We start from the raw sequence: 131,809 nt of genomic DNA on the forward strand, positions 1-131,809 counted from the left end.
AAGCCTTCTTTTCCTGGCTCTGAATCCCATGCCTCCTTCCAGCTCCCATCCCGTCTGTCCTTTTGCGTTTCTTTTTTTCCAAATCTGGTTTTACCCTGTGTCTCAAGAGAAGGCAGCACTGATCAAATCACCCACATGCACACAAGAAATACAAAACTCGACACGGTAACCATGAAGCTTTCATATTAAATCCACCCTCACCTGCGGAGGTAGCTCTGGTGTGCTATCACCATCACGTGCTTCAACTCCTTTTGTGATTTCCCCCCATATCCTTGTGAGAGATGCTTAGAGCTTTTGTTGCGATTCGAGCTGTGAGATTATTACGAACCAGAAAGTTGAAATGAAAGTTTAAGATGTAAAACAATAAGGATCACAGCTAAGAAACCCATTTACCAAGCAAAACCAAAACAGCTGTTTAAAGTCAGGAGACACTGACAGATCAAGATCAGTGGAGCTCAAAACATACAGACTGGATTAAGCAGAAAGAAAAAAAGTACTACATCTGCTCCACGCTGTCTGGAGCTGTTGGTGAGTGTAGGGGTGGTGGTAAGCAGGACGTGCATCTCCCCACAGCGCGGTGGTACGCTGCATGCCAGCACAGGAGTCCCAAGCAGCATCGCACGTAGAAATAACACGTTCATTCCTCATTTTTCTCCCTAGGCGGCCTCAGGGCAGTTTCTCTTCTACATCTTGCATGTTGGTAGGGATGCTCAGAATACCCTGCATTCCTCTCTGCCAGTGCCAACCTGAAAACGGACACCTGACAGCTATTTCTAGTTCTTTGCAATATAAATAATGAATGGTTTCATACCAGGAGGAATCAAATGGCACCAGATGACTCTGGTAATAAATCAGGAGAAAGGCAGGTGGTCTCTTGTCTGGCATCTCAAAGCTGATGTACAGCTTTATGAGGAGGGCGGTGGCTCTGGTACAAAACCCATCAATATAAATCTCAGACGTTAGAAGCTATAGCACTTTTCATAGTGGTTTTAAGCGTTGTCATAATTCTGGTCTTATATGAAAAATCCTTGGCAAAGGGCTGGGCTAAGGAACACACCTGCACCACTCCAACTTTGGGGTTTATGTTCATCACCGTACCCCAAATCAAACTTTATGTCATTCATTGGGGGACAACTCACTCATTGCCAGTCTGGCTAAACAAAATTCTAGTAAATACCTGGATATTTGGGACTGGGAAAAATTGATGTAAAAATCACCTTCTTCCACGTGCTACTAAGTAGCTTGACTTGCTTTTAGACCTTAATAATAAGTAATCATTTGCACCACATTAACAGCTAAGCACCTCTTTCATCACTGCCGTGCGTCCACGATGTCCATACACGTGTGCCCATGCCGGACGAGGGACCCGTGGGCTGCCGTACAGGGGCTGTCCCCGCCGCGGGCACTGTGATTTACGGTTGTGTGAGGAGCAGAGACTGCGTGTTCGGCAACCGCCCCTGCCTGAAACAACTGTGAAAAGGGTTTAGCTAAATAAAGGCTGCGAACCCGGGGGTGTGCTCGTCCGTCTGCAGACAGCTAGCAGCTCCCCGGGCACGCCGGCTCTGTTCCCTCGCCGCCTTCTGCGGTTTTCCTTCCTGGCATGCAAAATCCCCGGGACATTCAGCACATATTTGAGTAATTTGTCTATTTCTTCACACAGCTGTTCTAGCCTTACTCTCTAACGTGCTTAGAACACTTTTACTTCTAGGGGGAAAAAAAAAAGAGACTATGTGTGTCACCATCTCAATTACCTACTTAGACGGTGTGGCTGAGACGGACCGGTGGGTCACCTGAGCAGGAAAGCCATTATCGGCCATGTACACTGTCAAATTTCATAGGAAGGAGGTGGGAAGGTTCCTTCTGACAAGAAGTGGGTTTGATTTAGTGCTGCTATAACGAACTGCACGGTGTGTCTAAAGATGACAGAGTATCTGGAAGGTAGTCTATTTACCCGTAAGGATAACTGCCACCTCTTTAAACAGAACAGAGAAAAGATTATTTAAATAGATTTGGATATATTCCCTGTGTCATAGGAGACACGTTAGCTGCCAGCAGCCATCCCACAGCTATTTTCAAATGGTCAGAAAACAGATATTCTGAATAATTACATCTAGCAGGCTCCAGGCAGATAAAAATTTCTCCAACCACCACCAAACCAGGGTAATGGCCTGTTATGAGTAACAGCACCTCGGGAAATTACACTAAACTGTGTTTCTGGTCATCTTATACGTAGGTGAACAAAGCAAACGCTTCCAAGTGCCGATGGTCAGCCAGGTCTCGTGGGAAGCAGGAGGACAATGTTACAGAGCTCCAATCAAGGGCACTAAGTGCAGTTTACAATTTCAGGCAATGCCGGCTTCTATCGGTACTCCCACACGCCGAGAGATGGACTCTGTGACTGCTTGTGAAATGTTTTGTCATCTAGCTTCCACTTTTCAGCAAGCTGATGAAAAAAAAGCATAAATCCATCAGACATGTTGTCTTACCAACTCCTGATATGTTTTGGCTACTTACAGAGAGTAAGAGAAGTCTTTGGAGCAGATGTGAAATTCATATCTTGTTTGCTCACTTGTCATCGCTCAAAAACCAAAACAAACACTCCCGCTCCTGCGAAAATTAGCCCTCGTGTCCCACTGCTCTGCCTCGCCACGCTGCGCGCTTGCTCGATCTCCCCCGTGGATGACCGTTCCTTTCGGTCCGGAGCCCGGTCCCACGTTCTTTAAAAAGCGCCAGAGAAGCAGCGATAGTGAGCCCAGGAAATTGTGTAAATCAGTCTGTGTGGCAATTATGCTGAAGACATCACTCGTAAAAAATACCTAGAATGCTGTTATACTGCACCTGAGAGCAAAAGGTAATCCGGAGAGAGTCGTGAAAAATGATTTCATGAACAGCTTCCTAAACACTGATCTCTCGTCAGCGTCTCTGTCAGCATTCTCACTGTGAGCTCTCTACCTCGAGGGGGGTGTTCTGCAGGTACATGTAGCCACCAACAAACTCTGGTTACACAAAAGCAGACGGGATATCAGTTTATTACAAATACCCATTTTCTCTCTGGTGCTTCAACATGCTCTCCGAACTCCATGATGTTTCTTGTGTGATACTCCAAAACACGAAGCTGGCTTGGCGGGACGCCCACATACTTCTCCAGCAGTGATGCAGGTAGTTTTTCAGCATCTTCGCCTTATACCTTAGCGGCTCTTCCCGGTGTTTTGCTGTGTTCCCCAGGTACGGGTAGAGCCGGGGTGCGCCTGGCTGCGTGGCCGGCAGCAGAGAGGGAGTGGAAACCCAGGTCAAGGCTGCCTCCATCCCAGACCACGGGGCAGATCAGGAGGTGGTGTTGGTGCATCACTTACAGGAGGGGTTTTTTTTTGTCTTGTTCCTGCACCTGTAGTCACAGATAAAACAGGAGAAGTGATTTGAAGCTGCTGTCTGGCCCGAGAGAAAAAAAATCTTAACAGAAACACATGTAATCCTGTATGAGACGAGCCCAGAAAAATCTAGTTGGATTTTTTCTTAAACTAAAGTCTACAGTGCCATTATCTCCTGGATTATTTACTGCACACAGCAATAAGCAGTCAAAGAGGAATTGCTGTTGGCAAAGTCTTTCAGCCAGACCACAGCATCCTGAAAGATTTCTTTTTCAACTGAAGAAAGCTGCACTTGCGCCGGGAATGCCTTAACGCATTTTTAACGGATTTTATTGCTCCCGGTATCTTTTTGCCCCCCAAGGACCGACTCGCTGAACCCTCTCTCCGCCGGGACGGCGCGGCAGGGGGGTGTCCCGCGCGTCACCGGTGAGTTCCAGCGGCCGCCGCGGGCGCGGGCCGATCGCCAGAGGGAGCCCGAGGCCGAGGGACGGCGGCGGCGGCGCGGACAGCGCAGCGGGAGGCGGATCCGCACCGCATCGCGCCGGTCCGCGCTTTGCGCCCTCCGCCGGCGGCTCTCGGGGCGGGGGCGGCCGCGCGCTCCGCCGCTCGCCGGGGCCTTCCCGAGGCTGCGCGGATCGCGGCCGGCGGTCACCGCCCGCCTCTCCCTCCCCGGAGGCGCAAAAGGCAGTGTTGCTTTGTACAGGTGCCTAAGGACCGCTCGGGTGAACATCTGTCAGCCCACCTGCTTCGTGCTTAATTTTTCAACAAGCCAAGGAAGGGCCCTGGGAGGTTCCGACGTGGCTGCTACTTCCCGTTAGTCAACTCCGAGCGTGAACTACGGACACGGGAGATGCACCCCAGGGCAGGACCCTGCAGCGCGGGAAGGCGAGGCTGAAAGCGGACGGCCGCGGATCTGGGAGCGTGGTGGATTCGGCCTCCCGTGGAGCGGCGGCGTCCAGTACCGACTAAACGCGATTCAAAAGTAGCCCTTCTTCAGCTGAAGAAATTCAGCCTCAAACCCAAACCCACACTGTTTCACCTTCAGGTCACGGGGGGGTTGTAAATCCAGGATGGTGGTTTGTACAGTGGGTCAGGACATGTCCCAGAAAGACAGTTTTCCATGAAAACAATGGCATACCAGAGACATGCTAGCTGGAATTATTTTGGGACAGACAATCAAGCTGTACAGTAAATGTACCCCTGAACAACTTAATTAACAGCACGTGCCTATGGGGAGCTAATTGCATGATTCCCTACCACTTTAAAATGAAGGGTTAGCACTTAGTTCCCAGGACCATAATTACCAGGTTAAGAAGAATGTGCAAAACCTGTGGCTAAGTGCTTCGGATAACTCAGTTACCAATTTGACCACTTGATTTATAAAAATAAAGCCTGTAGAAAAGAGCAACTCTTTCCAGCAGAGACAGTATAGATTCAAAGAAGCGGCATCTAGTTCCACATCAACTCATTCCCAATCACACTGTGAATGAAGGAACCTCCTTGCTTTATAGTCAGTGTCTGTGTTTAAGGCAACAAAGCAAGTAATTCTTACAGATTCCAGCTGAGAGGAATACATTATTGAATTACACGTTACTTCAAGGAGCTCATCTAGAATAACAACTTCCCCTGACCAACCGCTCAGAAAGCCCAGCTGCATTGCCCATGGAAGTCCTTATGTATTTATTTTTGCTCCGAAGTCCATGCGGTTCCCATCAGCTGTGCTGCAGTGCTCTCTGCTGGCACCAGCCTGGGAGTTCTGGGATGCTACAGCTGGGCAAAGGCAGCGACGAGCCTGTCCCAGCCCGGAGCCTGTCCCAGCCCGGAGCCTGCCCACCCGGGGATCGCAGTGCTGCTGCTGCCGGGCCCAGGGAGTTAAGCCCATGAGTCACGCTCCTGGAAACCCCTGGCATTACCAGCAGTGGTTCTTTGTATTTGCTTTCTGAGTTTGTATTTACATTCAGGGTGTCACATCTCAAAACCTCCAGAGTAATGGCCCTGCTGCCCTGTTTGCTTTCTCGCTGATAATATTCAGGAGCTATTTTTTCTCACTTTGCAAAAACACACAGAAGTGTTCCAGGTCCCTTCTCACCAGAGGATACCTGAGCTAAATCCCACCGTTTTATTCATTTCCAAAGCAAAACCTCTCTGGCACTGTCTGATGAACAGCACCCAGGACCAGGATCAAAGATCAGAGGCGATTTTCTTCCAAATCTCCTTTGCATTGTCACCTGGCGCCCCACGGCAGGGCCCGCAGGGACGGGGCTAACGGCGCCTTTCCAACACCTCTGCAAACAGGCTGCTGTAATTTGCACGTTGTGCTGTTGGTTTCCATCACGCCTCCTCACTTCTGATTCATGCTGTTGAAAACTAGATTGTTGCTTGCTCTGAGTCTCTTTGGTTAATAACTGCTATTTTAACTCAAGCCCATTGAGAGCCCAGCAAAAGTCCCTGAACTGAATTGCCTGTTGTCCTAGATTTCTATCGGGCAAGGTCGAGAGCCACCATCTCGATTGATTCTTTCCACAGCAGAGCACAAAAGGGAGCTTTTCTCTCTCGCTCCCACTGGGTCGTCGGTGTTTTTCTCTGTGTTTCTGAAGGCCAAACTCTGAACGCTGCTGATGTGGGGAAGGGTGCAGCTCTCGCATACTGAAGAGCCCTGTTCCGCTTTCTGTTTTTTCTAGCAAGTTTCTTCCCCCTTCTGATGGTTGTCCCTAGCATCGCCTGCTGCAGCCACGCTCTTCCTGCAAGATTTATAATACCTTTACAGCAAGTGCTACAAGAGCAAGACAAGGCGTGCGCACCCGCTCCAGTTTATCACAGCCATCTCCTCTTCAACACAGCTAATAACACCACGCAAACTCCAAGGACTGGTGCGCAGTAAACGCTTCCCTTTTGTTCTCATTATCTCTGCCTTAAACTTCTCCCAAAGCAATCGCAGTCGTGTCATTTTTAATGTGATTTCCCCTTAACCTCCCTACAACTAACCCGGCCCGGCCCGACTCGGTGCCCCCCCGCGCAGGGCCAGCGAGCGCTGCTCTGTGCAAGGCAAACAAAACCCGGGGTCAGGCACCAGCGTCACGGGGAAGATGGATGCTCGTGCACAGATGCCAGTTTGTTCTCCTTTTTGCACTCTATTTGGAATTATGATCATAGTGAACCTATTTCAATAAATTTCCTCCTCAGCCCCCCATGCACGTTCACCGGCCACCTCGCCAGCGCTTGCGGGTGGCATCGGGCTCTGCTGCGGTAACGTAGGTTCCTTCAGCTGAAGTGATCTTAAAATGCCCTCCCTGGTCCAGGGTGTCCTTCGCTTCTGTGTTATCTGACAACACAAGTTTTAACTGCGGCTATTAAATTTCTAGTTAGAATGCGATTGCTCATAGCTTTTGGGAAAGTAAAAGGACTCTAGAGGAAGTTAATAAGAAAACCCAGAATCTTATAAAATAATAGGTGAGAACTGAATGTGACAAAGAAAATAATACTGAAAGCATTACACTGAGTTTAAGTTTTAAAACTGGAATTAATAGATGGGAACAAACAGGCAAGAGGCAGAAGTGGCCAGCACCTTTCTCACGCCAGCTCTGTCCAGAGGCAGAGCGGGCAGCGCAGCCCGGGGCGGGCGCAGGAGGGCACCGGGCACCGCGGGCACCCGTGCACAGCAGTGGGGGCAGGCGCTGTGCTGCCCTGCCGAGGGTTCCCGCTGTCTGCAGCTGCCACCGGTTTTACACCGGGGAGCAAATGGCAATGTCTGCACTGCAGCAGGACCAGAGGGGTTGACCTGCGCATCCATGTTCCTACATGCACACGTATAGGGCATATAGATATATGTATGGTATATCTACACCCTAACAAATGACCTTACCCGTGATGCCAGGAGTGGGACCGGCTCCCCCTCACGCCAGAGGGGGTACAGACAAAGCCACACAACAGCTTTTGGTGCTGCCACAGGGAAGACATTAAAGGGATGAACAGATGAAGCTTTACAAGAGTTTCAAGATCAGATCAGTGCAGATTCCACCGAAGCCTAGCTCTAAAGAAAACCTCAGCATTCAAATCCACATCCAGAAATTCTGACCAAAATCCCCAACGCTGTGGAGTTCACAGTGATGGACTCCAGCCAACAAAGAGAGGGAGAATACTAAACTGCCTTCACCTTGGAACTAAGCGACTGAAGAAAAAAATGTTAAGAAAAATAATGTGATTTTCTAGTATTGCCTCAGAGTTGATTTATTCCCGATATAAAATTAAGCTTCGCAATGATATGTACTTTCTTCATGCATTATTCTAGATGGCAGTGTAAATCAACTGAGAATGCAGTCAGTAAAGTTGTTATTGCCATCTCTAAAAATCATACACTATAGAAAAGATTCAAAGAATTATTAATATTTCCTGTATTCGTATGTGCTGTGCTTCTTGGGAAGGCACACACACAGAGGTTTTGAAAGTCAAAATAGAGCCATTGCTTGGTTTAAAATAGTCCAAAACTCTGATGATGGAGATGAATCTCTGCTGCAATGCTTTTTCTCCATGGTTTTGTACCATCTAAAAATGGTGGAGGGCATCACCTTCCCAGTGTTGGAGATGATAGGGCTGGGGTGCCGGAGCATCCCATCGGGAAAGCCCGTCCCGCTCCATGCTGTGTAGTCCCACAGACGTCCCAACGTCATACAAAAGAAAATGGGACATTTTTTAATACCGAGAAGTCATTTCTTTGATTAAGGCAAATTATATTTGCATTTCACCCAGGAATATTTCCATACCACATTCAGTACTTGTGAGGAGCGGCGGCTGCTGCTGCACGCCGTGCACCATTTCTCCTGGCAGCAGCTGAATCAATTCCTGCCGGCGAAGCGCTCGGGTTCCCGCGTCCGCGCTGGCAGGTACCGCTGCCGTTATCGACAGCGACGTGCACGCACACGCACACCCACAGGCAGCTCGTGCTCGTGGCGATTGACTCCCCGTGAAACGCTGCCTGGTTACCGTCACGGCGGAGCCATCTCCTCCTCCCGCTGCCGGTGAGCACCCAGGCGGGCTCTAATCCCCGCAGACCGCGGGAGCCGAGCCGGAGCAGCAGCGAACGGGACTTGCTTTGTTTGTGCTGACTTGGGTAAGCAAAATATTATTTTCTTAATAGCCATTTGCTGTTCCTCTCTGTTCTGTGCAGCAAAGCAGGTGGGATTCTGGCTAACCTGTTTTGGTTTTTTGTTTTTTTTTTAATGAATTTTATCTAGTAACAGGAAAATACTGGAGGACTTCTCTGCGCAGACTGTTAGTCCGGTATCCTACAGCACTCGTTATATTTAGCAATTTCATAGAAAGCAGCCTTCTGATGTTTTACTTCAAAAGTATTTTAAGGAATCTGAAATATTTATACTGAAAATTGTGATTTTGCAAGTGTTCATCAGGACTACTAAGTTAATGCACTGCTTTTGAATCGATGGAGTGGTGGGATGAATACAAGATGTTCAATGTGGTTTTGTTTTTAATGGCGAGCTCACGTTTTCAATTTCTTGTTCTTTTGTCCCTGAACACAGAGGCTGGCCTGGTAGTTAATTCGTTCACATGCGGATTGCTTGTTTTGGTGTATTTTTTAAAGCAAAGCCCTTTGACTTTGTATTCTCCTTTTTTCCTGTAAACTTCTTTCTAATTCTAAAGGCAAAAATCACGAAAGCAGCATGTATCTTCCCCCTCCACACGTAACTTTGTCACAAGACTATTAATCATGTCTTACAATAATTTTGCTAATGCTGTATATTCATTCAGAAGCAGAGCGTCTGTCTGCAGATGGATTTGTTACTGTGAGATATGAAAGTGGAACAAATTTCTTCAGGAAATATTTAAACAAGGTCATAATAACATTCATTACATTCTAAGCAATGATGTGTCATTTGCTGGATCAGACAGAGTACAGCAGCAGTCACGTTTATTGACTTAGTCTGTAGAAGAGCCCAAAGGTTAGACATTAATATTGAAACTATTTACTACTTTCAGCATATACTCGCCAGATTGAAGTCCTGCATATTACTTAATTTGTTATGATGGGGAAGAGGGAAGCTAAACAACATTAAAGCAATGTGACGTACCTCATTTTAATCTCCAAAGGTCTTTACCTACAATAATTAATGAGCGTTTCCATTTTATTACACAATCTTAACACACTAGTGTTCTTGCACTGTCAAAAGGGGAACGGGCAAAAGGGCGAACACGGGCCCTTCTCTAGATTAGGTATTTAAATAATGCACTTTTCAAGTGCACATTGGGTGTACCCTGCCCGTGCATCCCGCTGCTGCGGCTGGAAGACATGCCCACCAAGCCGGGGGTGATGCACGTGCGAACGGGGTGTCAGGATGGATCTGACAAACGAAGCACGTGAGGAGCGCGGTGGAAGCGCGCAGACGGACACATCGCATGGCAGGAAAACCTGCCAGTCCAAGCACAAAGTCTGTTTGCCCAACTTTTGTTATGAAGCTTTCTATTCCTGTGGAAAGTAAAGCTTCTTCAACTAATTGAGTAGATACATTAAACCCCATTTACGCATACGCTGTGTACTAGCACTGGGAAAGGTCAGGACATTGTTGGGCCAGAGCCTGGATAAATAACAAAAATCAGACAACAAACATATCACACATTGCATTCTCGCGAACCGCTGTGAAGCGCAACAAGTGGCTTCACCAGATTGAGAGACAAAGCAAAGACGAGATCCCAGAGCCTGCATCAGAAAGTCCCAGGTCCCATAATCATGGCTGGACCGTGGGGCCTCTGCCTCCTGCACCAAGCCCCTTCGCAAATACTTTCCCTGTATCAAAAGAGGAAAAAGTATTGAGAAGAATGTGATCTAACGTGAGGAAGGAGGAAGGTGGGCAAGTATTCATCACCCGAGCACGTATGCAGCTTTACATTTCAGGCAATTCAAACATTTCATTATTTTGCTCTCAAAATAGCAGCACTTACTCCCCTTCCTCGCAGAAAGGCGAGGGGAGGCAGGAAATGACTTGCTCATGATGGCACAGAAAAACTGAGAAAGCAGGAAATAAAATACACGTGTAGGGAGTCAGAGCTATTCGCTCAGCCTTTCCTCCAGATACCCGCAACACCAAATGCTGTACGCAGGGAGCGACAGAAGGAGGAACTATAAGATGAACAGATGATTCACAGGAGACTAAAGAAAACACAATACTACCTTCCTTTAGAAGGAAAATCCATTTTAAAAAGAAACTTGTTGAATTCACAAGGAATTAAACATGGCAACACTCAGGGAACTGAGCTTCAACGAGCAAACGTTGGGCAAATTTGACACTTGTGCTCGAATGGGCCAAATTCACAGAAGTGAGTGTACACGGCTCCGCCGTCACCTCGCGCCGGGGGGGACAGTCACCTCTGCCCTGGTGCCTGCGACATGGTCCAGCCTCCCCAGGAGGGATTCCTCTGCACCGCACCGCTCCCGGGCTGCCCCCAAAGAGCTCGTGCCAACCGGGCTGCGCTTCAGCGCAGGGACTGCACCGGGATGGAGGCTAAAATGCTGTTTGTCCCCAGGGCCAGGCTGACCTACTTCTTTTTTTTTTAACTTCAGGTTCTTGGTTTGACAGTAGGCTGGGACAGAAACAGAGAGGTCATCTGAATCTTACCTGTCATTCAACATCACACTGGCAACACACATTTTATCCTTGGTTAAAGCAGATAAAACTCACCTCCTACCAGCAGCTGGACCTCTCTGCTGAGAATTCTCTTTTTGTGACGTTCCAGTTTTGTAGAGGTTTGGGATGGGCGGATGTCTCCAAATGAATACATTTTGGGGCTCAAAATATCGGCAGAAAGGTTTCTGCTAATTGATCAGCAGTTTTGTGAAGAACTTTTGATCTTCACTGATTCCAAACAGCAGATAGGGCTGGTTTTTATAAGGAGTTGTATTTCTAGGAGTTACAGGTGCATCGGAATCCAGAAGGTAAATAAAGGTCAAGTGCACACTGGCCTTTGGCAATTTTATGGAGTGAAGCCTTCAACTGGTTACAACTGAGTCAATTTTGTTTTCAATAATGTTAAATTAACCTTTAAAAAAAATGTGTTAAGGAGCTCAAAACCCTGAAACCATGCTAATTTAGGAGATAAACTAGGTTCAGGAGGAATGTGGTATCTAAGCTGTCTGTCATGAAACAAGATATTTCAGCTTTTTCTCTGCTTTAATACTTCTGCCTTTTCCAAATGTTTATTTTTACACAAAAGATTGCGCTTTGTCTTTCGAAGGCTCAGCCGTGCCTCACAGGCTGTGGGGCAGCCGTTCCTGCTCTCGAGAAGCGCGATGCTCCACGTGCCATGGGGACGCTCCACGTGCCGAGGGTGCTGCTGTCAGCTCCCAAGCCCTTGCTGCCTGGGGATCTTTTCAGTGCCTTTCGTTTGTATCCTGATAGTGTGGACAAGCCGCTTTTTTTTTTGTTATATATATTTTTTTCTAGTCTCAGGGCTTCTTTCTCACCTTCCAGTGTACTTCCAGCTCTGTGATGTTAAACCCGATCTTATTAAGAGTTCTTAGATGTTTGTATAACAGTTCACACCTCCCAGACCTTGTGCAAGCTCTAACTAATGCTGCCACCGCTCCGGTGAGCTCCCCCAGGCTGGCAGCGTTACCTGCTGTATTACAGCGGTGCTGCCCAGCCCGCGCTCTAAAGAGCTTAGCAGTGGGGGAAGGTGAGGGACCCAGACCCGAGCAAGGTCAGGCCGCCCGTGAGTGGCGGTGCATGTTTCAGATGCACGGATCAGCTGGGAGCCCCGTGGATGCTTTTACTGACAGACCAGATTTCCCGCAGTTACGTCCTCCGACGCCGATCGCGCGGGCTCAGCCGCCGTCCTGCAAAGTAGGGGCGACTCCAGAAAGCTGCGATTTCTGTGAGCTGCTCTCGCCGCATGCCGGGCTGCAGGCAGGGACCGCTTGTCTCACGCCTGCAGCACAGGGACACGCCGTCGGGGCAGGGCACCCCTTCGCCGTGCCACCAGCCAGCACCGTGGCATCGCAGCCCTGCGAGAAAAAGGCAATGGGAAGGTTATGACTCAGAGCAAAAGCAATCTGTCAATTAACAAAAATTAAAGACGACAGCAGCGCAAACTGTGCAAGACAGATCAACAAAATGTTTTATATCCATTCCCCTCCCTGCAGTCATGAGCTCTTTAAACTATTTATTATTTGAGCGATAAAGCAGCTCAACTATAATCCATCTCCATCACTAGTTGTACCAACTTTTAATCCATTAAGTCACGGATGCTTTAGTTAAAATTAGCAACCATTCACCAGGGCTTTTTTAACCACTAAATACAAAGCACAATATAAACATTTGTAATTGCCAACACGCGCTAAACGAGCATACTGACAAGAGAGTATTACCATATGGTCACCGGCTCCTACCCAGCTGATCTGATATTATGCTGCACTGACGGCTGGAGCAGGACGTAACAGCAGGGACGTGGTCAGCACGAACTTTTGCGAGTAGCAAAAACAGCACAAAAATTCATATGCTTGAAAAGTCTGACTCCTCTGACCAAGCAAACACCATTCACAGCATCCTGAATCCAGCTAGCTCCTGGGTAGTCCTGTGCTTCACGCGAGCACCCACCACATCAGTCACCTCTTCCCCTCCTCTTCCTCACAGCGTTCCCTGCTTCCACTCTGGAGGAGATGGGTCGCAAGGAAGAGGATGACAGCAGCTCCTGGAAGAAACAGACAAGCAACATCCGAAAAACATTCATTTTCATGGAGGCCCTGGGATCGTAAGTACCACAGCTGCTCTCCAGACAGTCTCCTCTAGATACCGGCCTCCCAGCCCGGGGCAGCGACTCCCTTCCTGGCACTGGCCAATGTCACAAGAAAAGGGCTCCCTCCGAGACAGGCACCAGTCTCCAGGTGAGGGGTGGGCGCCCCATCGCTGCTGCACGGTTGCTGCTGCGATTGACGGCTCGCGCTTGCCAAGCAGCACCAAAGCAGCTCCTCCCCACCCAGCCCCGCGGCACGGCTCCGGGTCGGCTCTGCCCTCTCCTCCTTTCCCTCTAAGCCTGCGTGGCACTTAGTTAAGTTTTTGCTCTTTCCCTGCTGAGCACACTGGTCTGCTGCTGCTGCAAGGCCAGGCAAGGTCCAGGGACGGCTCTGGCAGAGGTATTACAATAATAAGTCACATATTTAGCTCAAAAACCCTGACTCATTTGAGAGACGAAACGAGAACGAGGATGTTCAAGTTGTACGATACTTCTCTGTGAGTTAACAACTTAATTTGCCTATTCCTGCGAATGAGACAAGAAAACATTTCCAACGTGGTGGAGGAGGAATTGAATTACCTCCACCAGCGAGTTCTGTCACAGTCAAATTTTCTGCCACTTTAGAACCCACGGCAAAGCTCCCAAAAAACAGCTACTCCAGAGCTGGGCAACATTTTAAATGATCGTGTTCCTGGTCAGCCTCAGAAATTAGTTAAATTATCCAGCAGCTTTCTCTGAAGGAATGAGGTTAGAAGCAGCTTTCCTTTCTCCTAGCCAACTTGTTGATTCATCGTTTTTTAATAAGGGGCGTAATTATTATAAACTGTTTGGGACAGATATATAGAACAGATGCCCCAGCATCTGATTTGTAGGTTGTTCATTTCCTATTATTACATTAATAGTAAAATTTAGCAGTAGAAATTGGGATTTTTTCCACATGCACCACTTCAGCTAGCCAAAGAATATCAATGAAGATGTGGGACGTAGAACTACCTGGAAACTTACTATCGCCTTCCCCCAGCATCCCCAACCGTTGGATTAGGGACCTCAGTGAGGACATCCCTGCCTATTCCCCGAGAGCTCTCAGGAACTTGACAGGCATTTCCACCAAACAGCCCTCAGAGCCCAAATGGATAAAAGGAAAAAAATGTGTGAAACAAGGACAAGGTCCCAACACCACCTGCTTTTCGGGTCAGAAGAGAGAAGATAAAGATTTGAGTTCATCTGTTGGGATGCCTTCCCAAAAACCCATGGGCTTTTTTGTTTGAGGGGTTTGGGTTTTTTCTTCCCGTGCTAGAAACCGGTCCTGGCACAGCTCAGTTCCTCACAACCCCAGTGGTCTTGCACATTGTTTCGGCAGCACCCAGGGGCCCACTGGAGGAGGAGGAAAGCTGAGCTGAGCAGGGAGCTGCCTTCGGCTCCCGCTCCCACCCTGCGTCATCGCCGGCTGCCACTTGCTAACAGAGACACAGGAGCAAAGCGCTGCGTGCCAGATGGGTACGGCTTCTTGCTCAGCCAACCTATCTGCACAGTACGCTGGATTCTTTGTTTAGCAGATTACAGGAGATACAGGTTTTCTGCTCTTGTTTATTGGGTTTGCTGCAACAACATCCCAACCAAGAAGGTGCTTCCACTGCGCTCACCTTCCTCGCTCTGCTCTCCAGCTCCCTGCTGCGCTTTGCAAGCTCAGTGGCAAGTTGCATTTAACTGCCGTCAATTAATCTGTTGCTCATTTGATGAGGATTATTGAGGACTGACCTGGCAAAGTATGCACTGTCACTATACCGAGACATGTGTTCAGCTGCCTAACACAAACCTTAAACAGGATTGCGAGCTTTAGGCATGCTATAAATACCCGCTCATCGCTGCACTGGGCTGAACCCGTATCAGGAACGCACAAGACTCTCGTTGTCACCAAGGGTACGCAGGTATTAGCAGTCTCTGCAGAAAGGAAAGCACATTGGATGCCGAATGAAAGTTTTAACTGAGGTTATCCACTTGTTCTGCACTTTAGAGATACAAAATGTTGATTGATATGATATACTCAAACTGCAACATAACGGGGCTCTCCTCGCTGCAATTCGGCTGTCTCAGTCCTCAGGGCCATGACCAGGGAAAGTGAAGGACTACTTTAAGCCGGTGGGGCCTTTGAGGAGACAGGATTTGTATTAAGCAGGAATTTGGCCCCATTAGAGTGGAGGCTGTTGAGATCTTTCCACAGGGGATGGTTAACCCCGACGAGCACCGGAGCTGCAGACTGCCTCATCAGGGAGGTGGTTATCGATCCAGCCCCTCGCTGGGCTTGCACTTAACCCGGGAAAATCCTCCCTGCCCCAGAGGATTCAAGTGCAAAGGTTCCTTGGAAGGCAGAGAGCTGCGAGACCATGGCGGTGCCTCCTCCTGCACCCACCCTGAGGCACGTGCTGAAAACCATGTTCACCACCGGCCTCCCCAGAGGTTTGCTCTGAACCTGGCACGGCTGAAACCTGCCCGTAACCCGGCACACGCAGGAGTAAAATGCTTGGCTGTCTTTACAGACAGTCCCCAAAGAATGTGGTTTAATTTCATTGCAGGGATCTTTTTTGTCCACTACCTCAACACAGCTTCATGATGAACTTTGCAAAAATAACTTTTTCTCTACAATCAGAGAAAATTGTGGGATTTTTCCTACATATTGCATAATCTTGCATTGAATATCCTAAGTTTCGGGCTGACAGAGATGTAGTTCTAGCTTTACAATCAGCATCCACTTAGAGTTAAATTACTACAATACTGTTTTTTCTTGCTATTTCCTCTTTCTCGCTGTAAGTATCCTTCCAGTTCACAGCAGCATCTATTGAAATACAACTTCTCCTCTCTGCAGAGGCGCCTTTTCAGAAGTTTTCCTAGTGAAGCAAAGAAGCACTGGCAAGCTCTTTGCTCTGAAATGCATCAAGAAGTCTCCTCTCACCAGGGATAGCAGCTTGGAGAATGAAATAGCAGTGTTGAAAAAGTGAGTATATATACATTGGAACGTAAAGTAGAACAAACATCCTTTCCTAAGAGCTGTGGCTCTACAGTAGGAATAATAGAAAGAAATAAGTATTTCTTTTTAAAGAACATATAAATACTACTATGAATTAGTAGACTAAAGTTTCTTCTCTCATCCCTCGGCTGGACTTGTAACCCCACCAGCCGTACTACCCCAGACCCGTGGAAGGAGGTAGATGAAGCAAAGCAGTACTCAGGGAAAGGAGAACCAGAGTTAATGCTTCTGCAGTCCCAGTAACACACCTGACGCAGAGCAGGCAGCTGCTTAAAAACGAAGGGTCTGGCCCTCCATTGTCGGTGCCTGGTGCTCCGGAGGGAGTTTGCAGCGGCATCAACGATCCTCTGCCACGCAGGGGGAGGGAGACCAGCCACAAAACAGCCCAGTGAACTTCCACTGGTGATTAAAGCAAGATGACTGCTGGGTTTTCCACTTGAGAAGCCGCTTTGTCCTTGGCAGGTTTGTTTCTGACCCACGTTTATCTTTGCAGAATAAAGCACGAAAACATCGTGACTTTAGAAGATATTTACGAGAGCACAACCCATTTCTACCTGGTCATGCAGCTGTAAGTATCAGCAGAGCCACTTCTTTGTGGGCCACAGAGGAAGAAGAGCGGCAGGACCAGGGTGATGCACCTTATTTCAGCACCTCCAGACCAGAGTCCCTCACATGTAAAACTTGCATGCGCAAGAGCCATTCAAACACCCCTCACTAACAAAGCGGGAGCCGCATGGTCTGAACTGACCTGGACACTTCTCATGCTGTCTTGGCCCATACTTATTTTAGCAGCAAGTTTCTAAACCAAGATTAAGATCTATTTATGCAAATTAATTCATCAGAGTTTAGCAGGGCAGAGACAGAAGTATTTCTAATTAAAGCTGTGCCATGCAGGGTTTCTAGAAATGAAAATAGGCAACGTGTCAGCTGCACAGAAAGCAGCTTGCTGTGGGCATCAGCTTCGAGCACGCGGCTGCTACTGCTGACTTGCAAATTTAGCTAAAAGGAAGCAATCACACAAAAACGTATATCCACTTGTGTAGCAGAGCCCGGAGACAGTCCTGCCCGCAGTGCTGGATGCCTGCAGCTGAGACCTGCCGGGAGTTGCGTCGTAACCTTACCCAAAATCCCTAGGTTTACCAGTAATGCTTACTGGTACCCTGAAATTGTGCTCAAGAGTCTCTATCAGCCTCTCAGCCTCACAAAAACTGCTGCCCAAGGAACAGTTCTGCTGTAGGTGGAGTTGTAAAAGGACCAGAAAATCAGCTTGCCTAACATGAAAGCATGATTAACTTCAATTTTCTTATCAGTCTTTTTCTTTCTGAACTACCATTTCCACAGAGTATCTGGGGGAGAGCTATTTGACCGAATTTTGGAACGAGGAGTTTACACCGAGAAAGATGCGAGTGTGGTGATCCACCAGGTCCTGACAGCGGTGAAGTACCTCCACGAAAACGGGATAGTTCACCGCGACTTGAAGGTGAGACCTGTCCCCCAGCAACAGCAGCGCCTCGGGGGGCTGGCGCAACTGCAGGCTTTACCCGCTCTGCCCCATGACTTTCCATTGTTCCTTTCCGCTTTCCTACCACAACTTTCAACCTCTGACCATTCGGTGTTCACAGCCTGAAAACCTTCTTTACCTTACTCCCGAAGAGAACTCCAAAATCATGATCACGGACTTTGGCTTGTCTAAAATGGAACAGAACGGCATCATGTCCACCGCCTGTGGGACTCCGGGATACGTTGGTAAGCCAAGGACCAGGAATGGGCTTGTGCTGATGGACTCTCTGGGAAAAAGATTGTTCATGTACAGTACGTTGCCTAGCAGAAAGGAAAAAAATACATAATTATGTTAACAACAACACACTACTCACAGATTCACTGCGTGGACCACATAAAGACTGGATTACAGATGAGTGTAGAGACTGCAAAATGCCAGAATGTTTAAAAGTGCAAAGAAAAGGATAAAAAAAAGATATTTCGGCCTTAGTCATATATTTATTGAACTTCTAACACAATGGGATTTTGTTTAATGGCCACCAGACTGCATTGGCAGAAATTGTCGGTGGTTCTTTTTCTCCAATAGCATAAAGTAGATACAAAAAGCACAGACCAATCCAACTGGTAAATGGGGCTGTTACTGGCTGATTCTCCTGCACTGACACCTCAGAAGCCAAGTGTACCAGAACTACTCCTTTTCCCAGTATTGAGTAATTTATTATTGCTTAGAATTTTAATTTGGTTTTGCTGTTCTGCAGCCCCCGAAGTCCTCGCCCAGAAACCATACAGCAAAGCCGTAGACTGCTGGTCCATTGGAGTCATCACCTATATCCTGTGAGTAAGAGCAAACAGTATCCCACTTATTTTTCCATCAGTTTCCCAACTCCTCCATCGCTTCATACACCTCCGCAGAGTGGCAGTGCAAGCGGAGGCGATACCAGACCTCCCATTTTGCTGCGGGAATACAGCAGCGGTGTATTCTTCCTTTGCACAGATTCACTAGACTATAGAAATTAAAGGGGTGGGGGGCATCAAGTACTGAAGCAGAGATGAAAGGAATCACATTTTCTCTATTATGTGCCTCATCCCGTGCTTTGTTTTTTTTCAGTTGCCTACAAATATCATTCAATCTTCCTTGGTACTTTTTGTTTCATTTCCTCCCACACCATGCAGCTATGTACCAGCTGCGGCTTTGTCCTTTCGCTGCTGCAGTTAAGTTTTTAACTCTTTTCTGCAGCTTTAATAATACACTTCGGTGTGAGGGACAGATGGAAGGATAGAGCAGCCTCCTCTGTTACTCACTCACTCGCGTTGCCCGCGCGCGCCCAGCCTGGCCGGGCTGCAGAGGAGCCCGTGCAGACGGGGACTGCGTTGCTGAAGGACCACTGACTTTCTGCTCCGTTCCAGGCTGTGTGGGTATCCTCCTTTCTACGAAGAGACCGAATCCAAACTGTTTGAAAAGATTAAGGAAGGCTACTATGAGTTTGAGTCTCCGTTTTGGGATGATATCTCCGAGTCAGGTAAAGCTCCGATGCTGGGAAGCACCGTGCTCCCTCCCACAACTGCCATCCAGAGCCCTGAGACCTGCGGGCACGAGCCTGCACCAGCCGAGCCCCCACGCACCCCCCGAATGCCCTTCGCTTGCCTCGGCAGGGATGGGGAAGGACGGAGCATTGAACTGAGTCACTCACATAGCAGCAAACGCCCAGACGTGGGAACTGATCGCAGAGGCTCCCAGCACCGCAGAAGCAGGGGCAATGAGGCCAAAGCTGAGCTGCACCGGCAGAGTTTGGGGTACTTTGCACCCTGCCTGTAACGCAGCATCCTCGGCTGAAGCCTCTGTTAATGTAACCCTGATTTTCACAAATGATTACTGAGCTCAGAGCGGGCTTCAGTTTCCCTTGGAAGCAGGGGAACTCCAGGGTTTTTTCACCTTGTTTTTCTGGGGGTTTTTTTGTTTTTCTTTTCCCCTTTGCTTTTCTTCCCATCAGGTCACATTTCCTTACAGCAACACAGCGAGCTGTGTTGTCAGCCACCACTGCACCCTTGCACCAGCCTAACCTGCTCGGGGAACTCGCCTGCGCAGAGTTTACTGAAGCCAGCATCGTAGCAACACATTTTGAACATCAATCTTTTATACATACAAACAAAACTAGCAGGAGGTTCGTTAGGACTTAATAACAAACACCACAATCCTCCCTTGCAAAAAAAGAAAAATGGGAGGGATGTAAGTGCTCTTTAGGGCAACTTCTAAGTCTGCTTGGTTTGCGCTTTCTTACGGTTTTAGAGTTATTTTTTAGCTGAATAATTCCACTCAAATTCATGTACTCTAAGTGTGAAGTTTGGTACATCTCCGGTTAACATTTTTTCACCTGGAGTCCCTCAGTAGAAACATCTCCCTTTAATGGAATAATGAAGCGGTAACAAACACCTCCTCCTTGGGACTGAGCCTTGCAATGTTTATCCACTAGCGTTTGCCATGTCCTGTTAGGATCTTGGAACAAGGAGAAAATAACCTTTCCTCTCTGCTTCTCCTCCCCTCCCAAACAGCCAAGGATTTCATCAGACATTTACTGGAGAAAAACCCGAACACGAGGTTTACCTGTGAAGAAGCCCTGAGGCACCCATGGTGAGAGGATCGGGGCCCCGGCAGTAGCTGGTGGCCACGGGGATTTACCAGCACCCACGTCTTGCTCCACGTGTTCGGTGGTAGCTGGGAACAGGGGTCTCTCCTCAGCCCCTGTTATTAACGTCACCGTCTGCCTCCGCGCAGCCCCGGGTGTTTCTTTCTTGTGTGCAAAGAGAACGATGAATAATTAAAGATGCAATTTGTGCATATTTGCCTCCATAAACAGAGGCAAAGAAGAAATCCCATCCTGAGCTTTTCCAAGCTTTGAAGTGTGTGTTTGTGTTACGTTTTGTTGCTGTTTTTCCTTTGGGTTTAATTATTGCTGATTGAACGTACAAAGCAGTTAGTTGCCTCCAGAATGTGGAATGCCTTACAAATGCCATCTGCCTACGAGCCCATTTTCTTCTCTCCCCATCTGCAGGATTAATGGAAATACAGCCCTTCACCGTGACATATACCCATCTGTCAGCGCTCAGATTCAGAAAAACTTTGCAAAGAGCAAATGGAGGGTAAGTCGTTTGCTGGTGGGAGCCTAGAGCCATTTCACTAACAAATGCCAGTCGCTGCCATCTAGCAATAAGCAAGGCTTCAGCTGTGTGGGTAAGCACCCAAAAGCTGAGATCCTCCAAAGGCTGCCTGAAAATTGTATGCAGTTACCGTTTATAGTATGTTTGGACCAGTATTCCCTGCTGCAATACATTTACCACAAAACATTGCATTATAGTGGCCTTGCCAAGAGCGTAAAGGGGAGGGTGGAAGGATTGTTGCCTTTATACCAAGGGAGTGAAATTAGTGCTCCATCAGCAGATCTTTTGGGGAGCTTAATCCAGCTTTTCCTCCTTTCAGCCTTGAAGATAAATTGGTGCTTCATTTATATGAAGAGTTTTAGTAAGAATTTATGCGGAGAGAGGAGTGCCATAGGAGCCATGTGTATGATAGCATTTTAAATAGTTACATTCAAAATTCAGCTCTAGTCTCCATTTCACACTGTGGGGTAATTTACAGCTGTTCCCCCTGATTTCCTCGTGTAGAAGTGGTTGTATTCTTCAAAAGCATCTGCAGTTTGCACTCAATGGAAACCACGGTGTTTATGCCAGGAACGAGCACGTCCCACTTTCTACATATTGTGCAAACAGACACTCAGCGTTAACCAGTACCGCGCTGCCCGCCCTGCGCACGCAGTCGTCGCCTAAGGGAGAGAGTCCCTTTGTCCCGCAGCACCCACCCAGCCTGGCATCACTAGGTGCTCACCATGGGGTTTTTGTCTCCTTCCCCAGCAAGCCTTCAACGCTGCAGCCGTTGTGCACCACATGAAGAAGCTCCACATGAACGGTCATGCAGCAGCTGAAAGCACCCTCCCCGTTATACAAGTCTCAGAGGCATCCAGACCCAACACACCCATGGTGGCCACCCGGCCAGCAACGCCAAACGAAGACAAGGACACGTCACTCCCTCTGGTCCCCACGCAGGGCTGTCCAAACCCTCCCACTCAGCTGGAGCAAGACACAGGAATGAGAGAGGGAAAGCTGCAAAGGCACTCGGAGAACAGACCGCTGCCCGCAGACAGCAGCCTGGTCCTGCCGGATAACCATAGCCCGCCAACCAGAACTTCTTGTGGCTGCAGCCCAGCCTGCGTGGGGCACGAGAAAACAAAGACATCCTTCTGCTCTGAGATGGTGCTTCTTAAAAAATCTGCAAAATCCCAGTAGGTATCCAAGTCGTCAGCCGTAACTTCCAACAAAGAATATGGGAATTAGCATTTCTGGAAGGAGTTGCCTGGCGCTTAAGTTGCCAGCCCTGGGTGGAGGTAGAAAGGAGGGAGAATAAGGACAGAAGCAAACATTTTGACTGGCTGGATAGCAGTGCCCAGCCAAGTGTCTTCCATGCTTGTAGGAGCATCGGGTGAGGCACATTGCCCAGGCCGCATGGCAGAGCTTGCGGTGAGCCAAGGCAGCAGGGCTCCGCTGCCACGCTCCATTGACTTGAGCACATTTGCTCTCCAGAAACTGCAGTTGCATGTGGTTAAAGCTGCTGATGCCAATTACTCAGCTGGTGCTGAGTGACTGGACCCTGCCGTTACTGCAGTGTTGACTCGCACCCAGTCCTGCTTTGCTTTCAGCAGCTGATGTTCTTTATACTAAAAACGTAACTTCAGTTCACCTGCAGAATGATCATAAATATTGCTATTTCTCTTTTTTCTTCTTTCTCTTCCAATTCTTCCATTTCCAACCAGTCATTTCAAATCAGAAGTTCTTGTTCCAATGAAAACCAGTAAACACTCTTCTCACTGTGGCACTGGGCAAACTGGAGTTTGTTTGATCATGTGATGAGGAGGCAGCCACCGCGCTCCCCACATCGCCAGCGGTAAGTGCTCCACAATCCAGTCAGCAGCTGCTTTTAATTAATCCTATTACAGCATGTAAAAGGGAAAGGCACAAATAGCAAAGTGATTGTACATGAAATAAATTGACTTGCAGGTTTTTTTTGCAACAGAAAAAGCCTTAGCTACACCATCTCTCAAGGAAGAAATCATCTTTCAGCTTCCATTAAGGCCAGTCCAATGACTCTGAACCCAACTTTTACATTACAACAGGGTTGCCCGAGGAGTATGTGCAAGGAAGCCAAGCACAGACCTGTTCTATCAAACACTACAGTTGTTTAAAGCTACTCACTAGGAATCCCACTGGAACCAAATAGCTTCATCAGCTGGGATTAAGGCTTTTCAGCTGGGTCTCAGCTGTGGCCATGAGCGAAGGGCTGACAACAGGCTGCTGGTCCACGGCCGAGTGTAGACAGGGCATCTCTGCAGCCTGAAGGGCCATTCCCTTTCCCAGATTCAGTCCATGCAGGTCAGTTTAAGTTACCAGAGAGCAGAGCGTGGAGATGTTCCTTTTGTAGGTGAGCAGAGTACAACCATGAAAGCTTCATCCTGTTTGACTGTAGCTTCGATAAATTCCGGACTAACTAAATTGTTATCATTTGCACCACATTATATATGAGCAGCAAGAAGCATTGCTATTAGATCCTGCAATAAAGAATATTCCTCAAAGGTGAGCACACGCTAGCATAGTTCTCCACAAAAGCTACATAAAGTGAGATGCACCCTATCATCTTTTGTGACGCTCTCTATTGACAAGATTTTATGAACAGAACTGTAATACGCAAAGGATTAATAGAGGAGACAAATGCAAGTAAGATCTGCTATAGGCTCCAAAAAAGGTCCATTCCAATGATCAGTCATGTAATAACCCTTTGTAAGTAAGGCGCACAAAGGGTTCTAAGCTGTTCCGAACCCCCATGCTACTGCTTATTAAGAGAGCACGTTTTGAAGGTAGCAGTCTAGTGAAACAAAGTTCAATCCTCAGTTGAAATTCTCTCTCTTGCAGAAACAGAAGGGCTGTTTTACTCTTTTCTGCACTTCAAAGCCAGACATCAACAGTGCAAGCAAGAAAGGAGGCTGCATCCCGCCAGGAGCAGGCGGGCAGCAGCTCTTAGAGCAGCAACCGACTGGTGATGAGCGGCACGTTAGTCCCAGGAATCCGTCAATGCAGTGACCTTGGGGTGCTTCTGGATCGTTAATGCTGGGAGAAAGCACTGTAGCAAGGGAAAGTCTGAGGCTACTGCTAGCATATTCCGTGTGTATTATCCATACGACATCGCTCAATGCTATAAGCTTTTGTTTTCTGTATAGTGTTTAGTTGTCCAATGCATAATAAGTGCACTGCACAACACAAATCCTATAAACCAAAGCCATGCAGAGTTTTACTCAGTGGCAGCTCAGTTATTTTTACAGTCTGCATCCTACCCACTCCTTGGATTTTGGACAGTCCCAGGCTTTGGCACTCTGAAGTTCAGCATTAACCAGCTGCCCAGGCTACACGGTTTTCACTTCAGCTACAAAAGGAGAGACAACCTGCTAGCAACCTCCATATCTCTGATAATAATCACAGCAAGGTCTAAATTCCAAGTCTGTAATTGCACAATAAATACTTGCTTAATAAAGCTGAGGTTTGTTTTGTAAAGTGCCTGTTGGTTATTCATAGAAATTTGATGTGGAAACGGTCTATTAAGCCCCTTCTAAAGCATCCCCCGTGCATCTGCAGACCTGCTCCCTCTGGTATTTTTCTGGCAAAGAGTTACTTGGTAAATAAGCAGATTGTGGCAGAAAGTCAAACAAGACATTCACCTTGTGTGAAACAAGTCAAACAAGACTTCACCTTTGAGTATGAGCTCCCATTTCTCTTATTTGTATAAATATAGGTATGTTGTAGAGACATGGAGGTAAAATTCTCCATTTCTGGGATCTGGCTCTTTGAAGAAAGACTAGGAGGGAAGTACGAAGCCACGGCAAGTTTTAAGGATTAACTGCAGTGCAGATAAAAAGTTTTAAAAGACCCCATGAGGGTTTTAATTTGAACAGTGAAATTCAGCTGAAAGAGCTTGAATTGGCTAAAATAAGAAAAAGAAATAATTTCTTGGTTTATAAACCCCTCTGGAAATAATAGCTTTGGGGATGTTTTTATTTGCAATGGAAGACTGACGTCTCTCCCCCTTTTTCCTCCAACCACCGGGCAGCTTCAGCCAGTCCAACCACGGTTAGCCCTCTCCAGGGGCTTGCTCCTTTGGCTCCGTGCAGATATTTCCCAGAGGTACGGAAAGTCAATTTGCTAAAAATAGAGACATTAGGCACATGCGAACTCCAGCCGGAAAATGGGAATAAATACACAAGTCAGTGCCTGCAGAGGAGGAAGGCAATGCCGCTGGAGCGCGGGCAGCTCGCTCAGGAGCAGCTCTCATAGTAGGCGACTTGCTTGTTGATGGTGTCCCGGATCCTTCCCACCCGCTCCTCCAGGCCCGACAGCCTGGCCGACTTGGACATCAGAGCCTTGTTGCTTTCCCGAATTTCCACCTCTAAAGCTGAGGAGAGAGGGCAGGAAAGGGTTACACGATGATCGGACAGGAGGAAGGCATCATGGCCATTACCCTCCCCAGCAGGTTGGGCTGACTCTCCACCTCCCTCCTGCATAGCTCTGGTGGGGCAAGGAAAACAAATATTGCCGCCTCCTCCTCCTGCGTTCCCCCCTCTCCCCCTCAAAAAACCCCAACGTGACTGCTCTGAACAAAGCCATTACTTTTGAATGCTTAAAAACGGAAGTGAGCGTGTGGAGGAAAACGGGGGCACACTGGCATCGCAGGCAGGACATCCCCTCTGCGGCCACCCACGTTCCCTTGCAAACTCTAAATTTACTGGCATGGCCCCAGCAGATGCACCACCTCACTGCCAGAAGTATGTTGTTTTCCTCGTGGTTTCTTTCCCTCACCCCTCTGGGAATCAAAAGCCCTTCCCCAGTGTGTGAGATTATCACTCTGAGTTCACAAAGAGTCTTACTTTCCATCCTGACCATCATGTCCAAAGTTTCCTCAAACAAAGCCTGTGCCTCCAGGTCTATGCTTTGCACCCTGCTGCCCTGCTCTCCCAGAGCCGGGCTCTGCTCCATCCTTCTCTTCAGCTCAGCGTACATTTGTTTCACTTGTTCAAAAGCCTGTGGAAAAGCAAATAAACAGTGCACGTAGGAACAAGCAAATAGACTGGGAGAAAGGGGATTTTCCAATGTTGAATCCATTTTAAATATTAAATGGATACTGCACTAGAGCTTTGCCATGATGTTATTATGCAAATGAGTAACAGTTTGTGATGCGCTCAAGAGATGCTGACTGACAGCTGTATGGGCTACTCTGCCTCAGGCGGGAGATACAGCAGGGATAAGCTTCCAGCAAAAAGCATTCGAATTGAGAAAGGTCCTGGAAAACTTCAGCAGCGGGATACTGCATCAGATTAATAAGAAGTGACACGACAACGCACGAGCTGTGGCCTGAACAGGAAAGCCTCCTCGCCTCATCCAAAATCATGCCGGGACACAGCTGGCTTTGCTGTCTAACAACAGTGGGGAAGCGGAGCCCAGCTGTGACAGCCCTGGCCGGCGATGTGCCGGAGCCCGGTACCTGCTGCGCGCTCCTGGCCTGCTCGCCCGCCTCCCCGGCCGTCTGCTGCGCGTCGGTGGCCCGCAGACGGTTCTGGTCCGCGCCGCGCTGCAGCTGCGAGAGCCTCTCCATCAGCCCGTCCAGCTGGCCCGCAATGGACTTCACGTTATTCGCGGCTGGCCCAAGAACAGCCTCGATCTAAAAGCAGAGTGCTCCACGTTAAGAAGAAAATTGCATCCAAACCCCATTCCTAATGTTTTTTTCCTCTGTGCAGGGACCAGCTACACTGCCTGAGGGATGTATCGCAGAAGTGGGCTTTCGGCAGGGAGCGGGGACTGCTCCCTGCGCAGCTGAGCACTGCATCCCCGGGGCTCGTCTCAGGGGACTCTGGCAGGGACCGTGACTGGAGTTTGGAGAAGCACGCAAGTGAGGCACAGCAGAAAAGAGATTTTTTTTTTACAGCAAAATCTTCACCAGATCCCATTTCCCAGCTGCACTGGTGCTGGACTCTACCAAGCAGGGAAGTTTCAAAAGGAGTGGTGAGCAGGGCACAGTATCGTTATTGGGAAGTCACCGCACATCACTTACTTCATCAACGCGCTCCTGGATGAACCGAAGGGAAGATCCAGAGCCCCTGATAGCACCCCGGGCCTCCAAGAGCACTGTGTTTGCTCGTCGCAGGTTCCCAACCACCTCTTCCACATTACCCTCCACGGCATTCGCCCGGTTCCTGGGGAAATGTGGGAAACGGCCAGCAGTGAGTGTAGATAATTGCATGGACTGGAAGTCAAGGTTGCAGAGGCAAAATAAGGAAGCTTGAGAAGCGAGACAGGATTGTTACTGGGAAGGTTGCAATCTCCCTCCCCCAAAAGCCACAAACCCACATATCTGGGCACACTGCACTCCAGCAGCTTTCCTTCCAAGAGAAGTGTTACTTCCATTTTCTTACCCCCAAGCAGAGGAGACAAACTGAGAAGGGAAGAGAAACACCTTCCTTTAAACTAGTTAGAAACATTTATTTTGTAAGTGGTGCAAGAAAATGTATCGAAGGGAAAGCAATAACCACTGAACCAGTTTCAATGAATACTTCTCTGCTTGCAGTGGGACTATTCAGGTTGGGCAACAGAGCTCCCTGCTGAAAGCCAGACTCCCTTGTCTCATCGCTTCCAGCAGGTTAAGCAGGTGTCAGACGCTATCAAGGAGTTTACATACTTATCCCACTAACCTTCTTGCTGGGATATTGCTGCAAGTCAACATGTGACAAAGTAGATGCTCCAAATTTGCAAGGACAATCTGTAATTGCTTTCTAAGGGACCATGGGATAATCCTCCCAACTTTCACCCAGAAAACAAATAGCCCATTTAATCTCCTCATGCCCTCTTGTGCAATTAGGACGTAGGTCACCAATATCAAGTAATACCAGAGCAACCCTGTCATCTCCCATCACAGGGACTCAAGAGGCAGAGAAAAGCTTCCATTACTTTTGGTAAAGACCTTCTTGTTCTAGTATCTGTAACAGGATCTATTCTTGGCAGCCAGATTTCTTATTTGTATTGGGGCACCTGGGAGGTGCCTGCAGAGATTGCAGACTCATTCTTTGATGCACTGTATGGACATAGAAGATCCCGGGCTAAAACTTCAGCTTGTGCAAGCCAGTCCAGCTCCAGCAGAGCGAGACTGCAGCCCAGCTGGGAACCAGCACCTTCACTCCGGCTGAGTGACCCTCAGCTGCCGAAAGCCCTTGAGCCCCAACCGACCTGGCTTGTTCCGCCTGCTGCTGAAGCTGCTTGGCCTTGGCGATATCCTCGGCAGTCTGGGCAAGTATGCTCTCGGGGCACTGCAGCTTAGTCGCCAAATTTTGAATCTCAGTCATTTTCCTCAAGACTGCGGCAGCATCCGTGGGGAGACGTAGGGAGAGAACAGACTCACTGATTTCCTGGATAATGGCAGGGTCCGTGTCCTTGTCTGCAGAGCAAACAGACGGACAGCGTCAGAAACAGGAGAGGGGAAAGGTGGGAGTGCAAACGCAAAGGAGGATGAGGGCAGACATCCAGCCGTGCGTGCTCTCACACACGCAGTCTCTTCATTTCAGACAGCTGCCAGGATCCACCCTGAATTAATCCCCTTGAATTGAATGTACTTCTCATTCGCATCAGCAAAACTTTCAGGAAAGGACTGAAATGATACCTTTAATTTGGCAACAAGCACACCATGGCTAAGCCCAGAGCAAAGTCAGGTAGACCTCACCGAGCAGATGAGGTTGTGTTTCAAGACAAGCCTTTTTTAATTTCATAAATGAAAGTTAATAAATCTGAGGAATCAGAAGCAGGCAGAGCCCAAGGGACATTAGCCCAGCGATTAGCTCAGAAATATCTTCACTCATCATTAACACCAGGCAGCACCAAATGACCTGATTTTCTTATTCAGCTAATGCTCGTGAGGCTCATTATGTTATTACAATCTGTCTGCGAACAATAAGTCATCCCATTGGTTTATAGGGCAACAAGGAATTTTCATCTGATTAAGAGTCTGCTCCAGAGAAGAGTTGTCTGTTTATCTCTGGTCAGTGAGCGTTGCCGGCAAACTTCTCTGCATGGGGTCAATGCCGACTGCAAATCCCCAGAGAGCACCAGCCATGGGGATGGGCTTGTCCTCGAGCCCCAGAGATGGCACAAGGCTCTGCGGCAGAGAGCGGGACCCAAAGCAAACTGTTGGCCATGCTACAGACAAAAGACTGCCTCCTCCACAGCTTTCCACTTGCGTTAATTCAGTTCATTGTTTTAGAGGTAATATTTGCGAGCAGTTCATGGGGGGATGTTGCAAGACCCCTCCATGAAGCCCTGCGCACAGAAGGTCAAGGCGGTGCAGTACCTCCTGCCCCACGGACCTCACAGATGGCCCCCAAATGTCCCCAGAAGGAAGCAGGCAGGGTGTGCCCCAGTGACATCCCAGGGAAGTCGACACAGATAAAACAGCCAGGATTAATTTGGGTCGATCTGAACAGCACGGTCAAGCCTGAACAAGTGAGCTGGCCCAGCTGCAACTCCTGACAAAATCACAGACTTTTGTACTGCTAAAATGCCTTCTCCATTTTTAAGAACACACTATCCAAGTCTGCCTTGCCGTCTCAAAGGGTGTTCATTACCTTTGCTATGTAAATACCCATGTGCAGATAAACTGGATATCCAAGAGCTTAACTGGGGTGAGCTATTCAGCCGACTCCCTTGTACTGTACTCTCACATATCATATCCCTGCAAAAATGAGTGTTTTCTGTGCACAAGTCAACCTGCACAGACGTACTTTACAGCTTGCAGAGCACTACCTGACAAGAAGTTTCGCACTTGCTGGATGAACTGCTGGATGCGCCGGACATCTCCTTCTATCTGGGTCCTTGTTACGCTCATCTGGTCCACAAGCCGTCGTGTATTGCTTTGAATCTGATTTGCAGACATCTCTGTCATTTCAATCTGCAAACAACAATATCCTGATGGAGCCATTCCTTCTTGACCTGGAATCCCAGCAGCCCTACCTCAACTCTGAGCGGACTGGGCAAGGCACTTTGAAACTATGCTATTCCCCATTCTTAATACGCCACTGCTTTAAAGGATTGTAAATGTTAAAGACTGAGGACTGGAGTTGCAAAGGAAGCTCTCAAACAGGGGCAGTACTGTTTGACTTTTTAAACACCTTTGAAATGGATTTTGAAAACTCACTTTATCTTTGCAAGCAGCCGAGAGGCCACAGAAAGAAGCTGCCACAGCACTAACACACACGTTCTAGTAGATGGCATCAAATGTTAGAGCAGATACACCTGCGGAATCAGAGAGGTTTCCACATCCCCACCCCTTCTGCCATACTAATCCCAAACCAGGAGGAGGACAGGCTTCCTCGTGACATTTCCAGAGCCGCTCACGTGCCTCCAGCTCTGCAGCTCCTGCACCGGGGGGAGGCAGGACCCACGCACGTAGCAGGGAGTCTCCCACTCAAAAATTCCTGAATTTCTGAAGCTGCCCAAATGATCAAGTCTCAAACAGAGTTTGCCATTGGGTATTTATCACAGCTCACCCTCTCCACAGCTGTCCCCCCAGGCTCTGCTGCTTGACACCAAAGGACCGAGCGCAGGGCTCGGCCGCGGGACAGGCAGCGCTGCCCGCACTCACCAGCTGCGCCGTCTCCCGGAGCCGGGCGCTCAGGCTGCGGAACTCCCTGGCGGCTTCCCCGGCCGTGGCGAGGGCCCCGCTCGACAGCGGGAAGATGCCGCGGCAGGGGCGGCCGGCCCCACAAACAGTGCTGTTGTCTCGCGGGCAGAGCAGCCCCTCGCAGCGGGCAGGAGTGCACGTCTCCACTCGGAATCCACCGCAGATCTGGAGAGGGAGAGCGCGGTGAGGCAGCGAGGGCACTCGCCTTGCTGGCGAGACCTCAGTGCCCTCGGCAAGGCAAACCAGCACATCACAGGGGCTAAAGTTTCGACAGACCCTTGCCAAGGGAGCCGGAGAACTTGCTGTGCTCGTGCTGCAGGGCTCTGCACAGGAACCGGGACGGAGCCAGCCCTCCCCATTGGGGCTGACAGCGATGCGAGCGGCACAGCCCAAATGACCAGAGAGCCTGACTGTGTCAGAGAAGGGCAGCCAGAGCTACGCACGTGTACGGCAGCGCTGAGTGCCCACACCTGAGACAGCAACGCAAGATCTGCATCTCCTCACCACCCCAAGCTGGAGCATAAACGAGAGCAAAGCAGGAGCTACACCCCAGCAGCTCACAAAGAGTAACAGAGCATGTCTGCATGGAGCAAACATCTCATTTACTCTCAGGACAGCAACTCTTCCCCTCACGGCAGGGGAACCCTGTCCAACCTGTGCCGTTTGCTTTGGAAGACAGAATGGGATGAGGAGACCCTGCCCTCTTGTCTGGACATCAGTGGTTTTGGTTGCGTGGCATCTTCTAGAGTTACCACCCATGAAAGAGTGCACAGCAGCAGGGGCACATGCAAACCCAGAGCCACTGCAAGCACCAGCACAGGCTGGTCGCTTGGGAATGTGTTGCTGCCCTGAAAAGCAGAGAGGGGAGGTTGGTGGTCTCCACAGCAACCGTGCATTAGGAGACACCGAAATGGATCTCCATGGCAATAACAAAGCAGCGAAGGAGAAATAAAAGAAACCTCATCCAGAAATTAAGTGGGTCTTTGAGATACAAGAACTGACACATGAGAGAGTCCTTGGAGGAAAAAGTGCATGCTTGGGAGGGGGTGGCGGGCAATGCTTCGGCATCTGTGATCCCCAGGCAAGGGACACTCAGGCAATTCTCCACTGATGTCCCAAAGCAGCAGGTTGCTTGGATGGCATTTACGAGTCTCTCGGGACAGAGACTTTGTCTCATACCATGCTGGCCTCTTTGAGCCAAGATGCATGACTGCAGGATGAAGCTTCTGCCTCCTGAGCACTACAGGGCCCTCCTGAAAACTACATGTGCACAGTGGGGAAGTCATAAAAGCACTTTGTATCTTCACCTTATTTATGACAGGGGTCAGGTTGGGAGATGAGGCTATCTCGCCCTTCAGGGTCAGCAGCTTGGAGGTGGACTCCGCAAGCCCCCCCTCCAGCCCCGCGGCGTTCCTTCGGCTTTCCCGGGACTCAGCCAGCAGTCCGGAAGCGCCGGCAATGAGGCTGCTGGCATTGGTGGATGTCTGGTAAGCAGATCTGATTGTCTTGAAGGCTCCTGCAGGAATAAAACCAATAAATGACACAAATGCCTCCGTGACTCATAAATGCAGCATAGCTGCCTAAACAAAGGCATTGACTATAGCCTGCGAGTGGATGTGTGCAGAGAGGAGGGGGACACAGCCAGAGTGATTAGTCACTACAGCACAATAAAAAAGCTCCTTTTATTTCCAAATGCCTTTCAGCCATTCCTTCAATGAGCTACAGAGCTTTCATGACGGAGTGAACTCTGGGTTGGGGCTAAAAGATCAAAACAGAACTAAAGCAAGGTGACATGCGCACGCTGATCCTGTGCTTTGCTCCGTGCAGCCCAGAAGGGCTTTGGCGGGGCAGGACAGGGCTCTTTGAGAGCCCTTCCCCGGCTCCCCTCCACCACCACAGCCTGGAAGGACACGGACCTCTAAGCCCTGCTCAGACGGCGAGGTGCAGAGCGAACCTGCCCAGGCAGCGGCCGCTCGCCACCGCTCGCACGTCCCCGGCCGAGCCCTGAGCTGCAGCGACGAGGGGGAGGCAGCAATGAGACACTTGGAGAGAATTAACTGTAGCAGGGATATAACGGCAGCCTACCACCAGCATCATCACAGGGCTTAATTAGCTCTTCTAAGCGCCTGACAGCTGCCTGGCTCTCTTCCCCACCCCTCCATCCCTTCCATCTGTGCACAACCTTCATTATCTCAGCTTCCTCCCGGGTTCGGTGACACGCTCCCAGCGAGGCTCCCCCCTTCCCACCGCTCCTGCTGCGCCCCGGCAGTGGAGTTTGTGCTGGCTGGGGGACAGGAACGTGGTGCCCGCAGAGCAAGCCACGAGACCCCAAAACACTGGAGCAAATAACCCGATAGTGTAAAATCCTGGGCCAGGGACCAGAGGCTGGGTAGAATGCGCCCCTCGCGCTGGGGAGGGAAGATGCATTCACTGTTCCTAAGCTGACAGCAAGTTAAAAACTCCATCTCATCCACCCGGCCAGTGGGAAACCACCAGGCACAGTCACGTTGAGGTAAATTAACGGCTGCAAATTAAGAGATATTACAGCTGCAGCACTGTACCTGACAGATCTGTGCTGCGGCTGGTTTCAAACTGGGTCTTCTTGCTCTGATACTGGGTGTTAGTGATAAGCAAGCTGCTGTTGAGGGTTTCGAGCTCCCTCGACAGAGAGGCAGTCTCATCCAGAAAACGAAGGTCAGGATTTATACCCTGGATCTGCTTCCTGGCAGAGAACAAACAGAAAATGTGAATTCAAGTAGAGAGCAAAGCACCCACAGACAGAGAGCGGGGTGCTCTCGTGCTGGGATGCTGCCAACAGCCGGTGAGGAGACACTTTGAGCCCAGAGAGCTGATGGCCAAGGACATGCCATGGCCTCGCAGGTTTGCAGAGGTGGCAGAGAGCGGCACTGGGCTACAGCTCGCAGGGCCATGCCCATGCAGAGACCGGGCAAGACGCCGACCGCCCGGAGCCTGTCCGCCAGCCTCCTGCCTTTGCAACATTTCACACAGGATGGGCACGCATGGAAGCACTGCTCTCTTGCATCCCTGGTCACTGCACAAACGGAGCAAGTTACAGAAACTAAGCTGAACACGTACAAGTGGCTCAGTGTGACAAGTGGAGGGAGCACACAGAAAAAAGCCAGCATCCCCTCCCAGCTAGGGGACGCACCCCGTTAGCAGCATCTGTCCCTCACCTGATCGCAGCGAGCGTGGTGCCCATCTGGGCCAGGCCCTGCTCCATCGCGGGAGAGCGGCGGAGGATGCCCTGCGCCTGCTGCACGTTACCCTCCGCCTGCGAGAGGCGGGGGCCGAAGCGGGACCCCCCGCTCCCAAGGGGCAGCCGCGAGGTGGAGTTGCTGAGGCCGGCCTGCCGCAGGCGCAGGCGCTGGATGTCCCCATCATAGGCGCGGAAGCAGGGGTGGCACAGCTCGCAGCCGGGGTAGGTGCTGCAGTGGCCCCGCTGGCACTGGTCGCAGCGGGGGCCTGTGACACCCGGGCGGCAGAGGCATTGGCCTGTGGTCTTGTCGCACCCCACGTCCTCTGTGCCCTGGAAGTCACAGTCACACTCTGGGGGATGGAAAAGTGGAAAGATACAGAGGTGAAGCCCACTGAAAGGGGGGGGGGAAATGAATATTTTTTTATCTATATACACACATATATACACACACACAAAAAAAAAAAAAAATCAGACCCTGTTAATGGGATTGCCAACACAATCTGAAGTCCAGCCCCAGCCATCAGCCCCCGCAGCATCTGGGAAGGAGGCGGCACGGGCAGAGGAACGGGAAGAGCCCCCAAGCCCAGTCGCTCACCCAGCCCCTGACCCTGCAGGGCCCGAGCGGCACAGCCGAGGGGCTCACCCAAGGCTGCTGGGAGGGAACTGGTGGATGCCTGGACATGGGGGAGAGCAACAGGGATTAACTAGGAAGCTGTTCCAGAGAGGAAATTTCTCTTGCAAAATAGCATGGGAAACACTGATGTCAGGTACTCCTTCCCAGGTAATCCATGATTTCACGGTGCTAAGCAACTCCAAGCCAAAATGAAATGGATGCTCCCTACCTGTGCACCCTACACGGATGTCTCCGTAGCGCCTATCTGGGCAAACCTGCTCCTGCATGACAGAGCACGTCCGTCCCGTGAAGCCTTCTCTGCACGGACACTGTCCTGTGAACTGAGGAAAGAGAAGTACATCAGGAAGACCCAGCTCTGGGCGCTTTCCTGGGAAAGCCCTGCCTCGACTGCAAAGCCAGCACACGGACAATCTTCTCTACTCAGCCTGTGCCCCAGGACGTGCCCGCACTGCTCCTGCCGGGCTGCAGACTCAGCCGCAGCGATGCGAACAGTCTCCAAACAGCCCAGGCGTTGCAAAGCAGAGTTCTAAGCTTTGCTTCAAAGACAAAGGAATTGCCCACAAGCAGCTGGTTTGCCATCTCAGGTCTCCTCCCTGCACTGAGCTCGTTTGGGACCTACCTTTGGCTCTTAGAATTTGTCATGGGGGTTTTTTTTCACATTTAACTTTAATTTTCCCGGTTGTCTTTTAAGCCTGAAGTGACACACATGCTTTTCATCGACAAATGAGGATAAGTAACTTGCTTCGCCTGCGTGAAGATCTCTTATTAGGACTTCCTTACTAAATATCAGGCCTTTTAAAATAGCTTAATCCTGTCTTGATGATTACCACCTTCTTTCATTTTCCTGAATAGCCTGTCATAGTGTTTCCTAGGAAATAGGAAAAGGAAAATAAAAGCAGGATGTGCTAGGGAATGCACGGCCCTTTTGTGGAGGCTCCCACGGACGGGGTGGGACAACAGAGCCACCCAACAGGTGGTTTTGGTGCTCTGAGCGATCCCCGGTGCGGTGCTGCCCAGCGGGGACACGGCTCCGTTGGCAGTGGCACTCTCGGCTGTGCAGCTCGACCCCCGGCTGCCCCCGGGCAGCCCCTCACAGCAGCGTTTGCAGAGGTGGGAAAGGAAAAAAAGAGAGCAAGCTTGCAGGTGGATGAGAGAAAGAAAGCAGGGAAATGAAAAAGAAATATTGCTGAAAACGCTGAATCTGCCCTGAGGATGCTCAGGGTGGGCTGGGCGGTACCTGGTTGCAGTGGGGGCTGCGGGAGCCGTGCGGGTGGCAGCTGCAGGGCCGGCAGCCCCGGCCGCTCCCCATCTCCCAGTGCTCAGCCGCACACTGGTCGCAGTCATTCCCCACCACATTGGGCAGGCAGAAGCACTTCCCCGTCTCGTCGTCGCAGGGCATGTCCTGCCGAGTTCCCAGCACATTGCAGGTGCATCCTGAAACAGGGAGGGGTTTGTCATATTAAAAATGGGTCCAGAGCACCAGGCCGGCTTCCCACAAAGCCAGGTCCACCAAAGCACCCTGCAGCCACCCAAAGACGAGCTCTCCTGTCTCTCCCTTCATACCTGAGCTCAGCACAAAGGACCTGCACCCCTACTTTAGCAATGCGCTGCCCCCTCAAGCACCGCAGCAGGACTCAGCATCCCTCCAGCCCAGCCCCACGCGCAACACTGACCCGAGCCACGGCTGCTCTCACTCACCCGCACGGCATCGCCTCCGGCATCCCAAGCCCTGCGCACCCAGGGAGGCACTCAGGAAAGGAATACAGTCCTACACACGCCCCAAACTCTGCTTTCCCTGTGCTTTTTGCCAAATTGTACCTGAGACAGGCCAGAGACTAAGCAAGGAGGTTTATAAGCCTTTGCAAAACAGGCTTTGGCTTGGAAACCCTAAATGAAAGCTGGCTGGCACCTGCATTTCTTTCAGACCCACAGAGGATGCTGAGTGCAGAGGTGAGGTGGGAGCACCCTGGGAAGCAGGGGCTGTTTTGGGGTGTACTCACCGCGGCACCCCATGGGGTTGGCATTGGCCAGCTGGGCAAACCCTGGTTTGCAGAGGTGGCAGCGATCCCCTTGCACATTCTCCTTGCAGACGCAGCGCCCTGTCAGCGGGTCGCAGATGGAGCCCGGCACAGTGCCGTCCGGGTCGCACTCGCAGGCTGGAAACGTGCAAGAAACGGCATTGCTGAGGGGCGTGAGGGACGGATGGGGGGGTCTGGGGAAGGTGCTACAGCAGGGTAACAGGGCACTCACGCAGACAGGCTTCGGGATGGGCGAGATCTTGCCGCTGGTTGCGAAAATAGTTAGTTTTGCAGCGCTCACAGTTGTTGCCTTCAGTGTTGTGCTGGCAGTTGTCACAGACGCCCCCGCTCACCCCTCCGCTGGCGCGGTACAGCTCCGGGTCGAAGTGGCACGAGGCTGAGTGACCGTTGCAGTTGCACCCTAAAAAAACCCCAACAAAACAGCCCAACTAGTGCTGCAACCGTCCAAACCCCTCCAGCAGCGGCAGCTCCAGCACTAGAGGGTGCCCGAGTCCCCTCCGTGACACGGTGACACCCGCTAACCGAGCTGGCACCAGCCGGACAGCGTGGCCAAGCGCTGGTGCAGCCCATGAGCCTGGGCACTGCCCGGCCACAGCCTCGCAGAGCAAAGCCCAGCGTGCAAACGTGTCAGGGGTGCCTTTTGCAGAGATGTCCATGTTAACATCCAGCCCTGCAAAGTGTCCCGGTAAAAGGTCTCGGAGCTCACTCCCACTCCTGTTGCTCATGGCTGGGGAGGATTTAGGAAAGGCCTTAGGAAGAGGAGAGGGGAAAGGCACTCGCCGTACTCTGGCACTCGTGGGGATCGTCATCTGCTGCGGGTGCCCACGGCCGGTCGTTGTAGAGGGCGGCGCAGCGATCGCAGTTGGGACCAGCGGTGTTGTGCTGACACATGCAGTGCCCGTGGACCTGCTGCAGAGACAACGCTTTACCCCTTCCTGGATGATAGCTGCTCAGTTCAGAGCTTCATCCTCCTGATGCCTTTCTGGCACATGCCTGGCCCGCTCCCGCGCAGCCCCCATTCCCTGCTCAGAGATGAAGCTCCAGTGCCCAGACAGCACTGCTGCAGCACCAGGGACAGGCTGGTCCTCCCCTGCAGCGACAGGGCGATCCCCACCACCTCTACCATCTACCCAAGGACAACCACTCTCAAGGCAAAGTGGACAAGCATAAGCTGGGGACAAGAAAATCCCACAACAGCTAATAACCTATGCCAGCAAATCCTCCTGGGCATGAAGGAGCCTGCTGAAACCTCCTGTGCATCCCCACCCAGCCAAGAGACCCTGTGCTGGCAGGAGCAGTTCCCCCAGAACATGACATCCCACAGCTACTGAGCTTCATAACTCATTATAAAGCCCCTCCACTTTCTTCCTGACACAAAAAGGGGGTGCATGTGAGGGTACCACAGGCTGCTGTCTCACAGCCACCATCCCATTGCTGCAGGCAAAACGGGGCATCGTTTCCCCCAGTTACAAGCAGCCTCTGGCCAGGGAGAAAAAAGACTCCCACACCCCACCACTGGTGGCCAAGGACTCCTGAGGAGCACTCCTGGGCAACGTGGTGGAGCCCAATGCTCCCACGGGGGTTCAGGAGTGGTCTGATACCCCAGAGCTCATCTTTAGGCTTTTCACTGTGCCCCAAAACTCACCGCGGCGTGCAGGTCTTCCAAAGGGGTGCAGCGGTCGGCATGTCCGTGGCAGAAGCAGCTCCCCAGCACCCGCATCTCCGTCACGGCGTAGAAGGTGCTGGGTGAGTGGTAGCCCTGGCGCACAATGTGGGGGAGCTCAGTGAAGTTGATCCTCAGGTTGGTGAACTGCCCCAGCTCTGTTGGGGACCGAGGAGAGGTGTGAGGGGCAGCAGGCACCGGCTGCAGAAGTGCACTGCCATTTGCGTGAAGGGCTCGGAGCAAGAGAGGCAGATGCATCGGCACGTGGAGCAGCGGCTGAGTCATCAACAAAGACCAAACGCTGCTCCTTGACACACCGGAGGCCCGGGGCGGCAGTCAAACATGCATCTCGAGGCCTTGTTTGCTGAGGACCTGCTCCCCTGCGGGGTTACCCCAGCTCAGTGCTCTCCATCACATGTAGGAAGAACCATGAGATGCGTCATCACCCTCTCCCTTTCTCAGATATAAAAGAGGCCGTTCACTTACTATCGATGGTCTGGCTGTAAGAGGTAGCGACGGTAGACGCCAGGTCTTGGACACTGAATTTCACCTGAGAAGGAAAAAAAAATAAGTTAAAAAGCAGGAAACACAAGGTGCATTCCTCTCATGCTCTGGGCAGTGCATGCTCTGGACCTGCCTCTGCAGAACATCATTTAACACAGCGAAAAGGCTGCAGAGTTGCAGAGGATTTTGCAGGAAGACCAGCTTAACACCTTGCTTGTCACAAAGCAGGGAGGGCTTTCCTCCCAGAGGAGCGAGAATCCTCCTGAGGACTCCTTCAGCAGTGCTGGGTGTCCACGGACTCCATCCCTCACCAGGTGTAATACGTGTAAATATTTCCAGGCCACTACGTGTTTCTGCAGCGTTGCGCAGGCCACCCACCCCAAACCCAGGGTCACAGCGGGCGGAACGGGCACGTGTGGGAGCCCCTGCCACAAAACCCACCTTGCCCCCGTGCAAAGGGTACCCCTGCAGCGTCTGGCACCGAGCATCCTGCCAGCTCTCGGGGGAGCCCCGGGGGACATGGGGGAAGGCGGCGGCGCAGTCGGAGGCCAGGTACTGGTACACCTCCCAGGTCTTGCCGAAGTCGGTGGAGCGCTCAATCAGCATTGCAGCGGGCAGCAGCGACTGCAGAGCGGGGACAGAAGCACATCTTTAACGCGGCGCACGCCAGCCGGCTCCCACCCCGGGGCCTGGGGATGCCTGTCCTCCTCCTCCCTCCAGGCTCAGGTCTCTGCAGGCTGCTGGAGCAACCCCCTCCACTGCAGGTTACCAACAACTTCTGGGTCCCCCCCATTCCCTCAGCCAGCCCTGCTGCAGCCCCACACTCGCAGCCACAAAGTATGGGTCTGCACCAAGGAGGCTTTTTGGCAGACAGTCATGGGATGGGAACCCACCGCCCTGCTCTGCTCCTCCCAAACACCCAGGGGAAAGGTCATGCAAACAGGGAAAATGGCAGGATCCCCGGAGTGCTTCCTATTGGGAGCCCAGAGGGAGCTGCGCGCTGAGATCCCCACATCCAGCGGGGCCCATCCGCTGTCATCTGTGACAACCTCGGGAGCAGGGATGATGCACACGAACCCTGAAGTGAAGCAGGATGCTGCTGAGCTGGAATGTCTGGTCCAGGTCCAGCTGCAAAGAGACGCGCCCGATGCCTGCGGGCACAGAGAGGCAGCTTCAGAGGTGCAGACTGCAGACTTCAGGAAAATAAACTGCTTAGCTGCCTGAGCCAAGCCATTTATTTCCTTCTTTCTTTCCAACCTATTGAATTCAACACCTTCTCCTCTTCCCCTCATGCCATTTATCGCCAGGGACCCGCAGCTGCAGTGTCCGGGGGGGGCCCAGCGCGCCCAGCCAGTACTCACCGCTCTGGGACTGCCACCAGCGCGAGTGGCCGGCGGAGGACAGGACGTTCTCCACGCGGTGGCCGTTGTAGGCGTGCGGCAGCCGCGAGTCGCACCTGCAGCATCTCATGCTCCACTGGAAGAGAAAGGGTGGGTGGAAGCGACCGTCCCGGCTCGGCCGGAGGGAAAGACCCCACCGCAGACCCCGGAGGAGAGGGGCTCAAGTGCAGCGCGGACTGGCCGAGGAACAAATGGCATCAGTAAAACTGGTTTATCAGAGATCTGAAGAACCGCGATCCATGAGGCTAATGATATGCAGGACTCAAGTGGTCCCTTTCACACCCCATTAAAAACAGCAACTCATGGTTTTATGGACTGAAAACTAAAACCAAAATGCTTTCGACTAAAACACATTTTTGGCAAACCATCAAAACTGCCTTTTTTTAAGCAAACCTCCTGTTTTCCACAATGACACCACTTGATAGAAAGCTCTTTACAGCTTTTCAGGACCAGTTTGCCTTTTCCACACAGCCAGGGGCTGTTTGTTTGGGTGAACAGAAAGGCCTTTCTCTCGCACCCAAAAGCCCCGGGCGATGCTCAGCCCCCCTGTGCTCTCCCCTGGGAGCGGAGCGGGAGCAAACAGCTCAGCGGGTGAGAAGTAAGCGGGTGGGAAGTCGAGCGGCTCAAAGTTCAGCCCTTCACTTGAGCAAGTAATTCAAGGAGCAAACAGAGCTGTAGCATGGGGAACGCGGAGACGGGAAAAAACAGGGTCCCGGAGGAGCAAACAAATACCCAAATTTTGACTAACCAAGCAACGCTCCGTGCGGCCACTAACATGGGGCTGCTGGGCGCGTGCGGCACATGAGTAGGCTCAGAAATGTGTAGAAAGCAGCAGGAAGGAGATTGAGCAAGAGACGGTGAGCGGGGAAGGTCCGGACACGGGCCAAGAGAAGAGGCGGGCACAGGGTGGGCGAGGACCACTGCAAAACGGTGGGGAGACACCGAGATGAGGCCAAGGTGGGGAAGGGCAGGTCCCAGGGGGTTGTTAAAATAGCAGATGATGACAGAGCCCACAGCAGCATCCCACGGGGAACATGGGGAGGGCCCATCCGAAGCGCTCGGTACCAGCCATGCTCAGAGCGGAGCGAACGCAAGGGGCTGCAGGTAACGCTGTCCCAAAAAGCAAGAGTGATGTGAAACATTTCAACTAGAAACTGAAGTTGTCAGTGGCCCAAGCAGTAAAGTAGCCTCCCACATGGAGCAGTGGGACACACACTTCACGCTGACACATCCCAAAGCCCGAGAAATTGGGGAAGTTTGAGAACAGTGTTTGCCAGTGATGGCAGGCGCTGGCCTCGGTGACATGGGGCAGGACAGTTCAGAAGGGTCGTCCTGGGAGGGGAGCGGATTTGCGGGAGAGCAGGGGAGTGCGTCTGGCACAGGGTCTAACAGCTGACGCCGGCAAGGCAACGAGATACCCCGCTGGGAAGGCTGGCATAAAGTGACAGCAGAGGCGTGGGCATGTTTGGGACCCCAGTGATGAGATCAGCTTTCAGTGGCGGAGCAGAGACATCGGGTGACAAATGACAAGAAGCACTTTATATCCACCTCCGTGCTAAAATCTCCCCATCTGATACTTAAACAAATGAGCAGATTCCAACCCAAACACGACCCTACACATGAGCTGGGGTCGGGAGAGATCTGTGCCTCGGAAAGGCAGCAGGAGCTGGTGGCTGGGGGGGCACGGTGGCACCGAGATTTCTGGTTTCCCCTTTAAAGGATTAATTCACAGTTTACACATATTTCCTTACTCCTGAAACAGGCTCACCTAAGTCAGCCAGGTCTCTCATATCTACAAAAAAGGACTCAGCTTCATAAGAACTACCTCTTTTTTTTTTAATTTAAAGAAAAATTCATGGAAAACTTTGTCCAGAGTTACATTTTGCTTGCTCTCACACAAAACCACACAAGGCTTAGGCTGGCTTTGAACAGAAAGCACTGACGGGTACCACAGCAGACGCAAAGCTGCCCGGCAGTTCTCCCAGCCCATGGCCGTGCTGACGCCCCGGCAGCGGACAGCACACGGCGAGGTGGCCGGGCAGCAGCAGAGAGGTGTGAGCTCAGACCACGGGTTGGGTTTAGATCCTAACAAAGCCCAGACCTGACTCTGCTCTGCCCCCGGACCTGGGAACCTTTCAGCAGTTGGGCATATATTAAGGAGAGAGCCTCACTTAAAACTGATCTGTTTCCATAATATTTTCCACAGTCTTTATGTTCTCTGTCTATAAATATCCCAGAACAGGGCTTAGCTAACTACAATATTTATAACAATATTGCAGAGTAAGCAAACAGATAATTCAAAGTATATAATCATGCAATTTCCCTGGCTCTACCAAGTCCTCCTGGCTCTGCCAGCAAGAATCAGAAAGAATATAATCAGGTCCAGGCAGAAGAACTCATTTCAGATAATGACTACTAGCAGCAAATTGTCAGGAAGCTACAGGAATTATCCACAGAAATAACCTAGTGAACAATTCCTAATAACGATTAAACTTCACAACAGTTCTGACTGTGATTAGCAAAGGGAGAAGGAAGGCTTTCTGCAAGGGGAAAGGTTAATCTCAGCTAAATTATTCATTAGGAGTGATTCAGGAATACTTATTAGACCATTCATACAGCCAGAGACACAAGTGCCTTCTAGTAGCTACAAGGCGATGTTGGCAACGGAGCTGCAACCACACTTAAAATGCGGCGCTAAGTAAAAATGAAGCATAAACTGCCTGTGCCAGACAGACCCCCCCCAGGCAGCCCGGGGACTGTGCTCCGTGCAAAAATCTTTGCCTATTTTTTTCCTTCCCCGCACCCCCTCCCTCCCAGCTTTTTCATTAAGGCTAAAATTAACACTGGAAGTAAAACTCATTTCACGACCGTGGAGCAAATTGTGAAACCCCTCTATTGCACACCAGGAGGATTTGCTATTACTGACTGTGACTATGTGTCTCAAAGTTCCTCGGCACAGAGGGAATTACCAAAAATGACAGTCCAGTGCCGGGCTGAGGGGTGATTCACCAAGCACACACCTTTCCCCAGCTCTCCTCTTCTTTTCTCTCCAGCATAGCAACGGCCTCAGCAGATCCCTCAGAGCTGGGCTTGCCAGGAATAGCCCAGGGCTGCGGGAGTACGTGACAATCGGAAAGGAAGCGGTCACGGTTTAAGCTGGGTCACCGACCCCTGGGCAGCCCCAGCCCTGCCTCTCCAGCACGTCGTCCCCTCCCTGCCAGGCACCAAAGGCCCCAGCCCGTGCGCTGCGGCAGCAAGAGAGAATCCGTACGTGTCTGAGTAGGTGCGGGATGCGGGGCTGAAAAGGCCTATAGGAAGGCAGAAGGAGTTGTAGGTCTACGTGGAAACCACTAACTGCCCCTCTGTGCCTCCAAGCTACTCTTAAGAGTCACCCAAGATAGAGGTTGTGGAGGTTCAGAGATTAAAGGAAATTCCTTCCAGCCTTTTGACAGGTAATTCAGAAGGCAGTCGTTTTAGAGGAAAAGCTAGCGTGTCGAGAATAAACATCTTCATGTTTTAGAAATAAATGGCAGGGGGAAATCCATGCAGAAGAACGACCAGGTACTGTAAAAACGCGCATATATCACATCGTGCACCTGGTGGGTGCAGGGACACGGGTGCAGACCCTGCTCTCGCCCATGCCCTCTCCGCAGCTCTGCTGCGGGTTTCGGCTGCTCTCCTCCTGCCCTGACCTTGCGAAGCAGTTGCTGTTCAGCCTCCCAGGCTTCCCCGCTCACACAGGGGCAGAAAACTGCGAACGTTTTTAAGCTGATGGACTCAGACCAAAGTATTTTAAGTAGCTCTGGCTGCCATTTTAATATGAGTAGAGAGCCCTTGAAATAAAACCTCCTGGCATAGGTGCACAACCCAAAATAAGCTGAAGTTATTCATCAGCAAAAATGGGAAGCTGCTTCTCTCCAGTCATGAAATGAAGACCTTTCATAGCTGCGGAGACTTTGATGGTCCTGCGTTCAAGCCAGCTCCGTGTCAGTGAGAGGCACTGTGTCAGTCGGGCTCCTGGCACGCAGCCTCCCATATGAGAGCCTTGCGTGGTCTTGCACAATTAATATTGTATAGGAACAGTAATTACTGTTCCAAGTTTATTTGGGGAATCTGGAAGACAGTGGGAATTTATACGTAGACAGAGAGATTGAGGGTTATTAAGAAATAGGGTGGGCAGCAAGAATGAATTACCCTAGGAACAAAGGCACCTGTTAAAGCCAAGTTACACAATTCTCTATTCCAACCCATTTTCATTCCCTGTTAACACTAGCTGTAGGACATCGCTACGCCAGGCTCACGCAGCAGGGCTCGTCTTGCCTGTGAAGTACTCTGTACGTTTTCCTTGGGAAAACATGGTTATATCAGCATGGTTACACTTTTCAGTGAGCAATTGGTATTTGCTTATCTGGCCTGTGCTTCAATTTTGAAACATAGGTGTATCTCTTAGCCGTAACATCTGACATCACAGCCTTGCTGGGCCAGTCAGAAGCGACACCGGGAAGTGAGCTCTGAGGTTATGCTCAAAACACAAATAGAGAGCTCTGACCCTCAGCTTGGTTTTGCCACTGACCCCCAAATTCAGAGGCGAGAGCAGAGATGGGGGAGAAGACACAAGCTGGACAAACACCCTAGCTACGGGGTTTAAGGAAATGAACTTCATTTCTCTTGCTTAAAAAGCAAGCATGTGGGTGCCTGTTTTCCTCACCCCGTCTGTTCTCACATCATCTCCCCTCAGCGAAACTTCATTTAAAATCTGCCAGGACGACAGCCTGCAAAACCCATACTGCACCAGCCTATCTCCACACCCCGCACGCATCGCCGGGGTCCTGTTGCCTCTGCAACATGTCTGCGAGGGAATGACGTGATGTCTCCCAGCATATGTGTCAATTTGCAGTCGTGTGGCAGAAGAAGATACAGAGGAGGGAGGGGGAGGAGAAAAAAAAATAATGGGAAATAGGCTTTTTCTTCTGCACATTCACTACGGGTAGGGACGTATCCCTGCAGCAAAGAGCAGGGTGTGTCTGAATACCAGAATAAGATGAGATAAGCACAGGGCAGCCCTGTATTACCTTCAACAGGTCTGGAATACAAATTATTTGGTGCCAACCCTCGACATTATGAAGCAATACTCAAAACTAGAGGCCCTGCTTTGAGCACGGGGTTGGATCTCCTGCGGTTCCATCCGACCACAATTATTTCACGATTTTGTGGATGCATTTTTCTGTGTAAAAGACTTGAGTTTGACTGATGACGTGGGTCTGGAAAGCAAATGAGCTGGGAGGCACTGTGGCTTTTCAGCGTGTTCTCCCCTGTTCCAACATGCCTAGGGCCCGCTGTAGCACCCAGCAGGCAGCGTGTTTTGGATCAGTACCGAGCTCCCTGACCGACTCATGCAGGTGGGCAAGCAGATGTAACCGTCAGACGGTAGCAACAAGGCAGACAGAAGCATTAGCCTTGCACGTATTCTCTTTTGCAGACATTGGCCTGTATTTTTGGAAACAGCCGAAGACGACTCAGTGCTGAGACACCACAGGGAGAGATGCTGCAGACCAACCCCTGCCAGGCAGCTGCGACCATCCATCAGCAGGAGCAGCAATCCGCTGCCACGCCGGGAGCTCTCCTGCCCAACGGGCTCACGCTCGCCTCCCGCTAACTCATTTAGGGATTACGCTTCTCTGGTACCTCTCCTCTTGATTCCTACCCGGATGACCCCATGCCACGACGACACAAGGGGTGATAAAGGTGACTTCCCACCCTTCATTGCTCATATCTACCAAGTGCCCACGAAAAGCAGACAGCAAATCTTGGTCCTTGACCTTATGCAAACAACATTTTAATACCCAAAGTCTCCCAGGGTCAGGGCGTGAGGACCCACGTAGTCGCCACACACAAACTGTTCGTCTGTAGGATGCAGGAAACAGAGCAGCAGCACAAGAGCCAGGACACCCAGCTTCATTCCTCTCTTGCCTTTTCTTTGGCAAAAGATTTCACAGTGATGTGCAGGGTGTTTGGGGTACTCTTCTAAATTAATAAAACAACCAGAAAAGTCTGTAGCTATTTTCCAGTTCTGAATACATCTTTAAGCCGAAAGCATTGCACAAGCCTGGAGGAAAGAAATGCCCTCCCTCCAGAGAAGCGTTAATCTTGCTGGGTGCGAAGACACCATGGCAAGGGTACCACGAAGCCAAGAGCTGAAGGTGTGCACAGCCCTCGTGCTGCCACTCGGAAGGGCCCGGCCAGACAAGGGGACTGGGAACCTGCTAATCCGCGTGGAAACAACACCATGCCTTCCCTTGGCTGGAGCGAGGCAGCGTGACCTACTCCATATTCCTACCAAAGCGCTACCCTTAGCATTTAAATAAAGAGACGGGTTAACTGGGCCTTGAATCACACCTCAGTCAACGCGTCTTTCCACACACATCGGCGCCTTTACAATCCCAAATCCAGGCTCACTTATTTTTCTATTTTATTTTCAGTTTCCCTCTTGCTTTTACTTTCCCTGCTGACTCGAACAGCCATTTCCCAAGCACTAAGTGATTTCCAAGCCAGACCATTGGTCTGCCTGGTTTCCACCCCCCACCACTTTTCTAATCATCGCTGCAGTCCCCTGCGCTATAAATGGCAACGCTGAGCGTCCCTCCTGGATTTCACCAGACTGAGCCTACAGCCAAGGAATGGAGCAATCAGCAGTGCAAAGTATAAAGGTTAGAGGGATTTGGAGCCGGAGCAGACAATGGAGCAGAGGCTGAAATCGATGCCCACAGCGAATGACCGACCGGAATTGCGAAAGAGGACCCTGGGGCCAGCGTGGGCTGGCGGCGGGGCCAGACAGCGTGTGCCCGCCAGCTGGCACGAGGGCACCGGCAGCCGGCGAGAGCAACCCCTCATCCCATGCCCTCTGCTGAGATTGCAGCACAGGCTCCAAATCTGTACCTATTTGGCAACAAAACAAGAGCAAGACTTGTAACGAAAAAAAAGTCATGAGTCAATAAATTAAGTGTGCTTACTTTTTATGGGATGGGAATAGGAAAATTGAGTTCAGGGGATTAATTTTTGCCTAAATTAGGGAAGTAGAAAAAAGGAGGAGAAAATTAGGAAATGCTCATCGCACAGGGATTTCTCCTGCAAAGATAAGACCTCGTATACTCATAACTCCCATTAGCCGTTACAGCTACAGAACAGAATAAGGGTAATAAGGGTCTTTGAGGAATTTGCTAGCAGTAACAATGCATCTCTCATTTCAGTATAGGAAAGGATCACGTATGTAGGCAGTAAGGAAGCGAAGACCCCATTCCCAAAGCAAGAACTGGAGAATCCAACTTAACATATCAGTGTTAATTGTTCCACATCTCTTTTAACCCTGATACTTGTAAGGCAAGGTATAAGGAATATGAAAACTGAATAGTTTAGGGACTTGAAGACAAGAGAAGACTGCTGCAATCTTGCTGTCTGCCTTCCTCCGCAGTACCGCCACGAGACCTCACTTGCTAATTCTGCACCGAACGGATCATTTCTGCTCGAGGTATACCACAGCCATCAGAGAGACACCCAGGCCCCACTTTGGAGATTACAAGTGATGCAGATGATCACAACCGAAGGCCTTTCAGAGTGATCTCTCGAGGTCAGGCAAAGGGAATAACGAGCCCACTCCAGCTGGTCTTAGGACGACCAGCTTTATCAAGGTTTTGCAGACACTCGCTTCCCATAGTACAAGCCTCCTCTTCAAGCAAAAGCCACTGTCAAAAGCCAATGTTCAGTGAAGATTTTAGAAGTACATTTATGTACAATTTTCCTCAAGAATAAACAGAAATCAAGAAGAAAAAAACCTAAGCCAGAGCAGAAATAATTGCTTGCTTTTTTTCCTGTCCGTGTGCCACAGCACCCTTGAGAAGCAGCGGGGGCTTGCTGGGGAGGCGAGCAGGCAGCCCTGCTCCCTGGCAGCAGCAAAACAGCTCCGACAAAAGGGAGTGGGAGCCTGAACGGAGGAAATGCCTGACCACAACTGTCAGCCTGGAAAACGACCTGACAAAGGGCAGATGCTGCAGCCAGCCCAGCTCCCAGCAGGACGTGATGCTCGTACCCGTGCGGGCCAGGGAGCTGCCCCAGGTTCGCACCAGCCAACAGCTCCCAGCCACCCCCGAGCCCACAGAGGAGTGGGAATCTCTCCAGCCCAGCGAGAGCCCCGGCTCTGCAACTCGCGCACTCACTGCCACATCTCAGCCTTCAACCTGAAGGGGAGTTCAAACCAGAAGAATGCTGACTCACTCCAGCTGGATTTCACTGTAGAAAACACTGCCTCACCACAGTCTGCCATCTCCTTTCCTCTCAAGCATCTCTTCCAAGACCCTTTTTGCCTGTTCTGCTTTGAACCCGCTCCCTTTTGAGCTCCTCCCACGGCAGTTACGGGGTTAACCTTGCCAGACCGACAGAAAGGCTTTCGGAAGCTCCCACCAGGGACATCACTCCCCGGGGTTTTCAGCTCTGTGCTCAGGCAGACTTAGCCTTAAACTCGGATTTGGTGGCAGCTTTGGAGCCTGGGAATCCGCAGCTGGCTGAAACGTTATCCTCCCAAGCACAATCTCCGGCCCCCGCACAACCAGCGTAATTGAAAACAGTTGTTCGGTTCAGAAGCTTTTCCAAGTCTTTGTGAAAGACCTGAAATGTTCCCGTTTTTGACAAGTGAAATATGAGTTTAGTTTAGAACTAAAAAGTCCAGGGATAGGAAGGCTCGGGATATTTTGGACGCAAAAGCTTCCGTTATGCCTCCAATGCTTCACGCCAGAGCTTTGCTGCCCTTTCCCTGCCACCGCGTTCGTGCTCATCTCCTCTTCTCGACGACGGGGAGGGTCGAGAAGGGCTGGAGGGGACACCACAGATGGTGCAATGACACAGCACGGTTGGAAGGGGGAACTGAACCAGGTTAAACACATCCCTGCAAACGGTGGGAAGGAGAGGACGGGTGAAGGCATTAGCATCCCTACGGGAGGTGTAGGAGCGCGGAGGGAGGAGGCGAAGGTACCTCTCCATGGGGCGTGCAGTACGTCTCGGGCTTGGCGAGGCCACAGGTGGAGGAGGCTCTCAGGCGACGGGCTCGCCCCAGCAGCAGGTCTCCGGCGGGGGGGTAGCAGGCTCCCTGGGAGCAGGCTCGCTGTGCGCCCAGCAGCCGCGGGGCAGCTGGAACAACAGGAAAACAGGGCTTGGGCTTGGGTCAGGGTGGCACACAGACATCGACCAGCACGTCTGCTGTTTTCTACAACAGACCAACTACTGTCATGCTTGGGACAGACCTACAAACATGTGTGCCAAAAAGGACAAAGGTATTTTGCCCCTGAATTGCCTGTATTTTAATAAGAAAAGGGCACTTTTAAAATGCTTTGTATTAACAGTTATTTCTGAAACTCTTTGTTGCCATGACCCCAGTGTTTGGGCTGCAGGGATGCTCAGTTCCCTGCCCATCATACTGAACAGCCCTGTTTGGTGTCCCCTGTTTACCCATATAGCCAGCCCTATAGCCGGTTGCTCAGGACAGAGAGCAGCCTTTTGCCAGACACCAGCACTATTATCAAATACCGGTCTCCCAGCTGCTGCCACAATACTGCTACTAATACATAGCTTATGTTAGCAGCGCTTCCATTTAGTCAGCTTCCCCCATAACCTTTCAGAAACACTGTATGGTGAGCCTTACCCAGGAGGACAAATAATGCCCATGGCCAAAGCTGGCAGCGAGACTCCATTCCGCCAAGGACACACCTAGGGAAGGATTTGCAGCATGAGTGAGAGTGAGCAGAAAATGCCAGTCTAAAGCTGGGTCCAGGTCCTTCACATTCCTTCTCAGTTTACAGGGAGATAATTTTAAATTGATCTACAACAGAATAACATGGGTGAAAAATCAAGAATAATGAAGAGGACAATCAGATGCTCAGATTGTATTTGTTTTTAGTGTACAAGGAATCACAGCTTTTTGTCTAACTCATGAAGCATGCACAAGATTCTCTTAAAGTGTATAAGAGATTGCCCTCTTCCCCGAACACTATCTTCCGATCTTTATATTATTGCTGAGATGAACCACAGGTACCAGCACGGCACCTCGCTCTCAGCAGAGCTGTAATTTCTGACCATCCAGCTCCCCGGGGCCATCGAAAAGCCGCAGCCCCCAGCACCGCAATCCGCGGCAGGCAGGGAGCTGGCGCCGATGCCAGGTCGCAATGCACGGCTAGAAACGATGCCCTAACGAACGTGCACACACATCCCCCATACACACCCCCACAGCCACCTCTTCCCAGGCACGCTCCACTTTCTGCTCTCCAGCCCCACCCTTTACCCTGCGTTTCCAGAATCAATTCCAGATCAAAACTCACCAGCGCATGCAATGCCCCAAAGTCTTGTTCTAAGAAAAGAAGAAACCCATAAAAAAAGGCTGCAGAATAAGTGTCTCCCCGGGGAAGCCCTGCAGGAGAGCCCAGGGGAGGCAGAGCTGCCAGCACACCCCCAGCAGCCAGAAACCTCACCTGCCCTCTTCCCTGCGTGAGCAGGAGCACCGTCCCCAGTCCCCGCGGTGTCCCGTGTGTCCCTGGCTCACAGCGAGGGCTCTCTCCCCCCACGCCAGCCGGCAGCCGATCTGCAACCGCAAGAGCCCTCTGAGCACTGGCTCTCTCCTCTCCTGGCTTTTAACATGCAGCTGCCTCACCTGGGAGAGAAGGTGCCTGTGGGTGCAGTAATGATAAAGGGAGTGATTCAGGGATCTTCAGACATACACACCCAGTTACTGTATAACTCATGACAGCTCCTAGACAGGGCGCACAGCCGCAGACATAAATCATTTCGGACGAGGATGATGGCAGCATGAACCAGCTGCTCTGCAGGTAACAGCAGGCAAAAGCCCATCTGTAGGTAACCCCACCTGGGGCTCGCGTGGCCATCGCTGGGACATCACCAAGTCAGCTTGAAGCCAGCTTCCTCCAGAGCCGCTGCACGGCTCGGCATCGGGCGATACACCCAAATGTTCACCCACCCTCTCAGACAGGTCTTGCATATTGTGGTTAGCACCGTGATGACAAGGCAGCACCTAAACTTGATCATTTAAAGCCTAATTAGGGATATCCACATGAGTTATAATCACACTGTATATTCACATATCAGGCTTCAGGCTGAAGCCTGACCTCGAGCACAGGGACTGGGCTTTACAGGCAGACTCGCTCACGCAGCCCCTCTCCTGTCTGCAGTACTGGAATTCCTCAAGACACAAAATTACGTAAGATGATCTTGAGGATTATCTACAAAATGCAATCCTGTCAACTCACCAGCTGTGAAAAAAGTCAGAGAGTCATCAAATTTAAGAAACAATTCTTGTCTGGGTACCTAGAAAAGTGCCAAGATTTTCTAAAGGACTCTAGTTACCCCACCAGGATGGTTTCTAATATCAGCCCGGGAGTGTGTGGAAGAGGCAGACCCCCAGCTGCATGCCCAGCTGATGAGGAGCCCTTCTCCCCTGCTTCAGACCTAATCCAGTGCTCTCTTGCCCTTGACACTTTTCAGTAGTCACTCTTGCTTTTTATTTTTTTAATACTTTCTGTGACTAGTAATGGAAACAGTATCATAAGTGGTTGTTGGGTCTTTTTTTTTTATTACTGTGCCAGCAAAGCAACAAATTTTTAACGAATCTGTTTAAACTGACAACTGTTCGGTGCATGCAGCTGGGAGTGCAGCTCAGCAGCCTGCACAGCCAGCCACCCCTCCCCTCCATGCCCCACGCACAGGGCTCCCGGGCACCGCTCACGTGCTGCATTTCAGCTAAAAGATGATTTTTCATCCTCAGAAAGACTTACAGCAAGCCTTTTCCATTTACTTTACTGAAACGACCCCAAAATCACATCCTCTGCCCTGCTGGTGGGGGGCTCAGCAGACCGCGTCCGAAGACTCCGGATCTTTGCTCCTGTTGCTTTGCTGCGTGTGTACCTACCTCCCTGTCCTCACGCCGAGCGGCACAGGCGTGTGCGAGCTGAGGATCGGGAGCTCAGAGAAAGGGTACACAAAGAGCTGGAAAAAAAATGTCGTCCCTAAGGCTACAGTATGTGAAACCTTGGCTCAGCTTCCGCCTGGCCGAGGTGCGCCCGCAGCGCTGGGCGTGCCTGCCCTTACCCTGTTATGGCTCAGCAATGCGGTAACACCACATTCCTCCTCCTGCAGCAAAGATGCCTCCTCCCCATCCCAGCTGGCAGCAAAAAGGAAGCAGGAAGAACCACTGGAACGTTTTACAGAGAAAGCGAGCGATGAGACATGCCACGAGCTGCCGACACCATTCCTGCACACTGGCTGTGAGCGGACCCCCGCGCAGTCAAACCCATTGACAGCGTAACCTCGTGCAGCAAAGAGCTAACCACCTACCCCAGGCTCTGCCAGAAATCGCATCAAACTCTCTAACTTCCTCCTCTGGTGGAGTGACTATGCTGGAGAAGGCAAAGGAGAGGAAGGTCTGACCAATTTGGGTTTCTGCAAGGCTTCTGGCAATGCTGGACATGGCACCCTCGCAAGCCTTGGCTAAACGTCCGCTGCTGGGTGCCTGTTCTGCCTGGTGTAAAGCCATACCCTAAAGCACTGGGAGTCAAACAGGGAGGCTGAAGCTGCTCTTGGAAAGACTGTAAATGCCACCTATTGATTTTGCCAGAGCCAGCAATGCTGAGCATTAATACGCTCTGAAACAGCGATGCTCCACTCCAAATTACAGTAAAGCACGGGACATTGCAATTCTGACACACAAACAAGGGTAGGACTGGAAAATGCTACCTCAACCACAAGCTGTTCGACTGAATTATCCAAAACACCTTGATCCATCCTTTCGTCCTCCAGCCTGCCCCCAGTGACTTGCCAAAGCAAGGTAAGCCATCACCTGGAATTTCAGGCTCTGCAAGTTCAAACAAGAACAAGAGCAAGGAATAGTCTCATTTACAGAATATCTACTGCAAATCAATAAAAGCATGAAAGAAAAAAAAGCAGCTGTGATCAGCTGGGTGCTCAGGGGCAGCGTGGCTCGGCGGAGGGGATCCCAGACACAGCCCTGTGCCCTGATGAGACTCAGGAGACTCGGGCTGGAACGCTGCTCCAGGCTGTACTGCGCCTGCTTTACCACGCACAGATGACAGCATTGTCCTGAGTACCGGGGAGTGAAGACAGGTTACAGACTGAGACACAGAGACAGCGAGGCTGGCTAAGCACAGAGGAAGCATAATGGTAAAAATGCACTACAAAAATAAAATAGAAATGTTGGAGCAATCCTCTGATCAGCGGGAGGGACAGGAATGATGCTCTCAAGGCCTTCCAGTGCCTTTTCAGTTTAGCCTACAGCTGCACTGAGCTATGCAGAGCGAGCCCACAAGCCTCGGGGGGCTGGCTAAGACATTCCCTGGAAAACAAACACAACTAGCTCCTCCAGGAAACTGTGCTCCGAGTCATGGGACATACCCTGTCCTAACATGGCATTAGGGGACACTACTCTGCTGGAAGCATCTTCTCCAGGACGAGATGAGTGACCAGCTCCCGCTCCCCACCGCACCGTCACGGAGCTACCACCTCCTCGCACCCGGTGACGTTCATGTGGGCAGGACAATTTGAGCTCCTGCTCTGCAGTGCATGTGTGTGATCTGCTAAGCAGCTTCTCTATCCTGTCCCGGAGGTGCTCATCAGGGGCAGAAAAGCTCCACATCACGCAATCCTGTACCCGTGGCAATGAGCTGGCATCAGAAGATCTCAGTGCCAGCGCTGGGCTGAAGGGGACACGCTTTAGAGGACCCTGTCCCTTCCACACTGGCAGAAACCAAGAAAGATGCTGCTGGGCCGGTTTTAAGCTTCAGGTGGAAAGAGGTCACAGCACTGAGAACAGAAACACATCACAGCCAGCTGTTTAAAAGCTCATCTCCCCTTAAAAATGAGGGAGGGTGCAGAACAGCCCTGCCAGCTGGGGACACATGTGTCACTCAGTGCCACGAGCTCACATCCTGCAGTGGCTAATACCTGCCAAGCCTCTGCTCTTATAATTAGGGTCCTTCCCCGGACAGGCAGCCAGAGCCCCACTGCCACGTGCCGTCACATTCCCCGCACTCTTTCTAGGCTCCGACGTCTGAGAGAGGGAGGGAGGCACGGCCGGTTCATCATCCTCGGCAGCTCCCCGGGGTGCTGCACCCAGAGTGAACTCGGTAATCAATGTGCTCAGGCGGTGTCAGACAAAGTTGAAAAGGATGTGACTCCTGCATGAGTAGCTCTGTTTTACTTCCTCTGATCTGACATTTGCCTTCTGTTCAGATTAAAGGCACACGAGTACTTTACTCCTTTAGGAGCTTTTCCAAGGACACCATCCGAGTCCAGCAGCTTTCAATTCAGTTGTTGAGGTGTGATAGCGGTTAGTCAGCACTGACCAGTCTGGAATGATCGTGTTTGATTAGTTTTTAACTTCTCTCTCTGGAGTTCAGAGGAACACAAAGGTAACTGGAAATCAGGGGCGGAGCACTGCATACAAGAACACTTAATCTCTTGAAACCTAAAACCTCCATTAAGGAAAAAGGATGCTAACTAAGTATAATTTTATAGCGCAAGCACATCAACATTAAACAATACTTAATGCTACTGTTGCATTTTTCATTGAAGGATTAATAAAAGCCTGAAACACAATTCCTGAAAGCACATTTCCTATATGGGCAGCTGCTATTACAAATGGAAAAATAAGGCAGAGGCTTGATTTGCCAAGTGATGCCGAGCGGGATCTTGGCGCAGAGGAGGGCAGACTCCGAGTCCCAATCCTCTCTGGCCCCTGCATTCCCAGAGCTGGGATGAAACCCCAAACACTCTCCATCCTTAGGCCAGGTACAGCCCGCATGGGCTGTGCAAACGTCTGTGGCAAAAACCTGGAAGGGGGTACGAGGCCTGGAGCTGAAAGCACTGAAGCTGCATGGGAAGAGGGAAACTTGGGACAGCATTTCTTGCTCCTGACAAAAGCTTCCCAAGTTGTAACCTTTTGACAACTCTCTCTGCTGATTTCAGTAATAAAACAATGTTTCCTCCACCTAATCCTTTCATTTCCCATTTTGATTAAAACCTGACCAGCAAACCACCTCCTCATTCCACCACATGCAGATGACTTAAAACACTGTCTTTGCCAATTGTCATGTTTTCTTTTAAAAGCATTTCAGGAATTTCTAATGAAATTCCAATTTATGTCCTGAAAACCCTACACCTGCTCTGAAAGCAAATAAAACTTTGAACCGAAACCCAGCTGACCTAGTTCAGATTTAAATTCAAGTTACCCTGGGAGCTGGCTCTGGAGGGCAGTGCCCCTCTGACTCGACCTACTTAGGCTGTTGCCCCCCTTTGCAGCCCCGCTGCGGCACGTGCGCGGTGCTGGCAGGTCCAGGACACCGGCTGTGTGCTGCCTCAGAGGTGGCCGGTTCTCCCCGGTACGGCAGCGCAGGACCCGCTATGTACTGCCTGCAACCGGCCAAATGCCAGAGAGGAGCTTATCTGGGCACAGCAATTGCCCCAAATCCCAGCGAAGGTGGGACCAGCTCTCCTTCAGGAGCAACGACTGAAGCTAAAGCCAAGGCTGTCACTATTTGCCCTTAAGTCAGACTTTTCCTTTTTTTCCCCGCCAGCTCCTTTCCACATCCAGCGGAGTTTCACATGCCCAGATGCACACAGGGTCGGCACAGGAACCCGCGCGGAGCCGGACGGTCTGTGCCTGCCCACCTCCCGCGGCACAGCCCTCCCCAGGCACACACCGACGCGGGCAGCAAAGCTGGCAGGGTCAGCGGGCTGGGAAGCCTGCCTGCTTTCCACGGGAGGTTTGATAAAATTATCCTTGCAGGGGAACATCTTTATTTTTGTCATGTCCCCATTTTCTAAAGGAGAAAATATTCCATTAGGAAAGTGTCCGGCTGCCGTCTGGAGGATTTTGGCTTTTGCAGGCTGTGGTGATGGAGCAGGGAGGGGGTCTCTGTGCTCCCACCGCTGCCGGCCAGTGAGCCCCTCGGCACAGCAACCCTGCCTCCACCTGCAACCGTCAATGGCAGAAAGTCTAAACTAATGCGGTATTCAGGAGCCCCCTTTAAGCCACATATCCTCCTCGACACCACAAGTGGTGACTGAAATGGAGGTCACACTCTTTTCTGCTCCTGGTTGCCCGTTTGTTCCTCCCCCAGCTGCTGGAATTGAAACAAGGGACGCGCTGTGCATGGGGTTTGATCCTTCCAGGGTAAAACACAAGTGTTTTGCCCCATCTTTGCTACCCTCCCCGGGCAGCACGTTGGGCTGGAGCGAGTGAGCACAGCCCCGTGTCCCAGACCGCACCGTGGAGCTCGTGCTTGTCACGGACAAAGTCCAGCAGCGCCCGACCCTTGTCCGCACAGGGAGGTGTGGAAGATGAGGCAACACATCTTCCCACCTCAGCAGCGCTCCTGCCGAGACCCACTGAGATGATGCTATGCCACATTTTGGGAAATGTCACCAAGAGGCAGAGGTCAGCTCGGCGTTTTGTCTCAAGTTCCCCTCCACAACTCTGCAAAACCCAGAGCCCCGACCTGGGCTGGCGGGAAGGGATGTCCAGTGGCCATCCAGACCAAGGTGCCGCTCGGCGTGGGGCTGGCCTCCCAGCTAGGTCAGGTCGAGCCCCCACACTCACCGTTCTTGCACAAAAGCATTGTGTTAATTATGTTTTAATGTCTTCCTCCAAGGTAAATAACATTAAATGGAAAAAAATAAATTTGGATTCATAATTTGGGTTCAGACAAGAGAACGTGGCCAGGCCCACAGCAGGTTGGCTGGAAGAGCACCCGTGTGCAGAACTGCGTGAAGTGGCAGCAATATTAGGTGCTAAGCACCAAAGTCCCTGTGGCTGTTCCTCTGCGACCTCCTCCTCTCCAGAAGGCAGCTATCATTCCTCCAGATGCCACAGCAGAGCACAGCCACAAACTGGCCGGGCCACTGGGGCTGAGCCACGTGGCCGTCTCACGCTCCACATTTACCCGTCTTCACTCTGTGCCCATCGCAGCCCGTGGGAAGGCTCTTCTGCGCCAAGCAGGCACACAGCACTTCAGTACAGTGGAAACTGCCGGGGTAACGAAACAAAATTTATCATTTTATTCATTTTTAATAGGGATGGGACCTTAATATGGCTTGCTTGGCTTTGGGGTTTCCTTTTCTTCTTATATCCCTATGTTACTCAAGTGTTTTGGGGGGACAATGCGTACAGCACACTTGTGCCCGAGCAGGCCAACTGTCCTGAAGATTTCTTGGATCTTCACACGGGGATGCTCTGGCAGCAGGGGCTGGTCCTTACGCCACAGTGGTTTCCCTTCCAGCCCCCTCTCGGGGCAGCTCTCCCCCCGCACCGCCAGCACGCACCCGCGGCGTGCCCAGCGCCTGCCGTGCCCCTGCCCGGGACGGGCAGCTGCCCATGGGCCCACTGCCAGCACGGAGCCATGCGCCAGCCAAGGGACGCAGCTGAAACCGGAGCCGAGCCACCTGCGAGCCCCACGGCTCACCAGCCTTTCCGCAGGGCTGGAAACACTCACTGCTGCTCTCCTCAAGCACGTCCACCCACAGCAAGGGCAGAGCTCTCGCTCCCGGGAGCATCACCAAGGTCATCCCTGTGCAAAACAAGCCACGCCGGCAGGAGAGTTAAATTAGGGCTCCTGCGAGCAGAGCTGCCCCAGTGCAGCAGTGGCCGCTGCAGTTGCAGCATGGCTGTGCCTGCACCCTCCAAAGCAATTTCGAAGCAGCTTTACCCGAGCTGGCAGCTCTGGCACTGCGCACCGGGTGCCGCCCGAGCTCAGCACGTGCAAAGCCGGTGAGTGGAGCTGGGCTGCGGAGCATCATCTCCCTGAGCCGCTCTGAGCGGTCACACATCTCAGCCTTCCCTGGCTGGCAATATTTAGGTTAAGCCTCAGGTGCTTACGCTGCTTTGCAAATTCAGGCAGAGCTCTTCGTCCAGATGACGTTAAACTCATGCAGTTTTCCCAGTTAAAAGCCTGGTTTAATCAAAGTTGCAATTAAACCTGACAACCTCCTTGCACAGACTCTCCTAAATAAGATTAGGAACAGCTAAAATTAGTCTAATTTAGTGTTAGTCATTAATCCTTTTATCCACTCTTAATCCAATTTAAATGTCCACACAACGAGCTTGCACAGATTTTGTTACTCAAATTTAAAACAAAATTGAATTAAATATTATTTAATCAAATCAACACAATCTGAGCAGTGCTATAAGAGGTGGTTGCCACAGATGATTATCAGCTGCTCAGTTAACCCTCAAAATTGTCCTGGGCTCTCTGCTCTCCCTACTGCTCCAGCTCTTAGTACTTTGGGATTGCATAGACATCTCCATCTATATTTAACGAACAGAAAGTACCCTTCCTAGTCCTTAGGTTGGAAAAGAGACTTTCAAATATAAGGTTCAGGAGGCAAAGAAAATCCTGCCTCAAAAAAAAAAAAAACACCACACTTTTTTTAGGTAAAATGTCACGATTCCAACACTTCACGCTGACCTTTGTTTCTGGGATTGCGTACTGCGCAGACACGCTACTTTCTGGGGTCTGTGCGGGGCCTGAGCAGCCTACGCTGCTCCTCGCGCTCCGGGGCTGGAAGGAAAGAGCACGTCTTGCACCGCGAGGAGCCAGCAGCCTCGCCGCACAGCCAGCCCTGGCTGGGGGTACGGTGACCTTGAACTTTCCCTGTCTAATTGCTGTCCCTCCAGCTATCTTCTTCTGCAATGGTCATTTTTCAAAGCATTGCAGAAGAGGAAAACAGAGCTTGAATGCAGGAATCAGCTGCAACCTTTGCTGCCAAGTTGGCAGGGAAGATAAGGACCTTCTAGTTAAAGAAAAAAGACCCAGACGCTGAGGAGGGATAGACAAGTCTTTAGCAACCTTTACAGCCAGTCTTGCAATACAATTTCCTAAGCACATTCAAAACTTGCAAAAAAAAAAAAAAAAAACAAACCCAAGTTTTCACTGGCAGAGTTTCCTTGGACCGCTCTGCTTGCCGTGACCGCCTTCCCGCCCGCCACGGGTGCTGCGGTGGCCGGGAGGGGCCGTGGGGAAATCTCCAGCCTCCCTCCGACGTGCGGGATGTGAGGAGTGAGGGGTGACTCACGGCTCCACATGCGCCCACGGCAGAGCTCAACAAGGAAGGGGGAAAAAAAAAAAAAAGCACAACACATATCAACAAACCGCAACAAATTTGAGCACCACGTCCCTTCGCGAGGCACGCCGGCCACTGCCCACGCTCGGAGCACTGAGCGGCGTGCGGGGCACTAGTGCCTGCAGCCCAGGGAGGGCAGGAGAAGAGGGGAGGAAGACAGCGCGGTCCTCACCCGGAAGATTGCAACCGAGAGTTTGGAACTGCGACCCCAACACAAGACGGACTTTAGGCTGGTTTTAATTATAGACTCAGAGAATGGTTTGGAAGGGAGCTTACAGACCACTTAGTCCAACCCTTATGAGCCAGCTCAGTGATTTTAGGGCAGAATTTGGGCGGCATTACCTTGTCAGGCAGTTTTTCAGAAGGGAAGGTGTTTAAATCCTTCAACAAAAGAAAAAAGGGGCCTGGCTAACTAACACACACTCCAGCAGTTCCCACATTTCTCAAAGCTCTTCTGCCCCTTTCCCACCCACACTCAGAGGCAAAACCAGTGCTCGGCCTCAGCTGTGCCACGCATGCGGACATGCCGGCTGCAGCACCATGGACGCCGCAGGGGTGGGAAGGGGAAATACGGCACCAGTTATTCACATCACAAGTTATTCACGTCACAGAGAGGTTTCTTCCCAGCGGGCTGAGATAAAACCCACCTCCGGGGCATCAAACCCCCATTCCCTGTGCTACCGTCCCTCCTTTCCATGAGCTGGGGGCAGGGAGTAAGAGAACCCCCCCTTTTTTCCCCCTCCCTATTTGAGGACAAGCCCCCTTCGGCTCCAGCTTGCTTTGGGGGCTGCCTGCCCACCCTTGGGGCTGCGCCTCGCAGGGGTTTACACACACCCCGGGGTGCCCCTCCAGGAGATTCAGCCTGGGGAGCCAGCAGCCTCCTTTACAGCATCTTTCAAAGGCTCCCTCTGAGCTTCACCTCTTTCCACATGTACCAACCGCTCCTTAAATGCGCCACTATCACATTAGCTCATGCTGTATTGTAATTTCTATGTACTGCCCTGGCAGAGCAATTCCCATCATTTCAGCCATATGGATCAGACGAGAAATCTGTCCAGACACCATCACCTGCTCTGCGAAATCAGAAGTTGTAAAGCCCAACAACTTCTTGTGGCTTTAGCAACTTCTCTGAGGTCAGCAGCCGCTGAAATGTATATGGCTTTTCCAGCCGGAGCAGTATATGTGTGCGGACGGAGGCTCCAGCGGAAGCAGGTGATGTAATCCGCTGTAGGTCATTGCTGCAATGCTCTGCGGCAGTGCGCCCGGGCAGCAGTGCTGCCTTCTGCTTTTCCCCTAAAAGGAAACACCCCGTCCTTTAGGTGAATCACAGGCAGCAACACTTACAACGGGGTGTCACAGAGTTTCAGCATCAAGTGTAGGAAAAGTGAAAAACAGGGGTTTAACATGCTCCCTGTCACTGTTGCTAACTTCGGAATTTCCAGTTACTCTCTTATTTCCAAGAAACCCGAGTGCTGTCACACACTGTGTCTATCTGCTTTCTAGTGGTTCCCCTTGCCGTGAGCCACCGACAGAAACCTTCAGCAAACATCCTCACACCTTGCCCTGCGTAAGGCCCTTGTTACGCTCCACCGAGGTGTTTTTTCCCACTTCACTACAAGCGGGGGCAGCAAGGCGAAAGCTTCTGCGTTGCTGAGTTGGCCCCTGCACAAACCCAAGCCCTAGATCCCAACGCTGTACTGTTTTACGGGCTGCGGGCACAGGCCCTCTCCCCTGTGCCCAAGTACCAGCTCAGTAAAGCTCCTACTAATATATTAAGCGTTTCACACCGAAGCGGCAGTGGAGCTGCATTGCAAGCGGTGCACAAGATCTCTGGCTGCGAAATCAGACTGCAGGATTTTTTTTTTTTTTTTGGGGGGGGGGGGCGACACTAACAAATTTTGTAAAGAAAGAAAAAAAAAAAAGAAGTTTTTTTTAGCCTGGCCGGATTAAGGGCAAGAGCTGCCAAGGCGGCGGGGGGGCGGCCCGTGCTGGCGGCGTGCTCGGGGCATCACGCCCGCCCCCCCGCGCGGCCCCGCCCGCCCCGGCGGCGATATAAGGCGGCAGCGGCGGGCGGCGGGCAGCAGCTGCGAGCGGAGCCGAGCCGAGCCGAGCCGAGCCGAGCCGAGCCGAGCCGAGCCGAGCCGAGCCGAGCCCACCCGCAGCGCTCACCGCCCCCTCCCCTGCCCCGCAGCAGCCGCCGCCTCTGGGTAAGGGGGTGCGATGGGGGGGTAAGGGGGTGCGATGGGGGGGTAAGGGGGTGCGATGGGGGGGTCCCGCAGCCCGGCTCCGGCCGCCGAGGGCCCGCTCTGCCGGGCAGCCCCCCGCAGCTGCCCGCGGCCCCGGGGCGGGCGCGGTGTCCCGCAGCGAGCCTGGGGCGGGAATCGCAGATCGCCGCTCAAGCGGGGCCGGGTGTCTGCGCAGCGCTCGGCCGCCCCTGACCAGCGCAGGGAAGAGCAGCCGGATTCAACTAAGGCCCCTCTCCCTCTCTCTCCTCTTGCAGAACTGACATCTTCCAAGTCTGCTGCAAAAGAGAAATAAAATGGAAACCATGCATGAGCTCATCCCCTTTGCCAAAGAAATGCTCAGCCAGAAGCCCAACAGGAAAATGGTCAAGCTGTACATGCTGGGCAGCGTGCTGGCTTTCTTCGGCGTGGTTATTGGTCTGGTGGAGACAGTGTGCAGTCCTTTCACCTCTGAAGGGAGGCTAGAGGAGGAGGAGGAGAAGAAACCTGCCCCGAGGCGAGAGCAAATGCTTCCTCCGAAGCAGGAGGATTTGATCTTGGAAAAGAGCACGAAGCCGGCGGCGGTGCAGAGGGCCCTGGTGACCCGGCAGCACGCCTCCTAAGAGCCCCGCGCTGGAGAGGTGCCTGCTGAGCGGCCGAGCACGAGAGACTCTGCTGTCCTGTCCTGCCTGGTGGTGGTTCCAGCAAGACGAGAGAAGGGTTGGCTGAAGGAGGAGACCGCAAGTGCAAGACTTGAAAGAAGCGAACGGTTATATTTGCTGCTGTGCAGCAGTGGGAAAAAATACCTTTTCTTGGTATAAAAATGTGCAAGATGCACAGCATGGTTTCTTATTTTTCTTACAGATGCATTTTACAACATTTTGCAAAATCAATAAATATTTTATATGGTACCAGTGCTCTCTAGCTGCCTTCATTTCAAACCCTTCTCTTACAGGTTTGCAAATAGGTTTCACTTGCACCGCTGGCTTCTCGCTGGGGGCACCCAGGGAACAGTTAGAGGGTGGTGGCTGCACCCTCTGCTAAAGTCTCCCTGGGCAGAGCTGCTCTGGGACCAGGGGGGCATTCCCGTACCTCCAGCAGCCGCTCCCTTTGGAACAGGCTAACTGGGGGGGGCAGGAGGCGGCATTTGTCTGGCAGGGGTGACAGATACAGGCCCTGAGTTGGAGGTGGGGTTGTACTCCATGGGGTTATCTGGGTTTAATGGCACAGATTTGTGTCCCTGCCCCGGCCATGCACGCCTGGAACTGTTTAAAAAAAAACAAACAACCCCGTCCAGCCCCCAGCAATCCTCTAACAGGCTGTGGCTGCTGCACCGCTAAAAAAAGCTTAAAAAAATCTTCCACCTTTCCTGGGATCCTTCACAAACCCACCACAAACACCTAATTGTGCAGTATAATACTAGTTTCCAGTGTTACAGGGGTGTCACAGATGGAAAGACACGATGGCACAGTCAGCCTGGAGGGTGTGGACAGAAGGACCCAAGCTTCAGGGCTGTACCCAGGATGCTGCCAGACTCATTAGAGGACTTCCACCTAATTAAAAATCTTTCCTGGGCTTAGTAAGAATCCGTTGCATTCAGGACTATGTCATGTTAGTCAAATAAACCTTCCAGGCAGCCACAGCTGAAAGATCCTCACCACGCTACAGAAGGGAGGGAAGGGAAATCGTCCCTGCCAGTCAATGACTGGGGCAGAAAATCCCTCTTTATCTACTCAATGGCAAAGACACGGCCAGCGGGGCAGAGGCGGGAGCAGGCTACACACCTTGCACAGAAAGGGGGAGATGGACCAGCGGTATGCCACTATCCAGCTAAAAGCAAAACAATTGATACAAACAGCAGGAGATCATGGAAAATGAAAAAGCGCTGCCTGACGCCACTGCCAAACATATAGCTGTTCCCAGAGCTGCACAAGATCGGAATCCGAAAATGGAAGAATGCAGCTAAAGTTCACGCTTACATTTTCATAATATGTAACCATGCAATTCATTTTGTTGGCAATTATTTCTGTTAAAAAAACCAAACAACCACCAGCAGCACATTGTGGAGAAGGAATCCTACCAAGTCTGAACAAAAACTCTGTTCAAGCTTTGACTCAAGTATAAAGTACGTTTTCCTCATGGGGAAAAGAGCAGGATCGACTTAAATTAAAAACAGCCTTTGAGAAATACTTTATTTAGTCCATAACCAAGCCTTTGGGTCTCTGGCAAGGTTGAACAATCCAACACCTCATTGATACCAACGGAAATTTCATGGGCAAACATGAAAGGAGAATTCAGGCCTGAAGAAAGCCATCAGCTGACAAGTGTCTGTCATCCCCTCCCCAATTCCAGCTCTAAGCAGGTTATCCGTTTGCAGCACAGCCTCAGGGACAGGGAAGGCTGACCTGGAATTCCCTGGGGCACGCTTGGTGCGTGGATAAACCAGGGACCTAAATGTCCGTGGCTGTGTCAGGCATGAAAATATTGCCAGGTCTGAGCTCTCGCACATTACTGTAATTCAGAAGCATCACTGCTGTGGCAGACCTAAACGGTCGATAAATGGATTAAACTGAGATGAGAATCGCGTCTTTGTCCAAGGCAGCTGCGAACTCCGTCAAGCACACATCGCTTCCCAAGATTAGCCCTTCTCTGGAAGTTGTAGGTGTCTCACCCTGCCCTATGGGAAAGGGAAAATTTTAAAAGCGAGGAGATAGAGTTGGTCTCAAGCAGCCCAGCTTGCAAATCCAGGGGTGACTAGGGAGCTCCAGGCGAGCCCATCCAGAATGACCTCCACCACTTCTGGGTTCGGACCTCAGGTTGTCTTCGCACCACGTACGTGGCCTCCTCGCGTTGTGCCAGCATCCTGCTGCCCACGCCTCCTCTCCACAGTTATCTAGTCACAGGGTTTATAAGCTTAAAGCAAAGAGGTTTGTCGAACAATCAAAATAGTTCCTCCTAAGACAGCTAACGGGATTAGACAGCTAAACCATGCACTGCGCCGGCAGTTCTGGAGCCAACTCGGTAAACTCACATCCTGCAGAAGGCAATCTCCTGCCTCCTGACGCACTGCAAGCTCAGAGGTTGTTACCTCCCGCATATTACCCTGAAAGGTCAGCCTGAGAGGTCAAGCCTACGCGTTACCATTTCCACAGCGGGTTGCATTGATGTTAGACAGGACCAGCTGTCTGCAGAATGGTGAATTAATGGCTGATTTTACCACAATGACTATATAAAGTCTTATTTAAACCACACAATGATAAACTCAGCGTGCATGGAGGCTTAGTAATTCATTTAACATCACTTTAACTATGATGAATGACAGACTTGCCAGGTGCAGTAGATTAAAAGGCTTCAGCAAACTTCTGTCTTTAAACCATGGCACGACTCTCCAAACCAGCCCGTTTCCCAGCCCCATCACATCTGTATTTCGACACCGGACAAACTGCAGAAAGCCCTGGCCAATACAACTGCCACAAATACAACCCCACACCACCAGCAAATGGCATCCAACGCAGACTAGCAAGGGAGAACGGCCGAGTCATTCCGAAAGCCCGTGTGTGAATTGCAAAGAGAAATTTTAATTATGAGTACTGGGATATACCAGAGAGAAGCCAGATGGAGTAAGATGTACAGTCAGCACTAGTAAGGACACCTCAGGCAAGCTACGGTATAGAAGCATATGGAGCATTTAAGACTGAGTTAAACCAAAGTCCTGAGGGATAAGCTCTTGAGGAGAGCCACACATTACCCAAGGTGCGAGTTAGATTGCCAAGCGTCACATGAGGTTGATTTCTGTTATTCTCTTTCTTTTAAGACTTGTCTGAACCCAGTTCACTTAACCGGTAGATGTGACATTTTCCTGGTGCATTGAATCCTCAGGAAAATTGCAGCTGGCATGAGATCTGGCGAGTATTTGTCTGTACCCATCCTGCAACACCTCTTCAAAGATCTTATTTCAGCTTGGAGCTGTTGTCCAGGCTTTCATCATATGGAGTTGAAGGCCACCTAAAACCCAGCAGCCCTCCCTCAGAGGCCAATCACTTCAAGGACATGAGCCGAATGTCTTTAGAGTCCTCACTCGCTATTTGCAGTTTGGACTCTGGATGTTTCAAGAGCTGCCAGGCTAAAATTAGGGGCCCAGATAAGCATATCAGCCTCTGCCACCCAACACCAAGGGCACTGGGAACATGGATAGCAGCCAAGACTTAAAGCAGCCACAGTACCAACAATCAAATAGCAAGGGAGCAATTCCTGATTTGGTCACACAGGAAAAAAAAAAAATCTAGTGCTCAGACATAGCTTAAACACTACAGTATTTTCTCTAAACAGGCAGTCAGTAAAAATACCACGTCAAACCAAACCCAGTCCTACAACCACCTCAAGTCTCGCCTGGGACCTGAGAGTGCATGTCTCGGGAGCAGCGCAGCTGTGACAGCACTGGCGTTTGCAGGACGTCAGCACTGCCCGCGAGCCGTGTCCAGGAGCCATGGCGAGGCGGTGTGCAGCCATGCCGAAAAACACACACATCTGTCACGGCCTAATAGCATCATGTCGACACGCACATCAGCCTAATGCAAATATAACAGACGGCGGCCCTTTATAATGGCAATATCTGTAAAGAAAGGAATTAAATCTGCGCTCACAGTAAAGTATGCTGGGAGAGCTGGGTAGGAGAAATAATGTTTTAATGTCTACGTGACAAGGGAAAGGGGAGGGGGAGGAAAATCCTCTGCATTTAACAAAGATGTGATAATGGGTTGAAAAAACCCAAATATTACTCAAAACAGAAAAAAAGAAGTGGTATCCCAATTCCTGCCAAGTGCTTTTGAGTCACTGAGCTGCACGCACAAACCTGCCCGAGCCCCAGCCCTGCCCCTGGAACCCACTCCCTCCCGGCAGTGCCGGGCTGCGGCACGGCAGGGGCTCTCCAGCAGCTCCCCTCCGCTGCTCTGCCAGTCTGGTGTCAGAACAAGTTTCCTTCATGTCTTCGTTTCCTTCCAGCGAGCTCCAGGCAGCAGTAAATGAAGAATCTCCCCTCTGTGGAGCAGTTAGCACACCACCAAGCATCGCCCCTTGAAAAACACGGCTTCGCACAGACGAGTGATACCGAAGCAATGCGCAGCGGGGGGATACATCTGGGAAAATTCGGGTGAAGCCGTTTCAGAAGCAAGAGGCTGCTCCTCCATGCTCCTGGGGCTCCACCTCACAGGGCCGGGGATGCCACCATGCTCCGCTCTGCCAAGGCGTGAAGGTTGGCAGCAGCGGGGCCAGGACTGGCCTCGTGGGCAGACATGAGAAAACACTTCGCTGCAGTCACCTCTTCCTGCCCTCCCCTCGCTCCCCACCCCCAGGAGAAGGTTAAAAACAAGTTCTTAAGTTGCATACAGCAAAACAAACCCAGAAAAAGCTGCGAGTGGGAGTAAGAAGCAGCAGCACCCTGGAAGGGCGACAGACGGCCAAGAGCAAACCCACGCGGGCAGCGAAGCACGGCTGGATCCGGCAGCTCCTGCTGCCGCCGCAGCCCCCAGCCCGCCGGGAGACCACACCAGCAACTCCCCGCCCCGCACTTCATTTCCACACAGGACACCATAAATGGCACAGACACAAATTTTCTTTTATTAAAAAATTTAAGATGCATCTAAAATACTAAGTATTTCAGTCCTTTATTATCAGCTACCTTGTTTCCCCAAGCAAACCCGCAATTCTCACACAACACACCAGCAAGGCAAGGGCAGCGTTTGGCTCCATACCCACCGAGCTGCCTCCAGCCCCGCGTCTCCCCACGCCGACACGGAGCAAAGAGCACGATGCCTTCCCAACACGCTTGCAGACGGCACACAAAGGTTGACAGTTATTGCTTTAGTGCAGTATCCTAACACTAGTAATAAACAACAGTATCTGAAAAGAGCCTCTCTCCCTGCCAGCAACAGAGACAAGATCACAGCTGAGGTAAGGTTAATGAGCTCATTTTTTTCAAGCCAAGGAATGAAGTGGTTGCCCCATGATCATCACCCAAGTTCAAAGCAAAGGGATAAGGCAGAGCGACGGTACTGGCGTTACCTGACCAAGTGTGGGTTGAGTGCTTTGTATCAGAGAGAAAGTTGAGGCTGAAGTAGAAAGTCAGAAAAGAAAAAAATCATCTATAAAGCAGAAGCAATGCCAGAGAGCTCTGCTGCCCAACCAGGTACGTCACTAAATTCAATAATCTTCATTTTAAAGCTTCAATAGAGGAAAAAAGTTTTCTTTAAATAATTCTTTCTGGCTGGTTATGGTGGAGGGGTCTGAGAGGGACAGCCACGGCACTGTGCCCATGTAAATCAGACCATGGTACAGATGCGGCTCGTGTCCCAGCAAACACGACTTTCCCTGCTGAGAAAGCAGAGGCTCTAGCGAGGCAGCTCCGGGAACACCCAAAGCTCCTGCAGCACGGCCCCATCCCACGTACCGCAGCAGGTACTGGTACTCTGCGACGACGATCCAGCACCAGTCCAAGGCTGGAGCATAATTCATACCTATTGCTTAAGATGGATGGCATTCAGTTTGCTGCTGCCTAGACCCAGGGAGCTAGCAGATGTTACGTGGTTTTTCCTCAGATTATATTCAGTTGAAAGTAAGAACAAAGCTCTTGCAAAACTCAAAGCAGGAACCACGGCAGCAAGGACCCTTATTTCTCTGCAGAAAACAGCTCTCTATTTTGCTGCAAACCTCCCGGGGCCTGAACGGCCTCTTGGCACTGGGGGGGTTACAGCCCCGGTGACAGGTTCAGCTCAGCCGCTGCTCCCTCATCTGCTCACAGGAGTAGGTAGAGGTGAAAAAAAAAAAAAAATAATAAATAAACCCTGCCTCAGCAAAGCATTTTTGGAGCAGTTTGGGGGTGGTACGTGCTGCTGGGCCCCCACTGCCCGGCATCCCGGCAGCTGCCTCGGGGCACGGAGCAGAGATGCTCTGGGGAGCACAGGACCTTTGCTGCATGTCCCCCCACAGCACAGCAGCCCCCGGTTGCTCCCCCGGCGCCTGACCCACCGCGAGGCTTTCGGCAGCGATCGGACCCAGGCTGCATCTCCGCACACACCCGCGTACGGTGCCAGTGGGAATAAAAGACGACGTTTAACCACCTGCACCAGGCTGGCTCCGATGTTCTCGAAGTGAAACTTGACGCTGCTCAGCAAAGACACACCTCTTCCAGGGTGTTGTGCAAAATTCTGCATTTAACGTAGGACAGGAAATATGAAAAGAGCCAGGCAGAACCCAAACAGCACCCTTGCTTAGGCCGAGGTTCGCCAGCTCCAGCGGGGAAGCAAATCAAAGGGTTTGCCTCACTTATACATCCACCCGTCATTTTCCAGTGCTTTGGAAGTTGCAGTTCCTTCGCTAACGAGTTTTAAAGGATTGGCATTGCTGCTTCCCTCTGGAGCAGCTCTGCTGAGGGTTTTTTTTTTCCCCTCCCTTCTCTTTCATGCTGTATTTCCTGACTCCACAGTGGGATGGGTCGGTTGCAAAAGATTCTCATTCCCTTTTTGGGATTGGTTTTGGCCTTCTGGTTTTATTCTGCGAGGGAGAATTTCAAACCGGGTAAGTATTAAAAGTGAATCTGTCTTTAAGGGAAAAATATTAAAAGCCACATTTGAGTGTTTTGTATAGAAACTGTACAGACCTTGGACTGAACCAGGTCCGAGCCTTTGTGCTGTGGCCGATACTGGCAAGTTGTTTTAACAAAGATTTGAAATCAAACAAGCAAGTAATATGCAGAAATACTTCCTGAGGGAGCAGGTGAGGCAGGGGCTCTGAGAAGGAGAGGGCTCTCCCCACTCCCTTTTCCAGCGTGTAGCAGAAGAATTTATAAACATGACTTTTAAATGTTGGCTTTTATGTTTTGAAGCATGCACTTAGCGGATGATTTTTATTACAAAATAGTTGGGGTGTTTATAAGTTGCGTCCTGACTTGTGGAAAAAAACTGCTGAAAGAGCCGAGCGCTGTCCCCGTGTCACTGCGTTCTGCGAGGAGCTGCAGCTGCTCCTCAGCGCAGCTTCTTCCAGCAGATGGAAGAGACGGCCCGGTGCCGGACACTGCACTTGCGGGCTCACTTAGCTTCCAATTAACTGCTTACTCACAGGGGCATTAGGGGATTTTATTTTTAAACAGGGTTTGGACAAATTCACAAATTCACCTGTGCCTTGGTCCCCAGAGATGCTGAAAGGGAAGCGGGTGATTGTCACCGGAGCAAGCACTGGAATTGGAGAGCAGATGGCGTATCACCTGGCGCGGATGGGATCCCACATTTTGATCACAGCACGGACAGAAGCCAAGCTACAGAAAGTAAATGGCAAGCTGAGCACTCACACATGCATGTTCATGGCGGTGCACACACAAACATATGAAGGCCAATATCACATCATAGGTACACGCATGAAGATGTGCACATGCAATTGCCATGGCACAAATACCGACAGGCGCAGGTACGCTCACAGGTATGCATACTTGCACTGTCCGGGGCTCCTGCGTGCACAGAAATCCCTCTCCTGCAGATACATGCACTCTGCATAGCACAATACTATGATATTTGAACTTACTTAGTTATGTACGCATATCCCCGTACACACAGGCTCCCTGAGCACACACATACCCTCATTCCACTGCACTGATATACAAGCCCCTGCTCACCCTATACGCATGCAATTCCGGCACAGACAGCACCGATAAAGAGCCAGACTGCCTTGCGTAACACATTCACCAAAGGAATAATTTTTCAGGCTCCCTTTGAAGCTTAAAAGGCTCCAAACATACTCCCGGAACTCCAAACCGCTGTTTTAAGGCGGGGACACATCCCAGCGAGCAGACACCCTCTTTTGCTACTGCACCAGGCTTCCCAGGGCGGGGAAAGGGGTTCCTGACGTGTCGTGTTGGTGCGGCAGGTGGTGGAGCGGTGCCGGGAGCTGGGGGCAGCCTCCGCGCAGTACATCAGCGGCACCATGGAGGACATGGCCTTCGCCGAGCACGTGGTGAAGGAGGCAGAGGCCTTGCTGGGTACGTTTACAGCCTGCTCCCCACAAATGACAGCGGAACATTGCACCTCTCCTTGGCCGTGCTGCTTTTTGCCACGTGCCCACCAAAAAAAGCAGGATAGATAGAGATGGGGTGAGACAGGAGAGATTTTTTCCCCAATTGTGCCCTTTGCAGTCCCGTTCCTCCTCCCGGCTTCATCGCTCCAGCTCAAACTGAACTGCGCTCTCGATTTCAGCTCTGTGCCCTCATGACATCCTGTTCCAGTATCATAATCCTGGATTTCATCACCCCCAGCTACTGCGGTCTGAAACCGTCCATCAGGCCCGTAGCAGCCTTGCTATTGCGGTCATGGGTCACGGCTGCGGAAACGTAATGTTTCGGCTCGGTGCGGAGCTCCCTCTCCTGCCCCAGGCCTGCAGACAACTTGAGGGTGATCTCCCATGTGCCATGGCATTTGTGTTTTGAACCAGGAAAAAAAAAGTCACGGCAAAATTTTTACTGGCAGCCACCATCCAGACCCTATCCCTACTCCAGAGATGACAAGCCACAGCTCCGACCCAAAAATCTGATTTCTTCCAATGACATTTATTCTGCTCCCAGGAAAGGCTCTGCTGGCTGTAGCCCTCTCCCACCCAGCACTAACGCCTGCTCCTCTGCTTGCAGGAGGCTTAGACATGCTGATTCTTAATCACGTCGGCGCATCGTACTTTGGTTATTTCAATGGGGACATTGGGCACGTACGAAAGCTCCTGGAGATCAACTTCCTCAGCTACGTGGCTATGACCGTGTCTGCCCTGCCCATGCTGAAGGAGAGCGAGGGCAGCATCGTTGTCGTTTCATCCATGGCAGGTGAGTGGGGAGCAAGGTAGGTGACACGGGATTCAGTCAAAAGGCACCGTGGGCTGATTTTCAGAAGCAAGCAGCATGCAGAGACACCAGGCGTCCTAAAGGAGCCGTAACTGCCTAACACACTCAAAAAACCCAACCCCAAATCCAGATTTTTTTGTATTTTCTCAATAGAATTTGTTCTCTGATACAATCCCATCGCCCCAGCTTGCTTTTTGACCAGCCCTGTAATCAAATCCCACACCCTGGTGCCAGGCTCCTTAGAGCAGCAGAGCTCATACACCTCCAGTTTTATGGAGAAAAGTGGAAATGCAGTAATTTCTCACTGCATCGGATCTCTGTTCATCTTGGTTTGGCAGGTCAAGTTCCTGCTAATATTTGTAGAGTGAGTTATTGACTGACTCTATTCACAAAAACATGACTCTGTTCTAATAAATTTCTGTTAAGTCAGGAAACTAAATCACTAACAGATGTCTCCACTCACAGCCGGTATGTTAGCAAGTCTTCTGGTGATCAGCTTAGCTCAGTATCCAGAGACAAGAGTTTAAACTTTGCTCCATCTCTCCCCTCTGAGGGTTTCTGAGTCACTGCAGGTTGCTCACACCCTGAGCAGAGACATGAGCCGCGGCACTGGCCTTAAGACCTTAAAAGAGCTGGAAGCTGACAGGAGTATTTGTAATGCTGCTGTGCAGGTGCCAGGATGACATTTCACTAACAGGAAATTCTTTTACCCAAAGAGAGTTTATCTGATGAAGGGCAAAACAGAGGTTTGGGCAGGGCAGCTTTCCGTGCTATAACAGTACTTCACTCTGTGTCCAGGTAAAGTCGGGTTTCCCTTTACGGTCCCCTACTCCGCAACCAAGTTTGCCTTGGATGGATTTTTCAGCTCCCTGAGGCAGGAATTCAGCATTCAGAGCATTAACGTTTCCATCACGCTCTGCATCCTTGGCTTCATCGATACTGGTAAGATGAGTGTTGTTTGAGCCGGCTGACCAGGAGCCGAGCATCACCTCCTCAGCCGCTTACGCTGCCCTCCAACTCCCCTGCCACCGACTGTCCCCCGCCACCTCTGCTGCTGCTTCTCCTCCCGCTGGCACGAGCGCATGCGGAACACGCTCTGGGGGATCCCACCTCTCTTCCACCAAAAAGAGAGTCTCAAAACTAATTTCTTTCCCCCGCTGCATATGAGCGGCTAGCGCACGCGGGCTGGCACGGCCTAACGTTAGCACGAACGGGTGCACCAGCCGCCGCCCCCCTTAGTCCCGTCTGCGGATGCAGCAAGAGGGCAGGGGACGGCAGGGCGCGATCGGGGCGGCTGGAAGAGCCCTGCGCGCCTCGGGCAGCGGAGAGGGCTTTGCTCTCACGGACTCCCCTCGCTCGGAGCCGCGCACCGGTGCGCCCGGCTGCAACCGCCGCTCGCGAGCCCCGCTCCCCCCGCTCCCATCACGGCCGTGCTGCGCCGCGCCCCCGGGCCAGGGCCCTCCCCGCCTGAGCCCCTCCGCCCCCGCGCAGAGAGCGCGGTGCGCGCCGCCGCGGAGCTGCTGCTGGTGCCGCCGGCGCCGCGGGAGGAGTGCGCGCTGGAGATCCTCAAGGGCGGAGCGCTGCGCCGGCGGGAGCTCTACTACCGCTACGGCTCCACGCGGCTGCCGCTGCTGCTGCGGGACTGGGCCGCCGAGCTGCTGGACTACCTGGTGCGGAGCTGCTACCGGCTGGAGAGCCCGAGGAGGCCCTAGGGACCCCCGCCGCCCGGGGAGAGCCCCGCTTGCGCCCGGGGAGGCGGGCGGCCCCACCGGCGGGAGGCCCCGGCCCTTCCCCTGCCCGGGCTCGGGAAGGGCAGGAGCGGGCCAGCCCTTAAATAAAGCCGGCTACCCCAAGAGTTCTGTGTGTTCGTGGGTCCTTATCCCCTCTTCCCCCGGCACTAAATGCTGCCGCGAACGGGCGCAACTCCACCGACCCGCCTTTCACAGGGAAGCCGCACCCTTGCAATAACCCCTCCTTATTTCACTTCGGAAAAAAAAAAAAAAAGAGGCTAAAAAGGCAGTTTGTTACCTCAATGGCCAAATTTAACGCAAGCCTTCACCCCAAGGAAAATTTTCCAAACTTGGTAGACAGTTTCTTAATGCAAACATTGTAACTAGAAAACACCTTCTAGACGCACGGAGCTGCTGCATCACCACCCTATGCCGCGAGCTCAGGCCCCAGAAGCGATGCACACCAAGTGCAAAACCAAAGCACAAGCCTGCAGCGAGCTCTGCACTGCTCCCCTGGCCTGGGCAGCAGTGCCCAAGCTGGGGCATTTACATCCGACATGGGGCATTTACATCCGACACGGTTCCAGCCCTTGGGAGCACCAACTGTCACCCACCCTGAGACAAAGCAATGCAAAACCTCCCCAAACCCTTCCCCCTGAACCACTCCCCAGGATCAGTTTGCTCCTCACTTTCTAATGGATATCGGGAACTGGCATTTTTGTTCGCCTTATCCCGAGATCGCCTACACAAACCAGCGCACGCAGAGCAGGTTTTGCCCTCTAAACTTTCAGGAAAGTATTTGCAGACCCGTTCACCATATGCCCAGGCAGACGCTGAGCAGTGCGACAGGCAATGCTTGTCAAAGCTGAAGATCTTCAGCGTTCACACCGCTCGGCTCTTTTACTACCTTCTGCAATCAGCGGGTTCCTCAAGACAAGTGCAAGTTTTTAGGTATCAGGGCCACCCAAACACCAATGGTGACATCACACAGCATAAGCCAGAAGCACCGACCAAGGATCTAAACCCACAAACTTCGCCAGCCCCACTCTCTCTAGATATTCCTATGAACCTTGTACCACAGCGATACTGCTGATTAGTAAATCCTTGCGGCAGACAGCAAGGAAGGGAAGTGTTGCCTCAGTTTCAGACATGGAATGGAAGAGAGAGAAGGATGCCCATCCCATGGCAGTCTGCACTGAGGGGACACGGGTGTCCCAGCCCCAAAGGCAGCCACCAAACAGCACACCCACCACGCTACGGAGCTAGAAGCTTTTCAGGGCCTTCCCTTCAATGCTCTCAAAAACACGCCCAAAACTCCTGGCAGGACAAGGGTGCAAAGGGACAGCCTGAAGTCCAAAGTGACGCTCTCCATTAGGTTAATGTTTGCTAAATTACAGGAAGCACAAAGAAAAGGTCCAACAGATACCAGCAAACTTGTGCAAGACAAAATTCAGTTCAAAACTGCTAGTGCTACCAGCCCCGTTTGCAACCTACTGACGTGTCCACCTCCCCGCGGTCAGAGCCGCGGAGTTTGTCTTGCTCCTGTCTGTACTTTTGCAGAGAGATGGGTCTGCTCCTGAAGATTTTCACCCCCTTGCTGGGACTGGCGCTGGCCTTTTATTTTTATTCAGCACCCGAGAATTTCAGTGAAGGTAAGCCATTGGAAAAACACGCTTTAAAACCACGATCAGGGAGGCTGCTGCCAGAGCAGCAGCATGTGCCCGCGCAGAAGAGCACGGGACATTTGAAGTGCTTTTCAAAGCGCAGCTGGAAGAGCTGAGGGCTCGGAGGGGAGCGCAGGCAGCCCCCGGTACAAGGGGTCAGAGCACCCTGCGCCGCACAGGAAAGCTCATGGGATCATGCTGGGGTCTGCCAGGACACACAGTAAGTGTCTGAGTGCAGCAAATGATTTATTTGGGAAACATGCAGTTATCCACTTAAAGCATTTAATCATTTTATTAGTCAACTCTTGCCATTTCCAAAAGCTGCTCCCAGACCAGGCTGGACGCAGAGCTCAAGCCTCCCACGCGCTCCCCACCAAACTGGGATTAATGACCAGACTCCAGTCGGGGTCTGCACGAGCGGTGCATGCTGCAGCGGGGCAGTGCTGCTGCCTGCAGCTCCCTGCACCCAAAGGCGAGGGGCGGCAGGGACAGAGAGGAGCCGCAGCTCCCACGTGCCGGGGGATAGCACGGGTTGCGCCGGCTCTGAGCCCTGCACCCTCCTCCCCAGAGATGCTCCGGGGGAAACGGGTGATCGTGACAGGAGCCAGCAGCGGCATCGGGGAGCAGATGGCGTATCACCTGGCACGCATGGAGGCTCACCTACTGCTCACGGCGCGGAAGGAGGCCAAGCTGCAGAAAGTAAATGGCAAGCAGAGCGTGCCGGGCAGGCGAAACACATTTGCAACCCAGAACCCCACAGGCGGTCAGAATGCAGATATTCACCCCGGCCCAGGCACACAAGGACACCAGATAGCCCACAGATCCACCCCAGTGCTTCCCCAGCACGAGCCTGTTCAAACACCCCCCACAACAAATGGCATGTTCAATGCTGGCAGCACAGCGTTTCTTTCTCTGCAGTCTTCAGCTGTGAATTTTGACCTCCACCACCAAGGACAAGACTGGTCTGCCCAAGCCCTGGTCTGATCAGCCCTTGCCCTTTCTCAAAGTCTGAACTGTTTTTGCATCCCATGTACAACAGAAGCAAAATTAAGCAGTCATATCCCTATCTATAAATACTATATATTTGGCTCAGATATGCCATTGTTTAACTCTGCAGCCAGAAACATTTCTCTGAGCATTGTGTCTCCTCCCATGAAGGGAGAAGGGTTTCCAGCGGGACAGGGAGATGTGCTGCCCATCCGCCCAAGACAGTGACAGCTTTCGTGGGATGGGGGGGATCCGTGGAGGGGGGCGACCATCACCAACACCGCTCTCGCTGTTGCTGCAGGTTGTGGAGCGGTGCCTCGAGCTGGGTGCTGCGTCTGCCCGCTACGTGAGCGGCTCTATGGAGGACACCACGTTCCCTGAGGTGGTGGTGAAAGAGGCTGAGAACACCTGGGGTAAGTGGTGAGGACTGCTCCTCCTCACTCCCCAACACACCCTGTGCTACATTTTTGGGGCCATCCCAGCCACCAAGAAGCTGCCTTGTTTTGAGATACTGGTTGCTAACGGCAAATACGCTCTGCTTCCAGGAGGCCTCGATATGCTCATCCTAAATCACATCGGTTACACCTACTTCAACTATTTCAATGGGGACGTTGGGCACGTACGAAAGCTCCTGGAGATCAACTTCCTCAGCTACGTGGCGATGACCGTGTCTGCCCTGCCCATGCTGAAGGAGAGCGAGGGCAGCATCGTCGTCGTTTCATCCATGGCAGGTGAGCACACAAGGGACCAGGCTCTCCCTGCCCACATCCCTTCCTCTGCCTGCAAGGGATCCCTTCTGCACCTCTTCTTCAAAAGGCAGAATAAGGATCATAAGGCAGAGAGCCACCCCGCCGGGAGTCGGGGTCAGTGTATGGTTTATATCCTGGATGCACAATTCAAGTCCTCTGGGGGATTTATATTTTGTGCCCTGTCCTAATAGTCTCTTTGCACCCACTAATCACCTTCGTGCATTGCAGTCAATGATATGCCACTGCAGGTTACTTTATGTGCACGGCCACATATTACACATGCATTTGGTATGCATGGCTATATGCGTAGGAATACAAGAACAGTATCACCCACAACTGAAGGTACTTCATGCCATTGTACACCGTATGTTACACCTTAAACATTCCTCTATTTGTTTACCTCTCTCAAGCATCCATGACATTATTCAGTCACACTAAACCACAATGTTGTAGCTACTTGAAGGGTAAGATGGCGAGCCATGCAGCCTGGTGTCTGCCCAGTACACAAACCCGGACATTGTCTCTCTGCTCCAGGTAAAGCTGGCACCCCGTTTACAGCTCCCTATTCTGCAACTAAGTTTGCCTTAGATGGATTTTTCAGCTCCTTGCGACATGAATTCATCATAGACAAGGTCAATGTCTCCATCACACTCTGCATCCTGGGCTACATCGACACAGGTAAGCTCAGCATCACTGGGGCCCCACGACTCAGTGCGTTTCCAGACAGAGCCAAGCCGAGCCCGCCACCCGCCCTCCAGCTGCTCAGCACGCTGCTTCGCCCCTGTTGCTGGACCCTCAGCCTGCAGTGGCTGTGCAGTTGTGGAAACAGGACCCCAGCTCTTAAGAAGTGTGGCCCAAGACCTTTGGCTCTGATATCCTTGCAGTAAACCCAGGGGAGGTAGGGATTCCGTCCCACGGTTGCTCAAGAGGTGGAAAGGAATGGGAAGGACATCACTATAACTGTTATTTATTTTAGCTGTTCTAAGCCTTGTTAAGTAGATGTGACCCCCAGAGTTTGTCGGTTTGTTAGAGGAGGCTACAGACACCCCAGCTGAGCCAGTGGTGCCTATGGTGGCCTCTCATCTGACATTGCTCCTTCCCTCCCTGTCCTCCCGTCCCTCCAGAGAATGCCGTGCGAGCGGTCTCACACGCCATCCGGGACACGCCGGCACCGAAGGAGGAGTGCGCGCTGGAGATCATCAAGAGCGGGGCGCTGCGCCGGCGGGAGCTGCATTACCCGTCCTGGGCAGTGGGCAGCCTGCTCCTCCTCCGGGGCATAGCCCCTGATTTCCTCGATTCCCTCATCAGGAGCAACTATAAGGTGGAAAACATCAGAAGAACATAGCACCCAGGGTGGTGAGCGCACCGGGACGCTTTGCGCCAGGCATGAGGCATTTGGGTGCCCTTTTCCATGCCACCAGGTCGGCCCCATGCTGACGCACCCTGGCAACCCGAGATGGGATGCACCAGAAGCCTAGAACACACAGCATGAAAATGTCCTTTTTAGTAACAAATTCTTGCAACCGGCTTTTTCCGACCAGAGGCACTTCAGAGAAGCTCCTGGCAGCAGGATCCCCCTGCCATGCCCTGCTTACTCGCAGGTTTCCTGCGCCGGGGGCTCCAGGCCAGTGCCCTGTTGCAGCTCAAACTCCAGAAACGGTTCCCCGACCAAAAGCCAAAGGCAACAGCGCTGAGCGCGGCGGGAAGCGAGCCGAGCCACGGCCCAGAACAAGGATTTGGGCCAGCCAGCACAAGCCACCCAAAGCCACACGAGACGGTCTTCGAACCAGGAAATTTTTTTGTCACGTATCCCTTTCTAGGCTGGTCTTTGTAAAAATAAACCCTATGTTATTTTACGAGATCTCTGCCTTTACTTGTGTTCCTTTTCCACATGCACAGGCACAGAGCCCTTACCGGTGCCTGGCCGGTTAAACCGACCTCCCTGCATGATTTGCATTAACACAGCTTTCACTTCTCTAAAGACCTTAATGAATTTCTGCCATTCGTGACCTCTCCTCAGTTGCTGATACACACTTTTTTCCTTTCCAATCTGCAAGAAGCCTTAAAATAATAGCATTACTGTACTTCCCTAAGTCTGGATTTCTCTACCCCAAAGCAGCTCAGGGAGACTCAGTCACCGGCAGCTCCGTGAACCAGCACTCAACCTCCGCGTGTCAGAGGCTGATAAGAGGGAGATGGCCCAAAAGATAATTGCTGGCTCTGCTTGGAGAGAAGCTGGAGACTTTGGGGTCCCAAGATAACCCAAACCCCGCACCCCACAGCTGGACTGCGAGCAGAGACAGGAACCGGGGCTCAGCTGCGGCTGCAACGTTTCCTGTTTTACAGAGCGAGAAAAAGAGTGAGAGCAGCAAAATGAGGTGGTTGGCACAAAGATGGCAGTTGGACCGCGTTTGCACCCAATAACGCCCCGCTCACCCCGCTCCTCCGTGGTGGTCGAGGGGTAGGACGGGACCCCTCGGGCCAGGTAAGTGCCCGCAGCGCCGGGGCCGGCGAGGGATGGAGGGGAGCGGAGGCTGCCGCGCTAAAGGCAGCAGCGCGCACCTTTTTTCGCCCCGTTCTCAGCCTACAGGATTGACACCGGGAGGCTGTAACATGAACCGGCAAGAAGCACTTTTTTTTTGTTTCCCTTGAAGCGAGAAGTGTAACAGCTTGGAAAGCAAAGATAAAGGACGTCTGTTAATTAGACAGAATAATTTGGGGTAACAGAAGGAGGAAATAGAGTATTAGCTTGTCAAGAAGGCCTCAACAGTTTGCTCAGCATGGGGCGAGTAATGGACTGTGTATTTCTAAGCTCTACCTTGCTTTAAAGTGCATTTTTTTATTAACTGGGGATATTAAGAGCTGTTGTTGGGATGCCTGGTGACAGGCTGGGCAGCCCAGAGGCAGTGCAGGCGGGAGAGGGGCTGAGCTATTCCTGGCGGGAAGAGCTGGATGAGCAGGGACCGAGCAGGACGTCCAAGGCCTAGATTCAACGTGCAATCGGCTCATTTCTAAAATTAAGAAAAATTAGTTGAAAAACGCTTTTAAAGTGTCCTGAAGAGTTCAGAGCAGGTTTGGCTGTAGATACACGCTTTGTCCCAAGCTATGGAGTTCGTACCCAGCTTCAAGGCAGCGGTTGCAGGGCGCTGGCATACGCCCAACCTGCCTTTCTGCATGTGAAGCTGTTGGCCAGACCTCACCATGCCTGCTGGGCCAAGGGAAGCGGGTGTGCGAGCACCGAGAGGAAAGGCCCTGGGTGAGCACAGCGCGATTGCTACGGTACGGACACAACAGCTGCATGGGAATAACCTGCTCAGCCTTTGATACCCCCAGACTCCGCCAGCTGGAAGTGTATCCCAGGAAGAAACACCTAAATAGTGAAACTGTTGGGATCATTCAGTAAATTTAAGCCAAAATTAGAAGACGCTTCAGAAGCTATTCTAAGAAAAGAATATTCAAATAAAAATGAATAAAAGCACTAAGCAAGCATGGTACTCTCGGGGTCTCGGAAGCCCACGTCCCACGCAGGCTCAGCGGTGGGAGCAGTGTCCTGGCTGCAGGTTTGCAGGCACCTTCCCTGCCCAGAGCAAGAGCTGACCACCCCAAAAGAGCTGCTCTCCTTCCAAAGGAAGCCCCTACAATGAAAAGTGGCGCTAGCAATGAGCTTTGGCTATGCCACAGCTAGCAAAAGGACAATAAAAAAAGAATTACAGAGCAGATATTAATGCAGACTAAAAAGCATGGAAGTATTCTATATGTAAATGGAGTTCATGCGTTCCCTTTTTTTTCCCCCCATTAGACTCAACAACTTCCTAATTGCTTGAGACAGAATGAGACCAATGAAGTTTTGGGGGTTTTGTTTGACACTGAAGAACTTTTAACTTGAATTTTCAGAGACTAAAACTACCTTTTTCCCCCCTCCTTCCTACATTAACACGATTTACTAAGCATGAGAAATGCCCCACACCAGACACAGCGGCTCCCAGACTGAGCCCCCCCGGGGCTGGACACCCTCCGAGCAATGCTCATGGGATGTGCATGGGTATGATGAGCCTCTTCACCGCTGACGGGGCGAGGGGGGCACAGCTTTTGCTCAAGGGGAAGAAGGCAGAGGAGCAGTTGTGGGTAGTTATTGCTCAGCTTTCTCTTTAACTGATGCAGAGGCAAAGGCCCAAATACACTCGATACGACCAAAGTCCAGTAAAAAACAATGCACTGGTAGCTTGCAACTGTGTAAAGAAGTCAGCAGGAGGGAGGAGGTTTCACTTCTACACCCCATGTGTGCACGTAGACAGTGCAATAATGAAACAGAGGAGCCCCTCCTCCGGCCAGGCCACTGCCTCGTTTGGGCCACAAAATCCCCAAACAGAGGTAGAGACAGAATTTGTGCCTGAAGCAAACCGGTACCATTGAAAGGATAACAATCCATCACTACTTGTATTTGCAATGAAGGAACCAAGTTGCAGCTTGGCAACATACAGACCCAGGGCTGCAGCCAGGAAGGTTTTGGGAGGACGAGTGAAGGAGGAGCAAGAACAACGCAGTGTGTTTTACATAGCCAACACATACAAGTTCATGGACAACAGATTTCTCCAGGAACACCGCTTGCATCTGTTGGATGAGGACTCCAGAATCATCCTCCAATACCTCCCATGCATTTAATCTCAGAAAGAATTAGTTTCACCCAAATCATGTCTTTTCCTTTGGTTTCATCAGGACAGCGGACCCCAGAGCGGACCACGTGGTCACGGACTGGCAGAGCTGTGCCCAGCATGATCAGCCAGCCCGAGAAGGCACGGCCACGGCACAGGCGTGAGAGTTACGACGAGAAGTGTGAGCGGCGCCATGAGACGCGGGAGAACCTGCGGCACCGAAACAACCTGACGACCTGCCGCCGCCCCAGGAGGGGAACCGAGGAGCCGTCGCAGAGCCCCCGGCAAAGGGAGTTCCTAAGGAGGAGAAACCTGGCGAGCGATGCTGGAAGGATGCCGCCGGGACAGGAGCCCGAACCATGTGTCCCCCTGGACCCCTCCTCATGGGTGGAGCCGAGACCACCCGTCCTGCTCCAGGTAACGCCAGCCCCCGGAGCACAGCTCAGTGCTCTGCCCGCTCCAGCTAGTGCCCACTAAAGCATTGGCAGCCTGTCCACCGATCGCAACAGCGTCGGGATCCAAATCAAAGTACAACCAAAAAGTGAGAACGCACCAACAAAATCATGCGTTTCCTGACGAACTACAGAGTCAGGCACGGATAAATGCCGCCACCTCCCTCCCGGCATGCTCCTCTCCCATTTTCCAAATGCTGAACTTTGCTAACCTTGAACCAGACAGACATCTTCTGTCATTCCTCCAAGTACAACCCCACATCCTAGCTGTCAGATTACAGTTTTGCACTTATACAAATTATTTTTACCCTTGAAAACTGAGCTCTAAACACCTGGCCTCCCTCCATTACCTTCGCTCTTAACAGGAAGGGTGCAGGAATTAGGAGACTTCCCAGTACTCATTACCTGCTGTGCTGTGCTGCACTGCTAACAGTAACCCAGAGGAGTCACTGCCTTGAATAACATCTATAGGAAGATGCAACACAAAACACCCCAATCTGAGAGCCAAACATATTTCCTTCTAAACTTATATCCCATGCAAAATGAACAATTCCCCTGGTACATTGTGAGCTCATCCCAGGGGCTTCAGAAACCTGTGTGAGTAGAGACAATCGAACGCGAGGTGACTTACAAACACAGGCACGCCTTCAAGCTCCCTTTGCAGCCCAGAGTGTGCAGAGCAATTACCCACCTCCTGCTGCCGTTTGGTTCACTGGCTTTAATCACCTGCTAGACAGCAGGAATCTGGAACAAGCATTTTCACATACACGGCCCATGCACACTGCTTTCCCCTGCCTGCTTTTGCAGAGGTAAAAAGGGGTGGGAGGCTGCGGGGGGCAGAAGGGCGATCGGTGAGCACCCCGCTCCCCCAGCCCCGGGGGGAAGCCAGTGCAGAGCAGGCACCTCTGCTCCAAGGCAGCCAAATGGTAGCAGAGACCTGAGCCAGGACCCAGTTCCCTGCCACCAAAAGTCCTCATCTTTAAAAAAAAAAAAAAAAATCTCAAGACACTTTGGGGTTCCTTGTCCTGTTCTGGTGTCCCACCAGAAGCCAGCAGGTTTTCCCCCACTTCCCCACCGAGCTCTGGAGCTGCTGCAGCCAAAGCAGCAGATTCTTGTGGATTTGCCATAGTTTCTTGGCATCTCCCTGATGCTCTTCACCCAGTCACTGCAGGGACAAAGCCTGACCTGTCCACAGCCCCTTCTCCTCCATTCTTCACAGCCCTTTTGGAGAGATGCTGATTTGAGCTGCCCTCTCATTCCAGCACCCATGGAGCTGTCCCACGTTCCCGTCCACACACTCCCCGCTGAGCCTCAGTGTCTCCCTCGGCATCTCGGAAGGAACCATCCCCAGGCAAGGTGCCTCCAAGAACACCCAAGGTAGGTGAGGGATGCTCGGGTTTCCCAGCACAACAGCAGCCACGGCATTTCCCTCCCACCTCTAAGTCTCTGTCAAGCGGTTTGGGATGCGAGCTGGTAGCTCCCCTCTAACCCAAGCTCCCTCGCCAGCAGCCCCACCGCTGCACTAAGTTTTACCATCCCAGTCAGAGTTTTCCCTGCAGACCGCAGGTGTTCAGAGTATTTTTCCTGTGGAGGGATAAACCAGCCCAGGCTGCGGCTTAACAACCAGTGCTGCCGAGCAGATGCTCTGCCCTGCGGCTTCCCTGTAAGCGCCCCAGATTATCTGGGGGCTGACTCCAGCCTGCAGGATTAGTTAACTTCCAATTCTCTTTTCATCTGAGCAGGACTCTTCTTTGCCCCTTGCCCTTACTGAGTTGTGTTACTGGACACTGTTTAAACAGCCACTCTCCATCCTAGAAGCAATGCCACCTCTGGGACAGCTGAGACAGACACTCAGGCAGAAGGACTCCACAGCCCCTGGGATGGGGGGGATCAGTCACATCCTTTTGCTTTGCTTTCACAGGAACCCAGACCCTTCCAAATCCAAGTGCAGGAGTGAAAGACTCGAGCCAGCAGACAGAGTAAGCCGGTCCTCCCCTCCCTCCCCGGGCTGGGAATTCGGATGCCCGCAGGACAGCGGCCTCCGTCGCCCGAGCCCCGACACGTTTCATCTCAGCACGAGCTTTTTCTGTACAAATACCCACACGCTGCTGGTGTCCAGAGCCAGGGACTGCTGCAGAGCCCCGCATCGCCCTCACCTCAGTAACACCCTTTCTTTTTTATTTTAGTTGTGGAATAGCAGTCTTAAATAAGGTAAGCAAAACACAGATAATAACTAGCTTCGAACTCCTGCAAAATAAATTAGTTTTTAGAATTTCTGACCGGGACATTGACTGGGGCTAAATTTCTATAGTTTCAAAAATGGTGACTCTGCTACTCTAGGAGAGAAAGGCACTTCTGTCCCACAGACAGCTACTGCTCTCATTCAGTAACCGCCTTGGTTTGCTACACTACATGGCAAAGGTGCCATAACTCCAATGCTGTAAGTTGCTGCAGAAAATGTTTTTGCTTCCCTGGGAAAAGCAAACAAACAAAGCCCAGCAGGCTCTCCTCCTCCACCCGGACTCAGGTTGTTAACTCCAGGTTTATTCCAAAATATTTGGATTTTGTAGCCAGTTCATAAAATGTTTAACAAACAATAGGATTGTTTCAGTTTATAAACATTTGCCCTTTCCCTTTCAGGAAATGGTGCAGCTGTCCAACTACCTGAAGGTAGGTACCAAACACTACGTACCCACCGGGAAAGCCGGTCTTCAGTCAGTACAGTGACACTTAATAATTATAATTATTATTTAATAAAGAGGTGTCACATAGCCAACTTTAACATGGCCAGGAAAGCCTACAGACAAGCCACTGATCCCAAAGACCTGTCTGAAACCCCCCAAGCAGAGGAAGCCCTGACCCTGAGCTGGAGGGGGGAGCTGGGCTGTCCCTGCCTGCTCTGGGGGTCCCCACCACGTTCGGGGGTCCCCACTGACCCACTCTCCCCTTCCCCGCAGGAGGCCCTGCACCGCGAGCTGCTGCTCAAGCAGAAGATGGTGATTTTGCAGGAGCTTTTCTCCACGCTGCTGCAAGCGTCAGAAAAATCCTGGCAGGTACCAGAGAGCTGCACGAGGCGATTCCCGCTGGGGCCGGGGGGAGGTTTTGTCCGGGTGGGACCAGGCGTGTGTGCAGAAGCAAGAGCACCCCACGGGTCTCCCTTTCTTCCTAGGAGCCAAGCTCCAGCTCTGCCTGGCTTCGGTGCTTTACAGGCTGGGAGATGTTACAGGTTTAAAATGCAGCGCTGTCACCTAGCAGGCGAGACGCTGTGCAGAATCAGTCACCAGCAAGCAGCCGCTTGTCCTGCCTCTTTCCTTGCTGTCACTTTGCTTTTTAGGGAGGGTTGAACACAAACTCACTTTTCTTGAAGTTTTTCCTTTTGTCCCCCAAAAGACTATTACAAAATGTACTTTGCTTTCAGATCAACAGGAAGTGTAAAACCCTTTTACTTCTGTAAGGTTTTGGGTTGTTTTTTTTTTATACTTGCCCTTCCCACTTTTCCCCACACACACACTTACACACTTCCGTTTGCTTTTTAAGAAAATGGAATGAGCCCAGACAACTATCTTCCAGATTTTCTTTCCTAGTCAAAACAAGTTTCAAATGTTTTGAACCCTTTTTTTTCCAACATAAAAATTTTAGATGCACCAAACTGGTGCATCCCCGTGCTGGCAACCACCGCGCTGGATGGGGGAGAGACAAACTGTTTATTAATCCGGGAACACAAGGGCTAACAAACCCCACCCGGCGCACGCAGCCTTCCTGCCGAGCTCCCGGCCACCCGCTCTGTTCCTCGCTAGGTCCCGCGGGGACATCCTCTGTCCCGGTTCATTTTGGGGACGTGTTCTGGGCCCCAAACACAGGTCAGAGGACCCAATACCACAAGGCTCTTGCACACTTAGCCTTAGGTGCTCTGCTGAATCGTGGCCCTGCATCAAACTATTTCCCCACAGCTCAGACAAAATCCTCCGGGCAGTACTGAACCAGGGCCCCTTTTTTTTTTGCTATCAGGAGGTAAAAGTAAGGTAAAAGTAAGATGATGCATTTTATGTAACATATGAAGCATTTTATATAGGATTATTAAATCAAATATTAATTTACAGTTCATTGTGCCATTAAAAAAAGCAGTTTGAAAGTTCTGTTGGGGCAGAAAAGCAAGTGATTGGGTGAGATGGAGTAAAAAACTTGTGTTAGATGTACTGCGGTTAGAAACTTCCGCCTTCGCTTGCTTCTTCAAATATAATATGAGCAGGAAAAAACACCCTGACACACTCTGCAGGAAGTAGCCATGAACCCTCAGGTTAGAACCAGGTGGGTGCACTTTGCTTCTTGCTAGCTGTGCTCCAGAAGAGCCTTTGCTGCTGCCTCTCACATTCAGCCTTTCATCGGGCTAAAAATTAACTCGCCGCTGGCACTGGAGCCAACGGGGCAGATGCTGCCTGCTTGGAGGGGATGCCCCGGGAGCCGCGCGGAGGGAGGCAGGCGGGGGGCAAGGGGCTTCTGCGGGAGCTGCTGGCAAAGGGAGGACAGACAGGCCCTACACAATAATGCTGTGCCACGGAAACCGATGGTCGGTTGCCCATTTCCAGGCCCAGGTGAGATGCCAAATGCTTGTTGCAGAGGCTTTTTAATCCTTTCCAGTATTTGGGGCTTCAAAGTGAAGTGATTGCATACACTTGAATGATCTGGCAGTGACTCGTGAAATGGCCACAGAGTCATTTTTGAGATGCTGCTCGTGTTCATAGGTGCTTCTGGTTTGATGGAGCAAGCAAATGCTCTGCAGGAGGATGGGGTGTAGTTACACAGAAGGGATAAAGCCTTTGGTCCCTTCCTCCCACAATTTTACTTCTAGCTTAGAGAGACCTTCCTACCACCAGTCTGGACCTTAAATCCCCCATCTGCTGTAAAACTTGCTTAGTTGATTCAAAAATGCTGCCAGATGAGGGAAGCTAAGTGCATCTCAGTTATGATTATTAAGAGTAATTTGTTTTAAGCTGTTCTCTTCTTAAAGAAGAAAATTGCTACTTTAATATATTTTCTTCCCTTCCCGACCTCTGAAGTTGAGCCTGACTTCTGGAAGTACCTTGCAGCTCTGCAGAGTTTGAGCTCTTTGCCATATCCAGTGCATTACTACTACTATAGGGACCCTTTTTTCTAGCGCAAGCATCGTGTTTGGGCAAAGTGGAAGCCTTCCAGAAACAGCATTTATTATTATTGCTTTAAACCAGCTATTTAAAATGACAAAGGGAAGGCTTATCAGAGAATTCACCGACCACAGGACAACCAAAACACTACAGCTGTCAGCCACAAACAGGTTAACACACTTATACAGCACTTAAGTGACAGCCATAGAGAAATGCAGAAGAGAGTCTGAAAAAGCTCTTGGAGCTGCCTGTTCAGGTAACCTCAGACTCTCTGAAGACGAGGGCTACAGAGGATTCAAATCCAGTATTTGCAAGAGTGGGTGTATTTTGAACACGTTAGCCCTAATCCTTTCCTCTGCCTGGCTTTCAGTAGGTGCCTCTGGGCTCTCTAGCCAGGCGCACTGCAAGGATCCCCGGGGTGGTGGTCAAAGTGTCACCAGAGACACCGCAGAAGAGAGGAGAAGCCACCACCATCTGATCATGGTGGCTGTAGTTTTGGGGTTTTGTAGTTTTGGTTTGGGGGGGTAGTGGTGTTTGTTTTGGAGGGTGATTTTAGGGTTTTTTTGCTTTTTTTTTATTAAAGCAGCCCCTTTCATGTAGACAATCTTCAACACAAGGGCTTGACCAAGATTTGCTCTCATCACTTTTCCGGTCAGCATAATTTCTTACGCCCTCCCACCTACGTGCGCATACTCACCCGTCACTGCCATGCTGTTCCGGTAACAGCCCTAACAGACAGCATATTCTATTTAGGCAAATCTTTACACTGTATGTTCTTTTGCCACTTTATAAGCTGCATCTCCATGAAAGGAGTTTGCCAGCACATTTCTGCTCAAGCGCAGAAGGGCCCGCTGCTCTGTTGCCTTGTACTCTGCGCAGCCATTTACATCTGTGCACAACGGCCATAACACCACCACCCTCCAATGTGAACCTTTGCAGACAGCAAAGTAAAATAAACCACAGAGGAAAACTAGGCATAATATTTCACATATAAAAATGCTTTTCAAAATTTCACCTACTTTCTAAGAGGTTAGAGCCTTTAGTATTCTGTACCAACAATTGAATTGGGAAGATTTATTCTTTGGGACTGTAAACTTACTTTTGTGCAAATTTAAACAGTGCTAAGACACCAGAGAATCTGGTTTTGCTTGGGTCTAACAGCTATTCCTGTAACATCAAGGAGTTGCTTTTTCAGAGGCTTGACTTCAAACAGCAGTAAGCAGAGAGGATACAGGCATTCTCAGTATCAGTAGTGGAAAAACAGCCTACGTGAACTCTTTGCTAGAAATCTTATCTGAATTTGCATACAGTCTGGTTTCACAAAACCTAAGAAGCCTGACTAACACTGAGAGGAGATTATAATAAGGAAAATGAATCACCACTGTTGCCCTCTATCCCCCTGCCCAACTGCTAGATGTTGCAACGCAGTCCCAACCTATTTCCTAAGGGAACCAGCAAGACGACCTTAGCACCAGCCGCAGCTTTAGGTGAGGAGCATTGCAGGGAGGAACCATCAGCCGGGAAGAGGGCTGTGCACAGGGACAGGCAGCAGCCACGCTTCTGCCAGACCCGTCCAGACTAACCTGACATCTCCTCGCTCTAAACTTCTCATCTCACTGCAAGTACCCGCACCCTACAACCTGTGGAACTGCCACAGAATTTTTCAATGTGTAAAAGACTTACTTCACCCATATCCCATTTATTTTGGGACTATGAAGGGCTTATTTGAACTCCGAGCATTGAAAAAGACTTTGACCAAATTCAGCCACAATATTATAGATGAAAAAAAGGGAGAAAGTGAGTCAAAACATAAGCCAACAAAACATTGGGGACATACTGTCTAGTTCATAATTCCACACATCAGTTCAATTGTTTTTTCCCCAGGGTCAGCTGAACGAAGATAAACTGAAGTGTAAACTAAGGGCACTTGAAAATCAGCTGCAGGCCTGCACCCAGGTAACGTCCGACTGCTGAGAAACATGGGTGAAGAAAGGCATGGAAACAAAATACCGAACCATGTAATTAGGTTGGGTCTCAGTTTCTACAGCAATCTAATTAGATATGGATCTGAAAATTATTTTCCCTCTTTGCTGAAGCAGTGCTTCACAGCAAATTAGCAGTAGCATTTACACACTCTAGATTTGCTAATATTCAGGTTTAGCAAGATTAGGAATATGCCAGATAAGACCCTTCAGGCACTTCGATTCTTCCTTTAAAGAGTTACTCAAAGGAGTGTGTGAAGAAGATCCTGATAGAGATGGAGGACCAGAAGCAGACCTACGAGCAGAAGGCAAAAGAGGCTCTTCAGAAGATGCTGGAAGATAAACTCCAAACAGAGCAGCAGCTGCAGAACTCTCAGGTAAGCACCATGTTTTACACCTGGCTTTGCTTTGATCTCATCCAACTGCGACAAAGAGCCCCCACGTTTCAGGGAAAGGCGATGACTAGCTTACCATTAGTAACAAAGATGCAAAAATACCATTTTTTAGCTACTGAGCAAATTCCAAAGCAGCTTAGTGGCAACCTGTGCTCATTTTGTGAGCCAAACATCAGGTTATTAAAAACAGCAGGCAGCTGGGGAAACATACTGCTGTTTGGCAGTTTTAAGTGCAATCCCTTCTCCTCCACCATCCCTTCGTCCCATTCCTGGTTCTGCAAGCACGCAGGGAGCGACAAGCCATACACTGAGACATCCAGGGCATGAGGTCTCCAGAGATGCTTTTTCTGAAGTCACTCTTGGGGAAAAATCCATTTTCCTATAGAAGAGGTAGCAATTTGCTTTGACCCACAGGATAACTGGTATTTTCAGAAAACCAAGTAAATCTTATCCCAAATACTACCAGGCTTCTAATCCATCCCAGCAGCACAGGAACTCGGGTTCCAGAGCAAACCCCCTGCCTGTGTTCACTGTGTCCATGAGATGGCATCAGACCCACGCAGGTTATTATAACCCTGGTGCAGGAGGCGGCAGCGCTGCCCCAGCCCCACGCACAGGCCCACTGGTGTCAGCACCCACGGATGTTGTTCAGGGCTGCCCGGCTTGGTCCTGCTGGGCAGTGGGTCCCAGCCCACCCGTGGGTCCTTGTCTCCCCCCCAGAGAAGCCTGGCAGCGACGAGGGAGGACCTTGCCTTCTGGAAAGAGCACTACGCCACGCTCAAAGCCGAACTGACCAAGACGACCACGGCGCACACTGAGCTTGAGAACAGCTTCCACGTTTTGCAAAGCAAACTGCAGGTACGTTAGTTCACTGCAGGAACAGCATCCATGGGAGCCCACGCTTTCCGATTTGCAAGCAAGGAAGCCCCCAGCTTGAGATCACTCTATAATAAATCACCTCTGATGAAGCACAGTGGTCACACGTGCAACCTAGTTGCGTGGGGGCTGCCTTTCGTTGCCAGAAAGCCGGCCGATGCCGCGTGCTCCCCGAGGCGCGGTGCCGGGGCTGGGCTGATGCCAGGGCTCTTCTCGCCCCCAGCGAGCGGACGCGCAGAACGAGCAGCTCCTCCAGGCCCTGCGCAGCCTGCAGAGCGAGCACGCCGCGCTGCACCGGCGAGCCAACGCCTTGCGGGAGGACAACGACCTGAAGGCTGAGCACATCAGCGCCATCAAAGGTATCGCATGCAGGGGAATGGGGGGGTCTGTCCTCCGGTGACCAGAGGCTATAAGGAAAATACTCTTAAAATCCCAGTCCTTAAAGCCAAGCACACACACGCGCAAAAGGCTCGCTCTCTCTGAACGTGCGGCATGCCTCAGCTTGCCGAGAAAGCTCCTGGCTTCCAAAGGGCTCCTAAAATTGTTTCCAATAGATTAAAGGCCTTCAGAGAAGTCAAGTGACTATTCTAGAAGAAAGGATGGAATGGGAGAGCTGAAAAAAAATAAAAATCAAAGATGAGTCCTCAGCTTTGATGAGGACCTTTGCATCCTTGCCAGACCCATCAAACACTGCAATGCAAGCCCGCTTGGGCAGCGAGGCAGCGCCCGTTACTGTCTGAGGTGCTGCTGTGTGGTGGTGGATATTACCAGCATAAAAACACCGGCTAATCGTGCCTTAAAAGTACCAGTTCAAGTCTCACACAAACAGCTTTAAAATAAACCATAAAATTAATAGAATGCGAGGCACACTAGAAAAAGCTGACAGAACTGAAGGGGCAATTAACTGCCAAAAAAAAAAAAAATCACATCCCTTCAGAGAAGAAAGTTCAGTGTAGCCAACAACATCCAGTCCACTTCCCATGTGTGGAGAAAGGGAACGTTGCCATCCTTACATAAAGATACACAGAGATTTACATCAACCTTGATTTTCTTCTATCATTATTTCAGATAAATTGCAAAAAGAACAAAATCAGAAGGTAACGCTGGAGGCAACAATCAGCCATTTGCACAGTAAGTAACACAAAGACGTGCAAAGTAAGAGTCGTGCGTTAGCGCTGTGGACAATGACAGCGGCTTTTTACGTTCCCAGACCTGATACAGAACCAGACCAACGAACAGAAGACCCAGGAGGCGACAGGGCAAAGGAAAGGTCAGCAAACTTTTTAACTCCCACCTAGCACTCCTCTCACTGGACACAGGAACGTTAGACCTGACTCTAGGAGAAGGCTACATTGGTTTAGAATAAAAGATTATTTTAAGGCTGCACAAAGCGAGTTATTATATTTTGCTAGTTAATGTTAAAATGAAAGTGTATTTATGATCGCAAACACTTTAAAAAATAAATGGTTTTCAATGCAAATTCTACTTCAGTGGTTATGCCATTTTTTTTTCCCCAAACAAAATACATTCCGGTTTACAATTGCAATTACAGCTGTACTTGAAAAAGAGTAGTAAAAAGCATTTTAACTCTCCCTTCCCTCCATTTCTGGTAATTACTTAGAAATATTCCTCTAAAGACAATTGATTTGTAGCTACAGCAGAGGCAGGCCTGCGATAACTAACTCAGCTCCTGTGTCCTCTGCTGTGTGCATAGCACGCAAATATTATCTTTAAACTGTCCTGAGTAAACAAGATCTAAGGCAAACTGGAAGCCTGGACCTGTTTCTCATCAGAAGCCTGACTGTTTTCTAGACCAGGTTTTCACCACGCAGACCCCACCTCTCACTCCTACCAAGGAAAACCCAAACGCTCTGTTAGAGCACCCCGAGGAGGAGGAGGGAGAAGAAAGTCTGAAGGATGAGATGCAGAAAAGGACATCCCAGCTTACAGCAAAGGAGAACGAGGTGAGGAAATCACTGAATCGCAGCGGGGACCGAGTTCCCTGCTGGGTAACAAGCTGCTGGTGCAAGTGCTCCGGCAGCAGCACAACACAACGCGCCAAAGCTCCTGGAAGTAACCTGAGGTTGGTATCTCCTGTAAGGATTCTCTCCGCTGACTTTTTATCCTGATACCAGCCCCACCCAAACCCCCGACGCAGCACCTGCGTGCAAGGGCAGGGCAGCAGCAGCCTGGCACCCGGGGCCGTAGCAGCAGAGCCCTCTCCATACAAACCCATTTCTGCTCTCACAGACAGGAGACTCAACAGTCTCACAGAAAAAAAGCCAAAGCCACACTTAACGAGCTGAAGCCCTGAGCACAAAGGAATGAGAGAAGGGAAAAAGGCTTGCAAATAACAGGAAGTGTCTGCTAACAAAAGCAATGCCCTTGCAACTGGGCTGCAAAAAACTTCAGAGCTTTCTGACCTCTTACACACTCTTTCCCATCTAAAAGATGTTTCAGGACAAAGACCGGTAGCACAAACTGTGCCCTCTAGCAACCAACAGCCCCACAGTTCTTACAGCAGTACTCAGAGAGCAAGGATTTATAAAAAAAGGATTTATAACTTACTGCAGCAGAGCTTAGAGCCACACAGGAGAAAAGCTTATCCTACTGACCCACACCAGCGAGTGCACCTCCAGCACCAGGCATCACCCAGCATCACCTGGGGAAGGGTTTTGTAAAGCACAATCACAGCAAAAGGGAGCAGCTGGGGGGCCGAGCTGCCCCCGCGGTGGCTCTTGCAGCCCCCGGGCACAGGCAGCCCCCTTCCACAGCTGCTGCTGCTAACGCACCGCTCACCGGGGAGGCAGCAGGGTCTCACGCCGCATGGCCGTTCAGGGAGTAAGGCGCTGCATGGGTTTGGGGGTTGCGCAGTGCAACCAAGGCGCTTGTCCCGTGTCCCACATTCAGGGGGTTTAAAGGACTCTGCTATTGCTTCTGCAGTCAGTGAAATGCAGACTGAATTTCAGAATGAGAGGCAAACCCTGCCACGAGTTTGCACTCCGTATCTTCTTCCTGACCTGTATGTGTCTGCGGTCATAAAAATAGCTATTGCTTCTTTCTCCCATGTGATGTGAAAGAGGGCAGCAAAGCCAAGCAGGTCATGGGATGGTAACCAACCGGGCATTGCCTGTATCACCACATTTCCAGTAACACTGAGATCTGTTCTGTCCCCTACAGGTACATATGGACATACAGGTAGCAGAAGTAAAAATTCCCCGTCACTGCAGTGCACGTGCATGGGTGAAGCGCTGCAGCCGCTGCGGGAGCCCTGCCACTCTCGGTGCGTACAAGAGTGAGGGGATCCCTCCTGCTAACGGCCCCTCGCTCTGCTTGCAGTGCACGGAGCTGCGCTCGGAGCTGGAGGCCCTGAGCGAGGAGTACCGCTCCTGCCTGACCAGGCTGCGCCAGTGCCGGGACGAGCTCAACCACTTCCAGAGCAAGCAGGCAAAGGTGGGAGGCGTTCCTCACCCCAACTCCCAGTGCTTTCGGACCGAGGCTGCAGATCGGTCTGGGAAAAATTCCCCAATTTATTTGTGCAGTGCAGAAAGATGAATGACGGGTTTGCTAGGGATGAGAAAAGTTCCTTCTCCCCACCAATTCCGTAGTAACACTTGCTTCTCTTGCAGAGACGGTGCGGTCACTGGATCCCTCTCCTGGTGGCAGTGATAGCAATGGCCATAGCCACCTTCCTCGCAAGTTACAGACCATGAAGGACCTTCTTGATGACCGACTTCACTGCAGGAACCGACTTCTGCTTCACCAACAGCAACGCGCCCTCGCCTCAGTGCACCGTCTGCTGTTTTGTACTTGTGTGTTTGGTTCGTATCCTGAGCTGGTCTCGCTCCAGACAAACTCCCGCAGCTCCAATAAACGCTGGGAGATCGCCCCTTCCCTTGGCTGCTTTGGTTACTCTGCTCCAGTTGAAGGTTGCGCTGCCCAGTCCCTGCGGCACTGAGGGACAAAGCCACTCCAACCACCACTGCTGGGGCTCACGCCGGGCGGGAGGGACGGGGCCGCCCGTGCCCTTGGGACCCAGCCGCCCTGGTTTGCATGCCCAGTGGCTGAGAGGACTACAAAATTCTCTCCCTTTATTTATTGCCTCCCTAAATGGGAGGTATTTGACCGTGGACCATCTCTAGCGATACCTGACAAAGAAACCCAGCTCAGGGAGGCTTTTTAGCACACTCCCCTCATCCTCCCCCCCGTGCACTGCCTGTCCTGAGCAGTTTTCCCACCTCCCGCCCACTGGGCCCAGTTCGACCCGCCGCTCTGTGAGCCTGTCTCGTGGCCAAGCGTCCCCACAGCCACGTCCACTTCCCTTTCACTGCCAGCACCACATTAATTCAACAGAGACAAGGGTTTTAAGCCCTTTTTGGAGCTGCACTGTGCAGGTTTTACGGTAGCACTTGCCCCTCGTTCAAGCGCAGGCTCAGCTACGAGGTGGTGTGTGACACTACCTCACATGAGTAGTAAATATGCTATGAAGCCTACAATAAACTTCACAAATTCAAAATACTGTGGTGTTCAAATTTATTAATCCTCAGCTGTTCGCAGCAAATAAATACACCCTGGCTTTACAGGGCACACTCCGCAGTCCGGATGGAGGCTGCAGAGCAGCTGTGAGTGCGCACATCCACACACCGGTCTTCTGGGAAGTACACGTTTGATTTGCAACTGGCCTACAAGGTCCGGGGCCCGAGATGGTCAAAATTCAGCCTTTGTTGCTCACGGGCCTCTCGAGAGCCTCAGTGGGCCTCACATACAGAACCGGATCTCTCGCCTCAGTCCCTGATGGAGGACAGAAATAGGCCAAAAAGTCCGAGTTTGTGTTTTACAAGGCAACCGCTGGAAGAGACACCACCTCGCACAAAATGCAGAGATCTACAAAGTCACTCTGCGCGCTGAAGGCCTCCTTCAGCTCATCGCACCAGGCATCCAGCACCTCCTTCAGCTCCGCGCAGAGGCTCTCCGGGATGCTGAAGGAGTAGATCTGGACCCTGAGACTGTCCCTTATCCTGGGGCAGGAGGCCTGGACCGTGAACACCCTCAGCGGCGTCAGCGCCAGGCAGTTCTCCGCACCCTCCTCCACGGAGAAGGCGTACGCCGCCGGGTAGCCCAGCAGCACCCCGACGACGGTGCAGAGGTTCCAGCCCGCGGGCACAACCTCGCTGGAGGACACGGGGCCGGTGGCGGTGGCCTCGGCGGCCCGCAGGTGGGCAAGGAGGGCAGCGAGGTGGCCCCTGATGGCCTCGGCCTCCGCTGGCCCGCAGAGAGCCGGGCACTGCCGCCCCGCGGAGACGTCCATGAAGGGCGCGGGGCGGGCGCGCAGCACAGCCGTCAGCCTCCGCCGGGCGAGCCCCGGGTGCAGCAGCAGGGCCGAGCCCTCCACGCCCAGCAAGTGGAGGCGGCGCGGGGCCAGCCCGGCCTCCCTCAGCCGGGCCAGGTACCGCCGCAGCTCGGCGGGACCCGCCGCGCCGCAGTCGTACAGCAGGGCCGGCTTCAGCCCCGCCGCCACCGCCAGCACCTCCCCGGCTAGCTGCAGGGCACGGGCCGCCGGCAACCGCCACCGCCGCCCGGCCGCGGCCCCGGCCCCCAGCTCCTCCCGCGCCGCCGCCACCAGCCGCGGCGCCGACAGGGCGCTGCCCGCCGGGGCCTCCGCCTCCGCCCCGGCCGGCGGGCCCATGCCCGCGCTGCGCTGAGGGGAAGCCACCGCCGGGCCCACCGCTTCCGGGTCGGCCTCGGCGCTAGCGTGGGCGGTGGCCCGGGGCGGAGCGGCTGGGTCCCGCCCGGAAAAGCCGCTCCGCCCCGGCCTAGGCCCGGTCCCGCCCGGGAAGGCCGCTCCGCCGGGCGGAGCGGCCTTCCCGGGCGGGACCGGGCCTAGTGGGGAGCAGCCTTCCCCGGGCGGGACCGGGCCTCAGCCGCTCCGTCGACAAGGAAGAGGCCGTTCAGCAGCAGGTCGCTGCCATCACCCTCAGGCAGAGCTCGGGGAAGCAGCGGGGCGGGGAAGCACAGCACAGAGCTTTCAGAGCTGTGGTATTAGCGTGCTTCCAGCTTCGGGTGGCTTCAGAGCTGTTTATTTTAAATATACACACGCACAACGTCCACAGATGTATACATACCTATAAAAAAGCACACTGGAAGAAGTGTCAGCCTCCCCGCTTGCAGCTACAGACCAGTTAAAGAGAAATAAAACCAGGCAAGGTGATATTCTCCAGGCGGTTTTAATAGAGCACACATTATTTTTTTCCCCTGCTACTGATCAAGTATTTATATACAATGTATCAATAGTGGATTAAAAAAATTACAGAATTGAAAATCAGTTTTATACATATTGGTTGTATAAGCAAACAGCTGAAAACAGCAAAGGAGCTAGAGGTACTCATGTAATCCCCTCTCTTTTAAACACTTCTGAAACAAAAGTAGCACAGACTGCTGAAATTGAATCAGATGACCAGATTTACAGATTTTATTCAGATTTAGGCAAGGCGCTCTTTAAGAAATACTTTTCTGTATATACAACGTAAGAAACCATGGGGCGAAGCGAAGCGTCTGTCACTGTGCCGGCAGGGGCTGTGCCATGTGCATGGCGGGGGCCGGCATCGGCCACCCCTCCTGGTGGTTCTGCAGCAGGCGGTACAGCTGCTTCAGGTGAGCCACGATGTTGTCCTTGATGTCGGGCGTAGAGATCTGGAGCCGCACGCTGCCGCTGTCAAAGGAGCGCGTGAAGTCACCGGAAAACATTTCGTAGATCATCCGGGCCACAACTGGAATGACCTGTTTAGAAGCAGCCAGTTGTTTTAGCCTAACAGTCGTATATTCCTGTTATTTTGCAGGAATACCCTGCCCTGGATGCAGGGGATGGTTTCCACAATAACCTAAAGCACACTCACACACTGATGCTATTCGGCACACGTAATATTTGTATTCGCCATGACAAAACCCACCAGCCCTGGTGTCAGTAACCACAACAGAGAAGAACAGGTCTCTGGTATCTGTGGGCATCGACCCAGAGCCAAGGCACCAGCCCAGCAAGGCTGGCACGTGTCACTTCAGAGCCTCAGCTCCTACCTGAACCACAATCAGCTTCCTCTCCCTCGGTTTTCCATCAGGCCATTCTTCTCCAAAACAGAAGTAGATCTCATATGGTGGCTGTTTCTCAATTTGCCCTTTCTGGTGGGCAATCAGCTCTAGGAAGAAAAGCAGAATGCTGCGGGGTTGTCCTCTTTCAGTTAGAAACGTTCACCACATGCCACCTCATTATGTCATCCCAGGTCTTACCTCCACGCAGTCCTTTGCCAGAACCACCTCTTACATATACACAATTACAGCTTATTTCTTGAACCCAGAAGAGCCACCCTTAACAGCAAGGCCCACCAATGTTTTTCAGAGCATTAAATTAGCATGCATTCACTCTATTCCGATGCGCACCCGCTGCATGATCCACGGAAGTCAGGGAAGCGTTGGCCCTACCCAGGCTCCAGGCAAGAGCCAACTCGCTGGTGCATCCAGGCTGAGCCCCAGTGCAGACCACCCTTTTCCAACAGTGCCACCAAGTGCCCAGACCAGCATACAAAGCTATTTTCCAGAAGCAGAAACTACCTACCGCTTAGGAACGTTTCCAGACAGAAGAGTTTGACTTTCTTTTGCCTCTCAATCAAATTTGGTGTGGTGGAGGAAGGCGCACAGGGACCAGACCAGTACACCTTGCACTGGCAGAGCCGGACAGCGTAGATGGCATGGCCACTGACCTCCAGGATCAGTCCCCTGTCCATAACATCCAGCAGCCGACTTGTGAAGATCTTCTGCCTTTCGTTGGTGATTTGCTCTGTTCCTGGAAACTTTACTTGCTCCAAACTAATAGGCCCAAAGAGCTCTTCCTGGTCTGGCATAGGACCCAGCTCTCCGTAGAAAAGTCTGCATCCCTGCGGGTTGCTTACAGTCGTCGTCGGTCCAGTCTCCTTTCCTCGATATTCAAACTTGATTTCTAGGTCTGTCACTGAGAGAGAAACTGTCAGTGTGGCCTTTCCCGGACCTTTGCATGTGCTGCATCGGCAGTACAGACACACCACGCAATCCAGGCTACAGTCACAGGGATATTTAAACTATACACAGATCTCCATGCTAACAAGTGAACAGCCACAGGAAAAAAGTCAAAACACTTTCTTTTTTTAAAGTACAATGACAGAAGCACCACAAAGCCATATACATACTTGGCAGAGAGCTGATCCAGAGCTCAGGGCTGCTGAAGAAGTCATGCTGCAGCACAGTTGGGGGCATTTCCACATCCAGAGGTTCATTCTTTGGCCACACAGCTTCAGGGCTGCAGTTTTCCGCGCTGGCTGGAGCCATTGGAGAATCTACAAAAAGGAAACAATTCTTCAGTAAACCAAGATTTTATTTCAAGCATGCACCAATTTACAAGCAAATACTTTCACTAATACATTAGTCTATGCCACCAACCATTGATATTAAGAAATGGAAATGTCTCTTGAATAGGGACATGCTGAGACTGATTCAATTCTTCCTCTTCTTCCTCATCAAGATCATTATCCTTTTCATCCCATGGAGCTGAGCCAGTGGAACCTGCAAGCAAACACATCCTTGTGGGTAGTCGATCAGTGAGGAACACTGCAGTGTACTTCTTGAAAAAATATCTGATCTTCATATTAGCTTTGCACAATATTGGAAAGTTCTTTGTATATTTTCTGAATATAATTAAGAAAAGGAAAAATCTGATCTGTACAACACACTATTTCTACTTCAATATATAATTCTAGAAAGCTAAGGCAACAGATGAACTATCGCCAACACTGGACTGTTTAGCAGAAAATGCACAACTGTGCACAGCTTTATTAATTTTAGTACGGGTACACTATGGTTCAAAATCCTCTTAGTACAACCGGGCTTACACACGGCAGCTGCTTTCTGCTGCACACAAAGGCAGCTTGAGAGTTAAAGCCACGGAGGGAAAGGAACGCCTGCTCAGTAACCAGCCCTGTGTCAGCAAGGCCCTCACCTGGATTAATGATTGATCCCTGGGACTGCGGGATATCGCACACTTCATAAATTTTAATAGGATTCATGGGCACCTCCTTGGTGCCATCATATATCAAATTAAATTCCCGGCTTTTGTTAAGAGCACATCGGAGCTGGGCTTTCCACTTTGCAGGGTCTGGCTCATCGACTCCTTCCTGGTACTTTCCCGTTTCCACAGCCCATGCCTGGGGACAAAGTACACTGTGCTCAGTCCGGCCCTCTCAACAGAGCAGCTTTTATCAGAAATCAAACTTCCAAAAACATTCACTGTAAAATCCTTCTCTTGCAGAAGCCTTAACTACAGCTCTTCTGATAACAGCAACGGAAATTCCTGCTTTAATAGCTCTTCCCATTAAAAGAAGGGGGAGAAAAAAAAGATGCAAATCGAATTTCCAAAAACCATTAGCAATTCTAAACATGCATCTTCATACAAGTTAAGAAAGTATAAATTGTACAGGATTATGCACTGAGTTTTTCTAGGTGTCTCAGGTTCAATACCAAAAGTCATTTTTGACAGCGATCCATGCCCTGCGTAGGAGGAACGGACTCGGTGAAAACAGAGTGGAAGAGCAGCCACAGACATGCAGCTGGCCCTCTCCCTCTCCCACCCCAAAATCAGACTATCACTCCAAGATCCCTCCGAGGCAGAGGAGGTCAGAAATTCCTCAAAGGAGTGTAGGAGTTGTAATGAATCCCTTGGGGTAAGAACATTAAGGACAGCAGTGATGCGTATTGGAAGTTTGTGGCGGACCTCTTAAGATTTATGTAACAGTATTTAATAGTTTGCTGCAAAGAACAAGCCAGCTACCACATCCTAAACCGAGCAGATGAAGCAAATAGCAGCAGTGTTCCAGAGTCCATGCAATTAGAGATTGTCGGGTCTTTGGTCGTCGGAAAGGGTTAAAGAACTCAACACGTTTCAGGCAGTGCCAAGCTTGGCATCCAGGTGCACAAAGTGGCTTTTCTGAGGTCAAAGAAATAGGACAAAATGTGCCTGGAAACAGCTACCGAGATGCCTATCCAGCTCCTGGGCCAACAATTCAACCCTTTGTCTCTGTTTAAGAGCCGTGGTACATCCGAGCTCTCCTCGCCCTCACCTTGAAGATGGTGTTCTCCTCCTCGTGCTGTGGGCTGTGCCGAGTTGCATGCTTCCAGGGGATCTGAAACCGCTTCGCTTCTCGGTTTAGCCAGATAAGGCCGGGATACATACCGCTATCTACCTGGGCTACCAGCCACGGCTTCAAGCGAACTCTTCGCGGGTGTAACGCCATTGTCTACAAAAGACGGGGATAATAGTAGACCAACTGCCAAAGGTTAGTTAAGACTCATATGCTTCAAAAGAAAAAATTAATTTCATGAAAAAGGACCCTAAGCCGTGTTACTGCTATTGTTTGTTATGTTACTGCACACTGAAACCACTAATGCAGATTGAGCGAGGTGACTCTTCTGGCAGAAGGAGTTACAAACGTGTCACGAAGCGAGGATCATAATTGTTACAAGAACAACAAGTCACTACTAAATATTCCAGTAAAGAGCGATGGCGTGTTATTTGCGTTAACTGAGCGCACGGAGGGCGAGCCCCAGTCAAACTGAGCTGCAGACACTGCGCGGGAGAGAAAGCCACGAGCAAGCCACAGCAAGAACAGGCAGCAGAATTTCAAAAGCCTCCACGTGCGCCGTACCGAAGGGGCCTAGCTGAGCTAGTTCTTCTTCAGTCGTGTCAGACTTGCATCCAGGAGGAGAAAAACTAACATATGCTGAATCGGAGGCTTTTGCCCTGGCTGACGTAAAGGTGGAAGCATCAGGCTGAAGTGGAGGGGACCGTTTTATCAGAGACAGACATTCCTCTGCAAGTCATTTCATGACTTTTTCATGAATGCTCTGAATGCAGTATAACCATTTGCAAACATCACTGACCTATAATAACCAGGATGTTTATCCAGAAGGACATGAACTGCAAGTCTGCCTGCGCTCGTGCTAAAAATCAAGTGATGTTGACTTAATGTTTAGGGTTTTTTAAAAAAACAACACTGCAGTTAACTGGTAAAATCTGTTGTTAAGTAGCCCCGTGCTACACGGGTGCTTAGAAGGTGTATCTCCTATATTCATTTGCAAGTCTTGAAACAGACACGAGAAATAACAAATATTCCCATTAATAAAGCAGTTACAGGATAAATAAAACCTTTGCCATAAGCTCTGAATACTGCTGCAGGAGTTGCAAAATGTGTCTAGTAGCAGAGATAGAGGTGATTAAAAAATCCTATCCAAGAACTAGTCTAGGAACAGGTTTTATTTGTTCAAATACCTGCAGATCCCATTCGGATGCAAGTGCTCATACAAAATTAATCTGAACACAACTTATTTTATCTGTTAAGCAAAGAAAATGTTCAGATTCAACTGCAAATCATCTTTAAAGAACAGTTTGAAAATGTGCTTTGTCAAGGACCTGGGGACATTAGCAGACTGCTTCCCAGGAGCTGCAAAGGATCAGAAAGCAACCGTCAAAATTATTCTTGTGCTTCTGAAACTGCTGTATTAGTTATCCATGTGAAAAATCCTATCAGAATTAAACTTTCAGTAGTGTGTTTGCAAAGACTCAAAGTCCAGGTTAATCCCAGACTTAGAATTGAGATTAAAACCAGGTATCGATTTCCCTTGCAAAGGCAAAAAAAGTGACATCTCACTGAAAGAAAGAAATCCTACTAAAGCCTGTTTCCGCAGTCTTTTACACTGCACTTTACAAGCAGTCCCCTCTGCTTCTAATAGCATACGCTGCGTACACACGGGTTTGCGAGACAAGGGGCAAATTCAAACCCACACACCAGGGAGAAAGGTTTGTGCCTCTCTCAAACAGAACACGCTCGGTCACACGGAAGGTGCGCTGGTGCTGCCGTATTAGGTTTGAATTGTCCCTCGTCTCACAGACAGCGTCTGTCAATACGAGACATTACAATGCTTTATGACCTTTTATCACCAATGACTTGTTGACACAATAACCAAGAGCAAATCAACTTGAATCCCATCGCTCGGCTCAGACGGTGAGTCAGCCTCTCACAACCTTCAACTTCGATCCAGTGGGATCGACTAACGCCAGCGGCTGCTGCTGCTCCGAGAGCTGCAGGGGTGAGCTCGGGGAACATCTTCACGCTCTCAATTGGCTTTGCCAAGGGAGGCCTGGCCCTCACTCAAGACTCCTCGGTGCACATACCCAGGAATCCTCCAGTTTGCTTTATTTCCACTCAAACTGGCTGGGCGGGGGGGGGGGGGTTGGGGGGGTGGAATTAGCACATCCTTGTGCTGCTCATGCATTTCTGGTCAGTGATGTAATTATTCCTTGTACCCCATTATTATTAACTAAGTCGGATGTTTTTCCTTGGAGGGGAGACGTTCACCCCAACAAGAACAGCTCAGGCAAACTGGGGAATGAGGAGGCACACTGCAGCCACCTCCCTGACAGCCGCAGACGGGTGACCAAGGTCAGGGACAGCCCTGGTTAACTGCGGCGACTCTCGGGGCTCCGGCGCGGTGCCTGGCAGCGTAACAACACACAGCACACCAGGAAAACGCCACCTGAAGCCTCGTTCAGCCTTGCTGCACAGATGCTTTTGCTCCCCGCCTGCACACCCGAGTGTTTTCAGTGCTCCCACTCCACCCCGTTGACAAAGCCTCTATAGAAGGAAAGGGTCTTCTCTGGGTTCATTGCTGCCATACCACAGACCTCATTCCTTGCTCGTTACCTTTGTTTGATTACATTATCCTGTATTTAGTGGATTTGTAGTAATTTTTTCAAAGGCAAGCAGCTCAACCCTTAACATTAGCGTTCCCACAGAGAAACGGGCTGAATTTCCACCCGAGTATCCGACGCTTGATCACCTCCCTGCACCAGGAGCCTATAGCTCCTATGTTTCAGAGGTCTGTACATCACTTTTCTGGCAGCCACCCCTGCTCCCCTGCCCTGCCCAGGGCGAGCAAGACACCTGGAGCACGATTAACTCTTACAATTCACGGTCCCCACGCCCTGGTCTGGTAACCCCAGCCCTCTGCCATGCCCGGACAGCCCACGACGTCGTGAGTTCGTCCAGGTAATTGGGGTTCTTGGGGTGGTATCAGCTGTGGCCCAAAACCTGCTGCCGGTGAAGGGGGCGGGGGGCAAATACCACCCTCGCCCTAACTCTAGGCCTCGGTTTAAGCCAACTTGAAAGACGTAGCCTAGGGCTAACACAGCACAAGCCGCGGGAGCAGACGGGGAAGGGCGCAACAAACAGACATTTTCAGCGGGATTCACCCTCCCGGCTGCCCTCGGGCCGCGACGACCCCCCCGCGCCGCCGCCCCTCCCAGCCCGGACGGGGACGCGCCCGCCGGCCCCGAACCTGCCCACGGACACCCGCGTGTCCCGCGCGCAGCCCCGCGCACGCCGTGTCCCTGCCGCCCCGCGCGTCCAACCGAACTCCCCCGCCACGGCAGCGGCCAGGAGCCCCACGCGGAACGGGGCTTCGCCAAGGGCGCGCCGCGGTCCCGCGAGGCCGAGCGGGGCCGCGGCGGGGGTCGGGCCGGGCCCCGCGACCCCCGCAACTTACCCCTCCGGCGGGCGGGGACCGGCTCCGCGCCCGCGGGGGCTCTCGGCCGCCCCGCGGGGCCCGCGCGTGGGCGCAGCGGCGGGGCGGCGCCGGGGAGCGGGGCGAGGGGAGCGCGGCCGCGGCGCACACTCACCGCCCGCTCCGCCCTCACCTGCCCAGGTGCGCCGGGCGCAGCCGCGCCGCCGCCCGCTCCGCCCACGGCCGCGGGGGGGGGGGGGAGCGCTGCTCTCCGCTCCGCGCCCGCGGGGCTGCGGCAGCGCCGTGCCCCCCCGCCCGGAGGTCTGGCGGCAAGCGGAGCGCCCGCAGCCCCTCGTCTCTCCGCCGGTGCGCCTGAGTATCTCGGGGAGAAAGGAGAGGGTCCCCGTTTCCTTCGCGGCTGCCCCCGCCCAGCCGCAGCCCAGGCCCGCAGCCGCGGCTAACGCGAGGGCAGGGGCGCGCAGCTCTCGCCCCGCCGTGTCCCCCCGCGTCCGCCCGGCCCGGCCGCGGGCTCCGCCGGCCTCGCCTCTCGTCCCTTCCTCCTAGGTGGAGAACCGTGACTCAGGGGTGAATCCTGGTTTCAAGAGATCACACAATTCTTTACTCTTCCGTTTCAATCGAGCAGAAAGAAAACAGTGGGAATTTCCCTTCTCCTTCCCCTCACGAACACTGCGGATAGTGCCGAATCCCGGGTTTGGAAAGGCCGACTTACGTCCAAAGCTCAATCCCGTGCCAAGACTTCGGAACGACGCGAAATTTTTAAAATCTTCAGGCACAGAGAAAACCTCATCCTGCATTTTGCTTGGCAAGTTTGCCTTGCAGGATAAATAGTTCAGGCTCCATTCGTCACTGAAATGCAGCCACTCAGAGGTAACATTCAGCAGGAGTTCATCAGCACAAAATAAAATCTTTCTGGCAATAAGCAAAAGACAATAGGTGACACCCAAAGGTCAGCGTTTTCTCGGTGGGACAGCACTGCAATGGCGGATTTTAGGTGGGTTTGGTTAGTTGTCCCTGGCCATTTTTGATACGCAAAACAAGGGACAGCTGCTCCTGTAATAGTACCTTCTATCGTGGTGTTATTCCTGCCGTATAAGAATGGGCAACGGTACGGCCAATTTGGTGAGCAGCTGGGAAGAGAGGCACGGAGACGTTGGGCTGAACTCCCAGCCAAAGTATGAGGGATCTTTGATCTCTCCTCAAACGGGTCAGCGCAAAAGCTGCCGTTCATCCTCCCTGCATTCCTCCTGTCCACGTGTCCGTCCTGCCTGGCGACGGGTAAATTTAAGGATGCTTCAGGTTTGCTTTCCTTTGTGGTCTGATGCTGGGGGAGCTTTGGAAGCAGAGACGGACAGTGGTGCTGCACACCCACCCGCCCGCCCCGGGCTGTGTGCGGCAGAGGGGCCGGGAGCAGCCCTGGGCAGAGCTGTGCTCTACCTAGGCACACTGCAAGGACACCTGAGGTTGCCCAACCCACGAGAGGGGTCTTAGGGCGAGTCAGGGCTGGGGTATTTAAAATAATGGAGCGATGCGGCAGAATGACTAGGCGAGGGCCGCTCCAGCGTGGGCGAAGGATCTAGTCTTGCCTCCGGTTTCACTGAAGCTGGTCCTCTCACGCAGGGCAGCTGTGCCTGCCTGCACCCTGCCGCTGTTGGTACAGCCGCTGCTGCCTTCGCAGAGCAGTAAGGCGGATGCCAAACAAATGAGTCTTCCCAGCCCTCTGCAGGGTTTGGTTTTTATTTTTTCTTGAGTTTCTACCAGCCTCTGCTGAAGCATGTGGCAGCACGTTGTGTTCGTGAACTGACAGGAAATAAGACGCCTTTTTCCATGCTCTTGGCTGGGAAACTCGGCAGCTTTGGAGCAGTATAGGTGATAATCTAGGGATAGTCATTAGGCAGGACATGTAATCAGATGTTACTTGTTTGCAACTAATCATCCCAAGTGTTCGCTCTGACACGATGTATAAAGCATTGATCCTAACCCTTCAGGCAGCCAAATAGCACCAACCTCTTTATCATGGTGTTTTCTAGAAATCATTCTTTCTTTTTCATTCTCTCTGCTTACGTTTACCTCTACCTGCATCTTTCTTTTCAAATCAAATCAAGAAATCCTGTGGCTGATAAACTGTACTTCATGAAGTGACATTCTACTGGCTGAGAGACAGCAGCTCTCTCAGTGCAGTCTGCAGAGCACACACCTTGGACAATGAGTGTATATGCAGAGGAATTTCCATACCAGGAGCTATGGGATTTAATTTATTTCAGTGCCAAATTAACATCAGTACTTTTATCAACACGATTGTATGTCATGATACCTGCAATAGCACCAGCTAGGCTTTGTAACCCAGGTCTCTTGCAGTCCTTTGTTCCTAGCTGGAAAAGACTGTAGTCATCAAAACAAAGGGGAACCATTTTCTCTCCTGGGAACAGATCACTAAGTTCCCATCAGGCAAAACAAAATTATGCAACGAGGCAAGACAATGTCCTGGGCATGTGGAGTCTTGTTGCATGTTTCAGCACTCGCATTCCAGCACGCAGCCTCAGTGCAGGAGAGCAGCACAAAATGGTGGAAGGCTTCACGCCAGCGCGTGCAGAACTCCCCAGCGGTGCTGCAGGAAAAAGTGCGATGAGCCCTCCCCACCCCGTCCAAGCAGCACCTCTACTTCTTGCAAACTGTTTGTGACCCAGAGAGAGAAGCCATGCCCTCGCCAGATATGAGCCAAGACAATTCAAGAAATATTGAGGGAAAAAGCCATTTCTTTACATGGTATGCGTAACAGAGCACGGGGAGATGGCAAATGCAACAGAACTCTTATAAATCCCACAGTGACTGTGGCTGCCAGACTTCTTCCCAGCAGGTCCAGCTAAGGGGCAAATGCTGGGGCATAGATCCAGTATAACACCTTTTGCTGAGCCGGACCTCAAGCTGCTCCACTGCAGACAAGTGATCTTAGAGCCAAGGGCTGAAGCATTTACAAAAGGAAGGATTGAGTTGATTAATCACATTGCATTGGTCTAGGCGCAAAGATAGACAAACAGGATTTCTCTACATTACTAAAGATACACCTTTTCATTGAAAAGAGCAGTCTTAACCTTTCTGGCACCTCCTCTGCTCCTTCCCATCCATCCCCATGCTTCTGTGGTACTGCCTATATCATCTTCTTGCTTAAGACTTTTAAGGGAAACCAGGCATTGCCTGGGTATCCTTATGTACAGAAGTGCAAAGTTATACTATACTCCTGTAAATCTGTATATATACACACACTATACCACTGATGGTTACTTACAGGTGTGAGTAGATTCAGAGGAAACCCTATTCTTACAGGGGAATATAAATTGCTGTACTGTTCTGCAACATCAAATTTTAGACTTACTCTTAACAAGTGTTCTTCCACATAAGAAACTCTTCTTCCCAAACCAATGAAAAAAAAAGTTCCAAAAAAGTGAACAGCTTAAAACCTTCAGGGCCTTAGCATTTTTATAATAGGGAGTCTATTGTTTCCTATTAATGCTGCTCCAATCCTCTTAAAAGAAGACTCTTATCAGGCTGTCAGGCTGGCTCAGATGCATTTATAGCTACAGGTCATTTCTTTGCAGCTGACACAGATAATGGCTGGATTCAGAGCACCTGGTATGATACGGATAAAAGCTGGTGGCTGCAGCAAGCAAGGGGGGGTGGTTTGCTCTCTTGGGGTGGCAAGCAGTTGCCAAACAGAGGGAGGCTGGGGGCAGAGTTGTGTGTTTTATTGGTAATAAAAGTGGTGAGCAATGCTTGGTGGTAAGGGTGAGCGGGAGGAGTATTTCAATGGGTAAAGGCACAAAAGGGGGAAAGGGGAATAGGGAGAATTCACTGTTTTAAAAATAGCAAAATAAAATGTTCCTGTTATTTTTAACTGAGAGTTTTAAGAATGAATTGTGAAAATTATGGAAACAACCATTTTTAGATCTATGTGCATTTACTAGTTCTCTCAATCACTTTGTGTGGAGTAAAGCCTCTAGTAGGCATTCAATTAACTTTATGCATTAGCAGGGTTTTTCATGTGAGTGGGGTTAGGGGTACGTGCTCATCTTCTCAGGATTTGCTCTCTGTAATTGTCTGTTACTATGCCCTGTTTTACTGCAACGTTGAGTATCTCCCACAAGCAGGTCATATATGCCAGTGCTGAAAAATTAATGTTAGGGAAGTTTGCTTACAATTCTTTTTTTTCCCTAGAAAAACTATAGTAAAGTGAGTGGAGTTGTTTGTCATGTGTAAAGGGAACCTCAGCTCACAAATTCTTTGATGTGAAGGTATTAACGGGCAGAAGGACCCTGAGTGTCTGGTGTCCCCTCCTAAATAGGGCACAGCTCAGAACATCTGAAGGTCTCTGACTTGTAGGTGGGAATCTCCTAATGATCTTAGTTATTTTTAAACATGCCTGATACCACATGTTATACTGTCCTAATGCAGGGAAGGAACTCCGCAATCACCAAGTGAGCACACAAAGCTGTGGTGGTGAAAACTGTAGGAGGGAAAGAGGAAGAAGTAAAACACAAAAAAAGGTGAAATAGCAAGACACAATATTAACATCAAATAAAGGCACAAGACAGCGAGAAGAAAAAGCAACTAAAGGTGATAAAAGGACAATACAAGCAAAGGACTTCATCAGGATTTTCCTTTTGTTCCTCCTCCTTTTTTTTAATCTTGATTTAAGAAGCAAAATGGGACAGCAGTTCACCAACGCCGAAGGGGAGCAAGGAGAGATTGATGTTGCCGAATTGCAGGAATGGTATAAGAAATTTGTGGTTGAATGTCCCAGTGGGACCCTCTTCATGCACGAATTCAAGCGGTTCTTCGGGGTCCAGGATAACCGTGAAGCAGCAGAGTATATCGAAAACATGTTCAGAGCTTTTGATAAGAATGGGGTAAGTGGTGAGGAATTTTTACAATTATTTGTCTAATAATTCACACCTCTTTCTTCTGTAATTTGGAGGTGTTTTGGTGCAGTTCCCATCCTTGTTACCATGCTTCATGAGACTAAGGCAAGGGCGATGGACCTGCTAGGGCAGGAGAAGAGCACATGCTGCACCACTCTGTATGGGCTGGTATGGATTTATGCTGTCATAAAATCTGTACACAAATTAAGGAGAGAATGTTCCCTTAAGGGACTAAGGATGGATTACAAGGTTGAAATTTAGGCGGTTGCGTTTTGAGACAGTGTTGTTGAAAGATCCTCAAATAGCCAAGGTTGCTACATGGAAAAAAATATTTATCTGTTATACTAGGGGGGGAATTATAATGCAGAAAAGTCCTACTCAGGCTTGCTATACATTGGTGGAAGTGTATATATACAGTATGAACAGGTGGAATGTAACAAAATATTGATTTTAGCTGCTCAAAGTGAAGGAATGCTGAACAATTCAGACATTCTGGTTTTGATTCCCTTTGCTGTATTTGTCATCAGACACCTGGGAAAAGCGGGCTTTCTGGTTTAGTAGCAGTTCATGCATACCCATGTATTGGTGCAAAAGATAGCATAATACTAGGCTGTGATATTTTAGGTAGTCAAAAGCAATGTAATGTGGTTGCCTTTCTCATCTCGAAATGGGTAAGCAATGCTTGCCAAACTGTTCAATTTTTTTTTCTGAAGCTTTTGATCATATTCAAAGTTTGAGGCTGTTTGTTGCTGTATATCAATATAGGAAAAGGGGAGACAAGTCTGTCATCTCTCAGATATATCCATTTCCCTTAAGCTTCCTTTGAAACCAGTGGCAAAATCACACCGCGGCCGTAACAAAAGTCAGTTTGTAAGAAAGGCTAAAAAAGCCACGGAAGATGCGGGCATATCAGACTTGTCTCAGAATTTGAAGTTGGCAAAACCCAAATTCCTGCAAAAAAAAAAAAGAAGGTCCAGGTCCAAATTCTGTTATGAAAGCTGTGCAGAAAGGGTTGCAGAGCAAGCAGTGTGCATAGAAGGCAAAGTCCCATTCCTAGTTTATAGGAGTTTTCCTAATAAGACTGAAAATCCGTTTTTAAGGGGTGCTGGTACTTGCATGTATTAAGAACACTAAATTAGGCCTAGATTCATGTGTTTGCTTAAATATGCCCATGGTATATAATCAGTTGACAGGACCTAACAATCTAAAGGATTATTAGTAATATGGTAAGAAAAGAAAAGCAGTTCCTCAGTTGCCTTTTTATGCTTACTGGCCTTCAAAGTCCGGTAGTAGCAGTTTTTGCTCACAGTTGCCGCAGAGCGTTTCGGTGCCTGCAGCAGAGCGTGCCGGGGAGGAGACGCGTACCCCGACCTTCCAGGGGGTTTTGCTGCCTGGGTCGGGAGGGCTGTAAGGTGACATGGGGCCCCGGCTTGGCCCTGGGGATGGTGACGATCTGCATGAGGGCCATCTGCCGGAGCCTGCCCAGGGAGCCCTGCATCCCCTCGGTGGCTCTGAAGTTTATAGGAGGATGAACACCTGAGCCAGGTCCTTTATTGTGGGTGTTCTTGCTGCGCCCTTCTGAATGGTGATATTTTCATTGTCTGTCTTCCTCAGATGAATCGAGATCAAGCAAGGGGGAACGATGGAAGAGAGGGGTAATGGTTGGGTGTTGGTCTCTGGTGAAGCAGCTGAGATTGTTGAGAATGGCAATCCCTTCCCAAAAAGTCAATGCCTCCTGCACTGATCCTCATCTGCCTCCCCATCCTCCATATAATCTGTGTTGTCGTGGGGTATTTAAATTGCTCATTTCTGGAGTCCTGGCAGGTGTTCCCCCTTATTGCACTGTAGGAAAACTGCTTTTGCTCTCCACTGTCGCTCCTTGGGAACTTACCCTTGGTGCAGAGGGGTATGGCTGTACTTACTGATGGTCTTGGACTGGCACAAGTCTTCTATAAAGTGGAAAATAAATAGCTGTCCCATGGAGTTTCTTCTTGGCAGTTTATTTATCTAGGGTTTGTAAAGCGGTTTTCTATCGGCTATACCCAGTTAAGGGCTGTTCGGCTACTTTTCTGTTTCTACAGGATAATACCATTGATTTTCTGGAATATGTAGCTGCCTTGAATCTTGTTTTACGAGGGAAACTGGAACACAAGCTGAGGTGGACATTCAAAGTATATGACAAGGATGGGAATGGCTGCATAGATAAACCTGAGCTGCTGGAAATTGTTGAGGTAAGTAGGCATTGCCTAATCACTTCTTTAAGCAATCACAGTTCTTTGGCAATGTAATGATGTATATGGTTTTTGTGATAATCAGGTTTCAAGGCAGCTGTGAGCTGAAGTGAAAATGCCTGACCTTGGTGAGAGGGTCATGTACTCGGTGGTTTGGAGACTGATGGGGTGGCTGAGGGATCAGTTAAAGCCCCTGCTGAAGCTGTCCAGAAATGCAGCGTCTGGGTGCTGTTGTGCAGTTCCTGTATCTCTGCTCTGCCTCTCCTTTCAACCTTTTTACACCGAGATTCATTGCACTGGCCAGTGGAAGAGGGTTTCACCCCATGCCCCTTACAGGAGCCAAGCTTCCTGCCTGAGTAGCTGCTGAGAATACACTGAGAGCACACGCTAGTACAGAAATCCCTTTTGTAATTATTCCTTTCTGGGTTTCTGTTATGTTCTGCACTTAGCTTTAATTAGTGACAGTGTGAGAGGAGGCATGGGGCTTAGCAGACAGCAGGCACGGGGTACCTGGGTTCTTACTTCAGCACAATCACCAAGATATTTACCTAGAGTCACCCCTGCACCACAGGTGCTGTTACTCTTGCACAGCAGTACTTGTGAGGCTTAAAGGTTATCGAACATTTTAGGATCTTAGGTGAAATGCAATATCAAGGCAACATCAGAAATGGAATCTGGAAAGCAGGTCCTCTTGGTTGGGAAGTGTGACCAGCTTGTTACCTGCAGCACCAGCAGCAGGTTTTGGAGCATCTGGGGAGCTTGTCTGGGGCAGCTTCAATTATAGTTTTGAGGTCAGCCAGGAATTGCCAGAGCTGTGTTAGGCCCTTGCTAATCCCCTCTCTGGGAAGACTTCAGACAAAACCCTTCAGCTAAGGAGTAAAGTTAGTAATGAACAGGTGGTTGTCATGGGAGGAACAGATAAAATCTGCCCCTTTCCAGTGACAAAGTGGAACAGAAACTATGGGTCATAATATGTGCTAATACAGGCCTGATCTTGCAGCTTGGGCACAAGTTCCCTGGGAGGGAGGGCTGGGTAAGTCCAGATGTGCCTGGCCTCAGATGTTAGAAAAAAGTCATACTCAAAAGTCAGACGATTTTCCCATCTCTAAAACTCTTGTCTTGTTCTTCGCAAAGGAACCCTGAGGTCTGACCACTATGTGTAAGGAAAACAGGAGGGTTGCAGCTTCAAAGAGCAAATGAAGTAACCCACAGTGTGTGTGAGCGTAAGGTTGGAGGTCTCATTAAAGGTCTGGGGCTGCTGAGTGGCAGAAATTTCTAGAAAGGTTAAAACCACAGCCTTTGTAAAAGACCTTTACACTGTTGGGAAGATAATGGAGTTCACCTCTGCTTTTCATTTTCCAGTCCTTTGCCTAATCTGTGAACTTCTTTTCAGTCTATCTACAAGCTGAAGAAGGTGTGTCGGTCGGAGGTGGAGGAGAGGACTCCACTGCTCACGCCGGAGGAGGTTGTGGACAGGATATTTCAGTTGGTGGATGAGAATGGGGATGGTAAGCGATCGATGGCTCAGATTGTGTTCATGCGTAATGAGAAGTTATCGGTGCGGGGCAGGCTAGCTTTAATTACGTCTATCAAGAGGTCACTTAGGACTATTATGTTACTCATATTAGACACATTGGGTTTGGTTCGGGTCTCTTTGTTAGAATCAAGAGTAACTTGGTGCAGCAGGAGGAAATAATCTTCATTGTTATTTTAATGTAAAACACAGCGGGGTCACTATTCTGCCTGGATTTTGATGCCACACAATCTCATCCTCTGAAAGCCCCCAGTAGCCAGAGCAGAGGTCCCAGTCCCAGCACAAACAGCCTGAGTAAAGACAGTGGCTCCAGTCAACTTGGAGCTTACAGGATCAGACTTGCAATCTGCTGGAGGAGCGTGTGTAAGCTCGTGCAAGGTTTCATGTTAGCCAGCGGATGGGGTGGGTGTGAGTGCATTGGTTTACAGCGTGGTGGTTGGTTTTTCAGCTAGCTGGCCTAAACTACATGGGGACATGAAGTATAACTTTTGTCTTATTAGCACATTTTCTGAAACGTAGATGGCTTTTACTTCCTGCCTTCCTCTTCTTGTTTTATCTGTCATGTTTTGTCTCCCCATCTTGTGTCCTCCTCATCTCGTACACAGGGCAGCTGTCTCTTGACGAGTTCATTGATGGGGCCAGGAAAGACAAGTGGGTCATGAAGATGTTGCAAATGGATGTAAACCCTGGGGGATGGATCTCTGAGCAGAGGAGAAAGAGTGCTTTGTTTTGAGAAAATTCAGTTTTGATACCGCTGAAAACATGATGCTGACTACAACTGTGGCTCTCCTACTCCAGGGTGGTAGTGGCTTTCCTTTTTAATAAATCTCAGCATCCAGCTGAAAACTTCAGTGGTTTAAGCAGCCATATCTGAACCTAAGACCCATGTGCTGCATACTGCTGGTACCCAAAGACTATTTTTGGCCCATGAATAAGTCTGTATACACAATACCATGTTTGCCAGCTCTGGTTTTTGGTTACACCCCAAGGAACAAACTTTTCGTGGCTTCCTGCAGCGGATCCTGGGCAGGGTTTTAGTCTGATGACAGTCGGCATCGGGAAGTGAGAAATCCTGACGCAGCGCTACCATCTCCAGTGCAGACCAGTGTTTGCATCATTCCTGCCTGCAGAGATCCAAACACATCAAACCAAAAGTGACAACACGAGGTGCTCTGGCAGGCTTTATACATTCAGGATGTCTGTATGTGTATTTAGTAGACTATACTACTGCTAATGTAAAATTATTGAACACCAACATATCACTATCAAAAATGAGAATTGGTTATAAGTTGTAGCCAAGACAGTAGATGGAGTTGAGGAAAACATAATGTGTGGGCTGGGCAGGAGACCTGGGTTTCTGTGAGGCTGGAAAAATGCTATTTCCAAACACTGAGCAGCAGTAGAAGTTGTACCTCTTCTTGACAGCCACATTAGAGGATGGATTTGCACAAGTGTGATTCTGCTCCTCTTGAGCCCCTTTTTCTCACTGAATCATCACTCTAGAACAGCTTTTCCTGCCCTGGGAGGACGGACTGAGCTCACAGAGCTCCAGGACTTTCACTGCACTGGGAGAAGTTTTGTGTGGAAGGAGAGATAAGGGAAGAGCGGAGTTTTGCTTTGCAGTGTCTCTGTAATGAGAGGATTACTGCTGTTTTATCGGCAGGTCCACAGAATGGGACAAGTGACAGAAGATTGGAGTGAGTTACTGAAGTAGTACAGTGGTTTTACACTGGACTTAATTTAATCACAGACTATAGATACAAAATTTGCACAGGGTGTAGGCTGAGCTCTGCTATTCTAATCCATATTCCTACATATATGTGTATGTGGAAAGAGAATTCGGGTTGAACCGATATTTTGGTTCACCTTTATTGGATTTATTTATTGGTTTATTTGCAAGAAAAATTTCCCCAGGAAAACAGCATGAGGTTTTGTCTTTTTATTTTAATTTTCCCGTGGGATCAGTGGGCCAAGTCACATCCATGAAGAGATTTGCAATCCCTTTTTTTGTGGCCTTTAGTTATGACTGTAGGATCTTTCATTAGTTGATTAGTTTGCTGGTTTGTGGTCTTGACAATTTAACTGATGTTTAAATTCAGGAACACGAAGTATTCAGGATAAGAGACAGTGCTGGAGTTCAAATCCCATATACACTTCCACTTCTAAATAGCCTTTCTAAGAGTTTTCTGTAAATACACACTCGCTTGTGGTGTGCTTACTTATCAAAGCAGGTTAGACTTACAGTTCATGCTGCTGCAGGGCAGCTGTTTAAAGCTCATTCAAGTCAATAGTTTATCAGCCAAAGATCTGAAAGAAAAATCTTATTCTGACTTGAGGGCCTGGAAGAAAAGATTCACTTTACTGATTTTTCATTTTGTGGACAAATGTTTTCACAGGAGGATACAAATCTCCAATTCCTTAAATTTCAGCGTCTCAACCAACATAACACTCTTGGTTCCCGCACAGTTTTAAAAAGGATGTTTACTCTAGTTGCATACTGCAGTTTTACTTCAATGCTTTAAATTTTCTTATTCTGTGCCCTGGTCAGATCAGGCACTGAAGGAGCCGTTCGGTGTCCCCCACCCCAGCCGGCCTTGGTGGAGGTGGTAGACGGCATCCTAACACAGGGCACGGGTGCCATGGCTGGCAGAAATTTTGTAACACGAATTTAATAAAGAATGATTTATTAAAATTGTTTTTGTAGTATTTATTTTTCACTTGGAATGAAGGTGAAGATCTGTGTAAGCACCTGAGTATTGGATCAAAATTGTAGACTTTAAGACCCACATAATGAATTTAAGGGAGGTGTTAAGTGTAACAGCTAACCTGGGTAAGACAAATATAAGGCAGAGGTGGTGATGCTATTGCAGATGCAGAGTAGGAAAGGAGTATCTTCCATTTAATTTCTATGTAATGATGGTGGAAACCATGTGTATAATAAAAAAAAAATCTTCTGCATGGACTTTGAAATAGTTGCTTACAATACAGTGAGCTGACAGTGCTGCACTGAGATGACCCTGCCCGGACTAAAACAGGCGCTGTGATGAATTTAGGGCTCAAAGTGAAGTGGTGGATGCAGCAGTGGGATGCCTCCACCTCCTCTGACCTGGGCAGGCCTATGGTGCACATGGCCGATAACACTCCTGTTAGTGCTGGCATAACCCAGTGGAAAACCGTTCCTCTTACCACTTGTGTAATCTTTTTGTCAAGAAATAGCAAGGTTCTTTAGTCTTAGTCCTATTTTTAAATCCATAGGCATAAACACTTTGATCTCCTCCCAAACTGAATTCAACATTCACATCAAGCTGTTGATGTCAGGCATTTTGCATAATCCATTTTTCCAGACTTACAGCCCAGCTAGAATTGGATTTGACTGATCGGATTTCTTTTTAGTCTAAATTGGGAAACAGGATGGCTTGGAAAAGGCGAATGCCATTTGATTTTTCTGAGCTTCTACCATCTGCTCTGATGTTTGATGCCTCTGAAGTTGGGTAGGATCGAAGGTGAAATAATTGCATTAGAAAGCTGAAGGTGAGGCTGTTGCTGAAGGTGGCTGGTGGGGAGCGGTACCAGGGAACAGGAGCCAAAGGAGGCATCGCATCCTAAAACACTCTGGCAGGTGCATTCCCAGGGAAAGCGCTGGGCAGTAGAAATAATGAGGCTGAGAAGGAAAAAGGATAATTACATCTAACTATGCTTAGCCATGCTCTTTGTTTGTCAATACGCCTGGTGTTCTGAGAGGGGAGGTTCACCTCCCGTGGGCAGCTGGGCTTTGGTGGCTGCCCAGAGGAAAGGCTTGTGTCCGGGTCATTCCCAACGCACCTGTGTGCAGCTCCCCTTGGAAACATCATGTTGGAAAACAGGGCAGCCATGCCAGGACTTGTCCTCTTGTCCGACATTTCCTCTTGTCTGACAGGACAAGAGGAAATGGCCTCAAGTTGCGGCAGGGGAGGTTCAGGTTGGATATTAGGAAAAATTTCTTTACTAGGAGAGTGGTGAAGCACTGGCAGAGGCTGCCCAGGGAGGTGGTGGAGTCACCATCCCTGGAGGTGTTCAAGGAACGTGTGGCCGTGGCACTGCGGGACACGGTTTAGTGGGCATGGTGGGGTTGGGGTGGTGGTTGGACTTGATGGTCTTACAGGTCTTTTCCAACCTCAGTGATTCTGTGACTTAGAGAGCCCTGTGCTGATCACTATAGGGACTTCTTGTGGTCTCACCATGCTCAGTCATTTTCTCACAGCACCCGTGCTCTGGCAGCATGGGAAAATCCTTCCTTCCTTCTTTCCTCCTCCTCCTCGTCAAAGGGAAGTGCACCTCAGAAGTCTGGAAAGTATCTCAACCATATTACCCTTAAAGACCCCGTATTTAAGGTAATCTAACGGTGTTCTGGGGTCTAATGCAGGATTTGGGAAGACGGGACCTGTACCGCAGGGCAGCCGCGTCCCCGTGGGGATAAGGGACCTTTAGAAGTGTCTGTCTGCGAACCTCTTTTGTTTCGTTTCTTCGCCTTTTAGGCCTCGCACCCTGACGCGCGGGGGGGCGAAAGGGGATGCTCTGGCGGTTTGCCACCGTCTGCTCCTGAACTCCTCGTCTCGCTCCTCTGTGATGTTGCCGTCCAGGAGCCCGGCGGTTCGGTTCCCGGCGGCTCCGTTCCCGGCGGCTCCGTTCCCGGCGGTTCGGTTCCCGGCGGCTCCGTTCCCGGCGGCCCCCCGGGACTCCCGAGCGCGGCTCCCCCGCGGCCGCGGTGGCTCCGCCGGCAGGGGGCGCTGCGGGCCCGGCTCGAGCCCGCGGGGCGGCGGGGGGCAGCGGGGCGGGGGGGCCGCCCCGCCTCGGGAGCGTGCGGGGGGCGGGGTGCCGCTCGGCATCCGCCCTCCGAGGCCGCGCTGGGGAGCCCCGGGCAGCCCGGCGCCCAGGCAGAGCCCCCGCAGCTGCCTCCCCGCCTCAAACCGGCCACGGATCTGCGGTTTCCGCGCCCCCCCAAAGGCAGAGGGGCATTGCAGCTTTTACGGTGCTTTGGCCCCGCTGGGACAAGCGGCGCGGTGCCGCCGAGGGGCACTCACTGGTTTTAGTCTGGCTGCAGCTCTTCCTAACCAGCCCGGCTGCAGGGACTCGTCCCGGGTCACCGCAAAGGGGGGGCAGCGCCGGGACCGACCTCAGAGCTGCGGCGTGGCCGTGCGGCCCCGCGGGCCCCGCGCCCCTCCCCGGGCAGCTCCCGAGAAGAGCCGCTCGGGCGGAGGCCGTGCTGCCGGGATGCTGCCACGGGGGTGAGCGGTGCGTCCTGATGGCACCTGAACGGCCGCCTCTAGTTTGGAATAAATCCATTACGCATGAGTTAGAGCAAAGAGAGTCACAATAGTAGGTTTTAATTATTTTTAATTTGCTTTCTTAGAGGCTGGAAAAACATCCTTTGGAGAGAGACGCTGAGGTTTGAAAGGTGCTGCCGGCCGGCAATTCTGAGACAGCCCTTTTAGAATAACTTTGGCTTTATAAATAGAAATGGGGCTTGTCGGGGCTGCTGCTGCTTGCGGCTTCCCGGGCATGCAGAGGGGAGACGGGCTGAAGGCAGCACGGGCAGGACTGAATGTGTCCTTCTGGAGGGAGCGTGCACAGAAAGCCCACGCTGGACTCGGCTCCCTCCTTGCTGCTGTTGTAAAGATGAAGTGCCATTAAGTTTTGTGCCAGTCATTTGTGGGGAAGTTAATTCTGCTGCAAGGAGGAGTGTTACACACTGAATGCACAGGTCAGCCCGGCTCTGACAAGGCAGTTGCAGCCTGCTCTCTCTTGCTCCGTGTAAGTGGGGTGGCCGGACAAGCTGGCCCCTCAAAGGGTTCCTCTCCGTGGCCTTTCGGTTCGTGTGCCTGTCCGACAGCACCGGAGCATGAACCGGGCTGTCGGGGGGCAGTCAGGAGCCGCGGGCAGCTGCCAGGGGGGCTGTGGACGTGCACCCCACACTCACTGTCCGTCTGGGCAGAAAACAGAGACGGGAGGGAGCTACGGGGCTGCCACACGTGGCCCAGAAGGCAGCAGGGAGGAAAGCAGGAGGTGCCTGGAAATGTGGGTGGGTAAAGCAGAGCTCCAGAAGAAGGAGTTGTAGGACTACCCAGGGGTGAGGTTTTACTAGAGCAAGCTACGCTTGCTCAATGCAGACGAGATTCCGAAGAGCAGCAGCGCTCACGGGATGCAAGAACCCGGGAGCAGCCCCTTTTCTACGCTGATTCTGAAGAAAACAGAGCTGTCCCTGCGCTCGTGCTGTTCTTGCAAAAGAACTGTTTTAATGAAGCCAAACCCAAGGTTTCTGCACTTGCATGAGACAGTTCATCTGTCCTGCTGGAAACAGAGTGATTGATTGAACGAGAGAAAAAGCACAACCTGAAGTAATCTTGTAACATATCTTTATTAGTTCACTACAAGATTGGAAGTACAAAAGCTTCCAGGTAAAACACTGTCAAATGAAAAAGATGCACAGGAAAAATGGTCAGAAAGTTGCTTATGAATGACAAGAATCCAGTGCTAAATAACAAGTCTTTCAGCTAGGCAAGAAATCCTTCCTAGTGTCCTGTATTGCCTCACCACGCCTGAAACTTGCTCCCATCGGATAAGGAAACTCCCCTCCAGGAGCAGCCGAGGCGCAGCCCCGGCTCGGCGCGGCGACGACGGACGGTGTGGGGGCGAGGCCGCGGCTCTCGCAGCCTCCCTTGTGCGTCTGCTGGCTCCCGGGCGCAGCCTCTGCTCGTGGCACTGCGTAATCAGCACCGGCAGAGGAGGCGGCTGTCCCAGGATGCTGTGCTAAGGGGTGACTGGGGTTTATTCCACGGGGGACGGTACTTGAGCCCACTGTACCGTGGAGGTGATGGTACCCGTTGCCTGCTCAGGAACACTCAGGTACTTGGGGATGCTCACGGCACAGACAGTGTCTAGCCCACCTCTAGCAGCGCACCCCTCCGAACTGCATGCAGACGATTTGCTGCCATTGCAGTTAAAACTACGTGATGCTCACGGGTGCCACGGAGTGTAACTTGCAGGAGAGGTGAAGTCTGTTGAGCAGGTGATAAGACATGCAGGAATATTCCTACAAACATTCAAAACTTTTCCCTCTCAAGTTACTGCCATTGCAGCCCTTCCAGATATTTCTAGGAGAAACATGCCCTTAAAGTTCAGATAGTTGGTAAACAAAGGCACCATTCTGTGTTTTTAACACTTTTAAACAAAGAAAAACCACTGCATTCACCACTCCACCATTCTCCTTTTTCTAGCTCATAGATGTTTTTGTCTTACATTATCACGAATGACTGCTAATGTAATAATAACAAATCAAAGAACAAGTGACCAAAACCGCTGATCTCATGCTCTGGAAATATGTATGGAAAGAGAAGTTTCAGGTCTGCTTTCTGGGCTTTGTACGTCTGTTCTTGGGGGACCCCTTCTCACCGGGGCCAAGTGCCAGGCAGCCCTGGGGTTCGTCCCCCGCAGAGGCTGCAGACGCTGGCGTTGGCCACGGCCTCGGTGTGAGTTTTGAGGCTCTCCCGGTGCATTATCGAACCGCATCGCGTGGTGCCGGGGAGGAGAGGCTCTACCCCCTCTCTGCTCAGCAGCAATACCCAGAGGCCCCCGCACAGTGAAGGGCCCCGTTGGCAGTCCCGGGGGTGGCTGTGTGCTTCCAGCGCGACGAGCTGCCGGCGCAGCACCCCCTCTTCGCAGCAGCCTTGCGTCTCGCCGGCTGGTGCAGCTGCGGCGGACAGGGCCAGGGCAGCGCCCAGTGAGCTCCCGGGCTCCCCCGAACCGCCTGCCAAGGGAGCGGTGCCTTTGGAGCAGATCCTGGTCCCGGCGCTGGCGGGATAGTCTATCGCTGGTCGCACTGGTGCTGGGACAGCTCACCAGCTCCCACAACCACAACACGTTTCGTTTTAATAATGCAAGGGGGGAAAAGTAGAGGTGAAGGGAAGGTGTCCCGGGAGCCTACTGGGCAGCCTCCGCCGCCTGCTCCAGCTCATCTGGGTGCTTCCCATCGTTCTGGATCAACCGGACGATGTGTGTCAGGTCCAGGCTGCGGGTGAGGATCTCGAGCAGCACCTCATCCTTTTGCACACCCTCCATGAACTCTTCCAGGGAGAGCTCACCTGCGAGAGCATGTTCAGAAAAGGTCCGTTAAATCCTGCAGCCTTTCTCCTCCCTCCGCCGGGAGCCTCGGAGCAGCCCCCCAGGAGTTGCACGGACTATAAAATGGGGCCCTTCCTGAGGTCCCGGCTCTGTGTATCGTACACCCCAAACCCCATCACAGCTGAACCCCGTGCAGATCCCCACACTGCCAGTGTGAAGAGGGGCAGTTTGCAGTGTCCCCTCGGGCCAGCTGCAGCCCGCGGAGGGGAGCGAGAGCCAAACCTTCACAGAGAGCCGCTCTCTGCCAGCTCTCCCCTGTCCTGCTGGTTTGGGACACCCACCATCTGGAATTGCTCTGGCAGACTGAACTGCGCGTAAGGGGGAAGTGGGAGCGGGATTTGGCATTGCATAAGAAAGTTCCTCACCATCTCCGTTTATATCAATTTTGTCAAAGACCATGTTTGTGAATTCCTCAGCCGTCATCGTTTCGTTGCACCGGTTGATAGCTCGAATAGCCTGGAGGGAAGGAAGGACACAGAGGAGAATTACTGAGCGTTGTGCAGATTTGTGTATCCATTGGAACAAGCGTCTAAGTGACCGGACATGAGAGGCTGAAATTTTGCAGGCAGTTAGGTTCTGAAAGGAATAAGTCCTTTCTAAAAAACTGGGGATGAAAATCACTTAAAAAGGCAATCAATGCATTAGATTAAGTGGGCACACTGGGATAAGCCAGGAGCCATTCACCTCTGAAAATCCTGAGATTAAATTCAAGTGCTTATCTCAGCCCGTGTTTCAGTGGACGTGGTTAAATAACCTGCCATGAGAAGAGAAGGGGTTGCTGCGTGTCGGAGCGTGCCGGTGCCGTGGGGGGTGCGGGGTGTTCCAGACAGGTCCGGCCAGGGAGGCCAGCCTGGTGGGAGGACTGGCAGAGGGCAAGCAGCAGGTTTGGCCAGTGCCTACTAATCTACCAGGGAGTTGTCTTTCGGGCTGGAATATTCCTGTTACAACCTTTCCGTCTACCTGCGTTTAATAACCATCGTCTGTGAAAGAAACAGAGAAAGCCGAGCCCACTCACTTTGATGATGTTCAGCAGTTCTCCCCGGTCAATGCAGCCGTTCCCGTCCACATCGTAGAGCTTGAAATACCATCGCAGCTTCTGATCCACCTTCCCCTTCAGGACCAGGCTCAGAGCTGCCACATACTCCATGAAATCTATGTAGCCATCCTAAAAGCAGAGGATTAGAAGCTAGATGAGATGAAAAGCAAAGAGTCAGGCAGTAAGTGATTCTCCTGGTCCCTTTTGGAAGTCCCCACTGGAGACTGCCGTGAGAGCAGGGGCTCGGGGAGCGCAGCAGAGGCGCCGGGTGCGGGTCCCCTGCACGCCCGCCAGTTAAAGCCAACGCACCCTACGGTGAGGGCTCCACGTTAACCTGCGCAGAGCTGTTGTGTGTTGATAATGAACGAACTCGGTGGGTGTACCTGGCTTGGGGACTAATGAAGCCTCAAAAGCGAGCCTGTGCTAAAGGAACCTCTTTATGCAAAGCCGTGGTAATTCAGAGGTCAAAGAGGAACAGGCTTATGGAGATGAACCCTGATGGATTACCTAACGTTATCCTGTCCGCACGCACCTATAGCTCTCTTCTGCTACAAAGGGGTCTCGCACGCAAACCTCCAGGAGAGGAACGAACTCGGGAATTACCCCAGGATATCGCTGACATCTCGGGCTGGGAAGGCGCTGCGCTCTCCCTGGGCCATTTGTGTATCTGCTTCACGTTTGGCCACGTCAAAAGCACAAACACTTTTATCTTTGACTTTTCTCCTAGGTGTTTGCCCACCACCAGCTCACTCCCTGGCGTTAGAGACGTTCAGCTGGGCCTGCAGACGGCTCGCCAGCCAGGGTTACGGTACCCATGCAAAGCTGTGCTGGGGTGAGCTCGCGTCCCACCACCCACCTTCCAGCCACTGCCCCGTGACGTTCACAGCTCCTAGGAAGTTTGCCCGCCACAGAGCATTTCGATGGCACATACCATTGAGATACAAAGCACTTTGAAGGAAAATGGTGCATACTGTAAACGATGGGAAGTCTTTGGGAGGGAATAAGCCAGGGTTTTGTCAATGAACAAAGCCACCGCACCACGGGGCAGGTTCAAGAAGAGATCATCTGCTTTATCCCACTGCTGCAAGAGCCAGATTAGGCATAAATAGCTCCTGAGCCCCATTCCCAGCAGGATTTCCTGTGTACCAATTCCCTTTTCAGGCATGCATTCAAACACGGGGCAGTGAGCAAGGTAAAGGCCAAGGCACAAACAAAATACCTACAGGATTTAGGGCCTAAATTGTATTATTTTCAGTGGGATTAAGCCCACTGAGCCCTTCAGGTTGCCATAAAATAAATGCCTCATCTCATGAGGTGCAATTTCAAATCATTCGCAAGAAAAGGAGGGTGGTGTTTCCTCTCAGAGATGCAGCATCCCTCTGCTTCTCTGGCACCGCTCCGGAGCTGGGAGGCCAGCGTTCCGAACGCGGGCAGGTGCTGCGGCACTGCCCCGCGCCGGGGTCCGGCACAGCCACAGCCCGAGGTGCAAAGCCTCTCCCCAGGGACCAAGGGGCCCGAGCGCCTTCTCGGAGGGGACTGAGCACATGTAATAAACCCAATGAAACTGTAATCCATTTATACTTTAAAACAATAGAAAAACAAACCCGATCTGTTCTGTAAACCGTAGCTCATGCCACGCTGCGTGGCTCGGGAACTCGCTGTTTCTGCATGAATGCAGCGCTTGTTCTCACGCCGCTTGCTTGTTCCTTACTGTCACAACATTTGATACGTAAGGATTAAAGGGCTCTTCATTTTAAAGGGATCACAGGCTGCCAGATAACCCCCCCACTATTTTAATAACTTAAAACTAAAAGGGAGAAGTCTATTTTATCCCAGTACAGTCAGCAGGTGAGGAGTTTTTGCTGACACTTTTCACCTTACATAACTGATTTTACAATTTATGAGGCCATAGAGAGTCGGACCATAAATACTTAGATACATGCCTATTTTGCATACACACAGATACGCCACACGCGATAGCACGCAGGGAGCACAGCGCAGCCGATCCCTGCACAGGCTGAGCGGGAAGGACAATATTTACCTTATTAAAGTCAAACGTCTCAAACATTTGCTCAACGTATTTGTTCGCTGCCAGACTCAGGTTTTTCAAGCCAAAAAACTGTTTGAACTCATACAGGGTGAGCTGGCCAGAAGGACACTCCGTCATGAACTTCTTATACCACTGGTGGCACTCGGTAGTGCTCAGCTCCTCCACGGCTTTCCCGTCCATGTTCCCCATCTCCACACCAAGCGCTGGTCACTTTGCAGCCAAAAGTGGATGTTTCCTGAAATTTGAGGGCTTTCTTTTAAATTCTGCTTCTTGCCTTTAAAGTCCAAATGTCCCCAGCACTGCAGCGATCACAGTATCTGGAAAAACCGCAGTGCCTTGTGCGTGGGCTGTACCGCTTCAGTGTTGGTGGGGATGGACGCACAAGACACCTCTCCACAGGAAAACTGAAAAGCACAAGCCCCTCTTCGGACAAGAGGGCGACATTTAAGTACCCAGCAAATCCCTCCCCGGCCAATGGGGCTCAGGGGGTGATGGGCTCCTGCCAGGCATTAGGAGTTCAGGGTTAAAATAGAAGGTAAAACGGGAAAGCCTTGCAGATTACAGGCCCAGCAGGAGATTATGAGGGTGGAATTTTCTCCCTGATGGTGTAATCTCCTAATCCACTTCATTTATGGTTTTGTGTGCGGTCACATGAGCAATAACTTTTGCACCAAAATCAGAGTAAGAAGAAAGAGAGAAAACCACTCGGAAGTCTCTGTGCTGTCACTGTCTTTTTGGTCTCCCTTAGCCTTAGTCCAGCCGGAGGATTTCCAGACAGGGCTGTCAGTTTGAGCCTGAAATCCAGGGAGGGGCAAGTCCCATGTCAGCTCCTATAAGAGATGCTGTATGAGGGTAAATTTGGTGTGCTGAGACAAACATAGAAACATAATTGCTTTGAATGGTAAAGCTTTAAGTGCTTTAAATGCAGACACCAGATGCCATGATGATCTCCTCCCGGGGAAGCTCCCTCGCCACCCAGCTGCTGGGTCCCCGTGTTCAGTCCCTCTGGTCCTGCCAGTTGAGCGTTTCCTCCACAGAATCGCCCCGCACACGGCGCGTCCCGGGAGCATTCCCAGAACTCGGCTGATGCCACTGGAGTTGAATGCAGCTTCGACTTTCATTTATGATGAATTACCACGAAAATTTCTCCATGTAAATATGACCAAACCCAATGTTTTTACTCTGATGCACAGCATTCCGAGAAGGACTGGGAGATAAAAAAGTATATCCTCAGAAAGTAGCATGGGCCAGATCCTCCACTAGTAATGAAATGGATGTGACTGCTGGATCTCCACCCACAGAGAGTCTGTCCTCTAACACTTACTTCTTTATATCTGACAACTTTAGGACAAAGAGCCCAACTTTTATGTGTTGCAGAGCTCAGTATTGCTTCTGCACTGAAGCAAATTAGGAATAACTCTGCTAAAGCAGGTGGCATTACACAAGCGTAAAACAGTTATGAAAAAGGAATTAGATTGAGGAGGGCTAATTGGATGTGCTAATCCTGCACTCACCAGCAGCAGCAGGCACAGGTCCCCACTGCGCACAGCACCTGCGAGCAAGGTGAGCCTTCAGTGGGTGCCCTGGGCTCTGACCCACCCACCAAAGGGGACACGGCTGGGATAGCCCGTCCTGAAGCACAGAGAGGGGTTGCAATATTGAGGCATTCATTAATAGCAGGAAGGTTGTGTATTAAATGCAGATACAGGCTCGCCAGCTGTTTCAAGACGTACTTGCTACCGGTGCATCCAGTTCTCCAGAATGGGCAATGCAAAAGCTGAACCGTTTTAGGCTGGCTTCTGGAGAAGAGCTGCAATTACTGTCTCATTTCTGAGTGCCACAAATGAAACGTGCTTTTCCATTCACTAAGAACAATACTTTGCATGTGTCTAGGAAAGCTTAGTGAAAGAAGATGTCCTTTCAAAGAAGGAGCAGAATTCAGGCTCAGCCGAAGAAGCTGGCAAAACCTCCCCAGGTTTTGCAGCGTGTGCTGAGACCAGGCTTGCGCAGAGGAGCCTGGCTGGGTGGCCATTCATGCAGTGCCATGCGCTGCTGACGCCCAGTGCCTCCGTGCAAGGCACGGCAGTGAGTGACAAGACCAGTTGGACCGGGTTTTTAGAGCAAAATCCACACTGCATGTTTTTCTGGGGAGCAGTGACACAGCCTCACCACCCATCGCTCAGCTCACGAGTTCACTGCTGGTCGTAACTCAGACACTCGATAGGAAGCTGAAGTCACACCGGTCGCTGGTTTCATTGCTTGGGCTTTATTGCTCTCGACTACGGCTTTGTGCCTAGGATGGGTCTCCATTTCACAATGTTTGCACTCGCGATGTCCGTCACCTTCCTGGTGTGATCGGTGTTGTGGTGGTAGTGGTACCCGCAGGTCGGCCTCTGCGCAGTGTAGAAGGGGCTGTACGAGTTGGAGTAACTTGGTTTGTAGAAGAGAAACTTGAAGGAGCTGGGCTGACGGCCCCCAAAATGGGCGACAAAAGGAACGCGGTGAGCGGCCAAAGGCTGGTCCCTGTGGTGACATGCTGGAGACTGCTGGCTCGTTGGGATGGGCGGCGTGCGAGAGACCTCCTTCATGGCTTTGGTCTCCTCCATCCCCTTTGGTTTCTTGCGGTCTTTGCCAGGGCCTTCTGGTGTTTTAGTCACCTGTGGAGCAAAAGAGCCAGACAAATGCATTGCAATTGCCCCCACACTTTGCCATCCTCATCAATGCTTAACGCCCTGACAGAAGAGCTGTGTACTGGTGACCAAAAAGCAGCAAGTTAAACAAACCAGGAGAGCTCAGGGAGTGCCAGCCTACTTGCACTTGCTGCAAGGGCAGTCAATACGCAGTATAAATGCTGAGAAGCCAGCTATTTACATTTCTTTAGCTAAAAATCTAAGGTGCTGTTACTTAAAGTGAGTTTAAAATCAAAGGATGTACTGGAAATACAGAAGCGACTTAGTGAAAACAAACCAAAGCATACTGAGGGAATGCACACACGGAGACTCAAAGGGCTTGATTCTCTCTCGGCTTGCATTTCAGCTGGTTATTTGTAACAGTGCAGAGTGAATATAAAGTGCTACCCAGTTTCTGATGTTCCCGCTGTCAGTCCCACCTGGCTCACCCTTTCAGCACTTTTGGGGGATACTACGTTTTCCTTCTGTGTTCGGCACAGTGGAGCCCCAGTCCCGGATCAGGGTCTCAATTATAACAGCTATAAATGATAGCAATACATGCTCCTTGTAAAGGCTTCACCAAACCACAGCCATGCCAAACCAGCCATGAAAATGGTTCAACGCAGTCTGACCCACAAGACGCAATGGGGCGTATCAGTGGTGACAGAAACGTAACACTGTCCTTTGCAAACACAGCCTGGGGCATCAGCTCAGCCGGCTCCTGGTCCCTCCACAGCACCTACCACCGCCCTGCCCCCTGTACTGCCGTGCTAAGCGCTCTTGCCATAACTCTAAGTGGATTTTCCCCCACCCAGAAATGGGAAGGTAAAAACAGGGCTGTTGACTCTCGCAAGGCAAGCTCTTCCGTGTCATCAGTTGGGTCACATTTCTGAAGTCTTGGAGCAAAGTCAGTGCCATCACTCATACGCACGGCACGGGGAACCAAGGGCCACAGAAACAGCCCGTTTTGCCTGTGCATTTGCATGAACCCTTTGCAGAGGAGGTGGTGTGGATGTGTGCCCCAAGACACACGTGGGGCTGACTTGTCACCCATGACTGCTGCAAGGCTGTGCTTGACTCGGAAAATATTTCTGCTGCTGTTATTTAATCGTGACTCAGTTATCTTGTTTTCATTGATGACACCTCTGTGCTAATGGAAACTGGCTCTTCCCCCAGCAATTATCCGATATACTCTTGGGTGTCCTAAATAAACACTTTGCTGTCTGGCTTTATTTTTAACCTTGTAAAGAGGTTTCCTAGTTTCCGTGACGCCCTGGCTTACTTGGTGCTCTATTTCTGTTCCCTCTAGCTGGCTCTGAACACTGGCTCCTAAACCTATTAGGAGGGGGACACAAATCGTTTCGAAATCTCCTTAGAGCCTTTGAGGGAAATGACCAGATCCCCACCACCTCTTTGTGTCACTCGTTTCCCCAGTACAGCCACCTGCCAGATGCTTGAAAGGCTCCGTTGCCGGAGCCCAGGGCAAGCGTTACTTCAGCAGTTGCTGCTGCAAGGAAACGTCAGTTCGTTTTTTCCACAGAGGATAAAACAATGGGATTTTCACTCCTGAAGAGCAGATTTTGTACCACTACAGTCATTTCAGTGTGTTTTGTGTATCCCTGCTCTGAACACACTTACATTTGTTCAGAAATGATTATATTCACGTACATGCATGATTATAGCTCACGGCCTTTCTCGCTTTGGAAGATAAGAGACAAGTATGCACACGACCGCTGCTGCAACTGCATCCACGCAGCAGGGAGGCGTTAATGCTATTAAAGCAGTGCATTTGGGGGGTGGAGGTGAGGCCGTAGTTACTCTGAAAACCCAACTGCTAAGTCATGTAGATGCTTTCGAGATGTGCAAGCCTTGCATGTGCTCAGTGACAGAGGCCTGACAGTCATTTCCAGTGACAAGCAGGATACCGTGCCAGGGAGTGCTGAGCTTTGGGCTTTGCTCTTGCGATGGGGTTTGTCTGCCCTGGGGGTTCCTGCTCATCCTCTGGGGCAGCTAAAGCTTGGCAAAAACATCCTTCGTGCCCCGGTGCACCTGCTTACGTGATCACTGTCTTTGAGGTGAAGCCCCAGCTCAATGTCCACAGCGCTGTTTATGGCACTGCCAGAGCTCTGGGCCTGAATTAAGAGGCCCATGTAATCCTATTGCACCCAGTCATACGTTTAGAGATCCCTAATCCCTCGCAAATTGCCTCTGGTCTCTCAAAAAAGATCCTCATAGGTGGGATCACAGAAGACTGACTTCAGTAATGAAGAAAGCACGAAGGGTTCAGACATCCCCCCCCAGCCCTGCCTGGCTGCCGGCGCTGCCTGTCCTGCCCCCGGCTCTGCAGCGGGGAGTCCCCACCGCTGCCACTCCTCCGCTCCTTGCTTGTCCCCACGGAGCCATCCCAGGACTGTCACATGCGGTTTGCTCTGAGCTCTCAGCAGCCACGGGGGCAAAGCCAGCTGACGGCGGTGCAGCCGGGATTTGCGCAGCAGGAGAGGGACGATGCATCACACCGACACCGCCAGGACCCTTTTGTCCCGGCCACCCTCAGGGCAAGGGTCTTCCAGCCCCCTGCCCGCAGGAAGGGGACACGGCGAGCGGGAGTCCCTCCTGCCAAACCTGCCAAACGGCAAGCCCGGGGCTCCCACCTGCGAGGTCATCTCCGCGGTGGGGAACGCGGCATGCGGGGCTGTCTGGGGTGGAGGCTGGAGGCAGCACTGCCAGGGTGCGCAGTGCCGGCTGTCAGGGCCGTCGGGGCCATTGTGACCACCGGCGTGTCACCGGGGTGGTGACTGTCACAGGGGTGCCCAGGCGGAGCAGGGCTGCTTGGGCAGAGGGTGCAGAGGAGCGCAGGGGCTCGGCCGTGGAGATTAGGAGGGTGCTGTTTCTCCTGGCCAGATGGCACAGGGGAGAAGTTGCATCCAACGGGAACCACCGCTGCTGCCGGAGCACGGCTAGGGCCGTTGCGGGCTGCTCTGCTGGCCCTGCCACCCCCACTGAAACGTGGCCTTGGCAGCGCAGATCCGCTCCCCCCTATAGACACGAGCTGTTTCTCTTTCCACGGGTGCAGTTCGCTGCTCGGCAGCCACGCATGAGGGTTTCTCCTCCCATCCCTGCCGTCCTCCCTCCCTCCTTCGGGTCTGGCTGGGGAGCTGCGCTGCACAAGCGCGTCGCACACCCGCGAGCGCGGCAGGGAGAGATCTGCATCTGCAGGGTGCAGCTCCTCACGCTGATGCAAAGGCAGATTGTTCCGGGGTGTTTACCCGAATTAGGATCAAAGGCAGCCTCACACTGCGGTGCGTTACATCAGAGCAGTGCTCACGTGGCTATTCCTATGCCATAAAATCCGCTGGCGATCTTCCAAGTGCTTTCCCGTGCTTTGCGCCCAGCCCGGCTCACCTGTCCCTTTAGCTGTGTGGCCTCTGTCCCTCCGGAGATCACGGCGAGGGGCAGTCGTCCTCCCTTAAAAACACAGCCGTGCCACCAAACTGGGCATCTTTTCTGCGTCTTTTTGAGTTTGTGCTTTGCAGAAGTCAGCCCACCCGACAGGTGGGCCCTCTTCTGGGGGGAGGGCCGTGCTTTAGGGGGAGGTGGAAGGTAAAGAACGAATGTTTTTCATCTGGAACAAACAAACGGGAGTGTGCACATGAGCTCCTGCAGAATTGTTTAGCAGCTCGTGTTCACTGGGATAATAAATTCACCTCAAAACGCACATCCCTTCATGCTGTGAGGAATATGTTTTCCTACGCTCACCACCCAGGCTGAGGCAAACCCCTCGGTGGTGGGGTGGCACGGGTACAGCTCACCCCCCCCCGAGCTCCCGGGTGCTGCTCTGGAGTCCCCCCTGCCCCAGCCCCGGGGGCAGAGGAACACCTCGGCAGCAACTGTCAGGGAGCTGAATCACACTTTCCCCTTCTCGCAGCGCATCGCAGCACCCATGCGGCCCCTTTGAAGTCTCTTTGGTGTAATGACATGTTGTGGGACGCCTTCGTGCAGGAGCCCAAGGCTTTCTCATGCCACGGGATTTTATTGGCTTCTCTTCTTAAAATAGTTCCTCTTCTCCTTCCCCTTTTCCTTGACTTGGTCTCTCTGTATATCCTGTTCCATTTGTTCGGTCAAAGACTGCAAATACCAGCAAGCACGTACACCTTGCCTATCTTGCAAAGATATTGTGTCCTTTGTCTTTCCAGTAGTGAGTGGGTCCTTCATTTCATCTGGTTTCTGATTTCGAGAGGTGCCACTGTCTTTAAACGTCTGGGGCTCAGCTAGACGGGCTCCTGCACAGAGCTGGCTCCAGCACCGCTCTCTCCGGAGGAACGTTGTTTCACAGTTTCCATCCTGTTACTGCTCTTACCTGCAGCCAGGACTATCCCTTTTGCTACAATCTCGGCTAAAACACAACTGCATGTCCCTGCGGTGTGTTCCCTGTGCACCGAGCTCAGGGCGTGCAGGAGTTACGCTCGTGCAGAAGTTTGCAGGATTGTTTCCTTTCCCTGTCTCATGCAAACAGCGGTTAAGATAACTGTCAGAAAAGGTGTGAGTCCCACTAATTGCAGGCCTTGTGCACGGCACAGAGCTGTCCCTTCGGCGTCACCCGCTGCTCCGAGAGCCGAGCGCAGGCTGCCTGCAGAGCCTCCCCGCTCCCGGCCGGGGAAGGAGCTGCACGTCTGCAGACCAGGCTAAATTCTCTGAAAACTGTCTTAAATAATTACAACCCCTATACTACAACCACAGTGTTGAATCCACGGGGTACGACATTTTAACTCTCCTCTTCTTTCCCCATTTGCCATTCATGTTCATTCACTTTATTTAAGTGCTGCCTGACAGTTTCTGCCATGATTTCGATTCTCCTTTTGAAATATCATAACGGTAATAATTTTTCATTGTTCATGGGTGATTTAATGTGTAGCCCTAATTTGTACTTTGCGGCAAGAAAAGGTTGTGAAAAGCATAATTTCAAAGTGATTAAATAAGTGATATTTATCACTGAAAAAAGAAATCTGTGGTGGAAATAGAAATAGTTATAAGACAGGATGACCTTACCCTGAAGCTTCAGAGTTAATGTTTCGACAGCTATTTTGGGTTTAAAGTTCTCCAGAAATCCCAGTGTTTATTAATAACCAATGTTACTCATTAACTTTCAATTTTCACTTGTATGACACAGAAAATTGTTGGCAATGCTAGATGTTTGCTTTTGTACCTGAAACAAGAACTGATTTGGGGTCGAGTCCCACTCTCTTTAAGCTTTTGCATCAAAAAAATGCCAGACCCCGGTAACACGCAGGTCGCATTGGACAGGGCGATGTTTCTGGCGGTGCGTAGTCCCACCGACGCCGGTACGGGTCTGCGGAGGGGCTCGTAAGCATGGCGGAGGGGGGCTTTACTGCTTAGCAAGACACGTCCTAAAAACTCAGCGCTGCTCTGCTTTCTGGCATACAGGCGGCGTTGGGGAAGGCTCGCCGGTCGGCTTCCGCTGACTGCGGCTGACACTCCCTCGTATTGCCAGGGCACCTGCAGCTCTGGGCCGGGGGCTCCAGGCCCCGCGCCCTGTGCCCCTGCCAGGGCCAGAGCAGGCGGCGAATGAACGGCTGAGCACCGGAGGCAGGGAGAGAAGGATCAAACCCCTCCGCCTAAGCGCTCAGTGTGCGGCCAGCCTGGAAAGATCGATGGTTTGTGCCGGGTCGGGGTTTTTTTAAGAGGAACTTGATGATCTTAAAGGTCTTCTCCGGCCCTAACGATTCCGGGGTTTCCCCTGCGGGCCCCGCCGACCCCCGGGGCTACCGCGCCCCCCCCGCAGCGGGAAGGGGCCGCCAGC

General features: G+C 51.2%; 11 protein-coding genes across 11 annotated transcripts; 6 read left to right on the plus strand and 5 right to left on the minus strand.

The window, feature by feature from the left end:
* Window positions 1–13,032: 13,032 nt before the first annotated feature.
* Window positions 13,033–22,587, plus strand: CAMK1G (calcium/calmodulin dependent protein kinase IG). The gene is made up of 11 exons (XM_009814812.2): window positions 13,033–13,124; window positions 15,970–16,098; window positions 16,625–16,699; window positions 17,473–17,611; window positions 17,754–17,877; window positions 18,390–18,465; window positions 19,039–19,151; window positions 20,182–20,260; window positions 20,682–20,769; window positions 21,538–21,965; window positions 22,494–22,587. Exons 1-11 carry the CDS (start codon window positions 13,033–13,035, stop codon window positions 22,585–22,587), a joined length of 1,437 nt encoding a protein of 478 aa, XP_009813114.2.
* Window positions 22,588–25,040: 2,453 nt separating this feature from the next.
* On the minus strand, window positions 25,041–49,636 carry LAMB3 (laminin subunit beta 3). Its single transcript, XM_059831229.1, has 22 exons — window positions 49,588–49,636; window positions 48,922–49,076; window positions 39,861–39,975; window positions 39,577–39,650; window positions 38,941–39,123; window positions 38,482–38,545; window positions 37,978–38,153; window positions 37,118–37,238; window positions 36,544–36,732; window positions 36,294–36,449; window positions 35,531–35,727; window positions 34,502–34,613; window positions 33,637–34,009; window positions 33,004–33,164; window positions 31,750–31,958; window positions 30,404–30,607; window positions 29,566–29,710; window positions 28,000–28,207; window positions 26,831–26,972; window positions 26,264–26,440; window positions 25,650–25,803; window positions 25,041–25,177 (listed from the first exon to the last, which is right to left on the minus strand). Exons 1-22 carry the CDS (start codon window positions 49,634–49,636, stop codon window positions 25,041–25,043), a joined length of 3,501 nt encoding a protein of 1,166 aa, XP_059687212.1.
* An 11,590-nt stretch (window positions 49,637–61,226) lies between these two features.
* On the plus strand, window positions 61,227–62,217 carry G0S2 (G0/G1 switch 2). Its single transcript, XM_059831296.1, has 2 exons — window positions 61,227–61,291; window positions 61,585–62,217. Exon 2 carries the CDS (start codon window positions 61,624–61,626, stop codon window positions 61,927–61,929), a length of 306 nt encoding a protein of 101 aa, XP_059687279.1. The 5' UTR covers window positions 61,227–61,291; window positions 61,585–61,623; the 3' UTR covers window positions 61,930–62,217.
* Window positions 62,218–68,533: 6,316 nt separating this feature from the next.
* LOC104263420 (11-beta-hydroxysteroid dehydrogenase 1) lies at window positions 68,534–72,889 on the plus strand. The gene is given in 8 exon segments (XM_059831295.1): window positions 68,534–68,612; window positions 68,615–68,684; window positions 68,787–68,878; window positions 69,493–69,623; window positions 70,220–70,331; window positions 70,974–71,159; window positions 71,976–72,119; window positions 72,669–72,889. Coding segments are annotated over 8 exon segments (1,035 nt in total).
* A 1,582-nt stretch (window positions 72,890–74,471) lies between these two features.
* LOC104257947 (11-beta-hydroxysteroid dehydrogenase 1) lies at window positions 74,472–77,652 on the plus strand. The gene is made up of 6 exons (XM_009812873.2): window positions 74,472–74,559; window positions 75,140–75,270; window positions 75,860–75,971; window positions 76,104–76,289; window positions 76,842–76,985; window positions 77,432–77,652. The coding sequence occupies exons 1-6, from the start codon at window positions 74,472–74,474 to the stop codon at window positions 77,650–77,652; spliced, it is 882 nt and encodes a 293-aa protein (XP_009811175.2).
* Window positions 77,653–81,037: 3,385 nt separating this feature from the next.
* On the plus strand, window positions 81,038–93,651 carry TRAF3IP3 (TRAF3 interacting protein 3). The gene is made up of 15 exons (XM_059831243.1): window positions 81,038–81,376; window positions 82,674–82,788; window positions 83,333–83,390; window positions 83,598–83,622; window positions 84,052–84,081; window positions 84,369–84,464; window positions 88,437–88,508; window positions 88,771–88,911; window positions 89,650–89,787; window positions 90,029–90,164; window positions 90,874–90,936; window positions 91,016–91,075; window positions 91,618–91,769; window positions 92,986–93,258; window positions 93,435–93,651. Exons 1-15 carry the CDS (start codon window positions 81,080–81,082, stop codon window positions 93,516–93,518), a joined length of 1,740 nt encoding a protein of 579 aa, XP_059687226.1. The 5' UTR covers window positions 81,038–81,079; the 3' UTR covers window positions 93,519–93,651.
* A 691-nt stretch (window positions 93,652–94,342) lies between these two features.
* On the minus strand, window positions 94,343–95,491 carry C30H1orf74 (chromosome 30 C1orf74 homolog). The gene has a single exon (XM_009807460.2). The coding sequence runs from the start codon at window positions 95,489–95,491 to the stop codon at window positions 94,640–94,642; it is 852 nt and encodes a 283-aa protein (XP_009805762.2). The 3' UTR covers window positions 94,343–94,639.
* An 869-nt stretch (window positions 95,492–96,360) lies between these two features.
* On the minus strand, window positions 96,361–100,115 carry IRF6 (interferon regulatory factor 6). Its single transcript, XM_009810724.2, has 7 exons — window positions 99,942–100,115; window positions 98,825–99,029; window positions 98,269–98,391; window positions 98,019–98,165; window positions 97,412–97,804; window positions 96,877–96,995; window positions 96,361–96,582 (listed from the first exon to the last, which is right to left on the minus strand). Exons 1-7 carry the CDS (start codon window positions 100,113–100,115, stop codon window positions 96,361–96,363), a joined length of 1,383 nt encoding a protein of 460 aa, XP_009809026.1.
* Window positions 100,116–108,098: 7,983 nt separating this feature from the next.
* On the plus strand, window positions 108,099–112,812 carry GUCA1B (guanylate cyclase activator 1B). Its single transcript, XM_009813918.2, has 4 exons — window positions 108,099–108,302; window positions 110,396–110,545; window positions 111,939–112,053; window positions 112,685–112,812. Exons 1-4 carry the CDS (start codon window positions 108,099–108,101, stop codon window positions 112,810–112,812), a joined length of 597 nt encoding a protein of 198 aa, XP_009812220.1.
* Window positions 112,813–120,035: 7,223 nt separating this feature from the next.
* On the minus strand, window positions 120,036–123,511 carry GUCA1A (guanylate cyclase activator 1A). The gene is made up of 4 exons (XM_009812214.2): window positions 123,314–123,511; window positions 121,252–121,401; window positions 120,602–120,692; window positions 120,036–120,196 (listed from the first exon to the last, which is right to left on the minus strand). The coding sequence occupies exons 1-4, from the start codon at window positions 123,509–123,511 to the stop codon at window positions 120,036–120,038; spliced, it is 600 nt and encodes a 199-aa protein (XP_009810516.1).
* A 2,090-nt stretch (window positions 123,512–125,601) lies between these two features.
* On the minus strand, window positions 125,602–128,141 carry CIMIP3 (ciliary microtubule inner protein 3). The gene is given in 4 exon segments (XM_059831041.1): window positions 125,602–125,979; window positions 126,027–126,054; window positions 126,468–126,565; window positions 128,049–128,141. Coding segments are annotated over 4 exon segments (597 nt in total).
* Between the last annotated feature and the right edge of the window lie 3,668 nt (window positions 128,142–131,809).

Source organism: Gavia stellata, chromosome 30, assembly GCF_030936135.1.
Source record: "Gavia stellata isolate bGavSte3 chromosome 30, bGavSte3.hap2, whole genome shotgun sequence".
Taxonomy (NCBI): domain Eukaryota; kingdom Metazoa; phylum Chordata; class Aves; order Gaviiformes; family Gaviidae; genus Gavia; species Gavia stellata.

Coding starts and splice junctions, on each gene's coding strand:
- CAMK1G (XM_009814812.2), top strand. CDS start 13,033: ATGGGTCGCAAGGAAGAGGATGACAGCAGCTCCTGGAAGAAACAGACA. Junction 16,099..16,624: donor GAAATAGCAGTGTTGAAAAA/GTGAGTATATAT, acceptor TTATCTTTGCAG/AATAAAGCACGAAAACATCG. Junction 17,612..17,753: donor TAGTTCACCGCGACTTGAAG/GTGAGACCTGTC, acceptor CGGTGTTCACAG/CCTGAAAACCTTCTTTACCT.
- LAMB3 (XM_059831229.1), bottom strand. CDS start 49,636: ATGGAGTCTCGCTGCCAGCTTTGGCCATGGGCATTATTTGTCCTCCTG. Junction 39,976..48,921: donor ACTGCACGCCCCATGGAGAG/GTACCTTCGCCT, acceptor TTTCTCTTCCAG/TGGAGCATGAGATGCTGCAG. Junction 39,651..39,860: donor CTGGTGGCAGTCCCAGAGCG/GTGAGTACTGGC, acceptor CTGTGCCCGCAG/GCATCGGGCGCGTCTCTTTG.
- G0S2 (XM_059831296.1), top strand. CDS start 61,624: ATGGAAACCATGCATGAGCTCATCCCCTTTGCCAAAGAAATGCTCAGC.
- LOC104257947 (XM_009812873.2), top strand. CDS start 74,472: ATGGGTCTGCTCCTGAAGATTTTCACCCCCTTGCTGGGACTGGCGCTG. Junction 76,290..76,841: donor CGTCGTTTCATCCATGGCAG/GTGAGCACACAA, acceptor TCTCTGCTCCAG/GTAAAGCTGGCACCCCGTTT. Junction 76,986..77,431: donor CCTGGGCTACATCGACACAG/GTAAGCTCAGCA, acceptor CCGTCCCTCCAG/AGAATGCCGTGCGAGCGGTC.
- TRAF3IP3 (XM_059831243.1), top strand. CDS start 81,080: ATGATCAGCCAGCCCGAGAAGGCACGGCCACGGCACAGGCGTGAGAGT. Junction 82,789..83,332: donor TGCCTCCAAGAACACCCAAG/GTAGGTGAGGGA, acceptor TTGCTTTCACAG/GAACCCAGACCCTTCCAAAT. Junction 91,076..91,617: donor GGCGACAGGGCAAAGGAAAG/GTCAGCAAACTT, acceptor ACTGTTTTCTAG/ACCAGGTTTTCACCACGCAG.
- C30H1orf74 (XM_009807460.2), bottom strand. CDS start 95,491: ATGGGCCCGCCGGCCGGGGCGGAGGCGGAGGCCCCGGCGGGCAGCGCC.
- IRF6 (XM_009810724.2), bottom strand. CDS start 100,115: ATGGCGTTACACCCGCGAAGAGTTCGCTTGAAGCCGTGGCTGGTAGCC. Junction 99,030..99,941: donor AGGAGAACACCATCTTCAAG/GTGAGGGCGAGG, acceptor CTTTGTCCCCAG/GCATGGGCTGTGGAAACGGG. Junction 98,392..98,824: donor GGGATCAATCATTAATCCAG/GTGAGGGCCTTG, acceptor GTTTGCTTGCAG/GTTCCACTGGCTCAGCTCCA.
- GUCA1B (XM_009813918.2), top strand. CDS start 108,099: ATGGGACAGCAGTTCACCAACGCCGAAGGGGAGCAAGGAGAGATTGAT. Junction 110,546..111,938: donor AGCTGCTGGAAATTGTTGAG/GTAAGTAGGCAT, acceptor ACTTCTTTTCAG/TCTATCTACAAGCTGAAGAA. Junction 112,054..112,684: donor GGTGGATGAGAATGGGGATG/GTAAGCGATCGA, acceptor TCTCGTACACAG/GGCAGCTGTCTCTTGACGAG.
- GUCA1A (XM_009812214.2), bottom strand. CDS start 123,511: ATGGGGAACATGGACGGGAAAGCCGTGGAGGAGCTGAGCACTACCGAG. Junction 121,402..123,313: donor AGACGTTTGACTTTAATAAG/GTAAATATTGTC, acceptor CTCTGCTTTTAG/GATGGCTACATAGATTTCAT. Junction 120,197..120,601: donor AATTGATATAAACGGAGATG/GTGAGGAACTTT, acceptor ATGCTCTCGCAG/GTGAGCTCTCCCTGGAAGAG.